Genomic DNA, 144,179 nt, shown 5'->3' with positions numbered 1-144,179 from the left:
TGCGCCAAAGCTGAAAAAAATCTGGGAGGTGTGCCAGATGATTGTTGCCAACTTTCAGCGGACCTATGTGCCAGAAAGGGACGTAAGTGTGGACGAAAGTCTGATGGCCTACAAGGGACGCCTGAGTTGGATCCAATATATTGCGTCCAAAAGAGCGCGCTTTGGGATAAAATTTTACATGCTATGTGAATCATCCACCGGCTATATATGGAATTCGGTAATTTACACCGGGAAAGGTACCAAATTCAATCCCAGGTACAGCCGCTATGGGATGGCCACGTCTTCTGTCCTGTCACTGCTGGACCCATTGCTGAACCAGGGATACTGCGTGACAACAGACAATTTTTACACGTCACCAGAACTTTATGAGGTTTTGCTCCTCAATAAAACGGATGGGTATGGTACCGTGAGGCCAAACCGGCGTGACATGCCATCTACGTTTGGCAATAAAAAAATAAAAAAAGGAGAGATGGTTGCCTTTCAAAAGGGCAAAATGATGGCAATGCGCTGGCGAGACAAAAAGGACGTGTGTCTCATGAGCACCGTGCACAGCACCTCCACTGCCATGGTCCGCACAAAATACGGAAACGAAGTGCTGAAACCACAAGTCGTGATCGACTATAACCACACAATGGGAGGTGTCGACCGAGCCGATCAGGCGATGACTTTTTACCCGGCGATGCGAAAACAACAAAAGAAGTACTATAAAAAGATTTTTAGGCATCTCCTTGAACAATGTCTTTGGAACGCCTATATCCTTTACAAAAAAAACACGAACATACCTCTTGTTCATTCGGACTTTATTTGGAAGTTGGCTGAGCAGATCTTTATCAATCACCCGACGGCATCAGTGTCTGCTAACAGACACGGACGACGCTCTGTTGACGTTGGGAATCCAGAGCGCCTGACAGGTCGTCATTTTTTGGAACCTGTACCGCCAACCGCACGAAAGTTAGCGCCTACCAGGATGTGCGTCGTTTGCTGCGCCAAGAGGGATGAAAATGGGAAAAAAGTCCGAAAAGAATCAAGGTACTATTGCCCAGATTGCAATGTCGGACTTTGTCTATTTCCTTGCTTCAAAGTGTTTCACACTATGGATGTGTATTGAATTTCTTTCTTTGACTAATTTCTTTATTTTTCATTGCTTTGTTAAATAAAATTATATTATTGATTAATTATAATTCATGTGTTTTGTGTTTCAAATTTATCACATCTGGAATGTCTACTAGAGTCTTGTTTTGGTCAGGTTTAAGTAAGTAATTACTAAGAATTGCAGGCCTATAATACATATCACCAAATTTCCATGAAAAAAAATGTACCGCTTTTGGTACGTAATTCCAGACAGAATCATACCGCCAGGGAGGTTAAAGAACCATATGCAACTAAAATGACATCAATTGGTTTTGTAATACAGTAGTAAATGTTTATTTTGTGAATTCTTCATTTACACAATTATTCAACCCCTTAAAGACTACCACTCTGAAGAACAGAGGTTCATTGAAGTGTTTTAAATCAGGTATTGAAACCAACTGTGGATGTCAGGGAGCAGCAATAAAGCCTAATAAGCACCAGGAAGACAAGAGAAGAGGTGATTACCCTTCACAGAAAGGGCAATGGCTATAAGAAGATTGCAAAGATGTTACACATACCAAGAGACACCATAGGAAGCATCATTCGCAAATTCAAGGCAAAGGGCACTGTTGAAACGCTACCTGGTCGTGGCAGAAAGAAGATGCTGACTTTGACTGCTGTGCACTACCTGAAGCATAGAGTGGAGAAAAGTCCCTGTGTGACTGCTGAGGAACTGAGAAAAGATTTGTCAGATGTGGGTACTGAAGATTCTGCTCAGATAATATGGCGCACACTGCGTAATGAAGTCCTCCATGCCAGAACGCCCAGGTGCACCCCCTTGCTGTCTCCAAAGAATAAGAAGAGTCGACTGCAGTATGCCAAAAGTCATGTGGACAAACCACACAAGTTTTGGGATTGTGTTCTGTGGACTGATGAAACAAAATTAGAACTGTTTGGGCCCATGGATCAACGCTATGTTTGGAGGAGGAAGAACAAGGCCTATGATGAAAAGAACACCTTGCCTACTGTGAAGCATGGCGGGGGGTCAATCATGCTTTGGGGCTGTTTTGCTTCTGCAGGTACAGGGAAGCTTCAGCGTGTGCAAGGTACCATGAATTCTCTTCAGTACCAGGAGATATTGGATGACAATGTGATGCAGTCCGTCACAAACCTAAGGCTTGGGAGACGTTGGACCTTTCAACAGGACAATGATCCCAAGCATACCTCCAAGTCCACTAGAGCATGGTTGCAGATTAAAGGCTGGAACATTTTGGAGTGGCCATCGCAGTCACCAGACTTAAATCCGATTGAGAACCTCTGGTGGGACTTAAAGAAAGCAGTTGCAGTGCGCAAGCCTAAGAATGTGACTGAAGGTGGAAGCGGCGGTGGAGGAGGAGGTAGCCAACACATCAGGTTTTGGTTTTTAATTGATTTATTTTTTAAATTGGGGTAAACCCCAAAAGAGTGAGAAAGATCTAGGGTTGCTACCTCATCCCTTTAAACCTGAACACAGAGTAATTACACAGGTTCTGGGGCTAATTTAATGTCGATAAGGCACCAAGCGAGTTTAATTAGCAGCACCTTAATCAGCCAGAGAACCTGTGTAATTAATATGTTTTTGCTTTTAAAGGGATGAGATGGCAACCCTAGTAAGATCAGAAAAAAAAACAATGGCTGGGTAAGGCCGGCCCGGTGTCTATTCTGCACAAGGTACGGACAAGTCCTCTGGGATCCATGCCTGGTTCATTTTAATGAATGTGAGCTTGTCCACATTGGCTCTGGACAGGCGGCTGCGCTTGTCTGTGATAACGCCCCCTGCCGTGCTAAATACACGTTCAGACAATACACTGGCCGCAGGGCAGGCTAGCACCTCCAAGGCGTAAAGGGCAAGCTCAGGCCATGTGCCCGATTTGGAGACCCAGAAGTTTAAGGGGGCATAGCCGTCATTCAGTACGTGTAGGCGTGTGCACACATACTGCTCCACCATGTTGCTGAAATGCTGCCTCCTGCTAAAACGTTCCATATCAGCTGGTGGTGCTGTTTGTTGTGGCGTGCTGACAAAGCTTTTCCACATTTCGGCCATGCTAACCCTGCCTTCTGAGGTGCTGGCGGTGCCCCTGCTGCGTTGGCGACCTCTTCCTCCTCCTCTGCCTTCGCCTTCTACTTCCACTGTGCCCCCGCTGCCAGGTGGGAATTGCACCAGCAGCGCGTCTACCAGCGTGCGCTTGTACTCGCGCATCTTGCGTTCACGCTCCAGTGGGGGAATTGAGGACGGTACATTGTCCTTGTAACGGGGATCCAGCAGCGTGGCCACCCAGTAATCAGCACCTGTTATAATGTGCGAAACACGCCGATCGTTGCGGAGACACTGCAGCATGTAATTGCTCATGTGTGCCAGGCTGCCCAGAGGCAACGAAAAGCTGTCCTCTGTGGGAGGTGTATCATCTGTATCCCCCAGCCACGCACCAGTAATGGCCATGAGCTGGTCTGGATGCCATCCTGCTGTGAACATGGTTCCTCCTCCTCCATGTCTTCCCCCTCCTCATCCTCCACCACGTCATCCTCCAGAACTGTGCCCTTGCTGGACAATTGTGTACCTGGCCTTTGTTGGTGCACGAACCCACCCTCGGAGCCACTTGTGAATGACTGCCCTGAAAGCCTTGGAAATGATCCCGATTCCTCCTCCTCCTCCTGTGCCACATCCTCTTCCATCATCGCCCGTAGCGTTTTTTCAAGGAGGCATAGAACTGGGATAGCCACGCTGAGAGTGGCGTCATCGGCACTGGCCATGTTGGTGGAGTACTCGAAACAGCGCAACAAGGCACACAGGTCTCGCATGGAGGCCCAGTTATTGGTGGTGAAGTGGTTCTGTTCCGCAGAGCGACTCACGCATGCGTGCTGCAGCTGAAACTCCACTATCGCCTGCTGCTGCTCGCACAGTCTGGCCAGCATGTGCAAGGTGGAGTTCCACCTTGTGGGCACATCACATATGAGGCGGTGAGCGGGAAGGCCGAAGTTACGCTGCAGCGCTGCCAGGCGAGCAGCAGCAGGGTGAGAACGCCGAAAGTGCACAAGACGGCCCGCACTTTCTTCAGCAGCTGTGGTATATCGGGGTAAGTTTTCATTAAACTGCACCACCAAATTCAGCACATGCGCCAGGCAAGGGATGTGCGTCAAACCGGCTAGGCCCAGAGCTGCTACGAGATTTTGCCCGTTATCGCACACCACCAGGCCCGGCTTGAGGCTCACTGACGCCAAGCACTCATCGGTCTGTTGTTCCATGTCCCTCCACAAGTCCTGCGCGGTGTGTGGTTTTTCCCCCAAACAGGAAAGTTTTAAAACTGCCTGCTGGCGTTTACCCATGGCTGTGCTGAAGTTGGTGGTGAATTTGTTACGCTGACTGGATGAGGAAGCGGAGTAGAAGGAGTTAGGAACAGGAGGCAAACTGAAGCACCCTGCAATCCTTGGTGGTGGAAGAACATGCGCCAAACTGCTATCCACCTCAGGCCCAGCCGCCACTGCATTTACCCAGTGCGCTGTTAGGGAGATATAACGTCCCTGACCGTGCTTACTGGTCCACGTATCTGTAGTTAGGTGGACCTTGGCACAGATGGCGTTGCGCAGTGCACACCTAATTTTGTCACCCACTTGGTTGTGCAGGGAAGGGATGGCTCGCCTGGAAAAGTAGTGGCGGCTGGGCACGACGTACTGTGGGACAGCCAATGCCATCAGGCTTTTAAAACTCTTTGTCTCTACCAGACGGAATGACAGCATTTCAAAGGCCAGTAATTTTGAAATGCTGGCATTCAGGGCCAGGGATCGTGGGTGGGTAGGGGGGTACTTCCTCTTCCACTCCAGTGTTTGGGAGATAGAGAGCTGAATGCTTCCATGGGACATTGTGGAGATGTTTGGGGACCCAGGTGGTAGTGTTGCTTGCCGGTCCTCTAATTGAGGGGTGGCAGGTGGCACTGTCACTACAGAGGTGGATGGAGAGGACCGAGACTGATGCAGAAGAGGAAGCAGGAGGAGCCAGAGACCTTTCTTGGTTTTTGAGGTGTCTACTCCACTGCAGCTCGTGCTTTGCACTTAGATGCCTAGTCATGCAGGTTTTGCTCAGGTTGAGAACGTTTATGCCGTGCAAACCACGCGTGTCTTGTCATCAGCACATTGTGTGAAGAACTGCCACGCTAGAGAACTCCTTGGACCTGGCTTTGGTGTGCTCAGTCCCTTGCTGCGTTGGGCAGTAGCAGGCGTACTGTCTAGGGGACGGACGCTCTGCTTTGGCACCCTGCTCCCTCTTCTGCTGTGCTGGTGGCTCTGTGCGACCACCGCCTCTTCCTCCGAACTACATGGGTCACCTGCATGAGGTTGATTCCATGTCGGGTAGAGGACCTCATCGTCCTCCACATCATCTTCCACCCAGTCTTCACCACTGCCCTCCTTGTCAGTCTGCACAATTGCAAAAGCACCAGCAACTGTGTTTCATCATCATCCAAGACGTGCTGCGATAGTCCCCCCATGTACTCATCTTGAAATATAAGTGGTTGGGCATCGGTGCACTCAATCTCTTCCACTTCTGGGGCTGGGCTAGGTGGATGGCCCTGGGAACACATGCTAACAGACTCATCAAAAAGAAGAAGAGACTGCTGCATGATTTGCGGCTCAGACTGCTTGGCTGATTTGCAAGGGGGTGAGGTGAAACACTGATGGTGGACATCGGCTGCAGGCGCCAACTCTGAACTTTCAGCACAAGACTGGTTGGAAAACAATGTGAAGGAACTGGAGGCATTGTCAGCAACCCAATCTACTACCGCCTGTTCTGCTCATGGCCTCAACATTCGTAGAGCTGGATTAGGCCCGACCAAATACCGCTGCAGGAGTTTCACCTATATATTTATCTACCTATAGCAAGAAGCAGGAACCTAGCCCTAAACAATGTACTGCACAGACAGTATATCACAGGGGACAGGTGGAGTGCTGGTGAAATAGGCAGAGAGTCACCTATAGATTGCTGTCCCTATAGGAAATAGCTGGAACCTCTCCCTCAACTATGTACTGGACACACACAGTATATCACAGGTGGTGGCAGGTGCAGTGCTGGTGAAATATACAGAGAGTCGCCTATAGATTGCTGTCCCTATAGGAAATAGCTGGAACCTCTCCCTCAACTATGTACTGGACACACACAGTATATCACAGGTGCACAGGTGGTGGCAGGTGCAGTGCTGTTGAAATATACAGAGAGTCACCTATAGATTGCTGTCCCTATAGGAAATAGCTGGAACCTCTCCCTCAACTATGTACTGGACACACACAGTATAGCACAGGTGGTGACATGTGCAGTGCTGTTGAAATATACAGAGTCACCTATAGATTGCTGTCCCTATAGGAAATAGCTGAAACCTCTCCCTAAATGATGTACTGGACACACAGTATATCACAGGTGGTGGCAGGTGCAGTACTGCTGAAATATACAGAGAGTCACCTATAGATTGCTGTCCCTATAGGAAATAGCTGAAACCTCTCCCTAAATGATGTACTGGACACACAGTATATCACAGGTGGTGGCAGGTGCAGTGCTGCTGAAATATACAGAGAGTCACCTATAGATTGCTGTCCCTATAGGAAATAGCTGGAACCTCTCCCTAAATGATGTACTGGACACACACACAGTATATCACAGGTGGTGGCAGGTGCAGTGCTGGTGAAATATACAGAGAGTCACCTATAGATTGCTGTCCCTATAGGAAATAGCTGGAACCTCTCCCTCAACTATGTACTGGACACACACAGTATATCACAGGTGCAGTTCTGGTGAAATATACAGAGTCACCTATAGATTGCTGTCCCTATAGGAAATAGCTGGAACCTCTCCCTTAACTATGTACTGGACACACACAGTATATCACAGGTGGTGGCAGGTGCAGTCCTGGTGAAATATACAGAGAGTCACCTATAGATTGCTGTCCCTATAGGAAATAGCTGGAACCTCTCCCTCAACTATGTACTGGACACACACACACACACAGTATATCACAGGTGGTGACAGGTGCAGTGCTGTTGAAATATACAGAGAGTCACCTATAGATTGCTGTCCCTATAGGAAATAGCTGGAACCTCTCCCTCAACTATGTACTGGACACACACAGTATATCACAGGTGGTGGCAGGTGCAGTCCTGGTGAAATATACAGAGAGTCACCTATAGATTGCTGTCCCTATAAGAAATAGCTGGAACCTCTCCCTAAACTATAAGATTCAGATCTCACAGAAATAAACAGTGCTTGTGTAGATTTCTGAAGCAGGATACACCTCTCTGACACTGTCCCTCAATCAACAGCAGCCTGTCCCTATAGCAAATAGCTGAAAAAATCCTAAACTATAAGATGCAGATGTCACAAAAATAAAGAGTGCTTGTGTAGATTTCTGAAGCAGGATACACCTCTCTGACACCGTTCCTCTAATCAACAGCAGCCTGTCCCTATAAGAAATAGCTGAAAAAAATCCTAAACTATAAGATGCAGATGTCACAGAAATAAAGAGTGCTTGTGTAGATTTCTGAAGCAGGATACACCTCTCTGACACTGTCCCTCAATCAACAGCAGCAGCCTGTCCCTACCATAGCTACAGCAGAGTGACGAGCCATGAACCATAAGATGCAGATGTCACAGAAATAAAGAGTGCTTGTGTAGATTTCTGAAGCAGGATACACCTCTCTGAGACTGTCCCTCAATCAACAACAGCAGCCTGTCCCTACCATAGCTACAGCAGAGTGACGAGCCATAAACAATAAGATGCAGATGTCACAGAAATAAAGAGTGCTTGTGTAGATTTCTGAAGCAGGATACACCTCTCTGAGACTGTCCCTCAACCAGCAGCAGCCTCTCCCTACACTAGCTAATGCAGAGTGACGACCTGTGCTGTGTGCCTCTATCTAATATAGAGGCTGGTCACATGCTGCACTGGTCAATCACAGCCATGCCATTAGTAGGCATGGCTGTGATGGCTTCCTAGTAACTCTAGTATAACAAATGGCGATTGGCTGCCGTGCGCCATAAAATAGCCAAATTCCGAACCCGAACCCGAACTTTTTCCAATTATTCGGGTTCGGGAGCAAAAAAAAAACAAAGTCCGTACCGAACCCGAACTTTACAGTTCGGGTTCGCTTAACCCTTTTAGTGACATTTATGCAGTAAATAAATAAATGCAAAAAAAATTCAACAGTAGGAAAGAAACACAATGATGCCAATTACATTCATAAAGAACCCAATAGCACAAAGCCATTGTATACATTGAAGAACCCCATCAGGGTTTACCTTGGATTGTCCAAAGCCATGGGCGTCCGCTGAAATTATTTCAGGGAGGGGCGCTTCAGCAGCGGCGATACACAGTCGCATTTAACCCTTTCTTCAAACGCTAGCGGGGGTTAAAATTGCCCCGCTAGCGGCCGAATAGCGCAGCTAAAATGATGGTAAAGCGCCACTACCGATAACGTGGCCAGCTGGCAGTGTGAAATAGCTCATGAGATAATTCAGCTTCACTCCATGCCCATATGAATATAGCCTAGAGAATGTACAGAACCCCCCTTCAGCACAGATGGACCCCACCTTCAGCACAGACTCCCCCTTCAGCACAGACCCCTCCATTCAGCACAGATGGACCCCCATTCTGCACAGAACACTCCATTCAGCAAAAATGGACCCCCCTTCAGCACAGACCCCCCATTACGCACAGACCCCTCCATTCAGCACAGACCCCCCTTCAGCACAGATGTAGCCCCTTTAAGCACAGATGCACCTTCAGCACATACCCCCCTTCAGCACAGATGGAGCCCCTTTAAGCACAGACGCACCTTCAGCACATACCCCCTTTCAGCACAGATGGACCCCCCATTCAGCACAAACCCCCCTCCCCCATCCCATTCAGTACCTCAGATCAGCCATCAGCGCAGCACAGGCACAGCAGGTTCCCTCCCCCTGTGTACACATAAACACTGGAGGGGAGGCAGCTTCAATCTGCTCGCTGTGCCTGTGTGACATCCAACCCGGGACCATTTAGACAGCCCGTGGTCGCAAAACTCTTCAACACCTTCTCGATTTTCCAGGGGGGTCAATTGCCCCCCTTGCCCTATGGAGCGGGCGCCCATGTCCAAAGCCCTATTTTTATAAGATTTAGTAGAGGAGGGTATATTATGGAAGCGGTATTGCAGGGTAAGATTGGTTTGAGAGAAGTTCTGGATATTTTGTGAGATAGGAGCTGCAAATCAGTTAAACTTAAGGCACTTCCACCATATGTGGAGGAATGCATCTTCTTACATATGACCTCTCCAACTCGCATTTGTTGCTTGAAAAATCTTCGGCAAACTTGAGGGAGTTTTATACCAGGGATTTTTAACTGTAGTTCTGCCGCGGCCACATTCTGGTGTGAGCGCTACTTGTGTTAACTCCTGTGTAATGCAACACTGAGAGGAGAGAACCGAACGCTGCCCGGGCAGCCCGTCCATGTCCTACCAACCAATGGTGTCATCAGTTATTAAGGTTATGTTGGGCAGCACTATAGTTTTCTGTTTTTCCAGCAATAGTACACATAGCTGTAGGGAACAGGAGCGAGCTGTACGGACTGTGCTTTCTCTCCTCACAGAGTCGCACCGCACAGGAGTTTACACACACTGCCCACATTTGTGCTAGGAGTGGGGATTGGGGGGTATTCGAGAGGATTGAGTGGGGATTGGGGGGATTGGAGTGTGGATTTGGTGAGCAGGGGGTTTGTGCTGGGAAGGGGATTTGGGAGGGGGGGGGGGTTATGGCCCCCTGCTGGAATTCTCAGGGCACCCACGGGCCCTCTGCAACCATCTTTAGGGGCCCACCCGGGCCCCAGCACTGCCTTTGTAGGTAAGGGAGGAGTGCGAACGCCGTTGAAACAAACAGAGCCGGGGCCGCTGTCATCGGATGTCCCGCCTCCTGTCCTTTGACAGATATCACACTGATCGAATGCTGGGGGACATGTGAGGCTGCATTGATGTGCATTGATGAGGCTGCATTAACCACTTACAGACCACGCTCAAATACGGCAGCACTTTGAAGAGGGATATCATTGTTGTGGCAGCAGCTAGCCAAGATCACATTTATCAGCGGTGGGAAAGGGCCGCCCCCGCCATGCTCCGGTGCCCTCTGCCGCTTACCGGAGCCACTGACAGTGGCGGAGGTGATCGGGTGCTCTTCCGTGTTAGGTCTGGAACAGAGTGAGGGGAAGATGGACCCGACCCGGCTCCATACCACTGCAGGGCAGAAGCGACGTCTAAACGTCACTTCCGCCCATAGCTCTTAAAGAGACATTTAAAAAAATTCAAACAACATTTTTTTTTAATATTACATTTAACCACTTGCTTACTGGGCACTTAAACCCCCTCCTGCCCAGACCAATTTTCTGCTTTCAGCGCTGATGCACTTTGAATGACAACTGCGCGGTCATACAACACTGTACCCAAATGACATTTTTATATATTTTTTCCCCATAAATAGAGCTTTCTTTTGCTGGTATTTGATCACCTTTACGTTTTTTTTTTGGTTAAAAAAAAATAAAAAAAGACAGAATAAAAAAAATATATATATTCTTATATTTTGTTACAAAATTTTGCAAACAGGTAATTTTTCTCCTTCATTGATATACGCTGATGAGGCTGCACTGATGGGCACAGATAGCCTGCACTTATGGGCACCGATGGGCTGCACTGACGGGCACCAATGTTCTGCACTGATGGGCACAATGGGCTGCATTAATGGGCACCAATAAGACGGCAAGGGTGGACGTTGATAGGTGGCACTGGTGGCCACTTATAGGTGGCACTGAGGGGCACTGATAGGTGGCACTGGTGGGCACTGAGAGGTGACACTGAGAGGTGGCACTGAAGGGCATTGATAGCTGGCACTGGTGGGCACTGAGAAGTGGCACTAATAGTTGGCACTGAAAGCTGGCAGTGATGAGCACTGATAGGTGGCAGTGATGGGCACTGATGGGTGGCAGTAATGGGCACTGATGGGTAGCAATGATGGCCACTGATCAGCACTGGTAGGTTACACTGATAGGCAGCACTGCTAGGTGGCACTGATGAGGCACTGATTGGCACCACTGGTAGGCATTAATAGGTGGCACTTATGAGCATTGATAGGTTGCACTCGTGGGCACTGTGGGCACTGGCAGGCGGTAATTGTAGGCACAGAAAGGACCAATGTCCCTTGCACATAAGTCGGTGATCGACTTTTTTCTCCTCACGCTATGAGCGTGAGGAGAAAAAAATACGATTACCGAGCTTTTGTTTACACCACGTGATCAGCCGCCATTGGCATTCACGTGGTAAGGGGTCGGATGTTTACATTCCTTGTAATAGGAATAAAAGCGACAATTTTTTTTAAAGAGCAGTGTAAAAATGAAAGGCAAAACTCGCCCCCGTCTCGCCGAGCTCGCGTGCAGAAGCAAACGCATACGTGAGTAGCGCCCGCATATGAAAACGGTGTTTAAACCACACATGTGAGGTATCATTGCAATCATTAGAGTGAGAACAATAATTCTAGCCCTAGACCTCCTCTGTAACGCCAAACATGCCACCTGTAGAATTTTTTAAACATTGCCTATGGAGATTTTTAAGGGTAAAAGTTTGTCGAGCGGGCGCAATTTTGAAGCGTGACATGTTGGGTATCAATTTACTCGGCGTAACATCATCTTTCACATTATAAAAAAATTGGGCTAACTTTACGGCTGTCTTATTTTTTTATTCAAAATAGACCACTGCACAAATACGGTGTAACAGAGAGTATTGCAACAACCAACATTTTATTCTTTAGGGTGTTAGAAAAAATATATATAAGTAATTTTCTAGCAGAAAAAAATATATATATTTTAACTTGTAAACAACAAGTTAGAAAAATAGTCCCGGTCTTAAAGTGGTCAATGGGCACTGGTGAGTCGGCATTCATGGGCATTGGGGAGGTTGCATTGAGGGGCACTTGTGAGGCTGCACTGATGGGCACTGGTGAGGCTGCATTGGTGGGAATTGATGAGGCTGCATTAATAGGCACTGGTGATGGGCACCTATGTAGTGTCTAAAGCCTCGTACACATGGTCAGATTTTCATCCGTTTTTTTGCTGCATGCTAGTCTCATTTCGAAAGTGAAAAGGTTACTCACTATACGAAAATTTTCGTATGACAGAATACAACTTCAGAACTGACGTAATGTGTTGAATAGTTTTGTATGTATTCTTTTGTTTCTGAGCATGTGTAGTCTTGCTCTTATGATTTTTTTTTCGGACGAAAACTGCACTAATTAAATGAAAATCAGACGTTGAGTTCACATCCGACAAAAATGTTATAGCCTGAACATACAGCTTTTGTCAGATGAAAAACTGTAATCGACTGTCGAAATCCGAAAATCACCAGATCGTTCGTCGGACGAAAATTTTCTTTACGATTTTCATATCTTGTGTACGGGCCTTTATGCCGCGTACACACAACCGTTTTTCATGACGTGAAAAATGCCATTTTTTTTTATGTCATTAAAAATGATCGTGTATGAGCTCCAGAGCATTTTTCTTGACGTAAAAACTGGTTAATATTTTAGAACATGCGCTAAATTTTCGCGTTGTTTTTCACGTTGTCGTTTTTCACGTTGTGAAAAATGATCATGTGTAGGCTTTAACGACGGGAAAAAAACACGCATGCTCAGAAGCAAGTTATGAGACAGGAGCGCTCGTTCTGGTAAAACTAGCGTTTGTAATGGAGATAGCACATTCGTCACGCTGTAACAGACAGAAAAGCGCGAAGACTGAAAAGCGCGAATCGTCTCTCACCAAACTTTTACTAACACGAAATCAGCAAAAGCAGCCCAAAGGGTGGCTCCATCCGAATGGAACTTCCCCTTTACTGTGCCGTCGTACGTGTTGTACGTCACCGCGCTTTGCTCCAGCATTTTTTTTTTCATGATCGTGTGTATGCAAGGCAGGCTTGACAAGAATCACGTAAAGAAAAATGTCGTTTTTGTTTTCTAGGACAAGAAAACCGGCCGTGTGTACACAGCATTAGAGTTTCCAAACGTACAATTTTCCCCTCAGGAGAAAATGTATCAAATTTAGGGTCCTTTCACACGTGTGGACCGTTTTTTAGATCAGTTTTTTATCATCAGTTGATCCGTTTTTTCATCCGTTTTTCATCCGTTTTTCATCCATTTTTTCATCCGTTTTTTCATCCATTCTTCATCCGTTTTTCATCCATTTTTTCATCCTTTTTTTTTTTTGTTAGAACTTTATTTTTATTACATATTTTGATGAAAAACGGATGTTAGCGGATCGGATGTTAAACGGATCGTCGGCTAACATCCGTTTTTCGTCCGTTCCGTTTTTTTGACGGAAGAAAAATAGGGTTTCCTTCCGTTCAAAAAAACGGAGCTTAACGGAGACGGATGTTAACGGACGTTAGCAGATGCTCATCCGCTAACGTACGCTATCCCATTGGAAAGCATTGCAGTCCGTAAACGGACGTGTGAAAAAACGGACGAGCGGTCCGCACGTGTGAAAGGAACCTTAGTGTTCCCATCTTTACCCCAAATTCAAAAAAAGAATCATATACATTCCAGGTTCAAACCAAGTAAACCCATCCAATGGGGCTAAGGATGAAGTCGGTTGAATGATCTACCCTTTGCAATTTAACTTGTCCCATGTTTTTAAGGTTGCTACTGTGATAGGGGAAATTTTATTTTATAGGCCATGGCGCACTACTGGAACCCATGGGGCCTGCCAGATTATGTCCCGCCATGTTTTTTTCTAGTATGACGCATACGTTATCATTTTCATAACAATAACTCTGGTGAGTGTGGTGTCTTATGGGGAGTGGAGAGCACTTTCTACACAGTGATGAAAGATTGAAGAATCACACAATTTGTATGGTGTATTGGAAGTTAGACACTGACTGATACATGAACTCATTTTTACAAGCTTTATGAAGATAGCAATGATTGATGTAAGAAATAACCTTTATGAAGTGTATGAAGATATTATTGATGTGAGCACTTTCATTACATCCCCTATACCAGTGATGGTGAACCTTGGCACTCCAGATGTTTTGGAACTACATTTCCCATGATGCCCAACTACACTGCAGAGTGCGTGAGCATTATGGGAAATGTAGTTCCAAAACATCTGGAGTGCCAAGGTTCACCATCACTGCCCTAGACTCACATAAAACAGCTGGTTGCATAATCAAACAACTGATTCACCATATACTGGTCCGTTGTGAATGAGGCCTTAGTTTGCAATTCAACTATTTGAAACATAAATTCAAGGATTATTGACCATTTTCATTTTAGGTGCCTATTTATGAATGATTTTGCCTGATATTAACCTAAAGCTGGGAGATAAATTTAAGTCAAGTCCCTTTTGATTTCAATGACAATTACATTCTCAGCCATCTTGGAGAGGGATGCATTCTTTGCAGTGAAAAATTCAATAATGTTTTAGTATATGCTTCGCACATTCAACATATTCACATAAATCGTTAGATTGGTTAGCCAAATGTTTATTCATAATATACAGTAATTACAGTTTATTTTCACAGTGGCTTTAACTACTTGCCGACCTGCTGCCGTTGTTTTACGGCGGCAGGTTGGCTCCCCTGCACGAGAGCCCGTAGCTCTACGTCGGCTCTCTCGCAGGATACTAGGGGCGCGCGCTCGCCCCCGAGTCCCGTGCCGCCGGGCACCTGCGATTGCTCGTTACAGAGCGGGGACCGGGAGCTGTGTGTGTAAACACACAGCTCCCGGTCCTGTCAGGGGGGGAAATGCTGATCCTCTGTTCATACAATGTATGAACAGAAGATCAGTGATTTCCCCTAGTGAGGCCACTCCCCCACAGTAAGAACACACCCAGGGAACATACTTAACCCCTTCCCCACCCCCTAGTGTTAACCCCTTGACTGCCAGTGGCATTTTTATAGTAATCCAATGCATTTTTATAGCACTGATCACTATAAAAATGCCAATGGTCCCAAAATGTGTCAAAAGTGTCCGAAGTGTCCGCCATAATGTCGCAGTACCGAAAAAAATCGCTGATCGCCGTCATTACTAGTAAAAAAAAAATATTAATAAAAATGCCATAAAAATACCCCCTATTTTGCAAACGCTATAACTTTTGCGCAAACCAATCAATAAACACTTATTGCGATTTTTTTACGAAAAATATGTAGAAGAATATGTATCGGCCTAAACTGAGGACATTTTTTTTTTTTATATATTTTTGGGGGATATTTATTACAGCAAAAAGTAAAAAATATTATTTTTTTTCAAAATTGTCGCTCTTTTTTTGTTTATAGCGCAAAAAATAAAAACCGCAGAGGTGATCAAATACCACCAAAAGAAAGCTCTATTTGTGAGAAAAAAAGGACGCCAATTTTGTTTGGGAGCCACGTCGCACGACCGCGCAATTGTCAGTTAAAGCGACGCAGTCCCGAATCGCAAAAAGTGCTCTGGTCTTTGGGCAGCAATATGGTCCAGGGGTTAAGTGGTTAATGAACCGTTCCGTTTTGTGTTGAATCAGATGTGTCTGCTGTCTAAAGCTCTGATCAGATTTGAAAATGTAGTCCCCTTTTCTTATGTGTGAGTTATTTTGCGTTATTCTCCTTGATTGTGAAACATTTTTGTTTTTAACCCCTTGCCACCAGTATAACAAAGATTTACTGCAGCAAGGTGGCACTGCTGCGCTGGATCATGTACTAGGTATGTGATCCAACACTTCTGGGTTTTTCTAGCGTGCATGCACACCGCCGGCAACCCGTTCCTGCAGTGATTAGACACAGAGGGAGCTGATCTGCAGGTACTGAGGACTTGATGTCTGCAGGCATCCACTAATCATTAGACAGAGTGCCAGAACGGCGAGCTGCCTATGTAAACAAGGCAGATCGCCATTCTGAAGGGACGGGGCATTGAAGGCATGGATCCTGTGTTCCTGTAAAGCATGAACATGGATCATGCCTTCCCCTAGTAAAAGCAACTTCCACACTGTGCACAAATACTGGCTAGGCACACAGTTAACCCTTTGATTGCCCCTGATGTTTAACCCCTTCCTAGCCAGTGTCATTAGTACAATGACAATGCATATTTTTAGCACTGATCATTGTTTTAGTGTCACTGGTCCCCAAAAAGTGTTAAAAGTTTCAGTTAGTGTCCCAACTGTCAGCCGCAATATTGCAGTCCCACATTAAGTCGCTGATTGCCACCTTTACTAGTATAAATAAATACATTAAAATATTGCATAGTTTGTAAATGAAATGCATTTTGCACAAACCAATCAATATATGCTTATTGGGATTTTTCTTTACCAAAAATATGTAGCAGAATACATATTGGCCTAAACTGATGAAGAAATTGGATTTTTGCTTTTTTTTATTGCATATGTTTTATAGCAGAAAGAGAAAAATATATATATTTTTTTTCAAAATTGTTGGTCTTTTTTGTTTATAGTGTAAAAAATAAAAACCGCAGTGGTAATCAAATACCACCAAAATAAATATCTATTTGTGGGGAAAAAAAGGACACAAGTTTTGTTTGATAATAGCGCCTCAAGACCGTACAAATTGTTAGTTAAAGTAACGCAGGGCCGTATCGCAAAAAATGGCCTGGCCATGAAGGGGGTAAATCTTCCCGGAGTTCAAGTGGTTAAGAACAAGGACACAACCTCTTTACTGTAAGTCTTCTGAACACAAGAATGTTTTTATTCTATTTGAACTAAGCTCATTATGAACATCTAAATGCAGGGCCGTCTTTACCGCAGGGCAAATGGGGTAGCTGCCCAGGGCCCTGTCACTGTTGGGGGCCCAAAGCAACCCCTTTCCCAGATGGCAACCCCCCTTTTTTTATTTATTTTTAAATAAAAAAAAAATGTTTTTAATATATTTTTATTTTTTATTAAAGGTCCCCAGGGCCCCGGATGGCAACCCCCCTTTTTTTGTATACATTTTTTTCATATTATTTTATTTCTTTTTTTTTCTTTTTCTTTTTTTATATATATATATATATATATATATATATATATATATATATATATATTTTTTTTTTTATTAAAGGGCTCAGAGGTCCCCAGGGCCCCATGTGGCAAACACCCTTTTTTATTTTTTTTATAAATGTTTATTTTTTATTTTTGTTTATATATTTATTTTATTTTTTATTAAAGGGCCCAGAGGTCCCCAGGGCCCTGGATGGCAACCCCCCCTTTTTTTTATATAAATGTTTATGTTTTATATATATTTTTTATTAACCACTTCCCGACCTCCTCATGTACATATACGTCAGCAGAATGGCACCTACAGGCACATGTACGTACCTGTACATCCTCTGCTAGACGTGGGTGGGGGGTCCGATCGGGACCCCCCCCCTGGTACATGCGGAGGTCGGGTCCGCTCGGGGAGCGATCCGGGACGACGGCGCGGCTATTTGTTTTTAGCCGCTCCGTCGCGATCGCTCCCCGGAGCTGAAGAACGGGGAGAGCCGTGTGTAAACACGGCTTCCCCGTGCTTCACTGTGGCGGCGCATCGATCGGGTGATCCCCTTTTTAGGGGAGATCCGATCGATGATGTCATTCCTACAGCCACACCCCCCTACACTAGTAAACACACACACAGTAAATCCTAAATGTTACAGCGCCCCCTGTGTTTAACTCCCAAACTGCTACTGTCATTTTCACAATAAAGAATGCAATTTAAATGCATTTTTTGCTGTGAAAATGACAATGGTCCCAAAAATGTGTCAAAATTGTCCGAAGTGTCCGCCATAATGTCGCAGTCATGAAAAAAATCGCTGATCGCCGCCATTAGTAGTAAAAATGCAAAAAATAAAAATGCAAAAAAACTATCCCCTATTTTGTAAACGCTATACATTTTTTTTTTTACCAAAAATAGGTAGAAGAATTATATATGTTTTTGGGGGATATTTATTACAGCAAAAAGTAAAAAATATTGCATTTTTTTTCAAAATTGTCGCTCTATTTTTGTTTATAGCGCAAAAAATTAAAACCGCAGAGGTGATCAAATACCACCAAAAGAAAGCTCTATTTGTGGGGAAAAAAGGACGCCAATTTTGTTTGGGAGCCACGTCGCACGACCGCGCAATTGTCTGTTAAAGCGACGCAGTCCCGAACTGTAAAAACCCCTTGGGTCTTTAGGCAGCAATATGGTCCGGGGCTTAAGTGGTTAAAGGGCCCAGATGTCCCGGATGGCAACCCCCTTTTTTTTGTAATTTATTTTTATAAAAAAAATTATTAAAGGGCCCAGAGGTCCCCAGGGCCCCAGATGGCAACCCCCTTTTAAAAAAAATATATATATATTTTTTATATATATTTTTTATTTCTTTTTTTCTTTTTATTAAAGGGCCCAGAGGTCCCCAGGGCCCCGGATGGCTATATATTTTTATTTATTTCTTTCTTTATTTCTTTTTTTGTAAAGGGCCCCCCGCTTCTAAATTCGCCACCCCCCCCCTGCTTCTCAATTTCAGGCGGCAGCACCCCCCCCCCCCGGTTCTTTGCTCCAGGAGGCCCATGCCTGAAGCTGTGTAAGTGGCCCCATAATTCCTGATGGTGGCCCTGCCGCCCATTAAGCCCCTGTGCTGCCCACAAATCAGGCTGAAAATCATCAGTGGCACGCAGCCAGTGACAGTACTGCTTCCCTTCCCAGTGTTTTAAAATGTACAGCACCCCTGGCTTCCCTTTAGACGTGCACTTCTCCCTTCCTGCCACTGGGTGCTGCTTGTATATAAAAGTGAATTAGAATGTGATTTTATAACATCCCCAGTTTGCTCTTCACGAGGCTGACTTCTTCATGTCCTGCTCCTCAAGGTATGTCACTGTTTGCTAATCTATATTGTTATTAGAAGTTTTCTGTAGAGTGTGCCCAAAGTCTTTATAATATTTGATGATTCACTGCAGGTCTGGTCAGTGTTTTAAAAAGTTCCTCTATTTTACACATGGCATGGCATGGGGTCACAGCACCGTCTGTCCATTCTGCTTTAGCACCATGGGACCCCATGCCATGCCATGTATAAAATAGAGGAACTCTTTAAATCACAGACCAGACCTGCAGTCCAGGCTGAGTAAGGCTGAGTAAGGCCTCAGAGCACATGGCATTACTGTCTGTATTTAACTGCTTGATGGGCTTATTTTGGGCCTGGCTGGTTCACATGTATGCGTTTCCTGCAAAGAAAACTGCATGCCTTATGTAATAGGCTGCGCACACGGCACACCCATGCCCATGAAGCACTGAAATACAGCACTGTCTGTCCATTCTGCTGTCTGCTGTGACTTATCTGCAGTTCCCGCACTGTCAAACTTGCTGCATTTTTAGACGTTTAGGTCACGCTTTTAAAAACACAGTGCGTTTGTGTGTGCAGGTAAGTAGCATGGTGCAAAAGCAGAATGGATTTCAAGGCAACTGTATTTTTAAAATGCTGAATGCACCTTTTTTCTGCAGGAAACAAAGGCATGGCAGCCCATTCAAATCAATGGGCTGCTGTACCTGCACAAATGAGGGCCGCCAAAACATACATGTGAACCAGCCAGGCCCAAAATAAGCTGGAGGGGGGCCCAAAAAAAATGTTTGCCCAGGGCCCAAACCATATTAAAGACGGCCCTGTCTAAATGACTTTCCTATGTATGTGTTTTCAGGTGTTTAGTCAGATTTGACTTTACAGAGAAGCACTTTGGACATTTTGAACATCTAAATGGCTTCTCTCCTGTGTGGATCCTCTGGTGATCATACAGGACTGATTTATGTCTAAAGCATTTATTACATTCAGGGCACTGATATGGCTTCTCTCCTGTGTGAATCCTCTGATGTTGCAGAAGATAAGTTTTATTGCTAAAATTTTTATTACATTCAGGGCACTGATATGGCTTCTCTCCTGTTTGAATCCTTGTGTGTCGAGTAAGATGAGATATGCGTAAGAATGAATTATTACATTCTGAACATCTGAAAGGCTTCTCTCCTGTGTGAATCCTCATGTGTCGAATAAGAGGAGATGTGCTTGAGAATGACTTGTTACATTCTGAACATCTGAAAGGCTTCTCCCCTGTGTGAATCCTCTGATGTTTAGTGAGATTTACTTTTTTGTAAAAATATTTGTCACATTCAGTACACTGATACGGCTTCTCTCCTGTGTGAATCATCTTGTGTTCAGTCAATGAACTATATTGTGAAAACTGTTGATCACATTCAGAACAATGGTATGGCTTCTCTCCTGTGTGAATCCTCAGGTGCCGAATAAGATGATCCTTTGGTAAGAAGCTCTTGTCACATTCTGAACACATAAATGGCTTTTCCCCTGTATGAATCCTCTGATGATAAATTAAATACATTTTTGCTGTAAAGGATTTGTCACACTCAGTGAAAGAAAATGTCTTTTCACCTGCTCCATCCATCATACTATTGTGTAAAGCCCTTTGACAATTTCTTCTCTTTCATCCACCTGCAATCAAATTTAAAATACATGTTTATATAAATGATTGGAATACTAGTAGGGTAGAAATTTAGTAAAATTTGGAAGTATTAATGGTGTTGAGAATTGTGCAGTTTCAGAAATATAGGGCCTAATCCTCAAAAACCCGGCGCAACGTAACTTTTCGTATTTAAGTTACACCGCCGCAAAATCTCTACCTAAGTGCCCGATCCACAAAGCACTTACCTAGAAATTTTGAGCGGTGTAACTTAAATCCGTCCGGCGCAAGGCGTTCCTAATTTAATGGGGCGAGTCCCATTTAAATTAGGTGCGCTCCCGCGCCGGACGTACTGCGCATGCTCCCGACGTCATTTTCCCTACGTGCTTTGCGCGGTTTTACGTTACGCCGAGTTTTGTGAATCGCGCCGGGTAAAAAAAGTTGCGTCGGGAAAAAAAAAAGATACGGCGGGAAAAAAAAAAGATACGGCGGGAAAAAAAAAAGGAAAAAAAAAATAAAATAACAGCGTCGCGGGAAAGAAGGGTCTACTTTTACATGGTGTACTAGCTTTATACCATGTAAAAGCAGCCCTAATTTTGCGTTTGCAAACTAATACTTACGGAGAAAAAACGAAGCGTAAAAGCTTTGTGGATCTCTGTAAGTGCTAATTTGCATACCCGAAGTGGCATTTCGACGAGAAATGCCCCCAGCGGAGGCTGCGGTACTGCATCCAAAGATCCGACAGTGTAAGTCCCTTACACATGTCGGATCTTCTGCCTATCTATTGGAAACTGATTCTGTGGATCAGTTCCATAGATAGAAACAGGGATACGACGGCGTATCAGTAGATACGCCGGCGTATCCCTTTTGTGGATTACCCCCATAGTTTGTCTCATGTGGAGACTTAGGCCCAGATTCTCATAGGACTTACGACGGCTCAGCGCCATGTACGCCGTTGTAAGTCCTAATCTGAGCCGTCGTATCTATGCGACTGATTCTTAGAATCAGTTACGCATAGATATCCATTAGATCCAACAGGTGTAAGTCTCTTACGCTGTCGGATCTAAACTGCAATTTTTTTTTTGACCGATAGGTGGCGCTTCCGTCGGATTCCCCGTCGAGTATGCAAATTAGCTAGATACGCGAATTCCCGAACGTACACGTGGCCGACGCAGTAAAGTTACAACGTTTACGTTAGGCTTTTCCCGGCGTAAAGTTGCCCCTGCTATATGAGGCACAGCCAATGTTAAGTATGGCCGTCGTTCCTGCGTCAAAATTTTAAAAAGTTACGTCGTTTGCGTAAGTCGTTCGTGAATGGGGCTGGACGTCATTTACGTTCAAGTCGAAACCAATGACGTCCTTGCGACGTCATTTGGAGCAATGCACACTGGGATATTTTACGGACGGCGCATGCGCAGTTTGTTCAGCGCGGGGACGCGCTTCATTTAAATGATACACGCCCCCTACCCACCGAATTTGAATTCCGCCGGGTGATTTACGCTACGCCGCCGCAACTTTACAGGCAAGTGCTTTGTGAATAAAGCACTTGCCTGAAAAACTTGCGGTGGCGTAGCGTAAATCGGATACGTTACGCCGCCGCAGAGATATGCCCAGTGTACAAGAATCTGGGCCATAGTAATCTAATCTAATCAAATTAAAGATGGAAAGTGGATTTTGCTATCCACTTTTGCTAGGTTGCAACCCATTGTAATCTGCATGCTGTAGCTCATTAATAAAACGCAGGCTGCGGTCTGGAGGCTGCTGTAGCTCATAGACTTTTCTCTGCTCAAAGTAGCACAGAGAACTTTGCATAACATGATTTCCACAGGTCACGCTTTGTAGGGTCTCATTCACACTTGCCAAATCACGTGGCAATCTTGACAAAACACACAACGTGCATATGAATGCTATTATCCCTTAATAACACCCCAAACGCAGTGGGATTTTGCGTTACAGAATTGTGTTAAAACACACATTTAAAAATCATGCAAAACACGTTGCCCAAAAAGGTGTGTGAGCTTCTTTTGCACAACAAAGCTCATAGCGCAACCCATTAACTTGAACGGACTGCCCTATGTACAACACGTAGAAACATGTGTAAATTGCGCTAGAAAAAGTGAAAGTGGAAACACGAATTCCCACTACGTGAGATGTGAAAGGGGCCTAAATGTGCAGTATCTCTCTTTTTTTCAGCGCTGCACAAGCAGTGTAATAGGTTTCAGGTCAGGTTTCCACAGCAACGGCAGTGTCAGACAAAGTTGCCGCCCCTTGTATAAACCTCTCCTGAAATAATCCATTAAAAGTTGATATGCAGAGGGGATAGGGATTGCCGATCGCTGAAAGTAAATGACATTAAAAGTTGATAATAAAAAACAATGACATCGCCCACTAAAAGTTGATAAGCGGGCATGGGGGGGGGGATTGCCGATCTCCGATCGCTGAAAGTAAATGGAGAGAAATGCCAATCAACCGCCGATCGCCGAATATAAATGACACTGACATTGCACATTAAAAGTTGATAAGCGCGGGGGGGTTCATCGCCCATTAAAAGGTTCACAAGCGGGGGGGGGGCCTTTGATCGCATATATATGACAATGACATTGCAATGATAACTTATATAGCTTCATGCCGCCGATCGCTGAAAGTAAATTACATTCAATGACATTGCCGATCGCCGAATATAAATGACACTGACATCACACATTAAAAGTTGCTAAGGGGGGGGGTGATCGCTGAAAGTAAATGAAAATCAATATAAATAGAAAGTAAATCAATCAATATGACAGCGCTCATTAAAAGTAGATAAGCAGAATATATAAGACACTGACATCAAACAATATAAGTTGAGAAGCGGGGGGTGCGACCGATCGCCCAACATAAAATACAATGAGAGGTGGGGGGGTGCCACCGATCACCCAACATAAAAAAACAAAGCCACCGCACACTGCTATCGCACATGAATGGGGGGGGGGTGGCCGATCGCCCAACATACACTGCCATCGCACACTATAACTTGAGAAGCAGGGGAGCGCCGATTGCCCAACATAAAAGACAATAGACCAGATGGGTGCCGCCGATCGCCCAACATACACTGCCATCGGACATAAACACTGAGAAGCGGGGGGGGGGGATTCTGCCGATCGGCCATCATAAAAGACACTGAGAAGGGGGGTGTTTGCCGCCGATCGCCCATCATAGAAGACACTGAGAAGGGGGGTGCTGCCGAGAGAAGCGGGGGTGGGGGGGAACCGCCGATCAACCATCATAGAAGAATAGAAGACACTGAGAAGTGGGGGGGGGGTGCTGCCGATCGGCCATCATAGAAGACACTGAGAAGGGGGGGTGTTTGCCGCAGATTGGTCATCATAGAAGACACTGAGAAGGGGGGGTTCCCGATCAGCCATCATAGAAGAATAGAATACACTGAGAAGCGGGGACGATCACCCAATATACACTGCGATCGCCGGACATTAAAAAAAAAAAATACTAACAAATTGGGTGGGGGAGATTCGTCTGGCGCCCGCCGGATATAAAAAATACTGAGAAGCGGTCCCAGGAACCAGCTGAGATTCATGGCCAACCCTACAAGATTTTCAATCAACATACAGAACATAACAATGGATGACAAAATATATAACATAATCCAGCACAATTTGTATTTCTACATTTTGTATACATATGCAAATACGGTGTGTTAATTAAAACAAAATATTGAGTATAATGAAAAGAATCATATGAAATATAGTGAAAAATATATATACAAACTAACAAAACTTTGCTAGAGTTTTTATAACCTAAAATCACTGCTTCCCCCTTACACCAAACATGAAAAGACATACAGTATCTCACAAAAGTCAGTACACCCCTCACATTTTTGTAAATATTTTATTATATCTTTTCATGTGACAACGCTGAAGAAATACACTTTGATACAATGTAAAGTAGTGAGCGTACAGCTTGTATAACAGTGTAAATTTGCTGTCCCCTCAAAATAACTCACAGCCACAGCCATTAATGTCTAATCCGCTGGCAACTAAAGTGAGTACACCCCTAAGTAAAAATGTCCAAATTAGGTATATGGTATATTGTGCACAGTTGGATGAACTGGGCTAGCACTTAAATACTTGAGGATTGTGAAGGACAGTGACAGCAGACCCACTTGGAGTTGCAGTTTATCTAAATGTATGCTTGGCTGTTTAATTAAGAACTCAGCAGGAATATAACGATAGTTTGGCCTGCTAATGGGTGGATTATCCCCAAGCATCCAACAAGTTCTACCTATTTGGTATGAAAGTATGATAATAAACTATGATGAATGTTTTCTAATAATAATTTCATTAATAATTGTATTATGTGAAGAAATTCCTATTATTATGTTAATCTCTGACCATTATCAAATGTGGATCAGTATGACCAGGTATATTGAACATTTCACTTGTTTTATATTCTGATGTACATTTAGAAAAAAGAACCTTTAGTCCGGCCATAAACATAACCATTTTTTTTGTTAAGTTTCAGGAAAGAAGTTTCCATTGTGTTCTCTAAGTAAGGGGGGGTTAAAATGGCTGTTTTTTTCAGGAGCAATGATTTTAAAAATGCTTAAAGTGAAACAAAAATTTGAAATATTCTTTTAAATATTGTGCCTGGGAGTTGTCCTTAGTATGCCTGTAAAGTAGCGCATCTTTCTCATGTTTAGAAAAATACCACAGGAAAACTACATTTCTAAAGGAAAAAAAGTCAATTAAAACTGATCGCGTAAAAAAATGTATTGAAAAAAATAACATGGGTTCCCCCCCTGTCCATTACCAGGCCCCTTGGGTCTGGTATGAATATTAAAGGGAACCCTGCACAAAATAAAAATTGCGGGGATCCCCCTAAAATCCATACCAGTTCCTTCAGGTCTGGTATGGATATTAAGGGGAACCTTGCACCAATTTATTTTTTTAATTGTGTAGGGGTCCCCCCAAAATCCATACCTGACCCTTCAGGTCTGGTATGGATTTTAAGGAGAACCCTGCACCAAAATAAAAAAAATGGCCACATGCCTCAAAACATGGGGAGGATGTTTCGGGGTCACCCACAGCAGGGCCAGGGTGCCAGCCAACCACCCACAGTGACCCACCCACAGCAGGGCCAGCCAGCCACCCATGGTGACCCAGACACAGCAGAGTGCCAGCCAGCCAGCCACAGAGGACACGGGAGTCAGCCAGCCACAGAGGACTCGGGAGCCAGCCACAGCTACAGTACCCATAGTTAAGGTAAGAGGAGCGCTACACAATGCCAATTTTATTTCTACTTTGTGAGAAGGTGGGGAAGGGGTGATAGTCATGGCACAAGGAGGGGGTCCCGTGAGGACCAGAGTGAATCAAATGGGACCTGGGGGGACTCTTGATAACAGACTCTATAATGGACACTGAAAGGACCACTTTTAGAGAGACCCCCCTCCAGGTCCCATTAGATTTCTTTGTAGTCTTTAATACGTCCTGGAGTTTTTTTTTTTTCTCTAACAGAGAATCTCTAATGGACACTGTTAGAAAGAGACCCCCCTCCAGTTCCCATTAGACTCTGTTGTAGACATTAATGGGGCCTGGAGGGGACACTTTCTAATAGACTGTCTAATGGACAGACCCCCCTCCAGGTTCCATAAAAAAAGGGCAGAAGGTGTACTTTGTACAAAATATAGGAGCAGGGATAGGGGCGGGTCATTTGTGGGGCCTGATAGGGGCACTTGATTTATTTGGTCCAGGGGTCCTAAATGTTGTCAGTCCACCCCTGCACAGATTTGAAAATAGATAAATCATCCACTGCTTGCAGTTAAGGCGTACATTTTTGAACAGTCTGTTAGTTGTCTATATCTCCAAAAAATCCATTGGGAGATAATGGCCCGGATTCAGATACATTGGTGTATCTATGGGCGGGCGTAACGTATCTCATATATGTTACGCCGCCGTAAATTAGGGAGCAAGTTCCGTATTCAGAAAGAACTTGCGCCGTAAGTTACGGCAGCGTAACGTATGTGGTCCGGCGTAAGCCCGCCTAATTCAAAAGTGGATGATGTGGGCGTGTTTTATTTGAAATTAATTGTGACCCCACGTATTTGACGTTTTTTACGAACGACGCATGCGCCGTTCGTGAAAGAATCCCAGTGCGCATGCTCGAAATTACGCCGCAAATCGTCAATGCTTTAGACGTGAACGTAACTTACGTACAGCCCTATTCGCGAACGACTTACGCAAACGACATAACATTTTTAAAATTCGACGCGGGAACGACGTCCATACTTAACATAGGATACCCCTCATATAGCAGGGGTAACTTTACGCCGGAAAAAGCCTAACGTAAACGACGTAAAAAAAAATGCGCCGGGCGGACATACGTTTCTGAATCGGCGTATCTACCTAATTTGCATATTCAACGCGGAAGTCTAGGGAAGCGCCCATAGCGCTCAGCGTAAATATTGCACCCTAAGATACGACGGCGTAGGAGACTTACGCCGCTCGTATCTAGGCAACATTGAGGCGTATCTGATTCTATGAATCAGATGCCGAGATGCGACGGCCCGCACTCAGAGTTACGACGACGTATCTGGAGATACGCCGTCGTAACTGATTTCTGAATCCGGGCCATAGTGTCTAAAGCCTCGTAAGCACGATCAGATTTTCGGATGACCGTTCATCTGTTTTTTTGTTGCATGCTAGTCTCATGTCGAAAGTGAAGAGGTTACCCAAACAGGAAAATTTTCATACGACAGAATACAATGTCAGAAGTGATGTAATGTGTTGAATAGTTTTGTATGTATTCTTTCGTTTTGGAGCATGCGTAGTCTTGCTCTTATGATTTTTTCCGGACAAAAAAAAAAGGTACTAATTAAACAGAAATTGGATGTTGAGTTTATATCCGACAAAAATGTTATAGTCTGAACATACAGCTTTTGTTGGACGAAAAAGCATGATCGGCTTTCGAAATCACTATACTTGATTGATTCGAAAATCGGCACATTGTTCGTCCGATGTAAAAAAAAATCCGATTTTTATATCTTGTGTATGGGCCTTTAGAGTTTCCAAACATACAATTTCCCCTTAGGAAATTTTTTATAAAATTTTGTGTTTCCATCTCTACACCGTTTTAGAAAAAAATATATCCATTCCAGGTTCAAACCCACCCAATGGGGCTAAGGATGAAGTTGGTTGAATGATCTACCCTTTGCAATTTAACTTGTCCCAAGTTTTTAAAGTTGCTACTGTGATAGGGGAAATTTAATTTTATAGACCATGGCGCACTACTGGAACCCATGGGGCTTGCCAGATTATGTTTTTTTTCTAGTGTGACCCATACTTTATAATTTTTCATAACTTTCTCAATAACTCTGGTGAGTGTGGTGTCTTATGGGGAGTTGAGAGCACTTTCTACACAGTGATGAAAGACTGAAGGATCACACTGACGGATACATGGAATATTTTTTACAAGCTTTATGAAGATAGCAATGATTGATGTAAGAAATAACCTTTATGAAGTGTATGAAGATATTATTGATATTCATTACATCCCCTAGACTCACATAAAACAGCTGGCTGCATAATCAAACAACTGATTCACCGTATACTGGTCCCTTGTGGTTGAGGCCTTAGTTGGCAAGTCGACTTTTTGAAACATAAATTGAAGTACTATTGACCATTTTTATTTTAGGTGCATATTTATTAATGATTTTGCCCAATATCAACCTAAAGCTGGCAGATACATTTAAGTCAAGTCACTTTGATTGCCATGACAATTACATTCTCAGCCATCTTGGAGAGGGATGAATACTTTGCAGTGAAAAATTCAATAAACTTTCAGTATACATTTCCCACATTCAACATATTCACATAAATCGTTACATCGGTTAGCCAAATGTTTATTCATAATATACAGTAATTACAGTTTATTTTCACAGTGGCTTTGATTAACCCTTTTGGGTTGAATCAGATGTGTCTGCTGTCTAAAGCTCTGATCAAATTTGGAGCATTTAGTTCCCTTTTCTTATGTGTGATTTTTTTTGCCTTATTCTCCTTGATTGTGAAACATATCTTTTTTAACCACTTGCCACCAGTATAACATAAATTTACTGCGGCAAGGTGGCACTGCTGCGCTGGATCATGTACTAGGTACAATATCCAACACTTCTGGATCTGGGGCACACATGCGCTCCGCTGGCGACCCCCTCCCACAGTGATAAGACACAGCCAAAACTGATCTGCGGGTACCTAGGACTTGATGTCTGTCTGCATCCACTGATCATTAGGCAGAGCGTCAGAATGGCGCTCTGCCTATGTAAACAAGGCAGATCGCTGTTCTGTCAATACAGAAGGCATAGATTCTGTGTTCCTGTAAAGCAAGAACATGGATCCATGCCTTCCACACTGTGTAAAAACACTGGCTAGGCAGTTAACCCTTTGATCGCCCCTGATGTGTCATTACCCAGTGTCTTTAGTACAATGACAATGCATATTTTTAGCACTGATCACTCTATTAGTATAACTGGTCCCCAAAAAGTGTCAAAAGTGTCAGTTATTGCCCCGACTGTCTGCCGCAATATTGCAGTCCCGCAATGAGTCGCTGATTGCCGCCATTGCTAGTATAAACAAATAAACAAAAATATAACATAGTTTGTAGACTCAATACATTTTGCACAAACCATTCAATATATGCTTATTGGGATTTGTTTTACCAAAAATATGTAGCAGAATACATATTGGCCTAAATTGATGAAGAAATTATAATTTTTCTTTATTTTACTGGATATGTTTTATAGCAGAAATAAAAAAAATATTGTTTTTTTAAAATTGTTGGGCTTTTTTTGTTTATAATGTAAAAAATGAAAACCGTAGTGGTAATCAAATACCACCAAAATAAATCTCTATGGCCTCGTACACACGACTGTTTTCCTTGACAGAATCCATCAAGAAACTTGGTGGCAGAGCTTTTTTGCCAAGGAAAACGGTCGTGTGTATGTTTTTCATCAAGAAAACTGTCATGGAACTCGATGAGAAAAAAAGAGAACAAGTTCTCTTTTTCCTCGTCGGGAGTCTCAATTTTCTTGTCGTGTTCCTCGTCGGGCTGGTTTTCGACGAGAAACACGTTTCTTGTGTATGCTTAGAAACCTGCGCATGCTCAGAATAAAGTATGAGACCGGAGCGCACCTTCGGTAAAAGTAATGTTTGTAATGGAGATAGCACATTTGTCATGCAGTAACAGACTGAGAAGCACGAATCGTCTCTTACCAAACTTTTACTTAACACGCAGTAACATGAGAATAGCAAAAGCAGCCCCAAGGGTTGTGCCAGTGGAATCGAACTTCCCCTTTATAGTGCCGTAGTACGTGTTGTACGTCACCGCGTTTGAGAACAACAAGATTTTGCCTTGACAATGTGTACGCAAAGAAAGCTTGTCAAGATTCTCGACAAGCCTGACAAGGAACTCGTCGAGGAAAACGATGTGTCTTTTACGACGAGTTCCTCGGTCATGTGTACGAGGCCTATTTGTGGGGAAAAAAAGGACACAAGTTTTGTTTGAGAACAGCGCCTCAAGACCGTGCAAATTGTTAGTTAAAGTGGATGTAAACCCGATTTTTTTTATGTCACTATTTTATGTCACTATGTAGTGTATAAGATTTCCTATCATCTGTGCCCAGTCTTGCCACACAGAGTTACTCCAGCTCCGAGCAATCCTCTTTTCTTTGTTCAGTGAGATAAAACGGACAAACGCCCCCTTTGATTGACAGGTCATTTACATATCTCATGCACTAGCCTGAGACAGGCACACCCTGTGTAAAAAGTTCACAATTCACATCCCCCTCCTCTTCCCTGCTCTCCCCTTCAGCTCTCCCAGGATCCCAGGATTGGCTGCCTTTACTGTGTTTTGACTAGATGTTTCTCATCATGGGCGGTGATCCACAGTTCAGTATAATAAGGAAATGTATGGTGCAGTGAACACACAGAACAGAACAGCCAGCAGAATATACACAGACAAGTGATTTAGGGGAGATGTATTTAGTCAGAGCTGGGTAGAGGAGAAGCTTGAGTGATCTGATGATTGTTATATTGCAGTGTGTGTGAGGTCACCTGATCACAGTTGCAAAATTTCTTTCCATCACCAGGATGTGTTATGTGGGGGAGGGGTGGATTTCTCACTTTTTATACTTACACCCAGTAAGGCTGAATGAGCTTAGGGCCGGTTCACTGGTGCGATTCAATCCACTGTGGGTTTCCACATCGCACCCAACTCGCACGGCAGTTCACACTGCCATATGCGAACTGCTGGGGAGTGTCATACAATGTTAACGACACCCCCATTACAGCTCGTATATCGCACTGTGAACTGACAGTGAACACCCATGCGATCCGATTCTGGTGTGGACCAAAAAAAGGGTCCTGTGCGTGTTTGGTCTGAATGCGTTGTGATTTCAGCCACACAGTTTGTCAGTGGACGATGTCAGTGGGGTAGTGGTTGGTGTCAGTGGATGGTGTCCGTGGGGTAGTGGATGGTGTCAGTAGGGTAGTGGTCGGTGTCAGTGGTTGGTGTCAGTGGGGTAGTGGACGGTGTCAGTGGGGTAGTGGATGGTATCAGTGGAGTAGTGGTCGGTGTCAGTGGTCGGTGTCAGTGGTCGGTGTCAGTGGGGCAGTGGTTGGAGTCAGTGGACGGTGTCAGTGGGGTAGTGGTCGGTGTCAGTAGATGATGTCAGTGGGGCAGTGGACGGTGTCAGTGGACAGTGTCAGTGGGGTAGTGGTCGGTGTCAGTGGTCGGTGTCAGTGGGGCAGTGGTTGGTGTCAGTGGACGGTGTCAGTGAATGGTGTCAGTGGGCAGTGGATGGTGTCAGTGGGGTAGTGGATGGTGTCAGTGGGGTAGTGGATGGTGTCAGTGGTCGTGTCAGTGGGCGGTGTCAGTGGTCGGTGTCAGTGGATGGTGTCAGTGGGGCAGTGGACAGTGTCAGTGGTCGGTGTCAGTGGGGCAGTGGTCGGTGTCAGTGGGGCAGTGGTTGGTGTTAGTGGACAGTGTCAGTGGTCTTGGGGCTCTGGACTGTGTCGGTATGGCGGGGGTGCTTGTGATGTCAGTTTTTTTTAATCAAATTTTTTTTATCTTTTTGATATTTTTTTATCAGCCCTGTTGGGGGCTTTGGTGACATGTCAGGGGTCTAAACAGAGACCCCTGACATCTCCCCTTTGAGACAGAGAAAAAGACTGAGAACACAGATTCCCCAGTCTTTTTCTCTGCATTGAAGATGAATGGAGGGGAGACAGCGGCTCCCCTCCTTTCATAAACTGAGCAGAGTAACATACAGGTTACTCTGCTCAGTTATCACAGGACACAGAGCGATCGGTAACGAACGCTCTGTGTTCCATTCAGAAAAGAATGGGGCTGGTAATACCGGACCCTCTCCGCTCTCCATCCTGACAGATTCCCCCCTCCGTCGGAGGGCGGAGAAGAACAGGGCGCTGACATCATGCAATGGAGGATTGTATTTGTTTTTAAATATTCATGGCATCATTAAACTGAGACTTATTTATTCATGCCTGTTTTGCTCATTTAGTCCACACAAGATTTGGCCCACAATAGCGCTTTACATATGGTTGCTTCTGACTCGCTGAAGGAGGAGGAAGACACTCATGGATGATCGGTGCAACAGGGACAGCTGTAAGCACTGATCCCCCTGCATGCTTTTTAGGAGAAAGCCACGAGAGGGAGAGGAGAAGCGGTTGATGAAAAGCATGCAGGAGGATCGGTGCTCACAGCTGTCCCCATCGCACTCATCATCCTTGCGTGTCACTGGACTGATGTGTATTTACAGAAGTGACAGGGGGCCGTGAGCGCGTTCTGCTATTACCCAGAACGAGCTCTGCCTCTCCTGTGCACGCTCTGGCCAAGGGGAGTGTAGAGATGGGCAGGGAGTCTGCTGACATCATGACTCCGCCCACTGAGCGCCGAATAACAGACCCGCTCCCAGGGAATCCAGACTTTTCAGGGGTATCAAACAGCTAAAGGGGGGACATTTGACAGGTAAGGATACATGCAGGAGGCTTGTATATCCTAATAGATAACCACTATGGCAGTAGTTTAGAATTGACAATAGTGGGTTTACATCCACTTTAAAGTAACGAGGTGCTGTATCACAAAAAATGGCCTGGTCATGAGAGGGGTAAATCTTCCAGAGGTCAAGTGGTTGAGAACAAGAACACAACCTCTTTTTTATAAGTCTTCTGAACACAAGAACATTTTTTTCTATTTGAACTAAGCACATTCTGAACATCTAAATCAGGGGTCTCAAACTCAAATTACCTGAGGGCCACAAGACAAGTTTTCATATGCCATGGGGGGCCGCATGCAAACTTTCAAACTTCAAAAACAACAGTACTGGTGTCAGCGAACACATTATTACCACCAGCACTGGTGTAAGTCAGGGTTTGACAAATTTGCTTGGAATCTAGGAGCCAGCTAAAAAAGTTAGGAGCCAGAAAACGCACCCCGTCCCGACGAGCTTGCGCGCAGAAGCGAACACATACGTGAGCAGCGCCCGCATATGTAAACGGTGTTCAAACCACACATGTGAGGTATCGCCGCGATTGGTAGAGTGAGAGCAATAATTCTAGCTCCTCTGTAACTTAAAACATGCAACCTGTAGATTTTTTTAAACGTCGCCTATGAAGATTTTAAAGGGTAAAAAAGTTTGTCGGCATTCCACAAGCGGACGCAATTTTGAAGCGTGACATGTTGGGTATGAATTTACTCTGCGTAACATTATCTTTCATAATATTAAAAAAAATGGGGATAACTTTACTGTTGTCTTATTTTTTAATTAAAAAAAGTGTAATTTTTTCCCAAAAAAGTGCGCTTGTAAGACCGCTGCGCAAATACGGCGTAACAGAAAGTATTGCAACGATCGCCATTTTATTCTCTAGGGGGTTAGGATAAAAAATATATATAATGTTTGGGGGTTCTAATTAGAGGGAAGAAGATGGCAGTGAAAATAGTGTAAAATGACATTAGAATTGCTGTTTAACGTGTAATGCTTAACTTGTAATACCAACGGCCACCACCAGATGGCGCCAGCTCACATCTGGTGGTAATAACTTGTAATACCAACGGCTCACCACCAGATGGCGCCAGCAAAAAAAAAAAATTTTTTGTTCCCCTCACTTCCACCCTGCCTGGGGGCCATTTATAACTGGTCCGCGGGCCGCAAATGGCCCGCGGGGCGGTACTTTGAGACCACTGATCTAAATGATTTTCCTATATATGTGTTTTCAGGTGTTTAGTCATATTTGACTTTACAGAGAAGCATTTTTCACATTTTGAACATCTAAATGGCTTCTCTCCCATGTGGACCCTCTGGTGTTTATACAGGCTTGATTTTTGTCTAAAACTGTTTTTACATTCAGGGCACTGATATGGCTTCTCTCCTGTGTGAATCCTTATGTGTTGAGTAAGATAATATATGCGTGAGAATGACTTATTACATTCTGAACATCTGAAAGGCTTCTCTCCTGTGTGAATCCTCTGATGTCTATAAAGATGGGATATTTCTGTGAAGCACTTGTTACATTCTGAACATCTGAAAGGCTTCTCTCCTGTGTGAATCCTCTGATGTCTATAAAGATGGGATTTTTCTGAGAAGCACTTGTTACATTCTGAACATCTGAAAGGCTTCTCTCCTGTGTGAATCCTCTGATGTTTAGTGAGATTTACTTTTTTGTAAAAATATTTGTCACATTCAGTACACTGATACGGCTTCTCTCCTGTGTGAATCATCTTGTGTTCAGTCAATGAACTTTGTTGTGAAAACTTTTGATCACATTCAGAACAATGATATGGCTTCTCTCCTGTGTGAATCCTCAGATGCTGAATTAAATTTTGTTTTGCTGTAAAGGATTTGTCACATTCAGTACAAGAAAATGGCTTTTCACCTGTGTGAATCCTCAGATGATTGATAAAATTTTGTTTTGCTGTAAAGGATTTGTTACATTCAGTACAAGAAAATGGCTTTTCACCTGCTCCATCCATCATACTTTTGTGTAAAGCCCTTTCACAATTTCTTCTCTTTCATCCACCTGCAATCAAATAAAATAAATGTTTATATAAATGATTGGAATACTAGTAGGGTAGAAATTTAGTAAAATTTGGAAGTATTTATGATGTTGAGAAATGTGCAGTTTCAGAAATATACTTTGCAAAAAAGAAAAGAGGATGCGCCAATCTAAGTGCAGCAAAATAGCAAATTTAATAAAAATGTGTATCACACACAGCCAAATGGCTACTCACAAAACAGGAGAGGTACAGGGCATAATGGTAGTACAGGTCCGGTGTCACTAAGGGTGCTCAGCGATCCTTGGTCCCAAACCAAAATCCTCCACAGACAGGAGAGCTGGGTGTGATGGAATTCCAGTGTCCCTGGGAGCCACGAGGAAGCAGGAAGCGCCGATCAAGACGGCGTGCGTGTCAGCGTTGAGCGCAATGCACCATCGTCGCACTGGAAGTGACGTGGAACACAGAACCAACCAATGGGATGACGCGTTTCACAGCCTCCGCTGTTTCTTCAGATCCAGATGGATCTGAAGAAACAGCGGAAGCTGTGAAACGCGTCATCCCATTGGTTGGTTCTGTGTTCCACGTCACTTCCGGTGCGATGACCAAGCGTTGCGCTCCATGCTGACATGCATGCCGTCTTGAGATCCAGATGGATCTGAAGAACAGCGGAGGCTGTGAAACGCGTCATCCCATTGGTTGGTTCTGTGTTCCACGTCACTTCCGGTGCGACGATGGAGCGTTGCGCTCCACGCTGACACGCACACCATCTTGATCGGCGCTTCTTGCTTCCTCGTGGCTCCCAGGGTCACTGGAAATCCATCACACCCAGCTCTCCTGTCTGCCAAGGATTTTGGTTTGGGACCAAGGATCGCTGAGCACCCTTAGTGACACCGGACCTGTACTACCATTATGCCCTGTACCTCTCCTGTTTTGTGAGTAGCCAATTGGGTGTGTGTGATACACATTTTTATTAAATTTGGTATTTTGCTGCACTTAGATCGGCACATCCTCTTTTCTTTTTTGCATACATTTCAGAGCTTGCTTCTGCTTTAGGGTTGCTGCTGCTAATGCTGTACTTGGATCATTATTGGACATTGGACTATATTTTAGCACTTAGCACTATTTATGGACCATATAATAACATCTTATGGACCACTATTGTTTATATCCTAATAATCATGCGCCATCTTACTATATATTCTTTCAGAAATATTGTTTGTCTCATGTGGAGACTTAGGGCCAGATCCACGTAGATCGACGCTTCTCTCTGCCGGGTGTAGCGTATCTAAGATACACTACGCCGCCGAATTTTTTTTTTTCGAATCCTCAAAGAATTTGCGCCGTAAGTTACGGCGGCGTAGTGTATCTTTGGCGGCGTAAGGGCGCGGAATTCAAATGGCTGTGATGGGGGCGTGTTTTATGTAAATACGTCGTGACCCGACGTAAACAACGTTTTTTTTGTACGGCGCATGCGCCGTCCGTGGGGTGATCCCAGTGCGCATGCTCGAAATTAAACTGGAACAAGCCAATGCTTCCGACGGTGACGTCATTCTACGCAAATCTCTATTCGCGAACGACTTACGCAAACGACGTAAAAAATTTAAAATTTGACGCGGGAACGAAGGCCATACTTAACATTGAGTACGCCTCATAATAGCAGGGGTAACTACACGCCGAAAAAATCCGAACGCAAACGACGTAAAAAAATGCGCCGGCCGGACGTACGTTCGTGGATCGCCGTAACTAGCTAATTTGCATACTCGACGCGGAATTCGACGGAAACGCCACCTAGCGGCCGGCGGAAAAATTCACCTAAGATCCGACAGCGTACTAAGACGTACGCCTATCGGATCGATCCCAGATGCCGTCGTATCTTGTTTTGTAGATACAAAACAAAGCTACGATGCGGGAACTTTAAAATTACGTGGCGTAATTATTTTGTGGATCTGCCCCTTAGTATCTAATTAAAGATGGAAAGTGGATTTTTCTGTCCACTTTTGCTTAAAAATGGCTAGATTACAACCCATTGTAATCTGCATGCTGTAGCTCATTACTAAAATGCAGGCTGCAGTTTGGAGGCTGTTGTAGCTTATAGACTTTTCTCTTCTTAAAGTAGCACAGAGAACTTTGCATGACTTTCACAGGTCACGCTTTATAAGGCCCCATTCACACTTGCCAATTTGAAATTGCTGGCAATTCTGCCCACGATGCCAAATCATGTGGCAATCATGACAAAACACACAAAATGTGCATATGAATGCCATTAACTCTTAATACCACCCCAAACCACCCCAAACGCAGTGGGATTTTGCGTGACAGAATTGTGTGGAAATTGTGTTAAAACACACATTTAAAAATCCTGCAAAGCATGTCGCCCAAAAAGGTGTGTGAGCTTCTTTTGCACAACAAAGCTCATAGCGCAACCCATTCACTTGAACGGACTGCCCTATGTACAACACGCAGAAACATGTGTAAATTGTGCTAGAAAAATTGCAAGTGGAAACACGAATTCCCACTACGCGAGATGTGAAAGGGGCCTAAATGTGCAGTATCTCTCTTTTTCTTTTAAAGCAACGGTATGGCTGTGGTATGGTAATTTCACTGCTTTTTAATTGGGCCCCTTAGGAGGCATGCAGTGCACAGGGAAGTTGAGCATAAGAAGTGTGATAAAAATATTATAGAACAAAATAAGCGGTCCCCCGCGAGAGCCGCCAGGGGACCCCAGAAGACAGCGTTAATTCTGACATGTTTGTTATTTAAAAAAAAAAAAAGAGAAAATATAACCTTTACAATCACTTTAAGTGTAAATGTCAGATCTGAGGTCTTTTTGACCCCAGATCTCACATTTAAAGCGTTTTATGCCCACAAAAAAGTCCTCTTTTCGGTGGCATCCACTGGACCTTCAGATCGCATGTGCCGCTGACGTCAGCATGACATGTTGGCTATCAATTTACTCAGTGTAATTTTATCTTTCACAATATAAATAAAATTGGGCTAGCTTCACTGTTATTTTAATTTTTTAAATCAAAAAAGTGTTTTTTAAGTAAAAAAAATGCGCTTTTAGGACTGCTGCGCAAATATGGTTTGACATAAAGTATTGCAATGAAAAAATATATAAGGTTTGGGGGTTCTAAGTAATTTTCTAGCAAAAAAAAAAAAAACATTTTTAACTTGTAAACAACAAGTGTCAAAAAGAAGCTTGGTCCTTAAGTTTTTTAATGTTAACAAAAATGGAAGTTCATTTGTTTGTAAAGGGGTTCCACCCAATCTTAATCCAGTGATGTGCATGAGTACAGCAGCTCTCTCCCTCCTCATAGGCTCAGAAACAGAAGTGGGAACCATTGGCTCCTGCTGCTGTCAATCATAAGCCAATGAGGATGGAGTGGGGCCTGGGCTGAGCAGTGCCTTGTGTGTCTATGGACACAAGGGACTGTCTTAGGAGCAAGTCTGCACGGGCGCCCCCATAGCATGGGGGTTCCAATGGTGGGCATTCAGTTCAGTGGGGAAGGGGGGACCTAGAAGTGCCAGTGGGGGACCAGGGACCTGATACGAGGAGGATTGGGGTCGCTCTGAGCAAAACCATTGCACAGATCATGTCAGTATAACATGTTTGCAATTTTTAAAAAAAATAACGGTTTACAGTCACTTTGAAACTTTGAAAGTATCTAGATTAAAAAAATATGAGCTTGCAAATATATTTTCTGTATAGTAGAAATATTATATTTTGAGTAACATACTGTAACTTTTCTTAGGTTTGGAAAGTTGGAACTTAATGATTAGAGGAATATATTATTAAATATAATAAGCGAATACAGCGTGAAAATACAATAGTACACCACTCAACTATTTAACTTGATAAAAATGTATAAGAACCAAAAAAAATGTTAGTGGAAAGTAATTTATCTTACCTGGTATGATGTAGTATTGGGATCCTTCAGCTGCTTCTTGTTCTCTTCATTGACTGTAAACCTTCTACTTGGCTGAGCTCTGCTTCACCTTATATTCATTCCACCCCCATTCACTAACATGAGATGATTTTGGATTGGCTGTAAGGAATTATTCAGAACAATGTAGGTGTGTTTCCTATTGTTTAGAGGTCTATTTGCATTTTCATTTGTATTCAAGTTATTGCTCCAGTCAGGTGACAAGTTCATTAAAATTTAACATTTGCCTGTTTGGAGGGAAGACAATAGGAGGGAATGTAAAGGAAAAATCCATGGTTTGCACTTATCATTAGCATTTATAAGAGATGATACTGTGACTGTAATATCAATGACAGAGGAAGCTGTAGAGGGTATACAGATACTTGTAGATATTTGTGACTTTACAGTTTCATGTTATAGTATACTTGGTACTTTCATTCTGTTATTATACTGCATGCGCCGTCCGTGGGGGTATCCCAGTGCGCATGCTCGAAATTAACAAGCCAATGCTTTAGACGTGACAGTAATTATATGCAAAGCCCTATTCGCGAACGTTTTACGCAAACGACGTACACAACGTAAAATTCTACGCTGGCCCGACGTCCATACTTAACATTGTGTACGCCTCATAGAGCAGGGGTAACGTTACGCCGAAAAAAGCCTTACGTAAACGACGTAAAAAAATGCGTCGGGCGGACGTACGTTTGTGGATTGGCGTATCTAGCTCATTTGCATACTCAATGCGGAAATCAACGGAAGCGCCACCTAGCGGCCAGCGTAAATATGCACCTTAGATCCGACGGCGTACTAAGATGTACGTCAGTCGGATCTAGCCCAGCTTCAGGCGTATCTTGTTTTGTGGATACAAAACAAAGATACGCCGGAGCATCCTAGAAGTTATGTGGCGTATCAATAGATACGCCAACGTAACTTCTTTGTGGATCCGGACCATAATGTATTCCTGATATGTTCATGTGTATAGTAACTGGGATTTACAGGGGCAAAGTAACAAACTGGACACCAAGGACAGGGCAATATATTTTACAGAGGACCATTAGAGGCTCAAATCAGAAAGTAAAAAAAAACAGAAGGATCCTGATTTTCAAAACGTTATTTTTAGCTGTGACCAATGGGAAGTAAAAATTACAGCCACAAAGCTGAAAATAAATATTTTTACCCTTGTGTAAAGCTTTATGCATTGAACCTAAAGCAGCGTTCCAGCCTTTTAATGTTTATTAAAAGTCAGCAACTACAAAAAGTATAGCTGCTGACTTTTAATAAACAGACACGTACCTGTTCCACGGTCCAGCGATGCGCCCACACGGAGCATTGCTCCTCTCCTCTGCGCCTCCATTCACATTCTGGGCACCCGGCCGTGACAGCTGCGCTCCCGGAATGGGCAGGCAATCTCCTTGGACCTGTCACATGTCCCAAGAGATCGCCTAGAGGGAGGGGCCACCTAGGGCAGAGAAGGAGTCGCCTAGGCGGTCCCTAGGTGGAAGTAGGAAGTGGGACAGGAAGTTTCACTCCTACCAAAGCCCCCACTCTCCCCCCCAAAAAAATTACATGCCAAATGTGGCATGTAAGGGGGCGAGGAGTGCTTAAAGCGGAAATTCCACTTTTGGGTGGAACTCCACTTTAATATATTAGATTGTCTTGCAGGCACTAGGCAGAATACTTTAATAATTTCCCACAGAAAAATAATTTAGATTTGTTTGGGAATTGATTTTAACTAAACATGTACAGTATACTTGGCTCAATATAACATCCGGGTGGCTGCACTTTTGAACAGTTCAGTCATTAACCACTTAAGCCCCGCGCCACTTTTTGCGATTCGGCACTGCGTCGCTTTAACTGACAATTGCGCGTTCGTGCGACGTAGCTCCCAAACACAATTGGTGTCCTTTTTTCCCCACAAATAGAGCTCTCTTTTGGTGGTATTTGATCACCTCTGCAGTTTTTATTTTCTGCGCTGTAAACAAAAATAGAGCAACAATTTTGAAAAAAATTCAATATTTTTTACTTTTTGCTATAATAAATATCCCCAACAAATGTTTTTTCCTCAATGTTAAGTATGGACGTCGTTCCCATGTCGAATTTTAAAATTTTTACGTCGTTTGCGTAAGTCGTTCGCGAATAGGGCTTTGCGTAAATTACGTCCACGTCGAAAGCATTGACGATTTGCTGCGGAATTTCGAGCATGCGCACTGGGATTCTTTCATGAACGGCGCATGCGCCGTTCGTTAAAGACGTCATTTACGTGGGTCATGTTTTATTTACATAAAACACTCCCACCTCTTTAGAATTTGAATTTGGCGCGCTTACGCCGGCAGATTTATGCTACGCCGCCGCAACTTACGGAGCAAGTGGTTTGTGAATACTGCACTTGCCCGTCTAAGTTGCGGAGGCGTAGCGTAAATAGGATACGCTACGCCCGCACAAACTTACGCCGGGCTTGTTGAATCTAGCCCATTGTGTACAGGCTCTGTTCTTGGGTGTTGCTCTTTGTTTTGTTTCCATTGTTATAATCTGTTTTATTATTTTAATCTCTAAACATTATCATTTAACGCTTGTTTTAAATTCTGATGTACAGTTAGAAAAAATAACTTTTAGACCAGCCATATACATAGCATTTATTTTTCCTGCAACCATTGGTTTCATCAACAGAAATTATCTAGATTTCGTCATCAACACAGACAGTATTGACTGGGGAATCCCTCCCGTCGAGCCACTGTGTTCTCTCGGTGAAGGGGAGGGGGGAGCCGACCCCACAAGGAGAAGTGATTATTGCTAATGATTATAACAGTCGTTTGCAATAATTGCATGTACAATCCAGCAGGCTGGTTATACTCACGTTGATCGAGTAATCAACCTGGGTACATTCAGCCCTCCCATACATAGATTGAATATTTTCCGGTTTAGCAGGGACCAGCTGAGATTCAAACTGTCCATGGCCAACCCTACTAGATTTTCAATGGATGACAAAATATATAACATAATCCAGCACAATTTGTATTTCTACTTTTATACATATGCAAATATGGTGTGTTAATTAATACAAAATATTGTGTATAATGAAAAGAATCATATGAAATATAGTGAAAAATATATATACAAACTAACAAAACATCACTAGAGTTTTTATAACCTAAAATTACTGCTCCCCCCTTACACCAAACATGAGAAGACATACAGTATCTCACAAAAGTGAGTACACCCCTCACATTTTTGTAAATATTTTATTATATCTTTTCACGCGACAACGCTGAAAAAATAACACTTTGCTACAATGTAAAGTAGTGAGTGTACAGCTTGTATAACAGTGTAAATTTGCTGTCCCCTCAAAATAACTCAACACACAGCCATTAATGTCTAATCCGCTGGCAACTAAGTGAGTACACCCCTAAGTGAAAATGTCCAGATTGGGTATATGGCTTATTGTGCACAGTTGGATGAACTGGGCTAGCACTTAAATACTTGAGGATTGTGGAGGACAGTGACGTGGGCCCACTTGGAGTAACAGTTTATCTGAATGTATGCTTGGCTGTTTAATTAAGAACTCAGCAGGAATATAAATATAGTTTGGTCTGCTAATGGGTGGATTATACCTGAGCATCCAAGAATTTCTACCTATTTGGTATGAGAGTATGAGAATAAACTATGATGAATGTTTTCTAATAATAATTTCATTAATAATTGTATTATGTGAAGAAATTCTTATTTATATTTAGTGGCTCTATATTTGTGGTGGCGACAAATAACCATCAAAGTCCCCATAGTACCAAAACTAATTTGTATTATTCATGTCAGAGTCTCAAACAAGTTCTTCAAACAAAGGAAATGTAAATACAGAAGGGCCACTTAAAGGATGTCATACATATTGTATGGGTCTGTGCTTAGGTGTTGCTCTTTTTGTTTTGTTTTCATTGTTATAATTAGGAATGAGCCGAACACCCCCCTGTTCGGTTCGCACCAGAACTTGCGAACACACCAAATGTTCGTGTGAACTTTAGAACCCCGTTAAAGTCTACGGGACTCAAACATTTGAAATCTAAAGTGCTAATTTTAAAGGCTAATATGCAAGTTATTGTCCTAAAAAGTGTTTGGGTACCGGGTTCCTGTCCCAGGGGACATGTATTAATGCAAAAAAAGTTTTAAAAACAGACGTTTTTTCGGGAGCAGTGAATTTAATAATGCTAAAAGTGAAACAATAAAAGTGAAATATTACTTTAAATTTCGTATGATGTAAAGTTAGCATGTGAAATAGCGCATGTTTCCAGTACATAGAACTGTCCCTGCACAAAGTGTAATTTCTGAAAGGAAAAAAAGTCTTTTAAAACCCGGGCTTGCGGCTATAATGATTTGTCGGCTCTGGCAATTCAGAGAGAATTCATTCATTTAAAAAAAAAATAGCGTGGGGGTCCCCCCAAATTCCCTTCAGGTCTGTAATGGATATTAAGGGGAACCCCGCCGTCAATTAAAAAAAAAATGACGTGGGGTTCCCCCCAAATATCCATTCCAGACGCTTCAGGTCTGGTGTGGATTTCAAGGGGAACTCCTCCCCAAATTAAAAAAAAAATGGCGTGGAGTTCCCCCAAAAATTCACATCAGACCCCTTATCCGAGCACGTTAACCTGTCCGGCCGCAGAAAAGAGGGGGGGACAAAGTGCGGCCCCCCTCTCCTGAACCATACCAGGCCACATGCCCTCAACATGGGAAGGATGTCCCCATGTTGATGGGGACAAGGGCCTCATCCCCACAACCCTTGCCCAGTGGTTGTGGGGGTCTGCGGGCGGGGGGCTTATCAGAATCTGGAAGACCCCTTTAACAAAGGGGACCCTTAGATCCTGGCCCCCCTATGTGAATTGGTAATGGGGTACATTGTACCCCTACCATTTCAGGAAGGAAGTATAAATAGTTGGAAAAAACACACACACACACACCGTAGAAAAAAGTCCTTTATTAATAAAAAAAAAATAAAAAAATCCAGCGGTGGTAATCTACTCGGTCCCAGCTCCCTGCTCCAAATTTTGTGTTTCTATCTATACACCGTTTTAGAATAAAATATATCCATTCCAGGTTCAAACCCACCCAATGGGGCTAAGGATGAAGTCGGTTGAATGATCTACCCTTTGCAATTTAACTTGTCCCAAGTTTTTAAAGTTGCTACTGTGTCTGGGGAAATTTAAGTTTATAGGCCATGGTGCACTACTGGAACCCATGGGGCCTGCCAGATTATGTCCCGCCATGTTTTTTTCTAGTGTGACCCATACTTTATAATTTTCATATTTCTCTCAATACTGCTGGTCTTATGGGGAGTGGAGAGCACTTTCTACACAGTGATGAAAGACTGAAGGATCACATGAGTTGTTTGGTTATTGGAAGTTAGACACTGACTGATACATGAACTATTTTTTACAAGCTTTATGAAGATAGCAATGATTGATGTAAGAAATAACCTTTATGAAGTGTATGAAGATATTATTGATATTCATTACATCCCCTTGACTCACATAAAACAGCTGTCTGCATAATCAAACAACTGATTCACCGTATACTGGTCCCTTGTGATTGAGGACTTAGTTGGCAAGTCAACTTTTTGAAACGTATATTTAAGGACTATTGACCATTTTTATTTTAGGTGCATATTTATTAATTATTTTGCCTGATATTAACCAACGCTAGCAGATACATTTAAGTCAAGTCACTTTTGATTGCCATGACAATTACATTCTCAGCCATCTTGGAGAGGGACGCATACTTTGTAGTGAAAAACTTTCAGTATACATTTCCCACATTCAACATATTCACATAAATCATTTGATCAGTTAGCTAAATGTTTATTCATAATATACAGTAATTACAATTTATTTTCACAGTTGCTCTGATGAATCCTTTTGTGTAGAATCAGATGTGTCTACTGTCTAAAGCTCTGATCAGATTTGGAACATTTAGTTCCCCTTTCTTATGTGTGAGTTCTTTTGAGTTATTCTCCTTGATTGTGAAACATTTTTGTTTTTAACCACTTGCCACCAGTATAACATATATATACTTTGGCAAGGTGGCACTGCTGCGCTTGATCATGTACTAAGTACGTGATCCAACACCTCTGGATCTGGGGCACGAATGCGCTCCACCAGCGAACCCTCCCACAGTGATTAGACACAGCGGGAGCCTAGGACTTGGTGTCTGCTGGCATCCACTGATCATTAGGCAGAGCACCAGAACGGCACTGAGTCACTGATTGCCGCCATTACTAGTATAAATAAATAAACAAAAATATAACATAGTTTGTAGACGCAATACATTTTGCACAAACCAATCAATATATGCTTATTGGGATTTTTTTTTACCAAATATATGTAGCAGAATACACATTGGCCTAAATTAATGAAGAAATTTGAATTTTTCTTTTTTAATTGGATATATTTTATAGCAGAAAGAAAAAAATATATATTTTTTCAAAATTGTTGGCCTTTTTTTGTTTATAGCGTAAAAAATAAAAACAAGTTTTGTTTGTTATTTGAAGTAACGCAGTGCCGTATCGCAAAAAATTGCCTGGTCATGAAGAGGGTAAATCTTCCGGAGGTCAAGTGGTTAAGAACAAGGACACAAACCTCTTTCCTGTTAAGCCTCGTACACACGACCGAGGAACTCGACGGGCGAAACACATCGTTTTGCTCGTCGAGTTCCTTGTTAGGCTGTCGAGAAACTCGACAAGCCAATTTTCTCCATTCCCGTCAAGGAAATAGAGAACATGCTCTCTTTTTGGCTCGTCGAGTTTCTCGACAGTTCCCTTAACGAAAATGTACACACGACTGGTTTCCTCGGCAAAAAAATATCTCCCAGCAAGTTTCTTGCTGGTTTTTGCAGAGAAACTCGGTCGTGTGTACGAGGCCTAAGTCTTCTTAACACAAGAATGTTTTTTCCTTTTTGAACTAAACATATTCTGAACATCTAAATTACCGTATTTATCGCAGTATAACGCGCTCCCGCGTATACCGCGCACCCCCAAAGTGACCCCCAATCCTGTGGAAAAAAAGTTATTTTTGTACTTACAGTTTTGGTGCCTTGCGCAGCGTCCATCGGTCCATCGGCAGCCTCGTCGGGTCCAGCGTCCTTCTGCGGCTTTGGGTGTCCTCTTCGGCGGGTCCGGCATCCTTCTGCGGCTTCGGGTGTCCTTCTGCGGCGGGTCCGGTGTCCTCTTCGGCGGGTCCGGTGTCCTCTTCGGCGGGTCCGGCGTCCTTCTGCATCGTCCTCGCGGCGTCCTCGCGTCCTCCCTGCTAGTTTCCCGCGCCGAGTTTTGAATACTGCGCCAGCATATACCGAGCGCAGTACACTCGGGCAGGCTCGGCAACTGTCGCGCTCACGTCCTGTACGTCCAGGACGTGACCGTGGAAGAAGCCGAGACTGGCCGACTATACCCGAGTGTACTGCGCTCGGTATATGTCGGCGCAGTATTCAAAACTCAGCGTGGGAAAACGGGTATCAGCGTATATCGCCCACCCACAATTTTGCCCTGATTTTCATATTTGACTTTAAAGAGAAGCACTTTTCACATTTTGAACATCTAAATGGCTTCTCTCCCGTGTGGACCCTCTGGTGATCATACAGGTTTGATTTATGTCTAAAACCTTTATTACATTCAGGGCACTGATGTGGCCTCTCTCCTGTGTGAATCCTCATGTGTCGAGTAAGATGAGATATGCATGAGAAGGACTTATTACATTCAGGGCACTGATGTGGCCTCTCTCCTGTGTAAATCCTCATGTGTTGAGTAAGATCAGCTTTATTGCTAAAATATTTATTGCATTCGGAGCATTGATGTAGCTTCTCTCCTGTGTGATCCCTCTGATGTTTACAAAGATTGGAAATTCCTGAGAAGCACTTGTTACATTCTAAACATCTGAAAGGCTTCTCCTTCTCCTGTGTGAATCCTCTGATGTGTTGTGAGATTTGATTTTCTGTAAAAAAATATTTGTCACATTCAGTACACTGGTACGGCTTCACTCCTGTGTGAATCATCTTGTGTTCAATCAATGAACTATGGTGTGAAAAATTTTGATCACATTCTGAACATTGATATGGCTTCTCTCCTGTGTGAATACTCAGATGCTGAATAAGATGATTATTTCGTAAGAAGCTCTTGTCACATTCTGAACACATAAATGGCTTTTCCCCTGTGTGAGTCCTCTGATGATAAATTAAATTATTTTTTGCTGTAAAGGATTTGTCACACTCAGTACAAGAAAAATGGCTTTTCACCTGCTCCATCCATCATACTTTTCTCAGTATTTTTCTCTGGAGTTTTTTCTTCGGAAATTCAGACAGTGGGCCAGATTCATGTAGATCAGCGGATCTTTAGATCCGCTAGATCTACGTGTTTTACGATCCGCCGGTGCAATTTAGCGAGGCTAGTGCAGTATTCATCAAGCACTTACCTCGCAAATTGCACCGTCGGATCGTAACTCCCCCCGGCGGAATGCAAATTCCGCGGCTAGGGGGAGTGTACAATTCAAATGAGGCGTGTTTCCGCGCCGATTTAACTGCGCATGCGCCGCCGGCGAAATATCCCAGTGCGCATGCTCCAAATGACGTCGCTAGGACGTCATTGTTAGCGGCGGGTACGTCAATTGCGGCCATCGGTATTCCCGATCGACTTACGCAAATGACGTAAAAATTTGAATCTCGGCGCGGGAACGACGGCCATACTTAACATTAGCTACCCCTCATATAGCAGGGGTAACTATCCGCTGGAAAAAGCCGAACGCAAACGACGTTAAAAAAAGCGACGGGGGGGCGTACGGACTTGAATCGGCGGTTCTCCTCATTTGCATATGCGACGCGTAAAAAAAAGCGATGACACCTAGCGGCCGGCGGGAGATTGCAGCCTAAGATTCGACTGGTGTAAGTCACTTACACCAGTAGGATCTAAGGGAGATCTATGCGGAACTGATTCTTATGAATCAGTCGCATAGATCCGACCGTGGGATCTCACAGATCCGACCGTCGGCTCTCACAGATACGACGGCGGATCAGGAGATCCGCCGTCGTATCTCTTGATGAATCTGGCCCGTGTGTGTGCCCATCTGAGTTTTTTTTCCGAGGAATTCCATCAGAGTTTAGAAATAGAACCTGTTCTATTTTTCTTCGATGAAATTCCGTCCAAATTCCGATGACCTTTAGTTCTGACTTTTGTCCGATCGTGTATATTAGTAGCTAATTAAATTAGTATCTAATTAAAAATAGAATGTGGATTTTGCTATCCACTTTTGCGTAAAAATTGCTAGGTTGCAACACATTGTAATCTGCATGCTGTAGCTCATTAATAAAATGCAGGCTGCAGTTTGAAGGCTGCTGTAGCTCATAGACTTTTCTCTGCTCAAAGTAGCACAGAGAACTTTGCGATACATGACTTTCACAGGTCACGCTTTATAAGGCCCCACTCACACTTGGCAATTTGGAATTGCTGGTAATTCTGCCCAAGATGGCAAATCGTGTGGCAATCAAGACAAAACACACAACGTGCGTATGAATGCCATTGACTCCTAATACCACTCCAAACACAGTGGGATTTTGCATAAAAGAATTGTGTGGATATTGTGTTAAAACAAACATTTAAAAATCATGCAAATGTAAAACTCGCGGAAACATGTGTAAATTGCGCTACAAAAATTGCGAGTGGAAACATGAATTCCCACTACATAAGATGTGAAAGGGGCCTAAAAGTGCAGTATCTCTCTTTTTTTTAAAGCAACGGTATGGCAGTGGTATGGTAACTTCACTTATTTTTAATTGGGCCCCATAGGAGGCTTGCAGTGCACAAGGAATTTGAGCATAAGAAGTGTGAAAAATATTATAGAACAAAATAAAAATCAATTAATATAATGTAATTGTATGTAGATATTTTTGAGTCCATTTATTATGAAAAATAAATAAATCACAAGTGAAATTTCATTTGGACCGAATTCAGACTGAACCCAGCTCACACCAAATTATAATTACCAATAATAGAGGAAAATGTATGCATTCATTTAGTGAATATTATTAAAGCGGTTCTTTACTCACATTGTAAGAAATAAAATAAAGCCACCTTTAAACAGTTTTGAAGTGACAATTTAAAAAAACATTTTTACTTTTTTAAATGCATACTTTTGTTGTTGGAAATACCTTTGGTGTTTTTAGACTATGGGCTCTTCCCCCTGTGGTAATTAACCCCCCTGGCGGTGTTCCCGAGTCCGACTCAGGGTTACATTTTTCTGCTGCGATCGGTAACCCCGAGTCAGACTCGGGCTCGCCTCGCAGAATCCACAGGCTTGGTTTACTTACCTTGTCCCTGGATCCAGCGATGCCACCGCGCTGTGTGAGAGAGCGGGACCTCGCTCGATTCACACAGTGCCTCTGTGTGCCGCCGATTTCTGTTCCCTGCGACGTTACGATGCACGGGGGCGGATACCGGCGCCAAATTCAAAAAGGTAAACAAACACCTTACATACAGTATACTGTAATCTTACAGATTACAGTACTGTATGTAAAAAATACACCCCCCACCCCTTGTCCCTAGTGGTCTGCCCAGTGTCCTACATGTTCTTTTATATAATAAAAACTGTTCTTTCTGCCTGCAAACTGTAGATTATCCATAGCAACCAAAAGTGTCCCTTTATGTCAAAAATGGTTTTAGAGCAGCTAGAAAACAGCGATAATAAATTATAATCACTTGCAGAATTGTGCGATTTGTGGGGAAATTCGTCATAAAAAAAAAAGTAATGACAGTGACAATTCGGCAACTGAGCAAATTTCAGTGATTTTGAGTTGATTACATTATTGAATAATTTTTATTATAATTATATTATTATTTGTTATAATTATTTATAATTATTTATTATATTATAATTTATAATTTTGTTTTTAAAAAAATGTCATACCTGGGATGCATACTAGACTCTGGTTTGGACAGATTTAAGTGAGTTATTCCTAAGAATTACAGGCCTACAGTATAAAACGCCAAATTTCCTTGCAAATAATGGTACCGCTTTCAGCACCTTTTTTCTGAAATAATCATACCACCAGGGAGGTTAAGGACAAAGAATACCTGCCACACACGATGATGCACAGGCAGGCCCTTGTCTATGCACTAAATGTTCTACTCAGAAACAGTTTTTTTTAAAATGAAAAAAATACTTTATCTTATGAGATTTAGCAAAATAGCAGTTGAGATCTCCCTGGAAGGCACTGGTGAAGTAGCCTTCCCAAGCAACAGCTGTTAGATCCTGTCTATGTTACCATTGCCTAAAGCAGACAGCATTAAAACACTAATGTGGTTCTTTGTAGGGACCAATTAGAAAAAATGGAAAGTAATTTTATTCACAACTTAATACATAATTCATAAAAACATAAAACAGAAAGAACAGTATATATAAAAACTGTAGGCTACAGTGACAACTAACCAAAAACCAAAAAAAATATATATATTACGTGGTGATCGAAAAAACCAAAAAAACTAATAAAATCAAATCAAAATTGCGTGGTGATCCAAAATCAAATCAAAAAAGTGTTCCAGTGTTAAAATCTCATTCCTTCTCTGCTTCATGCAAAAGTTGAGTGAATCAGTAAAAATATATTTAGTGCAAAGTGCTTTCAACAAACAGTATTCATACTGTAAGTAAACAGTCTTTATGCAGAAAAAGTCCCATGCATTAAAATGATTGAAACAATTACAAAGTGCTGTGTGCTTCTTCCACGTGAAAACAACGTAAATGTAAATCTTCTGTGCAAAAAAACGTGCTCTCTCCCTGTGGTCCCGCACTCACCAGATACTTGAGCCCCTGCAGGGGTAACAGGCGTTCCCAGTATAATATACTGACAAATCCCTGGATCTAAAACTCCACCGCTCAGAAGAGGAGACAAATAGATTGCCCAATAGTGTGATACCGTTTTTAAATGATCAACAATTTTTTATTCACATTGAACAGGGTACTCACATTTAGTAGACAAGTTAAAACATATAAAGCATAAAAACGTGTGCTGTAGCTTAGAGTAGCGTCTGCTCTACCGGTTTCGTCGATCTGACTCCAGATGACGTCAGATCGACGAAACCGGTAGAGCAGACGCTACTCTAAGCTACAGCACACGTTTTTATGCTTTATATGTTTTAACTTGTCTACTAAATGTGAGTACCCTGTTCAATGTGAATAAAAAATTGTTGATCATTTAAAAACGGTATCACACTATTGGGCAATCTATTTGTCTCCTCTTCTGAGCGGTGGAGTTTTAGATCCAGGGATTTGTCAGTATATTATACTGGGAACGCCTGTTACCCCTGCAGGGGCTCAAGTATCTGGTGAGTGCGGGACCACAGGGAGAGAGCACGTTTTTTTGCACAGAAGATTTACATTTACGTTGTTTTCACGTGGAAGAAGCACACAGCACTTTGTAATTGTTTCAATCATTTTAATGCATGGGACTTTTTCTGCATAAAGACTGTTTACTTACAGTATGAATACTGTTTGTTGAAAGCACTTTGCACTAAATATATTTTTACTGATTCACTCAACTTTTGCATGAAGCAGAGAAGGAATGAGATTTTAACACTGGAACACTTTTTTGATTTGATTTTGGATCACCACGCAATTTTGATTTGATTTTATTAGTTTTTTTGGTTTTTTCGATCACCACGTAATATATATATTTTTTTTGGTTTTTGGTTTTCTGTTTTATTATATCACTTATACAATATTAATTATTAATTGACATCAGTCTATATCCTACACTTTAGGTTGGCGCCACCACCTGCTTTTTATTATTATTTTCTCATACTTTTCTCCATTTTTTTGGGGATTTTTGCAGGGGCAGCCACTCACACTAATTATACTATATACTACTACCTGAGATCCTCATTATTAGTTTGAAAATATCCTGTAGCGCAGATTCACATTTTTCTTTTACAGTGACAACTAAAACACTCTGAAAACTGATCAAGAATGTCAACACATATCGCATCAAGCGTGTGTGACTATGCTGGATTGTAACAGAGTTCTGAGCTCTACATGTTTTGCAAAAATCGCTTCTTCAGGAGCTAGTGTGATTTTGTATCTTGGTACGTAATTGATGTATATGGGAACTGTGGCTAGTTCAGTTATAGTATAAGACTGGAGCCTTCAAATAAAATTAACTACTGTGCTTTTTAATAATGTCTGTTAACCCATCTATCCGGAAATCCCGGATGATATGGATAGTAACAGCATCAATTGATATATATATATCCACTAATACAAAGGGTAAGTCTAATCAAATCAAGCTTGTATAGTAGACAACCTGGTTTGTGAAAGCACAGCAAGCCTCGTTGAAGGGGGATAGACTGTTGTCCGTCAGCGTTTAGAATAAAGAAAGGATAATCCGGGTAAGGGAGTCCACAGATGGGGGTAGTGCCATGGTATAATTGGTGCCTAAAAAAGTAAATTTTCTACACCTACAACAATTTGCACAATTAACGTTTAGGACTTGGCACTGCGCTATCACGTGCACCCACAACTCCATCCTGTGTTGGCATCCTGCTAATCTCTAGATTCACTGATGTGGTTCTACTAAATATGCAGTATCTCTATTCAACATTAAGAGAAATGCCTAACATATACTTCAAATTTCAGTTTTGCACTGTTATGTCCAATTTAACCACTTACCACAAACCACGTTAGCTGTAGGGCGGTATTTTAACGCTAAATACCATTGTTATGGCAGCAGCTAGCTGCCATAACCCTGGTATTTTGAGAAACAGTCCTCTTTAGGATAAAAGTGGTCTCTGCGGCGGATTTATCGCAAGATCACCTTTATCTGCCATGCTACTGACAGTTCCACTAAGCGCTGGAGACGATTGTGTCCTTTCCCCTGAGGCCTGGAGAAGAGTGAGGGAAAGATGGCCCCCACTTGGCTCCATAACATTTTATGATGAAAGCGATGTCAAATGATGTCGAAAGTCACTTCCGCCCAATAGTCTTAAAGGGGATTTTTTTAAAAAACATTTAAAATAATATATTCTTTTATATTTTTTGTTGCATTTAAGTGTAAATGTGAGATCTGAGGTCTTTTTGACCCCGGATCTCACATTTAAAGCGGTTTTATGCCTGCAAAAAAAAAACTTGTAAGGGAAAGGCATAATGAACTAGTATGTACTAGTTTTTACCTACAGGTAAGCCTTATTATAGGAAAAAATCACCAAGCAGGTAGAGAAGTAAGGTGAGAAGTAAATGGAGGCTTAATGATCCTAGGGGTAGAGGTATTGGAGGTCAATTCATTTATCAATAAAACCCCCACGGTTAAGATGGTTATCAAGGTATGGAAAGCAGTAAGGTCACTCGGTGGACAGACAGGCGTGACAGAATATGCACCCCTGTGGAATAACAGGAATTTTCAGGAGCTGGAAACAGTCAGGGAAATTAAAGAATGCAAAAGGGATAGTTCGATTGGCTCAGTTATATGAGGGAAGAACCTTAAAAATGTTCGTTGCTCTAAGAGAGGAATACGAAGTACCCAATCATACGTTCTATAGATATCTTCAAATTAGACATGTGTTAAATGCCCAGTTTGACAGTGCAGGACCAATGTGGGCTAGGACCCCAGTCTCTCAAAAATTGGTTGAGGGGAGAGAGACGAATGGGTATATCTCTGAAATGTATACGCATATATGTGAGGGGAGTATGGGGGGGCCAGAACAGTTGAAAAGTAGAGAGAAATGGGAGGAAGATCTGGGAACCATAACTGATTGACAATGGAGGAGGATATTAGAGAGAGGACATATGGCCACAGTTTCGCCTGCACAGAAGGTTTCATTTTTGAAGATGATACATAGGACGTATTACACACCAAAAATATTTTTTAACTTTGGGTTGAGAGCAGATGCGAGAAGTCCAAGGTGCCAGGATACGGGAGACTTGATACACATGCTATGAAGATGCCCGAAATTGTTTAGGTATTGGCTAAAGATCATCAATGTCCTAAACACGACATATAAAACAAAGTTGGAGATGGACCCCAGAACATGTGGGCTTATGGGAAGAAACAAGGGGAGTAGCCAGTACAATAAAAGCATTGTTAAGGTGCCTCTTTCAGGCAAGAAAATTAATTGCTCAAAGATGGCAAGCAGAGAATCCCCCGTCAGTAAGAGAGTGGACCAATGCTGTTACAGAAACAATATGGAAAGAGAAGGTAGTATATATATTAAGAGAAGAAATATTAGGGAATTTGATAAAATATGGAAACCCTGGTTGGAAAAAATAGGATATCCCATGTGAAATGTAAATTCATTAACCTGGATGGGGAAGGGAGAGAGGAGGGTGGAAGGAAAATAGGAACAATAGGGGAAAGTGAAAATATATATGTGAAATATAGAAATTTTAATATTGATTAACGTGAATGTAACCTGTTTTTTATACGATGAAGAAAATAAATAAAGAGAATTAAATAAAAAATAAAAAAATCACCAAGCAGAGTATACAACCTCTTTAAGAGGTCTTGTCATGCTTTTTTTTTTCTATTACAATGGATGTTTACATTCCTTGTAATAGTAATAAAAGTGACCCATTGGTATAGTTTAGCTAAACTATACCAATGGGGGAGTCAGGATTAGTTGGAATGCCTGAGATGTTCAGGAGTATCTGCTGATTTAATGCATATGCTTTGGAAGTGTCCCAAATTGTTCAGATATTGGCAAAATGTGGTAGAAACTACTAATCAGGCATATCAAACTAAGATACAGGTAGACCCAGGAATATGTTTGCTAGGACAATTAGAAAAATAACTATATACCACGGAAATAAGGATACCTATTAATAGGATGTTATTTATTGCACGAAAATTGATAGCAATGAAGAATACATACAGGTAAATGATGGACTGGTAAAGGAATGGCAGGTATATAAGAATAGGGGTTTAAAAAATAAATTTTAAGAAATGTGGGAACCATGACTGACGTTACCAGGCTTGACACCATTTATATTGGGATCAAACGGATGTATAGGGGTTAACAGACTATTTACCAGTTACAAAATAGTTAAGGTATAATGAATCAAGTAGGCAGGATCGGTGTGGGGGACTTTTGAACGGGAAGGGTTGGGGGTGAGGGAGAGAGAACTTATATATATTAGGGGGTGGGTATTTCATTTAATTGTTTTATTTTCTTTTGTATAGAATATAATATTTTGTTGTTGTATGTATTTTGGTATTGTATTTTTTAATGTTTGTTTTATGATGTGTTTGTGCTGGAGAAAAAATACTACAAAACAGATATTTAAAAAAAAATAAAAAAATAAAAGTGACCCAATTTTTAAAAGGACAGTGTAAAAAATAAAATAAAAAGTCAAATAAATAATGATAAAAAAAATAATAATTAAAGCGCCCAGTCTGGCCGAGCTCGTGCGCAGAAGCGAAAACATACGTAAGTCAAACCGCATATGAAAACAGTGTTCAAACCACACATGTGAGGTATTGTTGCGATTGTTAGAGCAAGAGCAATAGTTCTAGCACTAGACCTTCTCTCTAACTCAAAACTGTTAACCTGTTGAAATATTTAAACATTGCCTATGGATATTTTTAAGGGTCAAAGTTTGTTGCCCTTCCACGAGTAGGATCAATGTTAAAGCATGACATGCTTGGTATTAATTTACTCTGCATAATATTATCTTTCACAATATAAAAAAAATGGGCTAACTTTACTGTTGTTTTATTTTTTAAGTAAAAAAGTGTATTGTTCCCAAAAAAACGCGTTTGTAAGACCGCTGCACAAATGTGGTGAGACATAAAGTATTGCAATGACTGCCATTTTATTCTCTAGGTTGCCTGAAAAAGTACATATATATAATGTTTGGGGGTTCTGCATAATTTTCTAGCAAAAAAAAAAAAAGATTTATAACTTGTGAACAACAATTGTCAAAAAGAGGCTCAGTTCTTAAGTGGTTCAAGTCAACAAAATTGGAAGTTCATTGAGTGCAGCCCCCCCATCCCACCCTATCTTAATCCAGTGGTGTGCATGAGTACAGCAGCTCTCTTCCTCCTCATAGGCTCAGAAACAGAAGTGGGAACCATTGGCTCCTGCTGCTGTCAATCACAGCCAGTGAGGAGGGAGTGGGGTGCTCGGCTGAGCAGTGCCCTGTGTGTCAATGGACACAAGGGGCTATCTTGGGAGCAAGTCCAATGGTGGGCATTCAGTGGGAGAGGGGGGACCCAGAAGTGACAGTGGGGGACCAAGGACCTGATAAGAGGAGGATTGGGGTTGCTCTAAGCAAAACCATTGCACAGAGCATGTCGGTATATGTTTAAAAAAAAACAGTTTACAGTCACTTTGAAACTTTGAAAGTATATAGATTAAAAAATATGAGCTTGCAATGAACTGCTAGGCAAATTTGGAGGGGAAATATATTTTCTGTATAGTAGAGATATTATATTTTGAGTAACATACTGTAACCCTTTGTTAGGTTTGGAAAGGTGGAACTTAATGTATAGAGGAATATATTATTAACTATAATAAGCAAATACAGCATGAAAATACAATAGTACACCACTCAGCTTTTAATTAAAGGAGTTGTAAAGGAAAAACTTTTTTGGGCTAAAATTAATGTCTACAAGGTAGAGAACAGTGTAATGATTCTGTTAAAAAACGAGTAAAAACCTATTAAATACCTATCAAATGTACTCGTTCATGTAAGAACTACATTTCCCAGTATACATTGCGGCACACCCAGTAATTCACACCTCCTTGAAGTCTCTAACACGTAGAGAGCATCCTGTCGCACAGATATAGTTCCCAGGAGGGGGCGAGCACGTTACTGACCACCGCAGTAAAGCCTCCCATCACAATCAGACAAGCAGGAAGTGAACAGAACAGAGAAGAAATAAGCAACTTCTGAGCAAAAACGAACAATGAGGAAGTGAAAAGAGGAATGTCTGCAGGTAAAGGATGCTTATTATGAAATTTTTTTTTTCCTTTACAACCCCTTTAAACATTTTTTAGTGGAAAGTAATGTATCTTACCTGGTATGATGTAGTATTGGGATCCTTCAGCTGCTCCTTGTTCTCTTCATCAACTGCAAACCTTCTACTTGACTGAGCTCTGCTTCACCTTATATTCATTCCACCCCCATTCACTAACATGAGACGACTTTGGATTGGCTGTAGGGAATTATTCAGAACAATATAAGGTGTGTTTCCTATTATTTTGAGGTGTATTTGCATTTTCATTTTTATTCAAGTTATTGCTCCAGTCCGGTGACAAGTTCATTAACATTTGAGGGTTTGGAGGGAATGTAAAGGTAAAATCCATGGTTTGCACACATCATTAGCATTTGTAAGAGGTGATACTGTGATTGTGACAATGACAGAGGAAGCTTTAGAGGGTATACAAATACTTGTAGACATGTGTCAGGTGCCAAAACTTAATTTACAAATCAGATATTGTTAAAACCATTGAAAATTGGATAAATGAAACATTGTACCCCAAAACAAATGCATGTAATGCGTTATATCAACGTTTTATCTATCATATTTCATGTGTATAAAGAATTATCAATGGTAGTTTCAACATGTGTTGCTCTTGCGCTTCATCGGGAAACCAAATTAATGCAAACCATTCCAACCACCCACTTGGATAAAACAGAGAGCTCAAGGGTCCAACCCGGGGGAACTCTAAATGAATCCATGGATCCCATGAGCCACACCCAAAGGGAAGCACAGAGTGAACCACAGGAGGAGATAATCAGGAGGTGTATAATTTAAAAACAGAGGGGTACAACCAAGAACACACAGGGGCATTCAAAGATGTCTATCAAATTCTATAAACCATGGAGCTTTGTTAGCATAAGGTGCCTGTCTATGTATGAGTGTCCCCTGATACCTTTATTTTTTTTCATTTTGGATAGTGTAGAGAATACTAGAACCATCATAATTTTGTCTGGTCTGTTTTGCATAAGGTATATTTACTTACATACTTTTTAATCACTTTCCTGTAATGAAAATACAAGCCCGCCTAATTCAAATGGGGCGGGGACCATTTAAATTAGGCGCGTTCCCGCGCCGAATGTACTGCGCATGCTCCGTCCCTAAAATTTCCCGACGTGCATTGCGCTAAATGACGTCGCAAGGACGTCATTGGTTTTGACATTAACGTAAATGGCGTCCAGCGCTATTCACGGACGACTTACGCAAACGACGTGAAATTTAAAAATTTGGAGCGGGAACGACGGCCATACTTAAAATTGGTTAGACCACCTAGAGGGCATGCTTAGTTTTACGCAACGCATTTCTACGGAAACAACGTAAATTTAGATCGATGGGCAAAGTGGACGTTCGTGAATCGGCGTAACTAGTCATTTGCATATTCTACGCCGACCGCAATGGAATCGCCACCGAGCGGCCGGCCTAGAATTACAGCCTAAGATCCGACGGTGTAACACAGTTACACCTGTCGGATCTTAGGGCTATCTATGCGTAACCTGATTCTATGAATCAGGCGCATAGATACGACAATCGTATCTCAGAGATACGACGGCGTATCAGGAGATACACCGTCGTATCTCTTTTGTGAATCTGGCAATATGCTGTTTACTTAAAACACAATATATATTTTTGAAAAGTTCATGTGTATAGTAACTGGGATTTATAGGGGCAAAGCTTCTAATGACACACTGGACACCATGGACAGAGCACAATATGTTATAGTGGAACACTAGAGGCTCAACAATATAGGTTCAAATCAGAAAGATACAAAAAAACAGGAGAAGGATCCTTATTTTCAAAAAGTAAAAATAACAGTCAGGTAGCTGAAAATAAATATTCTTACCCTTGCGTAAATCTTTATGAATTGAACACAATACTATTAGATTGTCTTGCAGGCACTAGGCAGAATACTTAATAATTTCCCACAGAAAAATAAGTCAGATTTGTTTGGAAATTGGTTTTAACTAAACAGTATGCTTGGCTCAATATAACATCCAAAAATCCGGACGGCTACACTTCTGAACAGTTCAGTCATGAATTTAACACTGAAATAGCGCAAAACGTTCTGTGTCCCCACAGTGTCATAGTGCTGTATTGGAATGCTTTTTCTACCGCAATAAAGATTGGATATTTTTCAGAAGTGCAACCATCCCGAAGGTGGTATATTGTGCACAGTTGGACGAACTGGGCTAGCACTTGAATACTTGAGGATTGTGGAGGACAGTGACGTGGACCCACTGGGGGTAACAGTTTATCTAAATGTATGCTTGGCTGTTTAATTAAGAACTCACCAGGAATCTAAAGATAGTTTGGCCTGCTAATGGGTGGATTATACCTGAGTACCCAACTGTGTCTACTTATTTGGTTTGAGAGTTAGAGAATTCATTTAATTAATAATTGTATTTTGTGAAGAAATTCCTATTTATATTTAGTGGCCCTCTATTTGTGGTGTGGACAAAGAACCAATTTGTATTATTCATGTCAGAGGCCCAAACAGGTTATTCAAACAAAGGACATGTAAATACAGAAGGGCCACTTAAAGGATATTATTCACATTGTAAACAGGCTCTGTGCTTGGGTGTTCTCTTTTTGTTTTGTTTCCATTTTTATAATCTGTTTTATTATTTTAATCTCTAAACATTATCATTTATTGCTTGTTTTATATTCTGATGTACAGATAGAAAAAATAACCTTTACACCAGCCATATTCATAGCATTTTTTCACTGACTTCTCAGATTTGGATCAGTATGACCAGGTACATTTCATTCTCTTCATATTCGGATGTGCATTTAGAAAAAAAAAAGTTTTTTCGGCTGACCATAGACAAGTTTTTTTCCTGCAATCACAGGTTTCCCCATCAACACAGACAGTATTGACATGTGAATCCCTCCTCCCGGACAATTATATTCTCCCCGGGGGGCGTCCATGCCAGGAGAGGACAGTGATTTTTGCTAACGGCTATAAAAAGCCGATTGCAGAAAGCGCATATAAAATAAACCAGACTAAAGTTAGCCCAATGTTTTTGCATATTGTGAAAAATTAAGTTACGCCGAGTAAATAGATACCTAATATGTCACGCTTCAAAATTGCGCACGCTCATGGAATGGCGCCAAACTTTGGTACTTAAAAATCCCCATATAATGTATTTATTTTTTGTTGGTAATTCTACTTAATTTTTTTTAGTTTAAAAAAAAATTGATAACTTTTATTCCTATTACAATGAATGTAAACATCCCTTGTAATAGAAATATGGCATGACAGGTCCTCTTTACAGTGAGATATTGGGCCAGCCAAGGTGGTGCCACTTGTTTAAATGCAGAGGCTGGGCGTGATGTCATAACCCCACGCGCTGGCCTCTGAGGATCATAGAGACTCCGGCGACCATCTGGTCTGCCAGAAATCTCTATGGTAAACATCCGGGGCCGGCGGATCCTGTCTCCGACTCACCGATCGTAGCAGTGAGTCTGTCGAAGCACCTGAGGGCGACGGGAGAGGGGATGTCCCCTCTTGGCTCCCGTAAGAATGATCAAGCGGCAGAACAACCTCTATGATCATTCTTATGGTGTAGGGAATCGCCGGCTGAAAAAGCTAATTTCTGAATGATGCCTATAGCTGCAGGCATCATTCAGATATACCCGCACAAAGACGGCCGACGGGCAGGAAGTAGGCAAACCCCATTTGCAAATCCCTGTTTTGTCAGGGGATAGGAGACATATCATTTGTGCCTAGTAAGTTCGAACAATGATATGTCTCCTCCCCCAGTCAGTCCTATACCCATAAAGTTAGAACACACTGAGGGAACACACATTTAACCCCTTGATCGCGCTCTAGTGTTAACCCCTTCCCTGCCAGTGACATTTACACAGTTATCAGTACATATTTATAGCACTGATCGCTGTATAAATGTCAATGGTCCCAAAAATGTGTCAAAAGTGTCCGATCTGTCTGTCGCAATGTCAGTACCGCTAAAAACCACAGATCACCACCATTACTAGTAAAAAAAATAATAATAATAAAAATGCCATAGAAATGCCATAAATCTTTCCCATACTTTGTAGACGCTATAACTTTTGCGCAAACCAATAAATATATGCTTATTGCAATTTTTTTCCCCAAAAATATGTAGAACAATATATATTTGGCCTAAACTGATGAAGATTTTTTTTTAAAAACATTTTTGGGGATATTTATAATAGCAAAAAGTAAAAAATATTGTTTTTATTTCAAAATTCATGCTCTTTCTTTGTTTATAGCGCAAAAAATACCACCAAAAGAAAGTTCTATTTGTGTGAGAAAAAAGACAGAAATTGTGTTTGAGCATGACCGCGCAATTGTCAGTTAATGCGACGCAGTGCCAAATTGTAAAAAGTGCTCTGGTCAGGAAGGGGGTAAAATCTTCTGGAGCTGAAGTAGTTGAACTGTGTATAAAAACCATCAAGAGCTATTTCTGGCACATTCACCTACACGGTGTGAGATTTTATGTCTTTCCATCTGATGTTGCATTTGTGTGTTGTACATTTATCCTACTGCAAGTAGCAAGAGTGTGACTGAGCAATGCAGGATTTCTGAGATTTGTTATCTGGTTGAAACAAAATTTCAGGTTTAATAGTTTCCAGTAAAGAAAATCCATAGCTATAATTTCAGAATAAGAAAAAGAGGTTTGCCTAGGGCAGAAACCATTGCCCATGTAGTAAAAATCACACGCAGAGGTTGATTTACGAAAGGCAAATAGGCTCACTTTTGGAGGACAATTTGCACTTTAGCAATAAAATGTATTTAACCTTTGCGAATTCCCTTTGCAAAGCATACAATGCCAGGAAAAAAGAAACAAACAAAAAAAAATACCCCACAGTATGTTTTCTTGCACACCACATGGTAATGGAAGGCAGCCGTACTTCACCTCATTCACTAAGCTAAGATAAAATTCAATTTTGCCTTTAGTAAATTAACCCCACAGGGTTTATGTATGCCATCAAAGTAGGAGAAAGGATAGTTCACACAGGATTTATGTATACCAACAAGGAGAAGTGATGGTTTCTTAGGGCCAGATTCACGTAGCCCGGGCGCAACTTAACTTTTCAGATTTAAGTTACACCGCCGCAATTTTTCCAAGTTAGTGCCCGATCCACAAAGCACTTACCTGGAAATTTGCAGTGGTGTATCCTAAATCCGGCCGGCGCAAGGCGGGCCAATTCAAATGGGGCGAGTCCCATTTAAATTAGGCGCGCTCCCGCGCCGGACGTACTGCGCATGCTCCCGACGCAAATTCCCAGACGTGCTTTGCGCGAAGTTACGATGCGCTGAGGTTTTGTGAATCGCGACGGGTAAAAAAAAGTTGCGTTGGGAAAAAAAGAGTTGCGCCGGGAATTTTTTTTTTTTTTTTTAATTGACAGCGACGCGGGAAAGACGGGTACACTTTTACATGGTGTACTAACCTTACACTTTGTAAAAGGTACCCTATCTTTGCGATGGCAAACTAACACTTACGGCGACTTAACGAAGGGAAAAAGCTTTGTGGATCTCCGTAAGTGATAATTTGCATACCCGACGCTGGTTTACGACGAGAAATGCCCCCAGCGGCGGCCGCGGTACTGCATCCTAAAATCCGACAGTGTAAGTCCATTACACCTGTCGGATCTTAGGGCTAGCTATGCGTAACTGATTCTATGAATCAGTCGCATAGTTAGAAACAGAGATACGACGGCGTATCAGTAGATACGCCCTCGTATCTCATTTTGTGAATCTGGCCCTTTGTGTGTGACAATAAATGTCAAAGAGTTAGGAGGAAATGTGATGGTCTGGGGATCTTTTGCTGAATCTAGAGCAAAACAGCATTGGGCAGTCCCTATGCAATACCCTCTGATCTATACCTAGGTGGTCAGAGGTTAATCCGACAGCAAGACAATGACCCAAACCACACTACCAAGCTTTTTTTAGAACTACCCTAGAAGAAAAGGGGATGAGAGTAGGCTTCAAATCATGAAATGACCAGTACTGTCTCCAGACTGAGAAACCTGAAAGCCTTGTACACACGAACGATAATCTCGGCAAGAAGCAGTTTTCTTGCTGGTTTTTGCCGAGAAAACCGCTCATGTGTACGAGGCCTTACACCCCATCAAGCTGAATTGGGATGAACTGAATTGTAAAACCAAAGCAGCCTACAAGTGCAATGCAGTGATGGAAACATCTGCAGCCATGTGGGTTAGAACTTTCTAAAAAATGTTCGATTTTCATTGTAGAAAGAATGCCAGGAGTGTGTTCAGTTTTAATATCTGAAAACAGTTTACACCAGTTTGATGAGTCAAACATTTATGCCTTGTACACACGATCAGAATTTCCGATGGAAAAAGTCAGACGGAATTTTTTCATCGGCTATTCCGACTGTGTGTGTGCCCCATCGGACTTTTTTCTGTTGGAATTTAGACAGAGAACATGTTTTCTTTTTTCCAACGGAAAAAAATTATATCGGAAATTCTGTTTGTCTGTAGGGAACTCCAACGGAGAAAAAAACATGCATGCTCAGAATCAAGTCGACGCATGCTCGGAAGCATTGAACTTCATTTTTCTCAGCTCGTCGTAGTGTTTTACCTCACTACATTCTTGACGGTCAGAATTTGACAGTGTGACAGTGTGTATGCAAGACAGCTTGAATGGAATTCCGTAAGAAAAATCCATCAGAGTTTATCCCGGTGGAAAATCCAATCATGTGTACAAGGCATTAGATTATATTCAGTTAAAGGGATCTATTGATTTAATTTTTATCACTAAATGTTGCACATAGTGGCCCGGATTCTCAGTGGAGATACGACGGCGTATCTCTGCTTTGCGCCGTCGTATCTATGCGCCTGATTCTTAGAATCAGTTACGCATAGATATCTGTTAGATCCGACAGGCGTCTCTTACGCCGTTGGATCATAACTCCATATTTATGCTGGCCGCTAGGTGGCGCCTCCGTCGAATTCCGCATCGAGTATGCAAATTAGCTAGATACGCGAATTCCCGAACGTACGCCCAGCCGACGCAGTAAAGTTACGCCGTTTACGTTAGGCTTTTCCCAACGTATAGTTACCCCTGATATATGGTGGCGTAAGTGCGGCGTAACAATGTTAAATATGGCTGTCGTTTCCGCGTCGAAATTTGAAAAAGTTACGTCGTTTGCATAAGTCGTCCGTGAATGGGGCTGGACGTCATTTACGTTCACGTCGAAACCAATGACGTCCTTGCGGCGTAATTTGGAGCAAAGCACATTGGGAAATTCCTCGGACGGCGCATGCGCCGTTCTGGAAAAACGTCAATCACGTCGGGTCACAGAAGATTTACATAAAACACGGCCCCTGATCCAAATTTGAATTAGGCGGGCTTGGGCCGGCCGATTTACGCTACGCCGCCGCAACTTACAGAGCAAGTGCTTTGAGAATACAGCACTTGCCCGTCTAAGTTGCGGAGGCGTAACGTAAATCAGAAACGTTACGCCCGCACAAAGTTACGCGATCGTACGAGAATCCGGCCCATAGATTACATTTATTTTTATTAACACAAGTGGAGATTTCCTTTTATTTTAAAATAATACCCTGGGGGACCGTTTAAAGCGGAGGTCCACCCTAAAAAAATAAAATAAAATAAAAAAATTTACTTATAAGAAATGGTGGTTGCTATGCATATCTTCCTAATCCGCCACTTCTTATTCTGTAGTAGTCTTCCTCCTCACATTTTGGGGAATGGGGCGCACTGTCTTCTGGGACCTGTGTGTTTCCCAGAAGACAGCCGCCCATTCACAAAGCAGTGCACGACTCGCGCATTCGCAGTAGGAAACGGACAGTGAAGCCGCAAGGCTCCACTGCCTGTTTCTATTAAAGCCGGTTCACACCACAGAAACGCAATCCAGATGCGTTCCAGATGCTTTTTTATATGTGTGTTTTTGACGTGTTTTTGATGCGTTCCAGCGCGTTTTTACCCATCTTTTTTATTAACCTTAGATAAGGAAAAGTGTGTTCCAGTGCGTTTTTGGTGCATTTAGGTGCGTTTCAGTGCATTCCAGTGCATTTTTGATGCGTTTTACAGCATTCCAATACAGTCCAGTGCAGGTAAAATGCAGCATGTTCTACTTTTTTTTCTGGAACTGGAACGCACTGGAACTGCAAACACTGGTGTGAGCTATGCCATTGAAAACCATATAACCAACTTTCCATGTGTTTTTGATGCAGAAAAAAACACACTGGACTGCATGTGGTGTGAACTGGCCCTTAGTGAGGATGGCGGCACTGGGACACGATCCAAAGGACGGATCGGCCGCGGAGGACCGACATCGCGGGTGCCCAGGATAGGTAAGTGTCCTTATTAGAAGTCAGCAGCTACAGTAAAGCTGTAAAAAGCTGCTGACTTCACCGCTTTAAGGCAGTGGTTTTCAACTCCTGTCCTCAGGACCCACTAACAGGCCAGGTTTGCAAGATGACTGAAATACATCACAGGTCATATAATTTGCTGCTCAGTGATTGCAGTACAGTATTCTAGTCTGCAAATCCCCAATGTAATACTTAAAATCTGGCCTGTTACTGGGTCCTGAGGACAGGAGGTGAGAACCACTTGTCCAAGGGGTCTGTGTTTTGTATTTTTAAAATAGAAGCCAGAAGGGAGATTTCATTTGCTGCAATTTAAAACCATGTTTTCTTTGGAAATGTCAGTGCTTAGAAAAATCACTGCCCCAGCCAAATGGAACACTTTGGTTTTCTTTTTATACTGGAAGTGCCAACCTCAATGCTATTTATTCTTTACAACTCTTTGCCTATTAGCCCAGAAAATGGGCATTTTGATTTAACTGATTAAAAAAACAAACGATTCAACTAATTGATTTCAGTGGGGTTCAGGATCAGCATCAAAACACTGTTTGTACCAAACCCAGGACCAGGGTCTGTTTGGCTCATCCCTACCTGTTACATTAGGAGGAGTGGCTGTGTTTGTACAGATGCTGCACCTCCATAGACTTACATGGGCTGCCTACATGCAGCTCCCGGCACCTCCAAAAAACAGCTGGCTGCATTATCAAACAGCTGATTCATGGGAAGGGATGCAAAATTGGATGGCTAGCCTCTACTCCTGCCCGACGGCCAGGGTGAAGGTAAATGAGGTAATATCTGAACCCTTCCCAATAAAGAATGGAACGAGACAAGGATGTCCACTCTCCCCAATAATTTTTATTCTTATTCTCGAACCATTTTTGAGAACTGTACGGGCAAACACAGATATAAGAGGGTTTCGGATAAAAGGAACTGAGTACAAAGTAGCCGCATTTGCAGATGATCTCTTATTCTCAATAACGGCCCCAGAGCTGTCTCTACCATCTTTATTGAAGGAGCTAGGGGAATATGGAACTCTGTCCAATTTTAAGGTGAATTACAGTAAATCGGAGGCGATGGGAGTAGAAATAAATAGGCAGACACAGCAACAACTAGCGGCAAACTTTCCCTTTAGGTGGACAGACTCCCATATACCTTATTTGGGGACAAAAATACCTAAGAATTTGAATAGAATTTTTGAATTAAATTTTGTACCCCTGGTGAGACAGTTCAAGGCAGATTTTCAAAGATGGCATAAGGAAATCTTTACATGGTTCGGGAGGATCAATATTATAAAAATGAACATTATGCCAAGACTACTTTATTTATTTCAGACCCTACCTGTAAAGATTCCCTTAGGATTTCTGAGGGATTTAAGATCCAGATTTACTAAGTTCATCTGGGCAGGAAAATCGCAGAGACTACGACGAGATATCTTGATGTTACCAAAGGTAAGGGGAGGGGTGGGACTACCAGATCCATTCAGTTACTATGACGCAGCACACCTAGCAAGGGTGGTAGAATGGTGCACCCTCCAGAGGACAAAACCTTGGATTATCATGGAACAAAAAACCACGAAGATCCCGTTGGAGGGATTGGCGTGGATTCAAGAGGTAGATATTCCACAAGAGGTTAAAAAACATCCTACAATAGGTGCCACAATACGAGTCATAAAAAGAAAGTTTAGGAAAACTAAAATCTCGGAACATGTAAGTCCACTTGTACCGGTTTTGGGAAACCCTAGATTTCAATTAGGTCTCACAGATTTACATTTTAACAATTTAAGACGCTCAGGAATGAGCAGGCTAATACACTTTGAGACTGAAAACCAAGGGACAAGTAGGGGAGACATGGACGAGGCCTTGAGAAGTGAATTGGACCCACTGAGACAAATCCAACTGAGAGCAGCGATTAGAGCATTGAACCCACAAGGTAGTCCGTCTAGAGAGCTCTCAGGGTTTGAGGAACTATGCCTGAAGGGGGAACCGCTGAGACATGGTCTGTCGATAATGTATAGCCTGTTGGTAGACTTAGAAGCCCCAAAAGAACTACCATTTATACAAGCATGGGAAAGAGATCTGGGGATTACATTTTCAGAGACTCAGAAAACAAAAATTTTCTCTCTCACACATAAGGCCTCTTTAGCCACTAGATATTAGGAAGGAGGCTATAAGATTTTAACCAGATGGTACAAGACCCCCGCCGTATTAAAACGTTTTTTTCCAGAAGTTTCAGATCAGTGCTGGCGGGGTGGAGAAGAGGAGGGCACAATGCTACACATATTTTGGGAATGTAAAAAATTGAAAGAATTTTGGAAAATGATTGAGGACACGGTAAAAGAAATTACAGGGGTGGAGTTGGGTGACAACCCAGCCTCCTATTTATTATATGATTTTCCAATTTCTACGGCAAAGTTTAAAAATTCCCTGCTTAGACATCTCCTGACGGCAGCAAGGGCATGTATCCAAATTCTGTGGAAAAGTACATCTACGCCAACTAGACAACAATGGTTAGATAGAGTAATGGAAATTCAGTTGATGGAAAAATTGACGATGGGAGTAAGAGAGCAGGAGGAGAAGTATAGACAGATATGGACCCCGTACAATAGATATAGAGAGCGAGGCCCTTGAGGTGGGGGGGAGAGAGGGGGAGAGACGCTGGGGGGAGGGAAGGGAAGGGGCCTTTTTTCTTTTCTTTTTTGATTTGTCGAGGGGGGGTGGGGGTGGGTAGGATAAGGGAGGGTTAGGGGGGAAGGGAAGTACATTAAGAAATATTTATATATGGTGGAAGGAGGGGGGATTGTGGAGAGCTTGTTAAGAGGAATAACATGTTAAAAGATAATGCTAAGAAAGTGTTAAACTGTATAAACATGTATATAAGCCATATAGGTTTGTAAAAGGATTTATTAAGAATGAAAATAAAATAAAGAATTAAAAAAAAACAGCTGATTTATCATGTACTCATCCATGTGAATGAGGCCTTAGTTTGTAACTCAACTTTTTGAAACATTAATTCAAGGACTATTGCCAATTTTTATTTTAGGTGCATATTTTTCAATAATTTTGCCTAATATTAATCCAAAGCTGGCAGATAAATTTAAGTCAAGTCACTTTTGATTTCCATGACAATTACATTCTCAACCATCTTGGAGAGGAACGCATACTTTGCAGTGAAAAATTAAAAAAACTTTCAGTATACATTTCCCACATTCAACATATTCACATAAATCGTTAGATCGGTTAGCCAAATGTTTATTCATAATATACAGTAATTACAGTTTATTTTCACAGTGGATCTGATGAACCCGTTGTGTTGAATCAGATGTGTCTGCTGTCTAAAACTCTGATCAGATTTGAAACATGTAGTTCCCTTTTCTTATGTGTGATTTTTTTTGCACTATTGTAAAATACTTTTAAGAACAAGGACACATGCTCTTTCCTGTAAGTTTTCTGATTACAACAGTATTTTTCTTTTTGTATTAAGCACTTTCTGAACATCTAAATGACTTCCATATGTATGTCTTTTCAGGTGTTGAGTCAGACTTGACTTTTTCTCGTGTGAACCTTCTGATGCACATTCAGGTTTGATTTAGTTCTAAAACATTTTTTACATTCAGGGCATTGATATGGCTTCTCTCCTGTGTGAATCCTCTTGTGTTTAGTAAGACTAGATATTTCTGAGAAGCATTTGTTACACTCTGAACATCTGAAAGGCTTCTCTCCTGTGTGAATCCTCTGATGTTTTATAAGATCATCTTTATTGCTAAAACATTTAATGCATTCAGAGCAATGATGTGGCTTCTCTCCTGTGTGAATCCTCTGATGTTTCGTAAGATAAGCTTTATTGCTAAAATATTTGTTGCATTCAGAGCATTCATGTGGCTTCTCTCCTGTGTGAATCCTCTGGTGTTTACTAAGACTGGATATTACTGAGAAGCACTTGTAACATTCTGAACATCTGAAAGGCTTCTCTCCTGTGGCACTCCTCTGATGATTCCTAAGATCAACTTTACTACTAAAATATTTATTGCATTTAGAGCATTGATATGGCTTCTCTCCTGTGTGAATCTTCTGATGTCTATAAAGATTGGATTTTTGTGAGAAGCACTTGTAACATTCTGAACATCTGAAAGGCTTCTCTCCTGTGTGACTCCTCTGATGATTCCTAAGATCAACTTTATTACTAAAACATTTATTGCATTCAGAGCATTGACATGGCTTCTCTCCTGTATGACTCCTCTGATGATTCCTAAGTTCAAATTTATTACTAAAATATTTATTGCATTCAGAGCATTGATATGGCTTCTCTCCTGTGTGAATCTTCTGATGTCTGTAAAGATTGGATATTTGTGAGAAGCACTTGTTACATTCTGAACATCTGAAAGGCTTCTCTCCTGTGTGAATCCTCTGATGTTCTGTGAGCTTTGATTTTTTGTAAAAATATTTATCACATTCAGTACACGGGTACGGTTTCACTCCTGTGTGACTCCTCTTGTGTTCAGTAAATAAACTAGGGTGAGAAAACTTTTGATCACATTCAGAACAATGGTATGGCTTCTCTCCTGTGTGAATCCTCACATGCTGAATAAGATGTTCCTTTCGTGAGAAGCTCTTGTCACATTCTGAACACATAAATGGCCTTTCCCCTGTGTGAGTCCTCTGATGAAGAATTAAATACATTTTTGCTCTAAAGGATTTGTCGCATTCAGTGCAAGGAAATGGCTTTTCACCTGCTCCATCCATCATACTTTGTTGTAAAGCCCTGTTGCAATTTTTCTTCTCTTACGTCCACCTGCAATGACATTTTAAATAAATAGTTATATAAATCATTATAATACTAAATTTTGTAACATTTGAAAGTATTCATGGTGTTGAGAAATGTGCAATTTCAGAAATATACGTTGTTTCATTTGGAGACTTAGGGCCATATTCTCAGTGAAGTTACGATGGAGTAAGTCAGATACTCCATCGTAACTCCCTTTTTTGGCCAGTGTATCTATGCTCCTGATTCTCAGAATCATTTTTGCATAGATACACTTAAGATCCGCCATCTGTAAGTCACTTACACTGGCGGATCTTAAATGCAATGACGCCGGCCGCCGCTAGATGGCATTTACGTGAAGGAGTCATTTGCATATGCAAATGATCCTTCTACGCCGATTCCCGAACGAGTTCGCGTCGCGTAACCGTCGCTAACGTCGTTTGCGTAAGCGGAAACTTACTCCTGCTATATGAGGGGTAAGTTTCCGCAAGTCTCGCGTAGGCCATTTTACGGATGGCGTCGGGTCCCCGTCGTGTTTTTTCATCGGGTACGTCGTTTACGTAAGTCGTTCTTGAATACGACTTTACGTCAATGACGCACACGTCGGCGTCATTGACGTTTTCCGCCGAGAACTGGAGCATGCGCACTGGGCTTTTTGCAGCCCGGCGCATGCCCAGTTCTTTCGCATCGGGGGCGCGCTTCATTTGAATAGAAGACGCCCCCTTGGAGATCCGCCAGGCTACGCCGGGACACTTACACTCCGCTGTCCCAACTTATGGAGCAAGTGTTTGGGGAATACAGCACCCGCTCCAGTAAGTTGGGACAGCGGAGTGTAAGTGCCCTAAGCGCAGCAGGCGGATATTTTTAGAGAATATGGCCCTTAGTAGCTAGTGAAAAATGGAAAATACATTTTGGTATACACTTTTCTCTAAAATTCTGAAATGGCTAAGTTACAACCCATTATAATCTGCATTTTGTGACTCAATAATAAAATACAGACTGCAGTTTGGAGGCTGCTGTAGCTCAAAAAATGAAATTAATATATTACAGCGCTCACAATAGTGTAAATGATATATGAGAAAATAAGTAAATGAATGTCCATATATTGGTGAATGATGTGCTCCAACTCATAAAGTGCAATCGTGCTCCAAACTCAAGGTGCGTCACGCTCCCTCCTGTGTCCCCACCCACTTTTCAGTCTAGGGGTTGTTTCAGGCTTAGAGGCCCAGATTCTCGTAGAATGGAGTACATTTGGGCGGGCGTAACGTATGTCATTTACGTTACACCGCCGCAAGTTTTTCATGCAAGTGCTTTATTCACAAAGCACTTGCGTGTAAAGTTGCGGCGGCGTAGCGTAAATCACCCGGCGCAAGCCCGCCTAATTCAAATTGGGCAGGTAGGGGGTGTGTAGCATTCAAATTAAGCGCGTTCCTGCGCCGAACGTACTGCGCATGCGCCGTCCATAAAATATCCCAGGGTGCATTGCTCCAAATGATGTTTCGATGTGAACGTAAATGGCGTACAACCACATTCACGGACGACTTACGCAAACGGCGTAAATTTATAAATTTCGACGCGGGAACGACGGCCATACTTAACATTGACTGCGCCTCATATACCCAGGGGCAACTTTATGCCGGGACAAGCCTAACGTAAACGTCGTAACTTTACTGCGTCGGCCGCGCGTACGTTCTAGCGCGTATCTAGCTAATTTGCATACTCGACGGGGAAAACGACGGAGGCGACACCTAGCGGACAAAAAAAAATTGCATTTAAGATCCGACGGCGTAAGAGCCTTTACGCCTGTCGGATCTAATGGTTATCTATGCGTAACTGATTCTAAGAATCAGTCGCATAGATACGACGACCCAGATTAGGACCTACGACGGCATACACGGCATTACGCCGTCGTAAGCCCTTTGAGAATCTGGGCCAGAATGTTTAACAGGGACGGCTATTCACATCAGGATACATGGGAAATCTCCAATGCTCATCAAGGGTGGATCATTGTACCCAAAACAACATAACAGAAGGGGACTATAGTGAAGTACTGCTTTGTAAAGGTATTTAAAAAAAAGGTACTTACAAAATGTAGGTTAAAACAGGCATAGATTTAGCAAAGAGTTGCAATAGAAAATGGCGCTGCTGGCGTGCATTCCAACTGAAAAAACAGGAGGGACGTCACTTCCGGTTTTTGGTGGAACGCATGGCAGCAGCAGCGTTTTTTATTGCAATCCTTTGAAACAACTCAGCATTAGTGAGTGTCAGATTTTCTGACACACTTTTTACAGTCTTACTTTAACCTGCCTGGCGGTGTTCCCGAGACTGACTCAGGGTTAGATTTTCCTGATACGATCGGTAACCCCGAGTCAGACTCGGGCTTGCCTCGCTAGATCCACAGGCACTTTTTACTTACCTTGTCCCTGGATCCAGCGATGCCACCGCGCTGTGTGAGTGAGCGGGACCTCGCTCGATTCACATAGTGCCTCCGTGTGACGCCGATCTCCGTTTCCTGCGACGTTATGACGCACGGGGACGGAGAACGGCGCCAAATTCAAAAACGTAAACAAACACCTTACATACAGTATACTGTAATCTTATAGATTACAGTACTGTATGTAAAAAAAACACACACCCCTGTCCCTAGTGGTCTGTCCTGTGTCATGCATGTCATTTTATATAATAAAAACGTTTCTTTCTCCCTGCAAACTGTAGATTGTCCATAGCAACCAAAAGTGTCCCTTTATGTCAAAAATAGTTTTAGATCAGCTAAAAAACAGCGATAATAAATTATAATCACTTGCAGAATTGTGCGATAGCGATTTGTGGGGAAATTCGTCATAAAAAAAAAAATAATGACAGCAACAATTCTGCAACTGAGCAAATTTCAGTGATTTTAATTTGATTACATTATTGAATAATTTTTATTATAATTATATTATTATTTGTTATAATTATTTATAATTATTTATTATATTATAATTTATAATTTTGTTTTTAAAAAAATGTCATACCCGGGATGCCTATTAGAATCTTGTTTGGTCAGATTTAAGTGAGTTATTTCTAAAAATTACAGACCTACAATATAAAACGCCAAATTTCCTTGCAAATAATGGTACCGCTTTCAGCATGTTTGTTCTGAAAGAATCATACCGCCAGGGAGGTTAAGTTGCTGATCACCATCATTACTAGTATAAAAAAAAAAAATCGTAAAAATTCCAGTATCTGTACCTTAGTTTGTAGACACTATGGCCTAGATTCACGTAGGGTGGCGTTACGTTGTGCGGGCGTAGCGTATCTTATTTACGATACGCCGCCGCTACTTAGAGAGGCAAGTGCTATATTCACAAAGCACTTGTGTCCTAAGTTACGGCGGCGTAGCGTAAATCCGCTGGCGTAAGCGCGCATAATTCAAATGTGGAAGAGGTGGGTGTGTTTTATGTAAATTAAGCATGACCCCACATAAATGACGCTTCGAACGAAGGGCGCATGCGCCGTCCGTGGACGTATCCCAGTGCGCATGCATCGGATACAAAGCCTAAGATACGTCGAACACTGCCTACGACGTGAACGTAACCTACGCACAGCCCTATTCGCGTATGACTTACGTAAACAACGTAAAAAGATACGCCTTTTCCGACGTCCATACCTTGCATGGGCTGCGCCACCTAGAGACCAGCTTTAGCTTTATGCCAGCGTATGTCTTACGTAAACAGCGTAAATAATTGCGACGGGCGTACGTACGTTCGTGAATCGGCGTATCTTGCTCATTTACATATTCAACGTGGAAATCAACGGAAGCGCCACCTAGCGGCCAGCGTAAATATGCACCCCAAGATATGACGGCGTAGGAGACTTACGCCGCTCGTATCTTTTTTTTTTGACAGTAAAAAACGCCGCTCGTATCTTGGCCAAATCTATGCGTAACTGATTCTATGAATCAGGCGCATAGATACGACGGCGGCCATTCGGACTTACGACGGGGTATCTGGAGATACACCGTCGTAAGTGTTTGAGAATCTAGCCCTATAACTTTCACACAAACCAATCAATATACACTTGGGATTTTTTTTATATCAAAGACATGTAGCAGAATAAATTTTGGCCAAAATTTTTTAAGAATTTGGGGGGTTGTTTTATAGTAAATAGTAGAAAATATATATATTTTTTCCAAAATGTTGAGTCTTTTTTTTATTTATATCACAAAAAATAAAAAACCCAGTGGTGATCAAATACCACCAAAAGAAAGCTCTATTTGTATGATTTTTTATACATTTTGGGGCAGATCCACGTACAGCGGCGCATATTTCCACCGGGCATAGCGTATCTAAGATACACTACGCCGCCGTAACTTACTTTTTTTCTTCGAATCCTCAAAGAATGCGCGCCGTAAGACGGTGGCGTAGTGTATCTTTGGCGGCGTAAGGGCGCGCAATTCAAATCGATGTGATGGGGGCGTGTTTTAAGTAAATACGTTGTGACCCGAAGTGAACGACATTTTTTTTGAATGGAGCATGCGCCGTCCGTGGGGGTATCCCAGTGCGCATGCTCAAAATTAAACCGGAACAAGCCAATTCTTACGACGGTGACGTCATTCTACGCAAATCCCTATTCGCGAACGACTTACGCAAACAACCTAAAAAAATTTAATTTCGGCGCGGGAATGACGGCCATACTTAACATTGAGTACGCCACCATATAGCAGCTATAACTATACGCCGGAAAAAGTCGAACGCAAACGACGTAAAAAAATGCGCTGGCCGGACATACGTTCGTGGATCGCCGTATCTAGCTAATTTGCATACTCGGAATTGCGGAATTCGACGGAAACGCCACCTAGCGGCCAGCATAAATATACACCTACGATCCGACGGCGTACTAAGACGTATGCCTGTCGGATCGATCCCTCATTCCATCGTATCTTGTTTTGTGGATACAAAACAAAGATACGACGCGGGAACTTTGAAATTACGCGGCGTATCAATAGATATGCCGGCGCAATTTCTTTGTGGATCTGGCCCTTTGTTTGCTTACAACGTTGTATGACTGCGCAATTACCAGTTATAGTAGCACAGGCCCAGATTCTCACGTCGAATTTTCAAAGTAAATTACGCCCGCTCAATGCTTAGTCGATGTGAACGTAACCTACGCAAACGATGTAAAATACGACGCTGTTCGTATGTTTCCGACGTCCATACCCAACATAACTAACCCCTGCTTTATGAGGGGTAACTTTACGCCGGTTCGACACCTTACGTAAACGACGTATCTTGATACACCGGGCGCACGTACATTCGTGAATCGGCGTATCTAGCTCATTTGCATATTCAACGCGGAAATATACGGAAGCGCTCCTAGCGGCCAGCGTAAATATGCACACCAAGATACGACGGCGTAAGAGACTTACGCTGCTCGTATCTAGGCAAAATTCATGCGGAACTGATTCTAAGAATCAGGCGCATAGATACGACGGCGCACATTCGGACTTAGGACGGCGTACGAGGAGTTACGCCGTCGTAAGTCCTTTGTGAATCTGGGCCACAGTGCTGAATAGAAAAAAAATGGCCTGGTCATAAAGGGGGTAAAATCAAGTGATTAATGGCACCCCAAACACAGTGTGATTTTGTCTTGATTGTCGCACAACAGAATTGCACAGCAATCGCGTCAAAACTCACGTTTAAAAATCGCACAAAGCTCTTTAACCAAAAGTTGCATGAGCTTCTTTTGCATGACAGAGACAAGATATGCCTGTGTCCAAATCTGACAAATGCACATAGGGCAGCTCTATATACAACACATGGAAACGTGTGTAAATCTCACTAGAAACATTGCGAGTAGGAACATGAGGGGACTAAATGTGAAGTATCTCTCTTTTTTTTAAAGCAACAGTATGGCTGTGGTATGGTCATTTCACAGCTTTTTAATTGGGTCCATTAGTAAGCTTGCAGTGCACTGGGAATTTGAGCAACCTTCTTTAATTCAGCAGCCCCCGAGCCCCCCTTATACTCACCTGAGCTCTGGAATGAGCACACCAGCTCCAGCCGGTGTCTCATGTCCTTATTGGATAGATTGATAGCAGCACAGCCATTGGCTCCTGCTGCTGTCAATCAAATACAATGATGCGGGCGCCTGGGGTGGTGAGTCCTGCTGTTTGTCTATGGATGCAGCAGCAGGATATGGGAGCGCGCCCGCGCGGGTCTCCCGAAAATATACAAATAAAAAATACAAATAAAAAATACAAATAAAAAATACAAATTTGTTTGGGTACAGTGTTACATGACTGTGCAATTGTCATTCAAAGTGCGACAGCGCTGAATGCTGAAAAATGGCTTGGGCAGGAAGGGGGTGTAAGTGCCTGGTAGGCAAGTGGTTAAACATAATCAGCTAATGCACCATGAAAATACAATAGTATATCACATATGAAACAAACTATTCAACCTGATCAAAATGTATGAGAACCAAAACTAATTTTAATGGAAAGTAATTTATCTTACCTGGTATGATGTAGTATTGGAATCTTTAGATGCTCCTTGTTCTCTTCGACTGTGATCCTTCTACTTGGCTGAGCTCTGCTTCACCTTATATTCATTCCACCCCCATTCACTAACATGAGACGACTTTGGATTGGCTGTAAGGAATAATTCAATAAGGAATAAGGTGGGTTTCACATTGTTTAAAGGTCTATTTGCATTTTCATTTGTATTCAAGTTATTGCTGCAGGCAGGTGACATGTTAATTACAATTTAAAGGCTTGGAGGGAAGACAATAGGAAGGAATTTAAATGTAAAATCCATGGTTTGCACATATCATTAGCATTTATAAGAGTTGATACTGTGATTGTAATATCAATAACAGAGGAAGTTGTAGAGGATATACAGATACTTCTAGACATTTGTTAGGTGTATGTATTATAAAAAAATTACTTTTAATACATAGTTGAATTTACAACTCAGACATTGTTAAAACCAATGACAAATTGGATAAATATGATACATTTGTACCTCAAAACAAAGGCATGTAATCAACATCAACATTTCATTTGTCATATTTCCTGTATATAAAGGACCATCATTGGTGGTTTCAACATGTTTCACTCTTGTGCTTCATCAAGAAACCACTTATGCCCTGTACACATGATCAGTTTGTCTGATGAAAACGGACCGATGGACCGTTTTCATTGGACGAACCGATCGTGTGTGGGCCACATCGTTTTTTTTTTCCCATTGATGAAAAAAAATAGAACCTGTTTTAAAATTTTCTTATGGTTAAAAAATGATCGTCTGTGGGGAAGTCCATCGGTCAAAAATCCACGCATGCTCAGAATCAAGTCGACGCATGCTCGGAAGCATTGAACGTAATTTTTCTCAGCACGTCGTAGTGTTTTACGTCACTGCGTTGGACATGATCGGATTTTTAACCGATGGTGTATAGGCAAGATTGATGAAATCCAGCTTCATCAGATATCTGATGAAAAAATCCATCAGTCCGTTTTCATCAGACGAACCGATCGTGTGTACAGAGCAATAGAGTTATTGCAAACCATTCCAACCACCCACATGGATAAACCAGCAAAGTCAAGGGTCAAACCCAGGGGAACCCCAAATTAATCCATGGTTACCATGTGCCACACCCAAAAGGAAGCACAGAGTGGACCACAGGAGGAAATAATAAGGAGGTGCGCAACTTAAAAACAAGGGGGTACAACCAAAATCACACACGGGTGCTCAAAGGTGTCTACTAATTGCCAAAACCCATGGAACTGTATTAGCATTAGGTGGTTGTCCATGTATGAGTGTCCCTTCATAACTCCAACCTATATATTTGTTTTCACTTTGGATAGAGTAGAGAAAGCTAGAACCCTTATCATTTTTATCTGGTCTGATTTCTATAAGGTGTATTTACTTACATACAGTTTAATCACTTCCTGTAGTGGAAATACAAAAATAAGTAAGATCAAATATCTTCAAAGTCGCCTTCATTGTCACTGTCAGCTGTCCCCATTGGAAGATTTCTCCTGACCCCCTGTTCCAATATTACCATATATTTTGGATTTCCCATTATCTTAAATTTTTTGACAATGTCTCTCATTGACAGCAACAAAAATTGACAGAGGTTCTACCCTTCCACATTACAAAGAATCAAAGTGACTCATGTGATTGCGCACGTAATTGCCATCATCCCTTGTAATCTGAAAAAATTGTGAAAAACCTCTATTGGGGGATTTTCAAGGCAATCAAAAAAAAGGAGTATTTTTTAAAAATTCAGTTATTATACAAAATTCATAAAAAAATACATAGAAGGTTCAAAGATGCATATAGATATTAAAACATTGTATATTGAAAGAAAGAGTTAAAGTGATACTGTCTGCTATATAATTCGTGGACCACCAGATCAACTGGCGGTGACGAAAAAGCACGGTTGATCAACATTTCAATTGGTAATAATCATTAAAATCTTCATCAGGCGGTGCCGCTTTTTCGTCACATGTGCAGTCATTTTCGTCTGAATGCATTTTCGTCCGAATTTCGGGTATTTTCGTTATCGCTTTAACAAGCGAAAACAAACGCGCAGAATCCAAAATCCGAAAGATCCGACATAAAAAAATGCTTTATTTTTGTTTTTGTTACTTCAACAGTTCGATATAGATAGGAGATTCGACATGATGCTGACAATAGCAATCTGTGTCTATCGAACCTGTGGTCGAATGTGCCTAATCTTAGCTCTATTAGTCCAAGATTATTCTACATAGAGAGAAAAGATTCGACATTATAGAGACAGTGTTGGGGTAGACCATTCGACATGAATGACGAAGATTTGACGAAGAAGCGAAAAACATACAAACGTCAAATCTGTCATTCAAGGCTTATGGTGTCTGTCGAAAGTTCTAAGAAGATTCGACAAGCAGCTAAACTGTACGACACCACAATCATAGATTTCTGGTCAAATGCTCAGCCCATAGGCTATAGAAGAATTTGAATGTTTGTTGACTAGTAATAATAATTTATAAATATAATTATTACTAGTGTCATACAACATTCAAATTTTTCTATAGCTTGTAGGCGGAACATTCGACCGGAAATGTACAATTGCGGCGTCGTACAGTTTAGCTGCTCCGTCAAATCTTCTTAGAACATTCGACAGACACCATAAGCCTTCGATGACAGATTCGACCTTCATTAATTCTGATTTTCGGACAAATGCATTTTTTAAGGAAATTAAATAGATAAAAACAAATTTCGGGAGTAACTAAATTAATGTATTTTTTCAGACGAAAACCAAATTCCGAAACAAAATATTTCAGTGTGCACATGTCTAATATACAATGTTTTAATATCTACAGTATATGCATCTTTGAACCTTCTATGGATTTTTTTGTTATGAATTTTGTATAATAAATACATTTTTCAAAAACACTCCTTTTTTTGGATTGCCTTGAAAATCCACCAATAGAGTATTTTCAAAATGTTTTCCCCTTCCACATTATATCTAACATGAAAATCAATGTTTTGGCTTCTTATAAAAATGTGCACATAAAAATCTCTATTCAGAGATAGTCAAAAAACAATTGCACCCCAGGTATTTAATTATATACTGTGGGCCAGGCTCAGATAGGAGATACGACGACGTCAAATACGTGGGGTCAAGTCAAATTTAAATAAAACACGCCCCCAACATCCCCATTTAAATTAGGTGGGCTTACGCCGCAACACATACGTTACGCCGCCGTAACTAAGGGCGCAAGTTCTTTCTGCATAAGGAACTTGCGCCCAAATTACAGCCGGGAGAAAGATAGAGCATTCTATCTGAATCCGGCCCATTATCTACATTAAAAAATATGAGCTTACAGACAAGTTATCGAAAGGCAATATATTTTTCAGCATAGAAAATACATTTTGAATAATATATTTTTCCTTTTGAAAGGTGGGACTTAATGATTGGGGAAATTATTTTTAAATATAATAATGTAATACAGCATGATAATAAAATAATAAAACGCCCAGATGCAAATGACAAGGACTATTCAATGTGATACAAATGTATAAGAACAAAAAAAATGTAAATGGCAAGTTCTATATCTTACCTGGTATGGTGTAATATTGGGATCCTTCAGCTGCTCCTTGTTCTCCTTATCTGCCAGTAATCTTTCTACCTGTCTGAGTTCTGCTTCACCTTATATTCACTTCACCCCCATTCACTAATATGAGGCAGATTTGGATTGGCTAAAAGGATCTATTCAGAACAATGGAAGGTGTGTTTGCAATTCCTTTCAAGGTCTACTTTGAATGTTTGGAGGGAAGACAATAGAAGGAATTGTAAATATAAAATCAATGGTTTGCACATTACGGCCCGGATTCACATACATTGGCGCATATTTATGCCGGCGTATCTAATATACGCTACGCCGAACCAGCGTAGAGAGGCAAGCACAGTATTCACAAAGCACTTGCTCCCATTCGCTGCTAAATCTACGCTGAATTTCCTCAACGTAATTTCCTCACTTAATTTCGCGTATCTCGAGATACGTCGGCGTAAGTGCTTTGTGAATCCGGGCCATCATTAGCATTTATAAGAGATGATACTGTGATTGTAATATCAATGACAGAGGAAGCTGTAAAGCAGGGGTTCTCAAACTTTTTAAACAGGGGGCCAGTTCACTGTCCCTCAGACCATTAGAGGGCCAGACTATAGTTAAAAAAATAAAAAAAAACTGTGAACAAATTCCTATGCACACTGCACATATCTTATTTCAAAGTGATAAAACAAAACGGGAACAAATACAATATTTAAAACAAAGAATCAAGAACTGCCCATCAATGCAGTCTGATCAGTCCCCTTCAATGCAGTCTGATCAGTGCCCGTCAATGCAGCCTTACCAGTTCACATAATTTCAGCCTCACCAGTGCCCATGTTGGTGGAACTCCACTTTTACCCCAGGCTCACACTGGTGCGGTGGAGGAAACGTCACGATTACAAAGCCGGTTCCCGCACCACACTTCCAGTTCACACTGCCCTGTGCGAACTGCTGTGGGTATCATTAAAAAGTTAATAACACCCGCAGTCTTGTTCACAGATCGCAGTGCAACTCACACAGGAATCTGATCACATGGGTAAAAAGACCCATGCGATCCGATTTCACTGAAGGAAAAAAGAAGGCACGTGTGCCTTTTTTTTCTCGAAACTAATGCAAGTTCAGCCATACAAGCATATGGCTAAACTCGCACTGCTCAGAGATCGCAACAGTGTAAACCGGGGCTTACACAGCACACAACATACAACATCATACAACTGAAAAGCAATCAGAATATAAATGCACTTACTGTCAATTAAATTGAGTTTCCTACTCCTCGGCTGTCTGTCACTGACTCGCAAGCGCAGCCCAATCAGTGCTTGCAAGAGCAGCCCAATCAGTGCCCGCAAGCGCAGCCCAATCAGTGCCTGCAAGGGCAGCCCAATTAGTGCTTGCCACCGCAGCCCAATTAGTGCCCGCCACCGCAGCCCAATTAGTGCCTGCCACCACAGCCCAATTAGTGCCCGCCACCGCAGCCCAATTAGTGCCCATGGGATGTGGGGGTCATCTGGTGTGTCAGGATCTATTTCACCTCAGCCTTGATTGAATGACCTCTTCGGAGGGGGGTGATGCCAACTTCCTCCAAGCTGCATCTGCTCTTGTTGCTCAAAATGACTGTGCTGTGATGCTCTGTCACGTCTCCTTTTCTCTCTCTCCCATGAGCCAACGCCCGATGTTCACTGCCCACAAGTCACCGCGCAAGTCACGTCCAGCTGGCCCCTCCCACAAGCCCTGGCTGCCTCTGAGTCCTGGGAGGGGGGAGTTGTAGTCCGGCTGCGCTGTTTGGTTCCTCCCACCGCCAGGAGCTTGATTGCGGCCGGACTACAATTCCCATGATCCAGCGCTTCAGCCAGCCAGCCAATCGGCAGCCGCCACCCCCTCTTTCACCAATGATAGGATGGCTGCCGGACCGTCCTTCTCTTATGTTAGAAAAAAAGTACAGGCAGCGGGTGAATGGATGGATGATGGGGTGGATAGATGGATGGGGTAGAAGGATGGGATGGGGTGGATGGATGCAGTGGGTGGAATGGATGGGGAGGGTGGATGCATGGGATTGGTGGAATGCGGTGGATGGATGGATGTGTTGGGTGGATGGATGGATGCAGTGGATGGAATGGATGCAGTGGGTGGATGGAATGGGTGGGTGGATGGATGCGATAGGTGGGTGGATGGGATGGATGGATTCGGTGGATGGATGGGATGGGATGGGTGGATTGGATGGATGCAGCGAGGAAGAAGATATTTAATGACCAGGAGATGGTAGATCTGTCTATCAGTGTTCTGATCCAGCACAGATCAGTGTACAGCGAAGGAAGCTTGTCTTCCCCTCACACACAATACAGTGATTATTGCTAACGGCTATAACAGCCACTTGCAATAATCGCATGTAAATTCCAGAAGGTTGGTTGTACCCAAGTTGATCGATCAATCAACCTGGATACATTCAGCCTGCCCATACATAGCTTGAATCTCGTCTGGTTTATTAGAAAATGGCCAAGATTCGAACTGTCTATGGCCCACCTAACTAGATTTAGTTTTGTTTAGTCAGCACTTCCTTAATGCTAACAGACATGTGGGATAGTATTGTTGTAGAACATTGACTGCACAGTCACTTTTCTTTTAATATGGGGATACAGCCCACACGCCTGGTGTACATTAAGAAAGTGATAGTTAACCCTTTCTAGTGCTTAACCACTTGGTGTCCATGCTATAGCTGAATGACAGGCACAGCGCAGACCCCAATTGCCGGGAGGACGTCAATAGACATCCTCCCCTTCGCACGCACTGTGATCACCCGAGTCACTGAGAATCGGGTGATCATAGATCCGAGTAAGAGGCCGATCCCGGCCCCTTAATACGTGACAGCTGTCAGCCAATCACAGCTGATCACGTGATGTCAACAAAAGCTTGGTAATGGTTTTATTTTCTCCTCACGCTGACAACATGAGGAGAAAAAAAGCCGATCACCTTATGTGTAAGGGACATCGGTCCCGAAGAGGAAGAGGCAATTCTGCTTCATCTGTGCAGTCAGTACCCCCTGCCAGTGCCACCTGCCATTGTCCACAGTGCCCACCAGTGCCACCTATCAATGCCCACGAGTGGCACCTATCAATGGCCACCAGTGGTGCCAATCAGTACCTCCTCAGTGCCACCTAGCAGTGCAACTTACCAGTGCCGATCAGTGTGCCCATTATTGCCACCCATCAGTGCCCATCACTGCCGCCTATCAGTGCCATCTATCAATGCCACTTATTAGTGCCATTTCTCAGTGCCCACTAGTGCCACCTATCAATGCCCTGCACTCCCACCCATCAGTGCCACATTCACCATATTAACATAAATCATTATATCGGTTAGCCAAATGTTTATTCATATTATACAGTAATTACAGTTTATTTTGACAGTGGTTTTGATTAACTCTTTTGTGTTAAATCGGATGTGTCTGCTGTCTAAATCTCTGATCAGATTTATAATATTTAGTTCCCTTCTTATGTGTGAGTTTTTTTGTGCTATTCTCCTTGATTGAAAAATGTTTTTGTTTTTAACCACTTGCCACCAGTATAGCATAGATACATTGTGGCACTGCTGCACCAAACCATTTACTAGGTACGTAATCCAACATTTCCGGGTCTGTGGTGTGCATGCGTGCCTCCGACGACCCACTGCAGCTGTGATTAGACACAGCGGAAACTGATCTGCCGGTACTGCATACTCAATGTCCGCCGGCACCTGAGATCATTAGGCAGAGAGCCAGAACGATGGTCTGGCTATGTAAACAAGGCAGATAGCCCTTCTGTCTATACAGAAGGCATGGATCCTGTGTTCCTGAAAAGCAGGAACATGAATCCATGCCTTTCCCTAATAAAAGCACCTTCCACACTGTGCACAAACACTGGCTAGGAACAAGGTTAACCCTTTGATCGCCCCTGATATTTAACCCATTCTTAGTCAGCGTCATTAGTACAGTGACAGTGCATATTTTTTAGCACTGATCACTGTATTAGTGTCATTGGTCCCCAAAAAATGTCAAAAGGGTCCTGACTGTCCTCCGCAATATCGCAGTCCCATTATAAGTCACTAATACAGTTATTACTAGTAAAAAGGAAAAACTAAAAAAAAAAAAAACATAGTTTGCAGATGCTTTAACATTTGCACAAACCAATCAATAAACGCTTATTGGAATTTGTTTTACCAAATATGTAGCAGAATACATATTGGCCAATTACTCAGGAATACATTTAGATTGCATTGAAAGATACCCCAATAGGAAAAAGTCCTGGACCAGACAGGTTTACAATTAATTACTATAAAAAAATTCCAAGATCAACTGGTTCCAAAACTGCGACTTTTTAAACAAGATAGGGGAAGACGAAAAAATAAGGTGAGAATCATTAATAGCTCATTTTACAATAATGCCCAAAGCAGGAAAAGAACAAAACCATCTGTTCTACTTATAGGCCCATACCCCTATTGAATGCTGATACGAAGATCTATGCAAAAATCTTTACTGCTCACCAAACGCAACCCATTCAAATAAAAAGTTCTGTGCTGAATCTTCACCAAAACCGCATGCAATGCATGTGGTTGTGGTGGGGTGATGCAGCATTTAGAGGGGGTAAAACAGGTGGTGAGGGTCGCCTTACTGCCTGTCAAATACCTTTGTAAAACAATCCATGTGTAGATTGCTTTTCAGAGGAGTGGAACCCACTGGTTTGCAATCAGAGACTCAGAGCAGTGGAGACCAGGGAGGGACATATGCAATTGTAAAGGTGGGGGGTTGAGGGGTGTTTGGACACTGGAGTCACTTACCAATTTTGTGTGTGTGTCCTCCCATTTCTGCTGCACAGCACACACACCTTCCATACTTCCAGCACATGGATGTCTGTGTGTGTCCACATCAGGGGTGGAGCTGCTGGCACAGGCACAGCAGGGATTGGCCACATTACAAGGAGGCAGGGCAAAAATTATCTGCCTCTCCAGCACCCTGCACTGTTCACCATGAAGTTGGACTCAATATCTCACTCAGGACATTTGTGTGAGTGAGATATTGAGTAACAGGATCAACAAAGGCAGCCACAGAAAGCAGACTTCTGGCTGGGAGGCGGGTGGAGAAGCTCTGTAATCGACAATGATTACAGAGGCTCAGGTGACAGCTTGGACTACAGTTCCCATGATGCATCACCAGTGTTACCTCTGCTGTGGCCAATGGGGGAAAGCAGACAGGAAGGTGGGCGTCACGGCGAACGAAACAGATTGGAGCTGCTTGCTCTTCTCCTGTTCGGCTGACAGGAGAAAGGGGAGGGGGCGAGCAGGGGAGATACACCCGCAGCCCATCTCTCCATACTGCATCCCCCTAGATTGGAGCCAGTCCTGATGGGGCCCCATGAGCAGTTGGGGCCCCTGGACTGTGCCCAGGGGTACCCGCTCAGTAAGACGGCCCTGGTACTTGGGGATGTAGAGGAGGTTTGGGTTAGATGATCGGAGATGGGTGGTGTAGCATTTTATTTTCTCGCACAAGTATGCATGAGCTTCTTTTGCATGACATAGACAAGATATACCTCTGCTCAAGTCTGAGAAATGCACATAGAGATGCTCTATATACAACATGTGGAAACATGTATAAATCTTGCTAGAAACATTGCGAGTGGGAACACGAGGGGCCTAAATGTGCGGTATGGCTGTGGTATGGTCATTTCACCACTTTTTAACTGGGTCCATTAGTGAGCTTGCAGTGCACATGGAATTTAAGCATAAGTGTGGAGAATATTATAGATGTAAATATATATAAAAATTAATGTAATAATATGTAAATATTTTTAAGTGCTGTAGATATTGAAAGGGTGAATAGAGAAATATATTATTAAATATAAATAGCTAATACACCATGAAAATACAATAGTACTTTACTCAGTTACATGTGAAACAAAAACTATTCAATCTGATCAAAATGTATGAGAACCCTAAAATAATGGAAAGTAATTCATCTTACCTGGTATGATGTAGTATTGGGATTCTTCAGCTGCTTCTTGTTCTCTTCGACTGTAAACCTTCTACTTGGCTGAGCTCTGCTTCACCTTATATTCATTCCACCCCCATTCACTAACATGAGTTTGGATTGGCTGTAGGGAATTATTCAGAACAATATAAGGTGTGTTTCACATTGTTTAAAGATCTATTTGCGTTACCATTTGTATTCAAGTTATTGCTGCAGTCAGGTGACATGTTAATTAACATTTAAAGGATTGGAGGGAAGACAATAGGAAGGAATTTAAATGTAAAATCCATGGTTTGCACTTATCATTATCATAGTTATAAGAGATGATACTGTGATCGTAATATCAATGACAGGGGAAGCTATAGAGTGGGGATATGCAATTAGCGGACCTCCAGCTGTTGCAGAACTACAAATCCCATGAGGCATAGCAAGGCTCTGACAGCCATGAGCATGACACCCAGAGGCAGAGGCATGATGGGATTTGTAGTTTTGCAACATCTGGAGGTCCGCTAATTGCATATCCCTGCTATAGAGGGTATACAGATACTTCTAGACATTTGCTACATCGGGAACCCACTTATGCCGCGTACACACGATCAGTTCGTCTGATGAAAACGGTCTGATGGACCGTTTTCATCAGACGAACCGATCGTGTGTGAGCCCCATCGGTTTTTTATCCATCGGTGAAAAAACTAGGAACTTGTTTTAAAATTATCTGATGGTTAAAAAACCGATAGAAAAAAACGATCGTCCGTGGGGAAATCCATCGGTTAAAAATCAACGCATGCTCAGAATCAAGTCGAAGCATTGAACTTCATTTTTCTCAGCACGTTGTTGTGTTTTACGTCACTGCATTCTGACACGATTGTTTTTTTAACCGATGGTGTGTAGGCAAGACTGATGAAAGTCAGCTTCATCGGATATCTGATGAAAAAATCCATCAGTCCATTTTCATTGGACAAACCGATCGTGTGTACAGGGCATTAGGCCGTGTCCTTCGGACAAAAATTAGAGAACTTGCTTTAAAATCGAACCGATGGACGGCTGACCGATAGATCCAAACCGATGGTTAGTACACAAAAGCATTGGTTCAAAACCCGCGCATGCTCAGAATCAAGTCGACGCATGCTTGGAAGCATTGAACTTTGTTTTTTTCCGCACGTCGTGTGTTTTACGTCACCGCGTTCTGACCCGATCGGTTTTTGTACTGATGGTGTGTACGCCCATCAGACCATCAGTATGCTTCAGCGGTGAACCGATGAAAACGGTCCGTCGGACCATTCTCATCGGATGGACTGACCGTGTGTACGCGGCCTTAGAGTTAATGCAAACCATTCCAACCACCCACATGGATAAACCAGAGAGCTCAAGAGCCAAACCCAGGGGGACCCCAAATGAATCCATGGATCCCATGAGACAAACCCAAAGGGAAACACAGAGTGGACCACAGGAGGAGATAATAAGGAGGTGTGCAACTTCAAAACAAGGGAGTACAACCAAAATCACACAAGGGTACTCAAAGGTGTCTACTAATTGTCAAAACCCATAGAACTTCATTAGCATTAGGTGGTTGTCCATGTATGAGTGTCCCCTCATAACTCCAACCTATATATATTTTTCTTTGGATAGAGTAGAGAATACTAGAATTCTTATCATTTTTATCTGGTCTGATTTCCATAAGGTATATTTACTTACATATAGGTAGATTCACGTAGGGGCGCCTAACTTTAGGGCGGTCTAGCCTAGTCTTTTTAGGCTACACCGCCGTAAATTAGTTAGGCTAGTAGTGATTCTCAAACCACTTACCTGCTAATTTTCGGCGGCGTAGCCTAAAACGAGCGGGCGTAAGCGCGCCTAATTCAAATGACTTGGAGGGGGGCGTGTTGTATGGAAATGAGGCTTGACCTCACGTTTTTTGGCGTTTTTTGACACTACGCATGCGCCGGGCGACTACATTTCCCAGTGCGCATTGCGGCTAAGTAGGCCATACGGGCCTATTGATTTCGACGTGTATGTAAACAACGTAAATGCCGATTCGCGGACGACTTGCGCAAACGACGTAAAAAATTCGAACCTCGTGGCGGGAACGGCGGCCATACTTAACATTGTTATAACTTTAGGCGGCCTATCGCTTACGGAAACGATGTTAATCGACTGCGGCGGGCTCGCGTTCATTCGGGAATCGCGGTAAATGCTCATTTACATAATCTACGCCGGCCGCAATGGAAGCGCCACCTAGTGGTAAGCAAAAACATTGCAATCTAAGATAGGACGGCGCAAGCCATCCTATCTTAGATATGCTTAAGTGTATCTCTGTTAGAGAATACACTTAAACATGGGTCGGCTTAGATTCAGAGTTAGGTCGGCTTATCTGTAGATAAGCCGGCCTAACTCTTTGTGAATCTACCTAATACAGTTTAATCACTTCCTGTAGTGAAAACACAACAATATATAAGATCAAATATCTTAAAAGTGAGAGGAAGTCCTCTCTTAGATAGTTGCCACGTTCATTGTCACTGTCATCTGTCCCCATTGGAAGATTTCTCCTGACCCCCTGTTCCAAAATTACCATATGTTTTGGATTTCCCACAATTTTTTTTTTTTTTTTTTGACAATGGTCTCTCATTAACAGCAATTGACGTGATTGTAGCTGTATTAGTGCAATTGTGACAGAAAAAACTGAGTACTGTCCGTGATACTTTTTTATTTGCACTAACATACAATTTTTCAGGACAAGTTTTCGGGGTGTTTCCCCTACTGCTTGGACCTTGAATAAGGGGAAACACCCCAAAAGCTTGTCCTGAAAAATTGTATGTTAGTGCAAATAAAAAAAGTATCACGGACAGTACTCAATTTTCTCATTAACAGCAATTAAAATTGATAGATGTTCTACCCTTCCACATTATATCTAACATGAAATGAAATGTTTTGGCTTCTTTGAAAAATTTGCACATACAAATCTCTATTTACATATAGTCAAAAAAACAATTGCACCTTAGGTATTTAATTATATACATTGGCCCAGATTCAAGAAGCAATTGCGCCTGTGTAACCATAGGTTACACAGCGCAATTGCTTACTTGCCCCGGCGTTACGAATGCTCCTGATTCAGGAACATCGTAACGCCGACTGCAGCCTAAAATCTGCGTGGCATAGGGCTCTTATGCCACGCATATCTTAGGCTGCATTCTAGCGATGACCGCTAGGGGGCGCTCCCATTGTGCTCAGTGTATAGTATGCAAATTGCATACTAACACCGATTCACAACGTTGCGCGAGCCCTGCGTACGCAATTTACGCAGTTTGCGTACGTCGGGTTTCGCGTAAGGTTGCACATCCTAATAGCACGCGCAGCCAATGCTAAAGGATACCCGTCATTCCCGCGTCGCGATATTTGAAATCTACGTCGTTTGCGTAAGTGATTCGTGAATGCCGCTGGACGCCAATCACGTTCACTTTGAAGCAAATGACGTCCTTGCGACATCATTTGCTGCAATGCACGTCGGGAAAGTTTCCCGACGGAGCATGCGCTCTACGCTCGGCGCGGGAGCGCGCCTAATTTAAATGATTCCCGCCCCCTACGGGATCATTTACATTAGGCGCCCTTACGCAGGGCAAGTTTACACAGCGCACACGCAATTTACGGAGCTACTGCTCCGTGAATCGCGGGTAGCGCAGTAAATTTGCGGGGGCGCAGGGCAAAAACGCTGCCCTGCGCTTCCGCAAATAAGGGGCAAATCTACCTGAATCCGGGCCATTGTCTACATTAAAAAATATGAGCTTACAGACATGTTATCGAATAGCAATATATTTTTCAGCCTAGAAAAAAATACATTTTGAATAATATATCTTTCCTTTTGAAAGGTGGGACTTAATGATTGTGGAAATGTATTATTAAAAATAATACACCATGATAATAAAATAAGACAACACCCAGATGCAAATGACAAGGACTATTCAATGTGATACAAATGTATAAGAACAAAAAAAATGTTAATGGAAAGTTCGATATCTTACCTGGTATGGTGTAATATTGGGATCCGTCAGCTGCTCCTTGTTCGTCTTATCTGCCAGTAATCTTTCTACCTGTCTGAGTTCTGCTTCACCTTATATTCACTTCACCCCCATTCACTAACATGAGACAGCTTTGGATTGGCCAAAATGATCTATTCAGAACAATGTAAGGTGTGTTTCCAATTGCTTAAAGGTCCACTTGTCTTTTTATTTGTATTCAAGTTTTTGCTCCAGTCAGATGACAAGTTCATTAACATTTTATGTTTGGAGGGAAGACAATAGAAGGGAATATAAATAAAAAATCAATGGTTTGCACATCATTAGCATTTATAAGAGATGATACTGTGATTGCAATATCAATGACAGAGGAAGCTGTAGAGGGTATACAGATACTTCTAGACAGTTATGATTTTACAGTTTCATGTTACTTTATATACAGTGGGGATCAAAAGTTTGGGCACCCCAGGTAAAAATTTGTATTAATGTGCATAACGATCTCCAAAAGGTATCAAATTACAGATTAGACATTCGTATAATATTTAAAAAAAAGTTAGATTTTATTTCCATCATTTACACTTTCAAAATGACAGAAAACAAAAAAATAGCGTCTGCAAAAGTTTGCACACCTTGCAGAGTTAATATCTTGTACTGCCCCCTTTGGCAAGTATAACAGCTTGTAAACACTTTTTGTAGCCATCCAAGAGTCTTTCAATTCTTGTTTGAGGTATCTTTGCCCATTCTTCCTTACAAAAGTCTTCCAGTTCTTTGAGATTTCTGGGCTGTCTGTCACGCACTGCTTTTTAAGGTCCATCCATAGATTTTCAATTATGTTGAGGTCAGGATATTGTGAAGGCCATGGCAAAACCTTCAGTTTACGCCTCTTGATGTAATCCCCCGTGGATTTTGAGGTGTGCTTAGGATCATTATCCATTTGTAGAAGCCATCCTCTCTTTAACTTCAGCTTTTTTACAGATGGCATCAAGTTACCATCCAAAATTTGCTGAAATTCTATTGAATCAATTTTTCCTTCTACTCGTGAAATGTTCCCTGTGCCACTGGCTGCAATACAACCCCAAAGCATGATTGATCCACCCCCATGCTTAACAGTTGGACAGAGGTTATTTTCATTAAATTCTGTGCCCTTTCTTCTCCAAACGTACCGTTGCTCATTCCAGGCCAAAAAGTTATATTTTAACCCCATCGGTCCACAGAACTTGTTTCCAAAATGCATCAGGCTTGTCTATATGTTTATTTGCAAAGTTCAAACGCTGATTTTTGTGGTGAGGACGTAGAAGAGGTTTTCTTCTGATGACTCTTCCATGAAGACCATATTTGTACAAGTATCTCTTTATGGTGGAATAGTGTACCACAACTCCAATGTCTGCCAGATCTTTCTGGAGGGATCGTGCAGTCAAACGTGGGTTTTGAATTGCTTTTCTCACAATCCTGCGAGCTGTTCTGTCTGATATTTTTCTTGGTCTTCCAGATCTTGCTTTAACTTCCACTGAACAGTTATGACTGCCATTTCTTAATTACATTCCGAACAGAGGATATTGACATCTGAAAACGCTTTGCTATCTTCTTATAGCCTTCTCCAGCTTTGTGAGCATCAACTATTTTCAGTTTTCTAGACAACTGCTTAGAAGAACCCATGGTGCTGATTGTTGGGGCAAGGTCAGATGAGTCTGGGCATTAAAAACCTTTGAGATTGATATCACCTGGTCTTCACAGATGATGATTGAGAACAATCCATGACACTGGCAGGTCTCAGCTTTGCAAACGGGGCAGTGCATGCTATAAATTCTGCAGGGTGCCCAAACTTTTGCAGACGCCATTTTTTTGTTTTATGTAATTTTGAAAGTGTAAATGATGGAAATAAAATCTAACTTTTTTTGAAATATTATAAGAATGTCTAATCTGTAATTTGATGCCTTTTGGAGATTTTTCCATCTTACCTTGGCTTCGTTATGCACATTAATACAAATATTTACCTGGGGTGCCCAAACTTTCGATCCCCACTGTAGTATACTTGGTATTTTCATTCAGTTTTTTTTCTTCTCTTATATTCCCACTCTGGGCTACTATTATATTTGGTCTTTAACCAGTTCAGCTCTTTGGGAGTACTATGTACATCCAACGAGTGAACATTTAATCACAAACTGATGGCTACTTTAGCAGTCACCAGCTTGTGCAGGTTTTGTTTAGCCAACGACTGGCTTCAAAGTGAAAGTGATGTGGAAGCTCCATAGCTGCCGCTCACTTTCACACAGCAGGCAGTGTTGTGCTTCCCCTTCTGCCAGGGGTCCCCCTCTTCCCATGGTACCCAGGCTGTCCCGCGCTTACCAGTGACCAGGAACATAACTGCCGATGGGGAGAGAGATTGCAGTGAAACCAGGGCAAATCCATGCCTCGATCTTATCTGCAAACAATTAATCCTGAATTGATGTCACTTCCTGTTTCTTATGCAGCCAGGGGACACATCTAACCAAGTTGATCTATGCTTGGTTACATGGTGTGAAGGGAAGGGGGGACATTGCGGTCTAATAGACCCCTACTGTCTCCATAAAGAGTACCTGTCACCTGTCCAATGCTATCACATAGGGGTTTATTAACCCTTTGTGATAGCAATCAAGTAAAAATAAATAAAAAATGTAAATAAAAAAAATACATATAAAACTATATTAAAATAAAATAAAATATTTTGAAATCCCCATTGCTCCGCATACCCGAGCAAATGCAAATACAAGCCCAGGGTGCTCATACGAATGTAAGCCGCAATCACATCACACGTGTGACATATCGCCATGAACAATAATTCCAGCACAAGAGCTCCTATTTAGTCTCTCTAGGAATGACTTTACTAACGCAATAAAGATTGGGTATTTTTCAGAAGTGCAGCCGTCTGGATTATTGAATGTTATATTGTACACGGTTGGACGAACTGGGCTACCACTTGTATAATTGAAGAGTATAGAGGACAGTGACAGCAGACCCACTTGGAGTAGCAGTTTGTCTAAATGCATGCTTGGCTGCTTAATATAGAACTCAGCAGGAATCTAAAGATAGTTTGGCCTGTTGATGGGTGGATTATACCTGAGCATCCAACTGTATCTACCTATATAGCATGAGAGATAGAGAATAAACTATGATGAATGTTTTCTAATCATAATTTCATTGATAATTGTATTCTGTTAATAAATATTTATTAAGTTTAGTGAACCTGTATTTGTGGTGGGGACAAAGAACCATCAATGTCCCCATAGTATCAAAACAAATTTGTATTAGTCATGTCAGATGGTCAAACAGGTTCTTCAAACAAAGGAAATGTAAATACAGAAGGGCCACTTAAAGAATGTCATTCACATGGGTGTTGCTCTATTTGTTTTGTTTTCATTGTTATAATCTGTTTTATTATGTTATTTTCTGACCATTATCAGGTATGGATCAGTATGATCAGGTACATTTCATTTGCTTTCAATTCTGATATACATTTAGAAAAAAATAACCTTTAGGCCTTTGCAACTACGGGATTCAGGAAAAAGTTAACTTGATTTCCCTATCAACACAGGGAGTGTTGACTAGGCAATCCCTTCCACCGAGCCATTGTGTTCTCCCAGTGGGGGGTGGGGGAAGCGGACTCATCAGAGTATAAGCAACTCCATCTCAAACAAGTGGTACTGTGGATCTATTATATCCTTAAAACAATCACAAAGTGCAAAAACAAAAGTCCATCAAAAGTCCATATTAGTACAGAATAAAATGGTGCAGGAAAAGTAAATAATGTAAATAAAAACATACTTCTGGGGTAGTTACTACAACATTGAAGATTGTCTCTTCTTTTTCAATATACAGGGATATGTCAGCTCAATGAAGAAATAACCCAGCATTACCGCCGTCCAAAATTGTGGTGTATAGTTGACATAAAAGCACATTTTGACAAACATGAGAATGAGTTGCATTGAGCTTCAGTGAGTTCCTTCCTAGGGAGAGAGTCATCTCAAGCACAGGTGGTGTGTGGTGGAAAAGAAACGACTGAATGAATGACTTGTATAGCGCTACACATGCAAACTAAATTGCCTCTAGGCGCTTTTTGCAGCCAGTGTGTTCCTGGCTGGTGCAGTCACTTACCCTGTAGGATCTCGACACGCTTGGGAAACACAGTTGTACACACATATATACTGGGCCAATTTGGACAGGATCCAATTAACCTACCAGCATGTCTTTGGAGTGTGGGAGGAAACCGGAGTACCCGGAGGAAACCCACGCAGACACAGGGAGAACATGCAAACTCCAGGCAGATGGTGTCGGGGTCAGAATTCGAACCAGTGACCCTTTTTGCTGCTAGATGAAAGTGCTAACCACTTCACCACTATGCTGTACCCAGTCATAGAGTACCGGGTAAAGGGTTACAAATAGCAACAAAAATGTGATCAAACTTAAATATATCAATAAAGATTTTTAATCCTATAAATAGATTATATATTGTTATTTTAAAAATATCGTATTAATGATAGTGCATAATTCTTAAAAACAGATTAGGCGCAATTAGGCAAGTGAATTATTGACATAAACATTTCCACAAACAGGACAAGACATAAAACAAGACATAAAACAATACAAGATAACACTGAACAATGTCAGGGCAAATTGCATTAGCTCATGGTCAATCAAGGCAAGTCGGTATATTGGTACTATTAATTAGCCAAAGGAGACCCATATGGTCACTTATTATCTATGGCTGACGGTGGGCTAGTGCAATTTGTAATTAAAGTGTGGATAAGGGGGATGGAGAACGACCCTATATATAGGGTTGGATACAGGACCTGTTAAGCATTTAAAATGATGCAGTCAATAAGGTACCAACAAAAAGACGAAAGTGCGGTGCTTGTTCTTGAGAACGCTGATGTTTTGGAATTTTATATTTCAATGGTTGGAGAAAACATACAATCCTTGGTATATACTCCGATTATTCAGTGCTAATCATAAGATTGAGAATAGTGATAGCATTATTTTAACATTCAATTTCTATCCATCTTTATTCAAGAAAATGGCACTGTTAGAACTTTCACTTTGAACACTGTTCTATGCTTTTTTGGATGCTTGGCTGCACCCTGCAGTGTACGTTCTTGATTAACTGCAGGTTTTGAAGTTGAAAAGTGCTTGCTAGGACTGGAGACTTTTGGAATATAAGTATAGGCTTCTAGGGTGTCATTTATGTACAAAAAAAGTAAGTATTGTCCATACTTTACCACCCCGCCGGCAAGCTTAGTCCACTGTCTACGTCTGTCCCTGTTTTTTGCGAGTTCATGTCATGGATCAGATCCTTACTATTTAGGATAGACAGGAAAAAGGAAATCCACTTATTTGGGTAAGCCTGTTTGTTCCTATGGCTCGTGACAGAGCAGCTTCACTTGCTCATGTCCTGCTAATGTGGCCGTTGCCGTAGAGGCATGGAGCTAAGGTCTTCGTATCTCCATATCTCCATCTCACAGAGCATCCCACACTAGCAGCATCTCCAGACAGGGCAGCGTGTTTAGCTGGGGCTAGTAGAGTAACTTCATCTTGGACGGTAATTGGACAGGTACCCGTACTCCCTTTTTATCATGATTTGTTACGTAGGGATACCGCCAATGGGATTGAATTTTAAAGGGACAGGGGAAGATTCTGAATGGCAATCCTGAAAAGTAATCATTTTAAACAAGGACAAGTTGTAAATGAGCAAGGGGAGGCATAGTGAAGTACCCCTTAATTACTTAGATTCAGATTATGTACTTGAAAGATTTTTGGTAGACTTCACAAGTATAAGTTAAACAAGGAGGAAGGGAAGGAAAGGGGGGAAAAGGGGGGAAAAAAGGGGAAAGGAGGGTTGAGGGAAAGGGAAGGAAGGTTAGGGAAAGAATGGACAAGTAAACAATACAGGACAAAAAAGGAACAGCCATGTATATATGTACATTTACATATATTGAGAAAGTAAAAACAATAATGTATTGCAACAGTATCTTGGGGGTAGAGAACTTCTAATTTAAAATTATTTGCAAAATCAATCACCCCTGGATTTCTTGGTCTTAAGTGGTTAATCCCTCTAAATCAAATGCACTAAATATCTCATTGTCCCAATCTGATCTACATCTCGCTCAAAATTCTTTACCCTTTAATCGGGTTTGGAAACAACTCCCTTATTAAGGAATTTAACTTACAGTCTCCCTTAAAGAATTGTTTGCTGCTAACTATCTACCTCTACTGAAGCAAACAACTAGTTTAATGAAATTATGGACTTCTCTTCCACTGTCATGGACCGGCAAGATAAACATGGTTAAGATGTCAATTTTACCAAAATTTCTATACTTATTTAGAGTACTTCCTATCCCTCTACCATCTTACTTTCTAAGACTTACTCAACGTAGAGTTATGTCCTTTATTTGGGGCACAACTAAACCCTGTATTTCTAAATCTACGCTATATCTCCATAAATTAAGAGGAGGAATGGGACTACCCAACTTCTCCTCTTACTTCAATGCTGCACAGATAGCATCACTATCTAAGTACCACGCTACAGATGAAATACCTTTATGGATTGTTATATAGTCTATAGATAGTGATCCGTTGTCAGTAGCCAACTTGCTATGGCTCAGACCCGCTGATAGGTCCCATTTATCCAATCCCATAACAAAACACTCTCTAGCTATCTGGGATAAATTTAAAAGTTCCCATATGCTTCAATCCTCACAAAATCCCCTGCTTTCCTTTCTTAGGAACCCTGCCTTCTATCTAGCTTGGAAATACCCAACATCCTTTTCAGCATGGTCCTCCACTAACCTGTCTCGCCTACACAACCTAGTATCTAATTCTAACATCCACTCCTTTCCTGTACTATGTGAATCCTTCGGGCTCCCTAGGTCTGAATTATTCAGATACTTACAAATTAAAAACTTCTATAAACCACTACTCAACAAAGGCTCTTCACTAACTCAACTCTCTCAATTTAAACGGATTTTCATCAGCAACCCACATGTCAGAGGGCTAATTTCAATTCTGTACCGACTAATAAATAAAAACTTGAACAATACATTACCTTTGCACGCGACTAAATGGACACAAGACATGAACATAATATTAGACGCTAAAGACTGGTTGAACATCTGGTTAGCCACTAAGAACTCCTCTCCTAATTGCTTTGATGTAGAAACAAATTATAAGGTTTTGACACAATGGTACCTAGTACCAGCTAGAATAGCAAAATTTGCTCCTGTATACTCACTGAATTGTTTTAGAGGCTGTGACGCACCAGGTACTCACTTCCACATATGGTGGCAATGTCTGGTTGTCAAGGAATTCTGGTTAAATATTTTTTGAATGGCATCTAAAGCTCTTGATATAAATATTTCTCCAGACCCGGCTACAGCACTTCTAAACCTAAAACCTGCAACGCTCACACATACAAAATTTTAACTGTTAATACACCTTAGCACTGCAGCCAAGCAAATCATTGCTAAAGCATGGAAAACAAAAACCTTGGGCCAGATTCATAAAAGAGATACGACGGTGTATCTCCTGATACGCCGTCGTATCTCTGAGATACGATTGTCGTATCTATGCGCCTGATTCATAGAATCAGGTTACGCATAGATATCCCTAAGATCCGACAGGTGTAAGTGACTTACACCGTAGGATCTTAATCTTCTCTCGGCTCTCACGTCACACATGCACAGTCCCGCCTCCGCCATCGGGATTGGACCAGTGTTCTGTCTGTCACAGGAGATGGTCCAATGCCGATGGCGGAGGCGAGACTGTGCATGTGTGACGTGACAGCCGAGTGAGAGGAGATGGCGGCTCTGTGATTTTTCCGGCGGGCGCTCGTCCCCCTCTGAGGTATGTGACAATGATTGAGTGCACGTGTGTATACAGAGTAGTGTATGCCGGCTCGGTGATTTTTCCGGCGGGCGCTCGTCCCCCTCTGAGGTATGTGACACTGATTGAGTGCACGTGTGAACAGAGTGACTGTAGAGGGACTCATATTTTAAAGTATTGCCATATATCAGTCCAATCTTCTGGCTCCGAGGTCAGTCTCCCATTTACTATAATAAGATGGGTGCGCACAGTCCCGCCTCATTTTCAATGACCTGAAATATTATTGTTGCTTGGCTTTAGACTTTATTTCAAGAGGCCCCTGCGTAGTGCAAACTTACTATTTTTTTCCAGAAAATTTCCTCTTAAAATTAGGGTGCGCGTTATACGCCGGCGCGCGTTATACGCCAATAAATACGGTAATTGAACAGTGAATCCTTGATAAATAGACCCCTTAGGTTTTCTAAGTTTGATCTTTTATTTCAGATTTCTGAGATTTTTTATCTGGTTGAAACAAAATTTCAGGTTTAATAGTTTCCAGTACCGTATATACTCGGGTATAAGCCAAGGCACCTAATTTTACCACAAAACTGGGAAAACTTATTGACTCAAGTATAAGCCTAGGGTGAGAAATGGAGCAGCTACTGTAAGTGGAAAAGGGGGTCAACAATGCCCATCTGTATCCTCACTGTGCCCATGTGCAGCTTCACTGTGCCCATTTGCAGCCTCACTTTGTCTATCTGCATGCCTCAGCCTCACTGTGCTCATCTGCATGCCTCAGCCTCACTGTGTGCATCTGCATGCCTCAGCCTCACTGTGTCCATCTGCATGCCTCACTGTGCCTCACTGTCTCCATCTGCATGCCTCACTGTGTCCATCTGCATGCCTTACTGAGCCTTACTGTGTCCATCTGCATGACTCACTGTGTCCATCTGCATGCCTCACTGTGCCAATATGCCAATATGCCTACCTGATCTACCGGTGCTGTATCCATCTGCAGCCTTATGATCTCCGGTGCTGTGATATGCAGAAAGTCGGCGGCCATGTAGTGTAACAAAGCTTCGCCTCCTTCTCGTCCTCATCTGTGATGGAACACTGACTCCGTTTCCCAGCAGTGAGTCAGTGTTACGCCTGTCACGGATGAGGAGGATGTGGGGCTTTGTTACACTGCACTGCTGTCGACTAGACTGATGTCACAGCAGGCCCGGACTGGGACAAAAAATAGGCCCGGGCATTTTAGACTGAGCAGCCCGGGGGGGGGGGGGGGCACGCGGCGGGGGTTAATGATGGGATGCCCGCACAGAGAGAGAGAGACTGCTCCACATTTGTGGCACAGAGAGAGAAATCACTCCACATTGCTGGAACAGAGAGAAATCGTTGGACATTTCCCATTGTTGTACTGAAGTTGATAGATCGGAGTCTGTATAACCAGTCTGCACATTGATAGGTTGAAATTTCTGCTGAACTGGCAGATTTTCAATTTATTTATGATGGCCTAAGTCCACCAGTCTCTGAGTTTAATAATATCCTCAAATCTTCTGAAAGGGGTTCTCAACTTAGGTTTAGAAATTCACTTTGAACTCCACCTTATTTCCAGAACTCTCGTTATGTATTAGATGTGCAAAGAATACGGTGAGAAAACATCTAATACCTATAAAGAGTAATGAAAATAAGGTGGAGTACAAAGTGAAATATCTGGAGGGACTGGCTGAGGTTAAAACAGGCAGGGAGGAAATTAGGCATCACCTCCTTACTGTCTGTCAAATGCCTCTGAAAAGTGACATGAGAATTGATAACTTTTCAGTGGAGTATCTGTGAGTGCAAGCCTTTTGGCTCACACTGGTGCTCAACATTTTTTTGGGGGGAATCAAACTGAACAAAAACATCAAATGCAGCCACTGTGCCCCATTATATGCAGCCACCGTGCCCCATCAAATGCAGCCACTGTGCCCCATCAAATGCAGCCACTGTGCCCCATTATATGCAGCCACTGTGCCCCATTAAATGCAGCCACTGTGCCCATCAAATGCAGCCACTTTGTCCCATCAAATGCAGCTGTTGTGCCCCATCAAATGCAGCCACAGTGCCCCATCAAATGCAGCCACTGTGCTACATCAAATGCAGCCATTGTGTCACATCAAATGCAGCCACTGTGCCCCATCAAATGCAGCCACTGTGCCCCATCAAATGCAGCCACTTTTTCCCATCAAATGCAGCCACTGTGCCCCATTAAATGCAGCCACTGTGCCCCATCAAATGCAGCCACTGTGCCCCATCAAATGCAGCCACTGTGCCCCATCAAATGTAGCCACTTTGTCCCATCAAATGCAGCCACTTTGTCCCATCAAATGCAGCCACTGTGCCCCATCAAATGCAGTCACTTTGTCCCATCAAATGCAGCCACTGTGCCCCATCAAATGCAGCCACTTTGTCCCATCAAATGCAGCCACTGTGCCCCATCAAATGCAGCCACTGTGCCCCATCAAATGCAGCCACTGTGCCCCATCAAATGCAGCCACTGTGCCCCATCAAATGCAGCCACTGTGTCCCATCAAATGCAGCCACTGTGCCCCATCAAATGCAGCCACTTTGTCCCATCAAATGCAGCCACTGTGCCCCATCAAATTCAGCCACTGTGCCCCATCAAATGCAGCCACTTTGTCCCATCAAATGCAGCCACTTTGTCCCATCAAATGCAGCCACTGTGACACACCCTCCACCCACTCGCTGTCTGACCGACACTTACCCCATCTTAGTGGCCGGTCAGGCATGAATCTATCCATTTTACATATGGGGGTGGCATAATGGAGGGGGCAGTGCCTGTGTGCCCTTAATGGACAGGTCGCCACTGTGGTGGTTTTCCATAGCCCCAGTCCCTCAGACTTCTAATTAGAAATTGTGCGTTTTTGCTGCATTTTTTGGAATTGCACCACAGATGCGGCATGCAGGACTTTTTGTGCACTTTCAGGACGACATGCAGCAAAAATGTACAACCTAATAGAAGTCTATGGGACTGGAGGGTAACATGCCAGAACTGCAGCTAAACTGCAGCTTGCCAGTGTGAACCCACATCATAACATCTAGGAAGACAAGAAACTGTCACAGGCTGCTGTAATATAACACTTAATATGCAGAGAGGGGGACGTGGCCAGTGGACAATCCACAACTTGTGGCAGGTGACGTGGCCAGGTGATTTGGCAAGTGGATAATCCACTTGTGGCAGGTGACGTGACAAGTGGACAATCCACAACTTGTGGCAGGTGTCGTGGTCAGGTGACGTGGCAAGTGTACAATCCACAACTTGTGGCAGGTGACATGGCCAGTTGACGTGGCAGATGACGTGGCAAGTGGACAATACACAACTTGAGGCAGGTGACGTGGCAAGTGGACAATCCACAACTTGTGGCAGGTGACGTGGCCAGTTGACGTGGCAGGTGACGTGGCAAGTGGAAAACCCACAACTTGTGGTAGGTGACGTGGCCAGGTGATGTGGCAGGTGACGTGGCCAGGTCACGTGGCCAGTGGACAATCCACAACTTGTGGCAATTGACGTGGCCAGTTGACGTGGCAGGTGATGTGGCCAGTGGACAATCCACAACTTGTGGCCAGGTGACGTGGCAGGTGATGTGGCCAGGTGACGTGGCAGGTGACGTGGCCAGGTGACATGGCAAGTGGACAATCCACAACTTGTGGCAGGTAACGTGGCCAGGTGACATGGCAGGTGATGTGGCCAGGTGACGTGGCCAGTGGACAATCCACAACTTGTGGCAGGTGACGTGGCCAGGTAATGTGGCAGGTGACGTGGCAGGTGACGTGGCCAGGTGACATGGCAAGTGGACAATCCACAACTTGTGGCAGGTGACGTGGCCAGGTGACGTGGCCAGTGGACAATCCACAACTTGTGGCAGGTGGCGTGGTCAGGTGACATGGCAGATGACGTGGCAAGTGGACAATACACAACTTGAGGCAGGTGACGTTTCAAGTGGACAATCCACAACTTGTGGCAGGTGACGTGGCCAGTTGACGTGGCAGGTGACGTGGCCAGTGGACATTCCACAACTTGTGGCAGGTGACGTGGCCAGGTGATGTGGCAGGTGACGTGGCCAGGTGACGTGGCCAGGTGACATGGCAAGTGGACAATCCACAACTTGTGGCAGGTGACGTGGCCAGGTGACGTGGCCAGCGGACAACCCACAACTTGTGGCAGGTGGCGTGGCCAGGTGACATGGCAGATGACATGGCAAGTGGACAATACACAACTTGAAGCAGGTGACGTGGCAAGTGGAAAATCCACAACTTGTGGTAGGTGACGTGGCCAGGTGATGTGGCAGGTGACGTGGCCAGGTCACGTGGCCAGTGGACAATCCACAACTTGTGGCAATTGACGTGGCCAGTTGACTTGGCAGGTGACGTGGCCAGTGGACAATCCACAACTTGTGGCAGGTGACGTGGCCAGGTGACGTGGCAGGTGATGTGGCCAGGTGACGTGGCAGGTGACGTGGCCAGGTGACATGGCAGGCAAGTTGACAATCCACAACTTGTGGCAGGTAACGTGGCCAGGTGACATGGCAGGTGACGTGGCCAGGTGACGTGGCCAGTGGACAATCCACAACTTGTGGCAGGTGACGTGGCCAGGTGATTTGGCAAGTGCATAATCCACTTGTGGCAGGTGACGTGGCAAGTGGACAATCCACAACTTGTGGCAGGTGTCGTGGTCAGGTGACGTGGCAAGTGGACAATCCACAACTTGTGGCAGGTGACGTGGCCAGTTGACGTGGCAGGTGACGTGGCCAGTGGACAATCCACAACTTGTGGCAGGTGATGTGGCCAGGTGACGTGGCAGGTGATGTGGCCAGGTGACGTGGCCAGGTGACATGGCAAGTGGACAATCCACAACTTGTGGCAGGTGACGTGGCCAGGTGACATGGCAGGTGACGTGGCCAGTGGACAATCCACAACTTGTAGCAGGTGGCGCACTCGGCCAGCTCAGTGGCCTTTTTGCAGGACATTAGAGCAGCCCAGGGGGCAAATGCATTCTTGCAACCCAGCCCAGTCCGCCCCAAGGGCCTTGGTACACCTCTGGGTAGAAGTGACATGCGGGCCGCCGAGGGCCGTTCGCGGGCCGCCGAGGGCCATTCGCGGGCCGCGATCGGCCCGCGGGCCGCCAAGGGCCATTCGCGGGCCGCCGCGGCCCACCGGGCATATGCCCGGTATGCCCTATGGCCAATCCGGGCCTGTGTCACAGCATCGGGAGATCAGGCACACAAGGCTGCAGATGGACTCGGGTATAAGCTGAGGGGGGCATTTTCAACACACACAAAATGTATTGAAAAACTTGGCTTATACTTGCTATAATTGCACAAGAAGAAGAAGTTTGCCTGGGGCAGAAATCATTGCCCATGTAGTAAAAACTACAGGGGTTTATTCACCAAAGGCAAATAGGCTGCTCACTTGAGGACAATTTGCACTTTAGCAAGAATATTTATTTTAGCTTAGCAAATATGGTACAAATTCCCTATGCAAAGCATAGACAATGCCTGAAAAAAACCCCAAAAACAAAAAACGGTATTTTCTGCTTGCACACCGCAAGAAGGCAGCAGTACTTTACCTCATTCACTAAACTAAGATAAAACTACCTTGCAGTGAACAGCCTTTTTGCCTTTAGTAAATCAATCCCATTAGGTTTATGTAAGCCTGGGGTGACCAACCTTTTATAGAGCGAGGGCCATTTAAGCAACTTGGTAACCAGTCGTGGGCCACAAAGAGCGGAGTGGGCGGATTACAGGTCCGTGTCTACTCTGCATACTGCAGAGCGGACACGGACACAGCCCACTTTACTGTTTTATATGAAAGCTTTTGGGATAGCTTTTTACATTTAACCTCCCTGGCGGTATGATTCTGTCTGGAATTACGTACCAAAAGCGGTACAATTATTTTGCAAGGAAATTTGGCGTTTTATACTGTATAAACAAAGAGGATGGGGGTAGTGGCGCTGTCTGCGTGTACCCTGTGTGACCAGGGTGTGATCTGGCTGAAAAGCCTGTGAGTATCCTAACGCAAATCAGCGAGGATCATAAGTGAATAACACAAAATAATATAATGAAGTGAAACCGGATGGCCACTAGATGGCAATACTGATGGTTCTGTGATCTGACTAAAAAAGTCAAAATGATTAGTGCTTATGCACTAAGAGTGTGACCAGCTGATAAGACAATAATAATCAATTTAAATGTATAGGCCACTGTGTAGGGTGAGTGGTTCTATTTAGTGAACCAGTGAGCATATGTGAAATATGTTAACCACAAGTGTCAGCAAACCTAATATGCTAAGTAAACTATATAATGTGACAACCATCTGTTAAATAAATAAATAAATCAAAAAAAGATCAAAAAAAGATCATAAGCACTTATGACATTAAATAAACAACAGCATCAGCCAGTTCATTCAGAGGGTGTCATATGAGTAGCTTAATAAGTCGGCAATCATAAGCCAAAAAATATAATATATCTACCGCAGGTACCAGCAGGGAGTGGTATGCTAAATATATTGAAATAATAGTGTAATATGGGTATAGAACAAAGTCCTTCCAATTTGTGACAGTAGGTAAATGACAGCTTAAACAGTTCATTCAAAAGGGTGCCATCTCAGTGACTTGCTTGGTGGGCAAACTTAATACTTCAGGTGCACTCGCTGTGGCTCCGGTGCTCCCCCTTATGTGTCCCCACTCACCAGAGTTGAACACCCCTACAGGGGTAGACAGCGTAGATAGGGTATCCACCAGATTTTCCACAGCTTGGACCTCTAGGCACTGGATTTCCCGGCGTTCCCTTTATTCCAATGTAGGACTGGGTAGTTATCTTTGTATACCTCCAGAAAAAAGGACAGAAACTCCCATAGCGTAGTTAGTTTTGAAATAGCCTATGGGCTAGGTTTTATTGGCAGTGCCAGTAAAAAATAAAATTAAAATGAAGTGACAAGAATACAAAAACTGACAGGGGTTAAATAGTAAAATAAAATATGAAAGTAAAAAATCCAGGCTGGTGATCCCAGCCGTAGGATATAAAAACAAAGTCAAAGTCTGCAAATACTGCAGTGTTCCCACAACGCACTAACAGTCCGGCGCTTGTGACTGAGCTGTAGAGCGGCGTGCGCTCCAGGTGCGTTCCAGCTCGTCTCCCGGAAGTGCTTGGGGGTATGCGTGTATCCACTTGACGATCGTTTCGTCCAATCACGTCTTCTGAAGCGGGTACACGCCTACCTCTACTTCTAAACTATATAGGAGACGTCAGCGCGTAACCACCCTCCCATTTAGGGATGTTAGCCAATCAGAAATGTACGGGATTCCCATCGAAAAGCTTGATTGGTTGAAGGAAATTGGGACATAAATGAGTTCCCTTGGGCTATTAAGGTTACCGTGGACATGATAGTATGAGGCATATGGGGTCTCACTGCCCCTGCATTCGCACTCATACGGAGCATAGCTTTATCTCCTTATACAGTGACTTAAAAACATGGCTATATCTCTTTATACAATAATGAGAATTAGAATTAAAACAGTGCATAAATAATAAACATATAAAAACGGTGACACTGCAGGTAGTGATCAACTAATAATATCCTTGCTAGTATGAGTAACATAGCGAACCATGATGGATAGGGGAATCCTAGCCCATACTGTATACAGCAAAAAGTAATGATAGCTAGAATTGATAGCATGATCGCCCATCGAAAATGGGAGGGCCCCAGTGTGTATTGCAGAAGTCCATCACCACAATAAATTCCACTACCCTAGTATTGAGACCGGGTGAACACTAGGGGGTAAGGTATTTTTAAAAAATACCATAGGTGGATGAAGTGACAGAAATAGCACGTGGATATGGGGCAAACTGGAATAACTAAATTGGAGTAAATAAATAGGTAACTCCGATGGAGAATCAGGACACGGTGATAGTCACTATGGATTGATGGATATACGATAGGTGCGTCTATAACTCAGGTAAAATGTTAATGGGAAGATCTGGTAGTATTACCAGAGGGGTGAGGGCATAAAGGGTATAGTCATACCAAGGAGTGGAGTGTGCCATATATAATAGCTAATGTTAATAGCGTATAACATACTCAAAAAATCAAACAGACAACAAGAGGGTACCTATGTTAGAAGGAATAATACCTTTGTGTGAAAAATAACCCGAATACATATGTTACAATAACTTCTATGCTTCCAGGGATGACTGTTGCATATCCTACCGCCCTACTTTGAATACCCTAAACGCTGATTATATAGTAGTGTGCCCCACAGGAGGAGGTAAAGTATAAGGCAGTATGACTATATAGTGGCATATCCTCATAGGTATGTATGCCATACACAAAGTATATGGTCCAGGCTAGTATGTGTAGTTGGCCTAGTCCATAATACCCTGCGGGTTAGTTAGAGAGACAAAGAAAGGTAAGAGAAATGATAATGAGAAAACATAGTTATGGTATAGATCAGAGTATACAATGCCCTACATGGGTATGGGACCCTAATATTAGATAGGTCCCTACTATTACGGATTGGCCAGGAAACAGTTCAGATCTATGTCTTTGTTAAGGCCATGGGGCACTAAACTCCCTAGTCGATAGATCCAGCTTGTCTCATTCCGCGAGATCGCAACTGTCTTATTGCCCCCCCTCCAGTTGTCCTTGACCAGATCAATACCGTAGAAGATGAGCCCAGATGATCACTACCTGCAGTGTCACCGTTTTTATATGTTTATTATTTATGCACTGTTTTAATTCTAATTCTCATTATTGTATAAAGAGATATAGCCATGTTTTTAAGTCACTGTATAAGGAGATAAAGCTATGCTCCGTATGAGTGCGAATGCAGGGGCAGTGAGACCCCATATGCCTCATACTATCATGTCCGCGGTAACCTTAATAGCCCAAGGGAACTCATTTATGTCCCAATTCCCTTCAACCAATCAAGCTTTTTGATGGGAATCCCGTACATTTCTGATTGGCTAACATCCCTAAATGGGAGGGTGGTTACGCGCTGACGTCTCCTATATAGTTTAGAAGTAGAGGTAGGCGTGTACCCGCTTCAGAAGACGTGATTGGACGAAACGATCGTCAAGCGGATACACGCATACCCCCAAGCACTTCCGGGAGACGAGCTGGAACGCACCTGGAGCGCACGCCGCTCTACAGCTCAGTCACAAGCGCCGGACTGTTAGTGCGTTGTGGGAACACTGCAGTATTTGCAGACTTTGACTTTGTTTTTATATCCTACGGCTGGGATCACCAGCCTGGATTTTTTACTTTCATATTTTATTTTACTATTTAACCCCTGTCAGTTTTTGTATTCTTGTCACTTCATTTTAATTTTATTTTTTACTGGCACTGCCAATAAAACCTAGCCCATAGGCTATTTCAAAACTTACTACGCTATGGGAGTTTCTGTCCTTTTTTCTGGAGGTATACAAAGATAACTACCCAGTCCTACATTGGAATAAAGGGAACGCCGGGAAATCCAGTGCCTAGAGGTCCAAGCTGTGGAAAATCTGGTGGATACCCTATCTACGCTGTCTACCCCTGTAGGGGTGTTCAACTCTGGTGAGTGGGGACGCATAAGGGGGAGCACCGGAGCCACAGCGAGTGCACCTGAAGTATTAAGTTTGCCTACCAAGCAAGTCACTGAGATGGCACCCTTTTGAATGAACTGTTTAAGCTGTCATTTACCTACTGTCACAAATTGGAAGGACTTTGTTCTATACCCATATTACACTATTATTTCAATATATTTAGCATACCACTCCCTGCTGGTACCTGCGGTAGATATATTATATTTTTTGGCTTATGATTGCCGACTTATTAAGCTACTCATATGACACCCTCTGAATGAACTGGCTGATGCTGTTGTTTATTTAATGTCATAAGTGCTTATGATCTTTTTTTGATTTATTTATTTATTTAACAGATGGTTGTCATATTATATAGTTTACTTAGCATATTAGGTTTGCTGACACTTGTGGTTAACATATTTCACATATGCTCACTGGTTCACTGAATAGAACCACTCACCCTACACAGTGGCCTATACATTTAAATTGATTATTATTGTCTTATCAGCTGGTCACACTCTTAGTGCATAAGCACTAATCATTTTGACTTTTTTAGTCAGATCACAGAACCATCAGTATTGCCATCTAGTGGCCATCCGGTTTCACTTCATTATATTATTTTGTGTTATTCACTTATGATCCTCGCTGATTTGCGTTAGGATACTCACAGGCTTTTCAGCCAGATCACACCCTGGTCACACAGGGTACACGCAGACAGCGCCACTACCCCCATCCTCTTTGTTTATATCTGTATTTCTGTTTGCCTTGGTAAACATGTTTTAGGGGGGGCAGCAGTCTGTTCACATTTACCTTCCTCACATTCACCTTTCATACGCGCAGGTTTTGCTTTTTTCTTTTTTCTTTTTCTTTTTTTTTTCTTTTTTCTTTTTGCTTTTTTCTTTTTTCTTTTTTTTCTTTTGCTTTTTTCTTTTTTCTTTTTTTTCTTTTTTTTCTTTTTCGTTTTATACTGTAGGCCTGTAATTTTTAGAAATAACTCACTTAAATCTGACCAAGCAAGAGTCTTGTAGGCATCCCGGGTATGATTTTTTTTTTAAAACAAAATTATAAATTATAATATAATAAATAATTATAAATAATTATAACAAATAATAATATAATTATAATAAAAATTATTCAATAATGTAATCAACTCAAAATCACTGAAATTTGCTCAGTTGCAAAATTGTCGCTGTCATTATTATTTTTTTTTTATGACGAATTTCCCCACAAATCACTATCGCACATTTCTGCAAGTGATTATAATTTATTATCGCTGTTTTCTAGCTGATCTAAAACCATTTTTGACATAAAGGGACACTTTTGGACAATCTACAGTTTTTAGGCAGAAAGAACATTTTTTATTATATAAAAGTACATGCAGGGCACTGGGCAGACCACTAGGGACAAGGGGGGTGTGTATTTTTACATACAGTACTGTAATCTATAAGATTACAGTATACTGTATGTAAAGTGTTTGTTTACTTTTTTGAATTTGGCGCCGTTCTCCGCCCCCGTGCGTCGTAACGTCGCAGGGAACGGAGATCGCTCACACAGCGGGGTGGCATCGCTGGATCCAGGGACAAGGTAAGTAACTTGCCTGTGGATCCAGCGAAAGGTAAGCCGCGCCGCTGCACACTCTGCACGTCCACCCCGAGCGTGACTCGGGGATACCGATCTTATCATTGAAAACCAACCCCGAGTCACGCTCGAGGATACCGTCAAGGGGGTTAAGAATGCGGTGCCTTGGGACTGTCCATAATTTTAAAGGGTGCCTTGATATTGTCTATAATTTTAAAGGGTGCCTCAACTAAAAAAAGGCTTAGAAACACTGGCCCAGATTCAAGTAGAATTGCGCGATATTTGCGGGGGAGCAGGGCAATGATTTTCCCCTTTGCCTCCGCAAATATTTTGCGCTGCCCTCGAAGAATTGAGAGGGCGCGCCGGCAAATTTGCCCGGCGTAAGCGCGCGCAAGTTAAATGATCCCGGGGGCGGGAATCATTTAAATTAGGCGCGCTCCCGCGCCGAGCGTACAGCGCATGCTCCGTTGGGAAACTTTCCCGACGTGCATTGCGGCAAATGACGTCGCAAGGACGTCATTTGCTTCTAAGTGAACGTGAATGGCGTCCAGCGCCATTCACGTTTCACTTACGCAAACGCCGTGAAATTCAAATTTCACTGAGCGGGAAGGCCGGTTATACTTTAGCATTGGCTGCCCCTACTATTAGAAGGGGCAGCCTTGCGCTAAAAGTAGCCGTATGGAAACTCCGTACCTGGCTTGCGCGGGGCCCGCGCAAGCTTGTGAATCAGTGGTAGTATGCAATTTGCATACTACACGCTGATACACAATGGGAGCGCCCCCTAGCGGCCCCCGCAAGAATGCAGCCTAAAATCTGCAAGGCATAAGAGCCTTATGCCGCGCAGATTTTAGCCTGCAGTCGGTGTAACGAGGTTCCTGAATCTGGAGCACTCGTTACACCGGAGCAAGTAAGCACTTGCGCTGCGTAACCTATGGTTGCGTGGGCGCAAGTGCTTCTTGAATCTGGGCCACTGATCTAAAGGCGGTGACTGGCACTCTGAACAGTAGGCCTAAACAGCATTGTGCAGTCCCTATGCAATGCCATCTGATCTATACCTAGTTGGTCAGAGGTTAATTCTACAGCAAGAAAATTACCAAAAACTGACCACCAAGCTATTCCAGAACTACCTTAGAAGAAAAGGAGAGTAGGCTTCAAAACATAAAATTACTAGAATTCTCTAGAGACTTACACCCCATCAAGCTGAATTGGGATAAACTGAGTTGTAAAACCAAAGCAGCCTACAAGTACAATGCAGTGGTGGGAACATCTGCAGCCATATGGGGTAGAACTTTCTAAAAAATATTTGATTTTCATTGTAGAAAGAATGCCAGGAGTGTGTTCAGTTTTAATATCTGCAAACAATGTACACCAGTTTGATGAGTCAAACATTTAGATTATATTATGCTAAAGGGATACCGTTATTTTATTTTTTATCACTAAATGTTGCATTCATGATTACATTCAAATGTGGAGTTTTTCTTTTATTTTAAAATAACTCCCTGGGGGACCTGCTAGGGGGTCAATGTTCTGTGTTTTTTAAATAGGAGCCAGAAGGGAAATTTCATTTGCTGGCAAGTTTAAATATTTTTTTCTTTGGAAATGCCAGTACTTAAAAAAAAGACACTGCCCCTGGCCAAATGGTAAGAGTTCCGCAGGGCAGTGCCCACATCCATGCTATTTATTTTTTTACCCATTTTGCCTATTAGCCCAAAAAAACTGCCATTTTTGGTTTAACTGATTCAACTAATTGATCTCAGTGGGGTTCAGCATCAAAATACTGCTTGAACCAAACCCAGGACCAGGGTCTGTTTGGCTCATCCCTACCTGTTACATTAGGAGGAGTGGCTGTATTTGTACAGTTGCTGCACCTCCCTAGACTTTCATGGGCTGCCTACATGCAGCACCCGGCAGGTCCAAAAACAGCTGGCTGCATGATCAAACAGCTGATTCACCATGTTCTGGTCCCATGTGAATGAGAACTTAGGGCTAGATTCAGCAAGAATTTACGCCGGCGTATCTATAGATACGCCGCGTAAATTCAAAGCTGCGCCGGCGTATCTTCTTTCTGTATTCAGAAAGCAAGATACACTGAAATTAGGCTAAGATCCGACTGGCGTAAGCACTGAGTTATAGTGCGAAACGTCAGCTTTTTCTGTTTTTTGGCCGTGGCATGTTGTTTTGTGATCAACTTTTAATAAACCAGGATTTCTTTGGAGTGCGGCTGTCCTAGCCTTCTTTCCTTAAGCCTGCGTAAGTCTCTTACGCCGTCGTATCTTAGGGTGCATATTTACGCTGGCCGCTAGGTGCCGCTTCCGTCGCTTTCGGTGTAGAATATGCTAATGACCTAGATACGCCGATTCACAAACGTACGTGCACCCGGCGGAATTTTTTACATTGTTTGCGTAAGGCTTTTTCCGGCGTAACGTTGCTCCTGCTTCTATGAGGAGTACGCAATGTTAAGTATGAACGTTGTTCCCGTGTCAAATTTTGAAAGCAATGACGATTTGCGGTGGAATTTCGAGCATGCGCACTGGGATTCTTTCACAAACGGCGCATGCGCCGTTCGTAAAACGTAAAATACGCGGGGTCAACAATAATTTAAATAAAACATGCCCACATCATCCCCATTTGAATTAGGCGGGCTTACGCTGGCCCACATACGTTACGCCGCCGTAACTTAGGGCACAAGTTCTTTATGAATATGGAACTTGCGCCCTAATTTACGGCAGCGTAACGTCCACACTAAATTACGCAGGGCTATCTGAATCTAGCCCATTGTTTGCAATTCAACTTTTTGAAACATAAATTCAAGGACCATTGACCATTTTTCTTTTAGGTGCATATTTATCAATAACTTTGCCTAATATTAGTCCAAAGCTGGCAAATGAATTTAAGTCAAGTCACTTTTGATTGACATTACAATTACATTCTCAACCATCTTGGAGAGGGACGCATACTTTGCAGTGAAAAACTTCAATAAACTTTCAGTATACACTTCTCACATTCAACATATTCACATAAATCATTAGATCGGTTGGCCAAATGTTTATTCATACTTTTCAGTAATTACAGTTTATTTTCACAGTGGCTCTAATTAACCCTTTTGTGTTTAATCAGATGTGTCTGCTGTCTAAAACTCTGATCAGATTTTCTTATGTGTGAGTTTTTTGTGCTATTCTCCATGATTGTAAACCATTTTAATTTTAAGAACAAGGACGTTGTGTCCTTCCTGTAAGTTTTATGATCACAAGAATATTTGTATGTGTATATCTATGTGTACTAAGGACTTTCTGAACATCTAAATGGCTTCCCTATGTCTTTTCAGGTGTTGAGTCAGACTTGTCTTTTGTGAGAAGCACTTTGCACATTTTGAACATCTAAATGGCTTCTCTCCTGTGTGGACCTTCTGATGCACATTTAAGTTTGATTTACTTCTAAAACATTTATTACATTCAGGGCATTGATATGGCTTCTCTCCTGTGTGAATCCTCTGATGTTTAGATAGACTGGATATTACCGAGAAGCACTGGTAACATTCTGGACATCTGAAAGGCTTCTCTCCTGTGTGAATCCTCTGATGTTTCATAAAATCAGCTTTATTGTTAAAAGATTTATTGCATTCAGAGCATTGGTATGGCTTCTCTCCTTTGTGAATCCTCTGATGTTTAGAAAGACTGGATATTTCTCGGAAGCACTTGTAACATTCTGGACATCTAAAAGGCTTCTCTCCTGTGTGAATCCTCTGATGTTTAGAAAGACTGGATATTACTGAGAAGCACTTGTAACATTCTGGACATCTGAAAGGCTTCTCTCCTGTGTGAATCCTCTGATGTTTCATAAAATCAGCTTTATTGTTAAAAGATTTATTGCATTCAGAGCATTGATATGGCTTCTCTCCTGTGTGAATCATCTGATGTTTATAAAGATTGTATATTTCCGAGAAGCACTTGTTACATTCTGAACATCTGAAAGGCTTCTCTCCTGTGTGAATCCTCTGATGTCTTGTGAGCTTTGATTTTCTGTAAAAATCTTTATCACATTCAGTACACTGGTACGGCTTCACTCCTGTGTGACTCCTCTTGTGTTCAGTGAATGAACTAAGGTGAGAAAACTTTTGATCACATTCAGAACAATGGTATGGCTTCTCTCCTGTGTGAATTCTCAGATGCGGAATAAGATAATCCTTTCGTGAGAAGCTCTTGTCACATTCTGAACACATAAATGGCTTTTGCCCTGTGTGAGTCCTCTGATGATTAATTAAAGCAGTTTTTGCTCTAAAAGATCTGTCACACTCAGTGCAAGAAAATGGCTTTTCACCTTCTCCATCCATCATACTTTGCTGTAAAGCCCTTTCACAGTTTTTTCTCTTTCATCCACCTGCAATGACATTTTAAATAAATGTTTTTATAAATGATTATATTACTAATAGGGTAGAAATTTTGTAACATTTGAAACTATTCATGGTGTTGAGAAATGTGCACATTTTGAAATATAATTTGTTTCATTTGGAGACTCGGTAGCTAAAAAAAATGGAAAATTGATTTTGCTATACACTTTTCTCAAAAATTCTGAAATGGCTAGGTTACAACCCATTGCAATCTGTTTTTTGTGGCTCATTATTAAAATACAGGCTACAGTTTGGTGGCTGTTGTGGCTCATAGAGTGTGCTCTTCTAAAAGTAACATGACTTTGGCAGGTCAGCACATTTGTATGCACAGCAGTGTGCTTTCCATTCACACTTGGCAATAAACTCAAAGTGTGTTTGGATGCCATTCATTCATAACCACTTGCCGACCTACCACAGTACATTTACTGCGACAGGTTAGCTCGTACGGGCCTCATAAAGTACCTGTATGTCGCAGGGTCTCTTCCAGGTACACTTGTGCATGCGCACACGAACCTGGAAGACTGTGCTGTCGCTGCAGCACAAGCCGATCAGTGGGTCCTGGCCAATGATATATAGCCGGGACCAACTGATCAGCAGAAAGAATGACAGAAGAGATCCTTGTATTGGTTAACAACACGGGACTCTCTTCATACAGCAGCAATGTGCCATTTTTTCCTCTCTGCTAAGCAGGGAGTAAAAAACGGCACATTGATTAGTAAAACAGCACACAGTACACACGCTAAACATTGTTAGGCACACATTTAACCACTTGATCACCCCCAAAATATTAACCCTCGCCTAGCCAGTGTTATTAGTACAGTGACAGTGTATATTTTTAGCACTGATCACTGTATTAGTGTCACTGGGGAAGTCAGTGGTAGTTAATCAGTTAGGCCCGGTACACACGACCGAGTTTCTCGGCAGAATTTAGCCAGAAACTCGATCGGAGCTGTATTCTGCCGAGAAACCTGGCCGTGTGTACACTTTCGGCCGAGGAAGCCGACGAGGAACTCGTCAAACCAAATAGAGAACATGTTCTCTATTTCCTCGTTGTTCAATGAGGAAAGTTGGCTCGCCGAGATCCTCGGCAGCTTCACAAGGAACTCGACGAGCAAAACTATGAGTTTTGCCCGTCGAGTTCCTCGGACGTTTGTACGGGGCCTGACCCTTAGCATCATTAAGTGTCAGATTTCCCACCACACAATTGCAGTCCCACTATAAGTTTCTGATCACTGCATTACTAGTATAAAAAAAATTAATACAAATTCCAGTATCTGTACCATAGTTTGTAGAAGCTATAACTTTCATGCAAACCAGTCAATATACACTTATTGGGATTTTTTTTTTCTTTAAGACATGTAGCAAAATACATTTTGGCCAAAATTTGAAGACATTTTATTTAAAAAAAAAACATATTTTTGGATTTGTTTTATAGCAGATAGTAGAAAATATATATTTTTTTCAAAGTGTTGGGCCTTTTTCATTTGTATCGCAAAAAAACAAAAAACAAAACAGTAGTGATCAAATACCACCAAAAGAAAGTTCTATCTGTGTGAAAAAATATGATATGCATTTTGTTTTGTTTGTGTACAACATTGCATGACCATGCAATTACTAATTATAGTAGCAGCGTGGTAAATACATGTAGAAAAAAATGGCTTGGTTACGAACGGGGTAAACTCACGTCGTTAATGGCAACCCAAACACAGTGCAATTTTCCATTGATTGTCACACAACAAAATTGCACAGCAAATACATTAAAACTCATGTTTAAAAATTGCATGAAGATCCTCAACCAAAAAGGTGTATGAACTTATCTTGCATGACAGAGACAAGATATACCTCTGCTTAAATCTGACAAACTTACATAGGGCTGTTCTATGTAAAACACGTAGGAACGTATGTAAATCGCGCTAGAAAAAATATGCAGATATGAAAGGGGTCTATGGGCTAGATTCAGGTACAGTTACACCGGCGTATCAGTAGATACGCCGTCGTAACTCTGAATCTACGCCGTCGTAAATTTAAGCGTATTCTGGAAACCAGATACGCTTAAATTAGGCTAAAATACGAGCGGCGTAAGTCTCCTGCGCCGTCGTATCTTAGGGTGTATATTTACACTGGCCGCTAGGTGGCGTTTCCGTTGTTTGCAGCGTTGAATATGCAAATGAGCAAGATACGCCGATTCACGAATGTACGTGCGCCCATCGCAATTAGTTACGCCGTTTACGTTAGAGATACGCCGGCGTAAAGATAAAGCTGCTCCCTAGGTGGCGCACCCCATGCAAGGTATGGACGTCGGAACAGGTCTATCTTTTTATGTTGTTTGCGTAAGTCGCACGTGAATAGGGCTGGACGTAATTTACGTTCACGTTTTAACTGCATACTTTGGAGCAATGCACAATGGGATATGTCCACGGACGGCGCATGCGCCGTTCGTAAAAAACGTCAATCACGTCAGATCACTAATCATTTACATAAAACACGCCCCCTGTTCCTCATTTGAATTAGGCGCGCTTAGGCCGGCCCATTTACGCTACGCCGCCATAACTTAGGAGGCAAGTGCTTTGTGAATACAGCACTTGCCTCTCTGACTTACGGCGGCGTAGCGTATATGCGATACGCTACGCCGCCTCAACATTAAGCCAGTCTCTCTGAATCCAGCTATATATGTGCAAAAGCAACAGTATGGCTGTGGTATGGTAATTTAACTGCTTTTTTTTACTGGGTCCCTTAGTTTGCTTGTAGTGTACAGGGAATTTGAGCACACGGAAAAGTGTGGAAAATATTTTAGACGTAAAGAAAAAATTATTTTTATAATGTAATCGTATGCAAATATTTTAAAGTGCTGTAGATGTGCAAAAAATAAATCACAAGTACACTTAAATATGAACATCTGTCATAATTATGCATGAGCTGGGTTTGGTCTAAACTTAAAAACTTAGGGCCAGATTCACAGAAGAGATACGACGGCGTATCTCCTGATACACCGTCGTATCTCTGAGAGTATCTATGCGGCTGATTCATAGAATCAGTTTATTATAGATAGCCCTAAGATCCTACGGTGTAATTGACTTACACCGTCGGATCTTAGGCTGCAATACTTCGGCCACCGCTGGGTGGAGTTCGTGTCGTTTTCCAGCGTCGGGTATGCAAATTAGCTTTTACAGCGATCCACGAAGCTACTCACGTGCGTTACGTCATTTTTTCCCGTCGCAAAGTTAAGCTATCTTTTTCATGGCTTAACTTTACACAAGCCATGTTAAAGTATGGCCGTCGTTCCCGCGTCAAATAATTTTTTATTTTTTTTGCATAAGTACGGAGTAAGTACGTTACGCACGTCGCCATTCACAAACACGTCGGGGCACCGTAATTTCACGCAAAGCACGTCAGGAAATTTACTAACGGAGCATGCGCAGAACGTTTGGCGCGGGAGCGCGCCTAATTTAAATGGTATACGCCCCATTTGAATTAGGCGGGCTTGCGCCGGACGTCTTTACGTTATTCCGCCGCAAGTTTATACTCAAGTGCTTTTTGAATCATGCACTTACGAGGAAAACTTGCGGCGGTGTAACGTAAAGACGATACGTTACGCCGCCGCATTTGTACCTGAATCTGGCCCCAAGGGCCAGATTCACATACATTTAGATAGGCGCAGCGTATCAGAGATACGCTACGCCGCTGTAATTTACTTTTTCATTCTTTGAATCCACAAAGAATTTGCGCCGTAAGTTACGGCGGCATAGTGTATCTCTCGCCGCGTAATTCAAATCGGCGGGTAGGGGGCGTGATTCATTTAAATGAAGCGTGTCCCCGCGCCAAATTAAATGCGCATGCTCTGTTTCTAAATTTCCCGCCGTGCATTGCGCTAAATGACGTCACAACGACGTCATTTTTTAACTTAGACGTGAATTACATCCATCCCTATTCACGGACGACTTACGCAAAAAAAATTCAAATTTCGACGCGGGAACGACTGCCATACTTAACATGGCAAGTCTATCTATACCCCGCAAAATAGCAGCTTTAACTATACGCCGGAAAAAGCAGACTAGAGACGACGTAAGAGAATGCGATGGCCGCGCGTACGTTCGTGGATCGTCGGAAATAGCTAATTAGCATACCCGAGGCCGAAAACGACGCGAACTCCACAGAGCGGACGCCATCCATTCATGTAGACATAAAGCCATCTTTGAAAAGTTTTGAAGTTTTAAATAATTATAAAAACAAATGTTTATTTTTTAAATGCAGGCATTTGTTGTTGGAAACACCTTTGGTGTTTTTAGACCCCCATGGAAATAAGGGCAAATAATTACTGTCACCCATGATGATGCACCAGCAGAACCTTTGACTATGCACTGAATTCTCTACTCTACTGTTTGAAAAAGAAAAAAACATTTCTGCCAAGATCCCATGAGATTTTGCAAAAACCTCACAGTTAGCAGTTGAGATCTCCCTGGAATTCTCTGGTGAAGTAGCCTTCCCAGGCAGCCAGTCTTAGACCCTGTCATTGTTACAATTGCCTAAAGCAGACAACATTAAAACATTGATATGGTTCTACCTTTCTACACAATTCAACATTAAGAGAAATGCCTAAAATATACTTCAAATTTCAATTGTGTACTTTGTTATGGCCATGCTAACAAAAATGAAAGTTTATTTCTGTTTAAAGTGGTTATAAAGGTTGAACTATTTTTATACTTTAATGTATTCTCCCCCTCCAGCCCACCCAATCTTGATCCAGCGATGTACACAAAAGAAGTGGCTCTCTCCCTCCTCATAGGCTCAGAGACAGCAGCGGAAACCATTGGCTCATGCTGCTGTCAATCACAGCCAGTGGGGAGGTAGTTTAGGGCTGGGCTAAGCTGCAAGGGTGGCCCAATAGCATCGGGTTTCCAATGGTGGGAACTCGGTGGGGGGAGGAGACAGGAGCACTAGCAGGGGACCAGGAGACTGATAAGAGGAGGATCGGGGCTGCTCTAAGCATGTCATTATAACAAGTTTGTTGATTAAAATAAAATAAAGGTTTACAATCATTTTAATGCTTTGCAAGTATGTACATTAAAAATGTATACGCTTGCAACGAACAGGTAGGTACATTTTTGAGGGGCAATATATTTTCTGTATAGTAAAATAAATTTGGGTAACAAACTGTAGCTTTACTTAGGCTTGTAAAACTCAGACATAATGATTAGAGGAATATATTAATACATATAATTAGCTATTAGAGCATGAAAATACAATACTACACCACTTAGTCACGAATGAAACAAACTTTTCAGCCTGATAAAAATGTATGAGAACCAAAAATATTTTTAATGGAAAGAAATTTATCTTACCTGGTATGATGTAGTATTGGGAACCTTCAGTTGCTTCTTGTTCTCTTTGACTGTAAACCTTCTACTTGGCTGATCTCTGCTTCACCTTATATTCATTCCACCCCCATTCACTAACATGAGACAACTTTGGATTGGCTGTTTGGAATAATTCAGAACAATGTAAGGTGTGTTTCCTATTGTTTAGAGGTCTTTTTTTTGCATTTTCATTTGTATTTAAGTTATTGCTCCAGTCAGGTGACATGTTCATTAACATTTAAAGGTTTGGAGGGAATGTAAATGTGAAATCCATGGTTTGTACTAATCATTAGCATTTGTAAGATATGATACTGTAATTGTAACTGTAATTGTAATATCATTGACACTTGTAGGTGCCAAAATGCACATCACATGGTTATGTGTGACATAAAATCATTTTTTAATACATACAGTTCAATTTATATTTGTACCCCAAAACAAAGTCATGTAATGTGTTATATCAACATTTCCTAAATATCAATATTTCCTGTGTATAAACAACCATCATTGGTGGTTTCAACATGTTTCGCTCTTGCACTTCATCAGGAAACCACTTATGCCACATACACACGCTCGGAATTTCCGACAACAAATGTTCGATAGGAGCTTAAATAAGGTGACAATCCAAAATAAATGAAAGTGAAAAACGTCAATCCACCACCGACTGTGGGTCTAAAAGTGTTCCACTCAAATTGATGTCCAAAGAATGACCACCCAACATTTAAAATTCAAATGTGGTAAGTCATGATGAGTGGTAAATAATAATTGGATAAAGAAAACACACTTATGCCAATGACAGCACAATGTAAATCATTAAGAACAGTGATCACAATAAAAATAGTGACATCCAAAAAAGTGCTTCAATCAAAAAAAGTGCATAGTGCAACATAATGCAATACAAAATAGTCCACAAAATGATCCAAACAAGTAGCATGCATAAGTGAGCATGAACAAAAATAATTAAAAATATATATGTTGTGCCAATCAAACCAGAAAGACAAATAAAATTCTGGCAGTAGTGTTAAAAAAGTGTGTCCAGTGCACAATCCGTGCAAAAAAGAATATATAAATAATGTTCTATAAAAATATTTCAATCAATAAAATTGAATGAATGGGTGACAATCTATATATAAATTATAAAGTGCAAAAAGTGCTTCAATGAATCCATTAAAGAAAAACTTGAGTGGTTGATGCTGAACGTGCAATCGTGCTTGAATACAATCCTTCAGGCTCCCCACAGTGTCTGGAGAATAGTGTGTTCCAGCCCCTTACCTCTGGAGGGCTTTACATAAAGCCTCTATGTTAATAATCCCAAATACGGCGGCTTGCTGCTCCACTCCCATATACCACGGCTCATGGGTTAAAGATGACTCTCAAATGACAAAAGGGAAGCCTCCATAGCATAAAATCAAACGATTTATTAGGTAAAACAAAGTAATATACACTCACAAACAGATGAGATGTAAACAGCGTGTCTGTCTTAGTGTCTCCGCTCTGCGGCCGCGAGCGGATGACGTCACCAGTAGCTCTCCACCTGTGGAGAGCTACTGTTTACATCTCATCTGTTTGTGAGTGTATATTACTTTGTTTTACCTAATAAATCGTTTGATTTTATGCTATGGAGGCTTCCCTTTTGTCATTTGAGAGTCATCTTTAACCCATTTGCGCATTAGTTCCCCCCCATTTTCGATAGGAGCTTGTTGTCGGAAATTTCGACCATGTGTAGGCTCCATTGGACATTTTCTGTTGGAATTTCTGACAACAAAAATTTGAGAACTGGTTCTCAAATTTTCCGACAACAAGATCCACTTAAGGACCACCTCCTGCATATATACGTCGGCAGAATGGCATGGCTGGGCACATGTACGTACGTATGTACGGTCCCCGGAGCTGAAGAACGGGGAGAGCCGTGTGTAAACACTGCTTCCCCGTTCTTCACTGTGGCGGCTGCATCGATCGTGTCATCCCTTTTATAGGGGGACACAATCGATGACGTCACACCTACAGCCACACCTCCTACAGTTGTAAACACACTTCAGGGAACACATCAGCGCCCCCTTGTGGTTAACTCCCAAACTGCAACTGTCATTTTCACAATTAACAATGCATTTTAACCTCCCTGGCGGTATCCCCGAGCGTGACTCGGGTTGGTTTTCAATGCTAAGATCGGTATCCCCGAGTCTCGCTCGGGGTGGACGTGCAGCGGCGCGGCTTACCTTTTGCTGGATCCACAGGCAAGTTACTCACCTTGTCCCTGGATCCAGCGATGCCACCCCGCTGTGCAGGGATGGACTGGCCATAGGGACTACAGGGAGTTTCCCGGTGGGCCGATGGCTCAGTGGGCCATTTTTTAAAACAGAGATGCTGCTTGGAGGACTTTTTTTAAACGCCCTGGCAGCGCCCCAGTGTGAAAGCACTCAGGCTTTCACACTGGGACTGCAGCGGAAGCGTTTTTCAGTCGCTTTACAGGCACTATTTTTAGCCCAAAAGCGCCTAAAAAACGCCTCAGTGTAAAAAGGGGTCCTACACTCACCCCCTCTCTTTTACACTCACTCTCTTTTTCTTACACTCACCCCTCTCACCCCCTTTCCCTCAACCCTCTCTCTCTCTCTCATTCCCCTCTCTCTCACCCTCTCATGATATACAATATTGAATTAAAGTGGGCCGGTCTGGATGAAGTCCAGGGCCAAATTTTTGTCCCAGTCCAGCCCTGCCGCTGTGTGAGCGAGCGGGTCCTCCTCGCTCGATTCACAGTGTCCCCGTGTGCCGCCGATCTCCGTTCCCTGCGACGTTACGACGCACGGGGGCGGAGAACGGCGCCAAATTCAAAAAAGTAAACAAACACTTTACATACAGTATACTGTAATCTTATAGATTACAGTACTGTATGTAAAAAATACACACCCCCCTTGTCCCTAGTGGTCTGCCCAGTGCCCTGCATGTACTTTTATATAATAAAAAATGTTCTTTCTGCCTAAAAACTGTAGATTGTCCAAAAGTGTCCCTTTATGTCAAAAATGGTTTTAGATCAGCTAGAAAACAGCGATAATAAATTATAATCACTTGCAGAAATGTGCGATAGCGATTTGCGGGGAAATTCGTCATAAAAAAAAAAAAATAATGACAGCGACAATTCAGTGATTTTGAGTTGATTACATTATTGAATAATTTTTATTATAATTATATTATTATTTGTTATAATTATTTATAATTATTTATTATATTATAATTTATAATTTTGTTTTAAAAAAAAAATCATACCCGGGATGCCTACAAGACTCTTGCTTGGTCAGATTTAAGTGAGTTATTTCTAAAAATTACAGGCCTACAGTATAAAACGCCAAATTTCCTTGCAAAATAATTGTACCGCTTTTGGTACGTAATTCCAGACAGAATCATACCGCCAGGGAGGTTAAATGCATTTTTTGCTGCGAAAATGACAATGGTCCCAAAAATGTGTCAAAATTGTCCGAAGTGTCCGCTATAATGTTGCAGTCATGAAAAAAATCGCTGATCGCCGCCATTAGTAGTAAAAAAAAAAAAATTAATAAAAATGCAATAAAACTATCCCCTATTTTGTAAACGCTATAAATTTTGCGCAAACCAACCGGTAAACGCTTATTGCGATTTTTTTTACCAAAAATAGGTAGAAGAATACGTATCGGCCTAAACTGAGTAAAACAAAAATGTTTTATATATTTTTGGGGGATATTTATTATAGCAAAAAGTTAAAAGTATTGAATTTTTTTCAAAATTGTCGCTCTATTTTTTTTTATAGCGCAAAAAATATAAGCCTCAGAGGTGATCAAATACCACCAAAAGAAAGCTCTATTTGTGGGGAAAAAAGGATGCCCATTTTGTTTGGGAGCCACGTCGCACGACCGCGCAATTGTCAGTTAAAGCGGCGCAGTGCCGAATCGCAAAAAGGGGCAAGGTCCTTTAGCTGCATTTTGGTCCGGGTCTTAAGTGGTTAAATTCCGATAATGTGTAGACAATTCCGATGCACAAAATTCCATGCATGCTCTGAATCAAGTATGAGATGGAAGTGCTCGGTCTGGTAAAACAAGCGGTCATAATGGAGATAGCATATGCATCACGCTGTAACGGATTGAAAAGCATGAGGCTGAAAAAAACTCTACTAACACAAGATTAGCAGAAGAAGCCCAAAGGGTGGTGCAATTGGTGTTGAACTTCCCTTTTATAGTGCCATCATACGTGTTGTACGTGACCACGTTCTTGGCGATCGGAATTTCCAACATTTGTGCGACCGCGTGTATGCAAGATAAGTTTGAGCCAACATCCGTCGTAAATTTTTTTTTACGGTTTTGTTGTTGGAATGTCCGATCGTGTGTGCGCGGCATAAGAATGGGTGCAAACCATTCCAACAGCCCACAAGGATAAACCAGAGAGTTGAAGGGTAAAACCCAAGGGGAACCCCAAATTAATCTGTGGATGCCAGGTGCCACACCCTTAGGCCTCGTACACACCACCGGATCTATCCGCTGGAATTGATCCGCGGATCAGTTCCAGCGGACAAATCCGGTCGTCTGTACGGCCTAGCGGATATTTATCCGCGGAGATTCCTCGGCCCGATCCATTTCAAGCGGATATAAATTTCTTAGCATGCAAAGAAATGTATCCGCTTGAATCGATTCCAGCGGATTGATCCGGTGGTCTGTACAGACTCACCGGATCAATCCGTCTGCTCCCCTCCCTCGCATGCGCCATAATGATTCGACGCATGCGTGGAAGTACTTACCTTCCAGCGTCGCACACGTCGCCGCGTCATCATCGCGGCGACGGCGCGACACGTCACCGCGGATGAATTCCTCGCGGATTTTGATCCGATGGTGAGTACACGCCATCGGATCCAAATCCGGAGGAGGAATCTCCGCTGGAAATGGTCCGGCGGACCGTTTCCAGCAGAAATCCCCTCGTGTGTACGGGGCCAAAGAGAAGTACAGATCACATAGGGGCACACAAAGGTGTCTATCAAATGCCACAACCAATGGAACTTTATTATCATTAGATGGCTGTCCTTGCATGAGTGTCCCCTAACTCCAACCCAAATATTTTTATTCATTTTTGATAGCGAATTGTAGAGCTACTTACATACATTTTAATCACTTCCCGTAGTGAAAATACAACATGAAGTAAGATCAAATATCTTCAAAGTGAGAGGAAAATCTCTCTTAGATAGTTATAACTTTCACTGTCACTGTCAGCTGTCCACATTGGAAAATTCACCCTAACCATACATTTTGGGTTTCCCATCATTTTCAATTTTTTTTACATAGATCTCTCACTGACAGCAAATTGATAGGGGGGTCTAACCTTCCACACTATCTAACACGAAAATACATTTTTTTGGCTTCAGATATACAGTACTTGAAAATGTTGTTTGCATGTAAAAATCTCTATTCACAGGTAGTCAAATAAACCAATTGCAGCTCAGTTATTTAACTATATAAATTGTCTACATTAATAAATATGAGCTTACAATTAACCATTGGACACATTTAGAAATGCAATATATTTTTCAGCATAGAAAAAAAATAAATTTTGAATAATTTATCTTTCCATTTGAAAGGTGGGACTTAATGATTAGGGAAATGTATATTCAACATGTCATAATGTAATACAGCATGATAATACAATCATACAACACTTAGGACCGTATCCTCTCGAGGATTTCAGAAGATTTCTATGCGATGGCGTGTACACACCATCGCATTGAAATCCGCGCTGAAATCCTCTGCCGATGACGTGTCGCGCCGTCGCCGCTATTATGACGCGGCGACGGGCGCGACGCTGTCATATAAGGAATTCCACGCATGCGTCAAATCATTACGACGCGTGCGGGGAATCCCTTTGGGCGGATGGATCCGGTAAGTCTGTACAGACGAGCGGATCCATCCGTTGGAATGGATTCCAGCAGATGGATTTGTTGAGCATGTCAGCAAATATCCATCTGCTGGAAATCCATCCCAGGGGAGATTTATCTGCGGATAAATATCCGACGGAGTGTACACACCATAGGATCTATCCGCAGAAACCCATTTGATGGGATTTATCTGCGGATAGATTCTATGGTGTGTATGGGGCCTTAGATGCAAATGACAAGTACTATTGCTAAAAATGTATTAGAACAAAAAAAAAAAAATTAAAAGTACTGTAGCTTACCTGGTATGATGTAATATTGGGATTCTTCAGAGGCTCATTGTTCTCCTTATCTGCCAGTAATCTTTATACTTGTCTGAGTTCTGTTTCACCTTATATTCATTCCAGACCCTATTCACTTACATGAGGAAGCTTTGGATTGGATACCATGATTTATTCAGAACAATGTAAGGTTTGTTTCCCATTGCTTAATGATAGATATACTTGCCTTTTTATTTGTATTCAAGTTTATTTCAGTCAGGTGACAAGTTCATTAAAATTTGAAAGTTTCAATTAGCATTTATAAGAGATGATACTGTGATTATAATATCAATGACAAAGGAAGCTGTAGATGATACTTGCAGACATGTTTGAATTTAAAGTTTCATGTTATAGTATACTTGGTACTTTCATTCTGTGTTTTTTTTTTAAATCCCCACTTTGGGCTACTCTATTTATAATACTTTATGATTTTTTGGTGATGGGTTCTTTTAAATGAGACAACAGGGGTTTAAATGACTCCTGTTGTCTCACCTGTCCATAAATCTAATCTAGTGCAATGTGCTGGAGAAAGTGACACAAACGTGCGATCTACTGGTTGGGAAAACTGCTTTAGAATCACAAAACAAACAAAACACTACCCTTAAAGTGGAGGTTCACCCTAAAACAATTATATAACATTACATCCAACATACTTGCGACATGAACAGTATGCTGGTATTTTTTTTTTCGCCGTACATACCGTTATATTGTTATTTTCCCCCCGGCTTCCGGGTTCTGATTCCCGCGGGACTGGGTGTTCCTATTCAGGAGGTAGATGATTGACGTCTGGTGAAAAACCTCCCAAGGCGACCCACAGTTGACTCGCAGGTCGGCTATTTACGGAAAACTGGTGACGCGCCTTTATGCGCCTTGGGAAGTTTTTCACCAGACGTTAATCATCTACCTTCTAAATAGGAATGTCCAGTCCCGCGGGAATCAGAACCCGGAAGCCAGGGATAATACAACAATATAACGGTATGTACGGCGAAAAAAAAATACCAGCATACTGTTCATGTCGCAAGTATGCTGGATGTAATGTTATATAATTGTTTTAGGGTGAACCTCCACTTTAATATTCGATCTGAACTCATTAATTGTAGAAAAAATATATGGTTAGCCCAATTAACAGAACATACAACCTCTTTAAAACGCTTCAAGGCCACTTATTATGAACATTGTAAGAAAGCAGGTAAGCTTTTGGCCAACTACCTACGAAAAAGACAACAAAACTCAAAACTTAGATCTATTACAGAGCCACACACGGGGAAAGTAGTATATCACCCATCAAAAATTGCCAACGTATTCCAAAAATACTACAGAGACCTGTATAACTTGGAGACTGACCCAAACACCCCACAACCAAACACATTTAATATAAACTCTTTCCTAAAAATAGTTAACCTGCCCTCACTAGATGAAGAGGCGCTGAGCTCTCTCAACTCCCCAATACTGGACAAAGAAATCTTAGACACAATTAAAACCCTTCCAACACATAAATCACCTGGAAGTGATGTTTTTTCAGCAGAATATTACCAAACTTTCACAACAATTCTTTCACCATATTTAAAAACCATATTCAACCATGCGGTCACAACTGCCTCCTTTCCCGAATAGCTGCTTTAAGCCACTAATATTGCTTTACAGTGTTAATTATATTATTAAAGTGCACAATTCATCAACAATTATGGGAAGTCCATAAATGACACTGTGAGCAATTCTTTAGTATATACTCCAACACCGTGCTTCTAAAGTGCAATGTGCTCCAAGATTCCAAATACACTGATGTTTCACCCGATGTGATAATAAAATGCACTCACTAGATAGATGACGCATGCTTGACACGCAAACTAACTGGAGCCCTCCACTTCCGCTGGGTAGTCCGCTGCCGAACGCTAGTCACACAGTGGTGTGGGATCTGTTTCTATATACCCTGAGATGTTTTTTGTGCCTGCTGCATCCCTTACTGGACTATGTAAGTGCATTAAAAAAAAAAAAGTAATATCACACTTTACCTGTCTTATGTGGCTCTTTGTGGCAGAGCCAATTACACAGAGTTCTGTGATGGGAGTTGGATGTATTCAGTAGAGGATATATGATATTGAAGAAAGCTTTTTTTATATACCATTGCATTTTTGATCGCAATCGTTTTATCCATACATGGAGGAATGATTGAGATGAGATCCCTAAAGGGGTTAAACCAATGAAACAAGGAGTTTCTTATATTATACGCCTAATGGTCACTTGCTAGCCTAGGCTATCTGAGTACTGTAATGGGAGTCAGATGTATTCAGTAGAGGATATAGGATATTGAAGAAAGTTTTTTTTATATACCAGTGCGTTTGTGATCCGAATTGTTTTATCCATACATGGAGGAATGATTGAGATGAGATCCCTGAAGGGGTTAAACCAATTAAATGAGGAGTTTCTTATATTATACACTTAATGGTCCCTTGCTGGCCGAGGCTGGTAAACACATTTTATTATCACTTTGGGTAAAACATCAGGTAGATTTGCCCATTACTTACACCTGAGCCGCTCAGCTGAATTTCTCTGCGCTGGAGCAATTTTGCCAAATTGCCACCTGATTCAGGAATCGTTTGTTCATTTAATTTGCTCCTGTTTAAGGCAAAGCTGAGGGCGCAAGGCCGTGCAAGTCAAAGTGGGTGTGCCCCTATGTAAATGAGGAATTTTCGGCTCAGCAGAGGTTTGCGCCGGGCGCGCGCATGCGCAGTTAGAGCGCTGCCGTCTGCGCATGCGTCAAACTGCGCCTAGCATAATTTCAGGGCAAATCCTGCTCAGCTGCTTGCACTGAGCAAATAAATAGGAGCAGACTTGCGCAGGTTCTTTGCTGAATTTCATCCTGCTTTTTCCTACCCCCCCTGAGCAAGGAAATTCAGCCCTTTTGCAAGACATGGCACCTCCCAAAGGGACCAAAAAAAGGAAGGCCAACTTTGTGGCTGCAGAGATGGACATCCTGATTGCTGCACTCCAGCAGCATAAGGAAGTCCTATATGGTGCCCAGCGGGCAAACACCACCATTGCCCAAAGGAGGGCTATATATGAAGCCATTGCCCTGGACATCAATGCCCTGGGTAATGAAGTGCGTACCTGGGATGACATCCAGAAGAAATTAAATGATATGAGGCGCAGGGTCCGTGAAAAACTGGCTCTTATCAGGAAGCATACCGGTGGCACGGGAGGTGGGCCGCGATGTATGATCCGGCTCAATCAGGAGGAGCAGCTTATTGCACAAACGTTCGTGCAGGAGCAGGTGGAGGGACTTGAAGGGTACGACTCCACTGTTGGGAACTTGGGGACTGGTAAGTTATTTTTCTTTCATATCTGCTGTGCATCATGGGAGGGGGTAGAAGTGAACATATTTGTGGGTAGAAGTGAAGATGTAAGTATTATTTTTCTTTCATATCTGCTGTGCATCATGGGAGGGGGTAGAAGTGAACATATTTGTGGGTAGAAGTGAAGATGTAAGTATTATTTTTCTTTCATATCTGCTGTGCATCATGGGAGGGGGTAGAAGTGAACATATTTGTGGGTAGAAGTGAAGATGTAAGTATTATTTTTCTTTCATATCTGCTGTGCATTCAAGGGAGGGGGTACAAGTGAACATGTGAGAAGTGTGTTGCACCAGCAAAATATTTCGTTTTGGTGTCATCCACAGGTGGTGATGAGGAAGAAGAAGCTGGGCCGTCTTCGGCTGCGGCTCGAGCCAGCCCATCCAGACCAGAGCCAGGGGTCCAGTCAGGCCCCATGGACATTCTGGCTATGCTGGTCCAGGAGGAGATCATACCGGGGACAAGTATGGAGGAGCAAGTGGTATTGGAGGATTCCTTTTTCCTCATCCAGGAGGACTCTGGCTCCCTCCAGGAGGATACCACCATCCCTGTGCAATCCACCACCCCCCCGCCCAGCACGTCATCCCCCTCCAGGGCAAGCCCCTCCAGGGCAAGCCCCTCCCTTGTGGACCCCTCCCCTTCTCCCTCTGTCCGTGGCCGAGCCTCTCCTCCCAGGAAGGCTCTGTCCAAAACGAGGCATATACCCTCCAGCCTCCGTGACGGTCTGCTGGAGGAGCAGGCCCTGCAGACCCGCCATATAGGGGCCATGGTGGGAGAGGTGCGTCGTCTGGCGGACAGCATGGCATCCACCTCCACCTCTATGCAGCATGCCCTCACCCTGCATGAGGACCGGGACAAACGTGTGGCACAGAGCCTGGGGGAAATTAGTGGCAACTCTAAGGCCATAGTCACCTGCTTGGTGGCTCTGGAGACCACACCAGCTTTGTTAAGCAGGATGACAGCTGCGGTGGAGGCCAATACCGCTGCTGTGCAGGCCAACACCGCTGCAGTGCAGGAGGAGGCGAGAGTTACCCGCCGGCATCAGCGGGATACCACCACCCGCCAAATGCGGATGTTGGCCCAGACCAACACCATCCTTGCCCGCCTGGCCAACGCCATGGAGGGCATGCAGCCACCACCTGCAAGGAGTGTGGAAGTAGGGGTTGATGCTCCTCCCCCCCCTCCTCCCACCCCTCCATCCCCACCCCATGCCTCCTCCGCACCACGGAGATTGAGGAGCCGGAGCCGGGGCACCCTTGGCCCAAAGAAAAAAACAAAAAAATAATTTTATGTCTACATTTTTTTGCTCAACACAATATGATTTTTTAATTATTTTTCTATATGCTCAGGGTATGAGATTTTTTTTATTTTATATGCTCAGGATATGAGTTTCTATTTTTTTTATATGCTCAGGATATGAGTTTTTATATTTATTTGTAGTCCCTACACACGGTGAGGAGTGTATACTACAGTGTGACTGGTGTGTGAATGGGGGGGGGGTGGCACTCCTGCTGGAAAAGGGGTGTCACCCTCTGCCATGTGAAAGGTGTATGAATGGACAGCAACATAATTGGAGCCTTGACGCGGCGTTGCTGCTCCCTAATACCATGGGGTATTGTTGGGTCTAATCCAATTTGGGGTGCATGTGTCGGGTGTGTGCTAGGGACTACAGTGGTGTACATACATGCATTATACTTGTGACAAGATCAGGGTGTGTTTAATGTGCAAAGAGACGTTCCACAAGACCATTCCGGATTGCTCTTCCCTCAGAAGATCCGGTAGTGTTTCTTGGGGGGGGGGGGTTGCGTGGTTCGGGGGTAAGGTCATTGCGTAGCTCAATGTGCATGCCCCTTCTTTGAGCTAAATTGTGGAGAATACTACATGCCCCTACGATTTGGCATACAAGGTTGGGTGAATACAATAGGGTCCCCCCTGATTTATCCAGACATCTGAATCGAGATTTAAGGATGCCAAATGTGCGCTCCACCACCGCACGGGTACGTGCATGGGCTTCGTTATATCTTTCCTCTCCTGGTGTTTGAGGGTTACGAAATGGGGTCATCATGTGAGGTCCCAGGGCATATGCAGAGTCACCTGGAAGGGAAAAGACAGGAGGATGTTAGTCGTGCATGTGCCCCTTGTGATGTGTGCATCATGGGGGGGGGCAGTCATACCTGACACCCATGTCACTCACCAATCAGCCAGCTGTCTCCATACATGTTCTGGTCAAACTCGGTTGGGATGGGGCTGTGTCGGTAAATAAAACTGTCATGGCTTGACCCTGGGTGTTTGGCACGGACATGCCATATGAGGCCATGTGCATCCACAATCATCTGCACATTTATCGAATGCCAATGTTTCCTGTTGCAGTAGATATGCTCGAGGAGCCGGGGGGGGGGGCGTAGTGCCACATGGGTACAATCTATTGCACCCACAGTGCGTGGAAATCTGGCTAATGCATAAAAATCACTGATTGCCTTCTGCCGCAGGTCAGACGTGGTTGGTTTGATAAATTGTGTGCCCATTCGTCTGAGTATTGCAGGGATCACTTGGTGCACACACCTGCTCATGCTGGATTGGGACATCCCCGCCACCACTCCACCTGTGCGCTGAAATGAGCCACTTGACAAAAAATGAAGGGTTGCCACTACCTTCACCAGTGGCTGCACTGCCTGTCCCCGATGGGTCGGGCTGCTGATGTCATCCTGCAGGATTGTTACCAACTCAAGGATGACCTCAGGGCTAAAGCGAAACATGCGATACACCTCAGTATCAGTCATCTGAAAAAGGTTGTAGCGCCCTCTGTAAATCCTCTCCCGTGCCCTCCTACGAGTCGGCTCAGTCAATAGAATATCAAGAACCATAGCTGCCCCTGGCATGTTGGTGCACAGATGTGAGGTCCCGAAAATGTGGGTGCTCTGCTTGTTCAGATCGTCTGTCTAGGTGCTGCTGAAGTTGCGCGCTCCTTCAGATGACATTTGGCCATCTTTTGCTAACTTGCCCCTGCTTTTAACAGGAGCAAGTTTGCCCAGGGAAAAAAGCTTGCGCGCTTCCAGCGCAAGATGCGCATCACACGCGCATGTTTCTGAATCATCGGCAGTACCTAATTTGCATATTCGCTGAGGGAATTCCATGAAGGCGCAACATACACCCCGCGAAAATTGCGCGAAAATTGCGCAGGAACAGCTAGGCTGCGTGCGCGGGAAAATGGCCGCATTTCAGGCTTAACTGGTTTACAGAATCAGCCGCAAATTTGCATAGGAGCAAATCAGTACTTGCGCGGCGCAAATCACACTTGTTCCCGCGCAAGTGCTTCTTGAATCTGGGCCACTGTATTTGGAATCTTGGAGCACATTGCACTTTAGAAGCACAGTGTTGGAGTATATACTGAATAATTTCTCACATTGTCATTTATGGACCTCCCATGATTTTTGATGAATTGTGCACTTTATTAATATAATTAACACTGTTAATTAATATTTTCACTATTCATTTTGTCTAGATTGCGCTCTTTATATTTATTATTTTATTAGTCATTGGCATATTATAAATTTTTGGTGCAGCACTAGCATATTCAGGTTATTTTGCATTGGCATCGTTACCTTATTTCCCTTTTTTTACACTATCATTGCTTTACCCAAACTGGGGAAGAAGCCGCATAGCCCTCAAAGTTTCAGGCCAATTTCTTTGTTAAATACAGATTTAAAAATCTATGCAAAAATTATTGCTAATCGCCTGGCTGTAATCACTCTGCAACTGGTCAAAGCAGACCAGGTGGGCTTTGTGAAGGGCCGACGGGCTCCTGATGGTACTCGTTGGCTTTATAATCTCATACACATAGCAGAAACTTGCAAGACCCCCACTGTAATTCTAATGCTTGATGCCGAAAAGGCATTTAATAGAGTACACTGGGGGTACTTAAGTGCGACTCTTAAGAAGTTTGGCCTCAATGGCTTTATCTATACATCGATAACGTCCCTTTATACGAAGCCTTCAACCAAAGTGTTTACTTCTAATAGGACATTTAGGTCCTATTAGATACATTTTGCATTACTAACGACACCTGCCAGGTTTGTCCTCTATCTCCCCTGATATTCTCTTTAATAATGGAATCCCTGGTGGAGGCTATTAGATCTTGTGACTCAATTTCAGGCATTGAAGTAGGCGGATATTCCCACAAACTCTGACTATTTGCTGATGACGTTGTTTTAAGACTAACCAATCTGGCTTCTTCACTGGAAAATGTACAAAAAACTATTAGACAAATTTGGTTTAGCATCCTATTAGAAGCTAAATTCAAATAAATCATCTATCATGCACGGAAACTGAGAGACCAACTTAAAGCAGAATTTCCCTTTCAATGGGTTACTAACAACTTATCATATTTAGGGGTAACAATATCCCCATCAAATTCCAAATACGACTCAAACTTTTATAAACTGCTGGATACAATTAAGAAATATTTATAGCATACAGTATATCCAGTTATGAATTGTCATGGCTGGGGAAAATTGCAGCTATGAAAATGATTCTACTACCTAAAATCATATATCACTTCAAAACCATACCGATAATGATACCTTAAAATTTCTTCTAGGTTGCAGGTTAATTATTTAGTCAATTCCATTGGGGAAAAAGAGTGGCCAAAATAAAATTTCCTTTACTAGGGAAACACAAGCTTAAAGGGGGAGTAAATGTCCCCAATCTTAAAAATTACTACTATGCAGCCCTTTTAGACCAGACCAAAGCATGGTTCGACCCACACTCGGGTAAACTATGAGTTCAAATTAAAAAACATGTGATAGGTAATAGACATGTTCCCTCTCTGTTTTTAATTGGAGTCATCTGAAATTAAGCTAAAGGGCCTTTCCCTCCATTGATGCCACACTACAGGTATGGATCAAACTACATTCAATAGTACCCCAGGATACATTGGACAAATGTATGGACCACCCATTACAAATTTACGAGTATACAATACCTAATTAAAAATCCAACCATGGTTACAAAAAAAGATACTGACCTACAAAGAATTTTTATCCAAACAACTCAGACCCACATCATTCTCTCATATTCAAATTACCCATTTTCATAATAGCAACATGAACATACACTATAGGGTTCACAGAGAAACTTGGACATGCCTACTGTCTAACCATGATAAGCCAAAAGGGTTGTCATGGTTCTACAATATGCTCTAATATAAAGTTGACTTTCAAAAGTCTTCCAACATGCAAAATTGGGAAAAGGAATTTGATTCTCCCTACACACAGAAGGAATGGCAAACTGCTATTCAGTCTCATTATGGCTACTCCCATTGTGTGAATCACTGGGAGCTAATGTTAAAGATACTATATAGAATGTGTTTAACTCCAGTTAGACTAGCCCAGATCTACCCGAAATCCTCTTTCACTTGCTGGAGAGATTGTGGGGAATAAGGCAGCATTTTGCATATACTGGAGGTGCAAAGGAGTAAGAGATATTTGGAAAGCAGTTTTTTTCCCTAATCACTAAGGTTACTGGCCTTATCATTCCCCGCCACCACAGATGGCTTTACTTAACATAGGAATACACAAATAGCTAGATTCATGTTGGAGAGCCTAACGTTAGGCAGGCGTAGAGTATCGCATATACGCTACGCCACCGTAAGTTAGAGAGGCAAGTGCTGTATTCACAAAGCACTTGCGTCCTAAGTTACGGTGGCGTAGTGTAAATGTGCCGGGCTAAGCGCGCCGAATTCAAATGAGGAACAGGGGGCATGTTTTATGCTATTGAATCGTTTCCCGACGTGATTGACGTTTTTAACGAACGGCGCATGCGCCGTCCGTGGACATATCCCAGTGTGCATTGCTCCAAAGTACGCCGCAAGGACTTATTGGTTTCAACGTGAATGAAAATTACGTCCAGCCCCATTCACGGACTACTTACGCAAACGACGTAAAATTTTCAAAATTCGACGCTGGAACGACGTCCATACTTAATATTGGCTAGGCCAGCTTTTTGGTGGAATAACTTTACGCCTGAAAATGCCTTATGTAAACAGCGTATCTTTACTGCAAAGGGCAAGCGTACATTCGTGAATAGGCGTATCTCGCTGATTTACGCATTCTAGGCGTAAATCAGCGTTCACGCCCCTAGCGGCCAGCGGAACTAGACAGCTAAGATACGACGGCGCAGGCTGTCGTATCTTAGCTACATTTAAGTGTATCTCAATTTGAGAATACACTTAAATATACGACGGTGCAGATTCAGAGTTATGACGGCGTATCTACTGATACGCCGGAGTAAACCTCTCTGAATCTGGCTATATGTACCCACACAGTTCAGACCCCTGATTATGCATATTCTTATAGTGGCAAAGTTAACTATTACATCCAAATGGAAGTCCACAAAGGCCCCTAATGTTTCTGAGATGATATATAGAGTAAAGTTTCAATACACTTATGAAAAATATTTTGCTATGAGGTCCCAAAACCTACCTTAATTTAATTTTTGTTGGAATGCATGGGCAGCATGTCATCCGGTTGATGACTAAATGATTCTTGAAAGGACCAAAGCACTATTATTCCGATCAATCACATATCAATATGATACAAGTAGTGTCGCTCACGAATATTCGCATTGCGAATATTCGTTACGAATATGCTATTCCGAATATTCGTATTTTTTCAATTTTATTTTTAAAACAGATCACATCCTAGTGATCTCTATCGACGTCTAAAAGCATTGCTGGTATGATTAGAGACCCTGGGCCGAGTAGCTAAGCTGAGGCAATCCTTTTATGTTGCCGAATATTCGCAATCGCGAATATTCGATTTCCGAATATTCGCGAATACTTTCTCCGCCCTTCTTTTGCATCAGAGCCAATCAGAGTTCTCCTACCACAGTTGTCATAGGAGAGAGTGGAGTGTTTCGGTGCGTTTTTCCAGTGTATCACATCTTCAAAGAATTTTCCATCTTTTGTCCCGTGTCATCATCATTTGCATTTCACCTCTTTAATGAGAATAATAACTGTTTAACATAAAGATATTTAAGAGATGTCAACGTAAACGGTTTACTTGTATTTTCCAAATCTATGGTTATTCAATATTTATTAAACTAATCAATATACAAATTGGTCAAAGTAAACCCTCAAATCTATATAATAATGTATTTATTTTATTAATACCTTGTTAGTTGCAGGGTCCATTACGTAAAACCACACTTTTTCCAAAGGGCAGGTGAAATTGAATGTTTCAAAATTTCGCAATCAATTTCGCATTCGCATTAGCGAAATTTCGCAATCAGTTTCGCATTCGCATTAGCGAAATTTCGCAAATTTATTTTTTTGATAAAATATCACGAATATTCGATTTTAGCGAATATTTCACGAATATTCGGCTATATATTCGTGATATATCGCGAAATCGAATATGGCGTATTCCGCTCAACACTAGATACAAGTTATTCAGGGTTTTTTTTCTGTCATGTTATACTAGCAGCATTAAACTCTAATGCCCTGTACACATGATTGGTCAAACCGATGAGAACGGTCTGATGGATTTTGCCATCGGTTAACCGATGAAGCTGACTGATGGTCAGTCGTGCCTACACACCATCGGTTAAAAAAAACGATCGTGTCAGAACGCAGTGACGTAAAAGACAATGACGTGCTGAAAAAAATGAAGTTCAATGCTTCCAAGCATGCGTCAAATTGATTCTGAGCATGCATGGATTTTTAACCAATGGTCGTGCCTACTAAAGATCATTTTTTTCTATCGGTTAGGTATCCATCGGTTAAATTTAAAACAAGTTTCAATTTTTTTAACCGATGGATAAATAACCGATGGCGCCCACACACGATTGGTTTGGTCTGATGAAAACGGTCCACCAGACCGTTCTCATCGGTTTGACCAATCGTGTGTACACGGCCTTAGAACTACCTGTATCCAACACCTTTGTCCAGGAGGAGCCCAAGGTCCAAGCTTTCACTTGACTCGATTAATAGATAACTCTCCTATGTTAGACAATGGCTTAAATGTAATACCTCTCTACTCACTGACATACTTCAATGTCCATTATGTCTATGTTATGAAACCTATTGTTATCACTATGGAAAACTTAATACAAATATTTGAAAAGAAGAAAATATAAGAGTAGGCTTCAAATCATGAAATGACCACTACTGTTTTCAGACGTACACCCCATCAAGCTGAATTGGGATTAACTCAATGGCAAAACCAAAGCAACCTACAAGTGCAATGCAGTGGTGGTAACATCTACAGCCATATGGAGTAGAAATTTAAAAAAAATATTTGTTTTCCATTGTAGAAAGAATGGCAGGAGTGTGTTCAGTTTTAATATCTGCAAACAGTGTACACCAGTCTGATGAGTCAAACATTTAGATTATATTATGTTAATGGCACTCAGTGATTTAATTTTTATCACTAAATATTGCACATATACAGTATATTACATACATTTTTATCAACACAAGTGGAGTTTTCCTTTTATTTTAAAATGACTTCCTGGGGGACCTTCAAAGGGGCCAATGTTCTGTATTTATTAAATAGAAGCCAGAAGGGAAATTTCATTTGCTAAAAATGTTAAACCATTTATTCTTTGGAAATTAACTGCTTGCTGACTGTCTAACGCATATATACATCGGCAGAATGGCACGGGCAGGCAAAGTAACGTATATATACAGTACACACGTTACTTTGAATCCTGCCCCCTAGCGGGTGCGCTTCCTCTCATAAGAAGCAGCGATCAGTGATGTGTCACACGTAGCTATGCCCCCTAACAGTTAGAATCACTCCCTAGGACACACTTAACCCCTTCCCACCCCCTAGTGGTTAACCCCTTCACTTCCAGTCACATTTATACAATAACCAGTGCATTTTATAGCACTAATCGCTGTATAAATGTGAATGGTGCCAAAATAGAGTCCAAAGCGTCGGATGTCGGCGTCCATGAAGACGACTGTTAGAGTGTGGCGGGCGGCCAGAGCTATTTACTCTAAACCGAATTGTATCTCTCCACACACCCCATTGTGGGGTGACCCCACCCTGCCTCATCTCTGCGATCTGCCTGAACCCTCACAGTGGGCCAGACGCGGGATCACCACCCTTAAACATGTCATAGCAGATGGTAGGATCAAGCCCTTTCAAGATCTGAGACGACAGTACTCCCTCCCTAATTCCCTCGAGTTTAAATACTATCAGCTGAGGCATGCGATGAGGGCCCAATTCCCGGACGCACTGACCCTGGAACCTGACTCAATTGAGCGACTGTTGACGTTGAGCGCAATGGGGAAGCCCCTTTTCACTCTGTATATGTATCTGACGGTGGGCCATGATGTTAAACTCACCCGGGTAATGGATAAATGGAGGGGGGACATTCCAGCTTTGGGGGAGGAGGAATGGGAGGAATGTGTCTCCACCTACATCCCTTCCATGATAGCAGCTAAAGACAGGTTCCTCCAGCTCAAGTTCCTACATAGGGCATACTTCACCCCTCATAGATTGGCCAACATATACCCGCATCTGGATCCGAACTGTGCCAGGTGTGGGGTCGAGGTGGGGACCTTCTGGCACATGGTTTGGGACTGCCCGAAGCTTCGGCCGTATTGGGCGGGGGTAGCAGAGAGGCTTAGCGACATAGGAGGGACCAGGGTGCCGTTGTATCCCATGGTGCTCCTTCTGAGTCATTTGGGGGAGGTCGAGGGAGACAGGTATACTAAGCTATGTATTACATTCTCACTGTTTTATGCTAGGAGGGAGATACTGCTACGGTGGAAGTCGGTGGGACCTCCCACCCTTGGCTCCTGGAGGAAGGCGGTGGACTCGGCTTTGCCCCTTTACAAACTCACGTATGAGAGTAGGCAGTGCCCTGCTAAGTATGATAAGGTCTGGTCGGCTTGTGTGGATGCGCAGGGGTGGGAGACTAAAGATGGACTCCCCGCCGCCCGGCATGGGGGCCATTGCCCCCCCTCTCTCCCGGGGCGCCACCCACTTCGATCGGCTGCTGAGTTCCTTACACGTTCTGGTTGGTTATATGAGGATTTGGCGCAGGGGCGACGGTCATTTGCCCGAGTGTACTCTGAGGAGGACTCCGGTTGGGTCTGCGCCTGGTGGTTTACGGTTGGGGTGTGCTGGGGTGGGAGAGCTATGAACTTGCACCTCGTTGATTACTTTACTTTTATTATTTCCCCCTTTTTTTTTTCTTTGTTTTATAATCTGCAAACGCTAAAATTGCTTGTTTCTGACTGTCACCGTTTCTATGCAAATCTGATTGTCGACTAATGCATATCTTGTAATGCTGTTTTGTTAATAAAAACCTCTTTCTGTAAAAAAAGCGTCCGATGTGTCCGCCATAATGTCGCAGTCAAGAAAAAAAATTGCAGATCGCTGCCATAACAATTAAAAAAGATAATAATAAAAATGCCATAAAACTACCCCCTATTTTGTAGGCGCTCTAACTTTTGCGCAAACCAATCAATATACACTTATTGCGATTTATTTTACCAAAAAAAGTACAAGAATACGTATCGGCCTAAACTGAGAAAAAATACAAAATATTGCCTTTTTTTCAAAATTGTCGCTCAATTTTTGTTTATAGCGCAAAAAATACCACCAAAATAAAGCTCTATTTGTGGGAAAAAAAGGATGCCAATTTTGTTTAGGAGCCACGTTGCACGACTGCGCAATTGTCAGTTAAAGCGATACAGTGCCGAATTGTAAAAAGTGGCCTGGTCTTTGGCCAGCCAAATGGTCCAGGGCTGAAGTGGTTAAAGTGCTTAAAAAAGTCACTGCCCCTCACCATGGAATTATTTTATTTTTTTGCCTATTAGCCCAGAAAATTGACATTTTTGATTTAACTGATTCAACTAATTGTTTTCAGTGGGGTTCAGGATCAGCATCAAAATTACATTTTGGACATTTAGGCTTATTCCTACCTATTGCATTAGGAGGAGTGGCTTTGCTTGTACAGCTGCTGCACCTCCCTAGACTAATACTGGCCATACTGTACACTATATGAAAAATCGTCCGAAGTTTGGTCATTTAGACAGTTTGTTCGTTTTTTGGCCAGTTAATGGGCAGAAATCGGCAATTCATTGGGACATTTTTGAGCTTAAAAAAAGAGGACAAGTTTGGAAATGTTCTGCCGAACGAACGATAAATTGAAAGGTTAAATGTGTTTCCCGTCCAAACTGTTTGCACTAGGTATATGTGAAAAAAAAACAAGCAAAAAAAATGTGTAATTTATGTCCGCTAAACGATTAATTGGTCATTACACAATGGCACTATCGTTTGCTCTCACGGCCAAATGTTCATATGTTGTTTTTTCGAAAATGGATTTGAACGATTTTTTGTATAGTCTTTGGCCAGCATTACATGAGCTTCCTGCATGCAGCTCCCGGCAGCTCCAAAAACAGCTGGCTGCATAATCAAACAGCTGATTCACAATGCACTGGTCCCGTGTGAATGAGGCCTTAGTTTGCAATTCAAATTTTTGAAACATTAATTCAAGGATTATTGACAATTTTCATTTTAGGTGTATATTTATCAATGATTTTGCCTGATATTTACCCAAATATTACTTTTAAGTCAAGAAACTTTTGATTGCCATGACAATTACAATTATTTTCAGCCATCTTGGAGAGGGACGCATACTTTGCAGTGAAAAACTGTAATAAACTTTCAGTATACACTTCCCACGATCAACATACTTACAAAAATCATTACATCGATTTGCCAAATGTTTATTCATAATATAAAGTAATTACAGCTTATTCTCACAGTGGCTCTTATTTGCCTCTATTGTGTCTTGAATCAGAATCGATTTTGGAATATTTAGTTCCCTTTTCTTATGTGTGAGTTCTAAGGCTATTCTCTCTGATTGTAAAAAAATGTGTTTTAACCAGTTGCCGCCAGTATAACATGGATATACTGGGGCAAGGTGGCACTGCTGCGCCGATTCATGTACTAGGTGCGTTATCCAACACTTCTGGGAACGGGGCGCACATCCATGCCACCAGCAACCCACTACCCAGCGCAAAAAATAAAGCCTGCAGTGGTAATCAAATACCACAAAAATTAATCTCTATTTGTGGGGAAAAAGTTACATTTTGTGTGGGTACAGTGTCGCACTACTGCAAAATTGTCAGTTAAAGACAGTTAAAGTCAGTTAAAGTAACGCAGTGCCGTATCGCAAAAAATGGTCTGGTCATGAAGGGGGGTAAATCTTTTTAGAGGTCAAGTGGTTTAAAACAAAAACACAACCTCATTTCTGTAAGGCCTCGTACACACGACAGAGTTTCTCGGCAGAATTCACCGAGAAACTCGGTCAAAACCCGGATTCTGCCGAGAAACTCTGTCGTCTGTACAGTTTTGGCTCGATGGAGCGCCGAGGAACTCGACGAGAAAATAGAGAACATGTTCTCTATTTTCTCGTTGTCCGCGTTGTTCTATGGGAGAAGGCGGCCCGCCGAGCTCCTCGGCGGCTTCATCCCAAAACTCGACGAGGAACTCGACGTGCCAAGCACGTCGAGTTCCTCTGTCGTGTGTACGGGGCCTAAGTCTTTTGATCACAAGAACGTCTTTTCTATTTGTACTAAGCACTTTCTAAACATCTAAATGACTTCCCTATGTATGTCTTTTTAGGTGTTGAGTCAGATTTGACTTTAGAGAGAAGCACTTTGCACATCTAAATTGCTTTTCTCCTGTGTGGACCTTCTGATGCACATTCAGGTTTGATTTTTTTCTGAAACATTTATTATATTAAGGGCACTGATATGGCTTCTCTCCTTTGTGAATCCTCATGTGTCGAGTAAGATTGGATATGCATGAGAATGACTTATTACAGTCTGAACATCTGAAAGGCTTCTCTCCTGTGTGAATCCTCTGATGTTTCATTAGATCAGCTTTATTTCTAAAATATTTATTGCATTCAGAGCATTGATGTGGCTTCTCTCCTGTGTGAATCCTCTGATGTGTATAAAGACTGGATATTTGTGAAAAGCACTTGTTACATTCTGAACATCTGAAAGGCTTCTCTCCTGTGTGAATCATCTGATGTTTCATAAGATCAGCTTTATTAATAAAATATTTATTGCATTCAGAGCATTGATGTGGCTTATCTCCTGTGTGAATCCTCTGATGGTTTGTGAGATGTGCTTTATTAATAAAATATTTATTGCATTCAGAGCATTGATGTGGCTTCTCTCCTGTGTGAATCCTCTGATGTCTATAAAGACTGGATATTTCTGAAAAGCACTTGTTACATTCTGAACATCTGAAAGGCTTCTCTCCTGTGTGAATCCTCTGATGTTTTGTGAGATTTGTTTTTTTGTAAAAACATTTGTCACATTCAGTACACTGGTATGGCTTTACTCCTGTGTGAATCATCTTGTGATCAATCAATGAACTTTGTTGTGAAAACTTTTGATCACATTCAGAACAATGGTATGACTTCTCTCCTGTGTGAATCCTCAGATGCTGAATAAGATGATGCTTTCGTAAAAAGCTCTTGTCACATTCTGAACACATAAATGGCCTTTCCCCTGTGTGAGTCCTCTGATGACAAATAAAATTCGATTTTGCCTTAAAAGATCTGTCACACTCAGTGCAAGAAAATGGCTTTTCACCTTCTCCATCCATCATACTTCGCTGTAAAGCCCTTTCACAATTTCTTCTCTTTCATTCACCTGCAATGACATTTTAAAGGAATGTTTGTATAAATTATTATAATACTAATAGGGTAAAAATTTAGTAACATTTGAAATTATTCATGGTGTTGAGAAATGTGAAATTTTAGAAATATAGGGGCCAGATCCACAAAAACCTGACGTAACTTAAAAAATCCAATTTAAGTTACACTGCCTTAAAGTTTCTACCTAAGTGCCTGATCCACAAAGCACTTATCTAGAAATTTCAGGCTGTGTAACTAAAATTCCGCCGGCGCAAGGCGTTCCTATTCAAATGGGGCGAGTCCCATTTAAATGAGGCGCGCTCCCGCGCCGGCCGTACTGCGCATGCGCGAAGTTACGTTACGCCGAGTTTTGAGGATCGCGACGGCTTAAAGTTGCGTCGGGGAAAAAAAAAATGACAGCGGCATGCATTCCTGAGGGAGAACTCCATGCCAATTTTCAAAGAAAAAACCGGCATGGGTTCCCCCCCCAGGAGCATACCAGGCCCTTAGGTCTGGCATGGGTTGTAAGGAGACCCCCCCACGCCGAAAAATTGACGTAGGGGGTCCCCCTACAATCCATACCAGACCCGTATCCAAAGCACGCTACCCGGCCGGCCAGGAAGGGAGTGGGGACGAGCGAGCGCCCCCCCCCTCCTGAGCCGCGCCAGGCCGCGTGCCCTCAACATGGGGGGGTTGGGTGCTCTGGGGCAGGGGGGCGCACTACGGGCCCCCCCACCCCAGAGCACCCTGTCCCCATGTTGATGAGGACAGGACCTCTTCCCGACAACCCTTGCCATTGGTTGTCGGGGTCTGCGGGCGGAGGCTTATCGGAATCTGGGAGTCCCCTTTAATAAGGGTCCCCCAGATACCGGCCCCCCACCCTAAGTGAATGGATATGGGGTACATCGTACCCCTATCCATTCACCTGGAGGTAAAAAGTAAAAGTTAATAAACACACAACACAAGGCTTTTTAAAATATTTTATTATTCTGCTCCGGACGCCCCCCCTGTCTTCGTTATTAGCTCTTTTACCAGGGGGGGCTTCTTCTTCCACTCTCCGGGGGTCTTCTCCGCTCTCCGGGGGGGGTTTCTTCTTCCGCTCTCCGGGGGGGGCTTCTCCGGACTCCGGGGGGCTTCTTCCATCTTCTCCCCTCTTCCGCTCTTGACTCGGCGAACCCCGGTTCTTCTGCAGCTCTCCGGTGCCTTCTTCTTCAGCGCTGGCTGCCTGCTATGTTTGTGTGTTAGCTCGATTTCAAACAGGCAGCCGGCGCGGTCTTCTGTGGCGTCAGGGTCTTCTGGTCTTCTGTTCTTCCGATGTTGCCTCGTCGCCTGTTGTCGCTGTAATGATGGAAGCGCGCCTTGCATCCCATTTATATAGGCATCACCGTCCCATCATGCTCCGGTAGGTACCCACGTGGTGGGTGCACGTGGGTAGGCACCCACCACGTGGGTACCTGCCGGAGCATGATGGGACGGTGATGCCTATATAAATGGGATGCAAGGCGCGCTTCCATCATTACAGCGACAACAGGCGACGAGGCAACATCGGAAGAACAGAAGACCAGAAGACCCTGACGTCACAGAAGACCGCGCCGGCTGCCTGTTTGAAATCGAGCTAACACACAAACATAGCAGGCAGCCAGCGCTGAAGAAGAAGGCACCGGAGAGCTGCAGAAGAACCGGGGTTCGCCGAGTCAAGAGCGGAAGAGGGGAGAAGATGGAAGAAGCCCCCCGGAGTCCGGAGAAGCCCCCCCCGGAGTCCGGAGAAGCCCCCCCCCGGAGAGCGGAAGAAGAAATCCCCCCCGGAGAGCGGAAGAAGAAACCCCCCACGGAGAGCGGAGAAGACCCACGGAGAGCGGAAGAAGAAGCCCCCCCTGGTAATTGAGCTAATAACGAAGACAGGGGGGGCGTCCGGAGCAGAATAATAAAATATTTTAAAAAGCCTTGTGTTGTGTGTTTATTAACTTTTACTTTTTGCCTCCAGGTGAATGGATAGGGGTACGATGTACCCCATATCCATTCACTTAGGGTGGGGGGCCGGTATCTGGGGGCCCCCTTATTAAAGGGGACTCCCAGATTCCGATAAGCCTCCGCCCGCAGACCCCGACAACCAATGGCAAGGGTTGTCGGGAAGAGGTCCTGTCCTCATCAACATGGGGACAGGGTGCTCTGGGGTGGGGGGGCCCGCAGTGCGCCCCCCTGCCCCAGAGCACCCAACCCCCCCATGTTGAGGGCACGCGGCCTGGCACGGCTCAGGAGGGGGGGGGGGGCGCTCGCTCGTCCCCACTCCCTTCCTGGCCGGCCGGGTAGCGTGCTTTGGATACGGGTCTGGTATGGATTGTAGGGGGACCCCCTACGTCAATTTTTCGGCGTGGGGGGGTCTCCTTACAACCCATAACAGACCTAAGGGCCTGGTATGCTCCTGGGGGGGAACCCATGCCGGTTTTGTTTTTACAAATTGACGTGGAGTTCTCCCTCGGGAAAGCATACCAAATGCCGTCGCTGGAATGGGCCTTTACAAGGTG

General features: G+C 42.7%; 1 pseudogene; it reads right to left on the bottom strand.

Annotated features, from left to right (window-relative positions):
• Nucleotides 1-68,350: 68,350 nt before the first annotated feature.
• Nucleotides 68,351-113,067, bottom strand: LOC120933428 (annotated as a pseudogene).
• Between the last annotated feature and the right edge of the window lie 31,112 nt (nucleotides 113,068-144,179).

This window comes from Rana temporaria, chromosome 3 (assembly GCF_905171775.1).
Source record: "Rana temporaria chromosome 3, aRanTem1.1, whole genome shotgun sequence".
Taxonomy (NCBI): Eukaryota; Metazoa; Chordata; class Amphibia; order Anura; family Ranidae; genus Rana; species Rana temporaria.
Note: the sequence above shows the minus strand (reverse complement) of the source record. Positions and strands in the feature narration are given on the sequence as shown.